General features: G+C 41.9%; 5 protein-coding genes and 2 long non-coding RNA genes across 18 annotated transcripts; 3 read left to right on the top strand and 4 right to left on the bottom strand.

The window, feature by feature from the left end:
• Positions 1-40,812: 40,812 nt before the first annotated feature.
• On the top strand, positions 40,813-45,022 carry zp2.3 (zona pellucida glycoprotein 2.3). The gene is given in 8 exon segments (NM_001124600.1): positions 40,813-41,439; positions 41,703-41,890; positions 42,128-42,225; positions 43,191-43,348; positions 43,429-43,621; positions 43,971-44,118; positions 44,615-44,690; positions 44,818-45,022. Coding segments are annotated over 8 exon segments (1,575 nt in total). The 5' UTR covers positions 40,813-40,829; the 3' UTR covers positions 44,922-45,022.
• A 22,278-nt stretch (positions 45,023-67,300) lies between these two features.
• LOC110521923 (kelch-like protein 42) lies at positions 67,301-72,685 on the top strand. The gene is made up of 9 exons (XM_036976547.1): positions 67,301-68,658; positions 69,030-69,282; positions 69,466-69,654; positions 69,809-69,993; positions 70,149-70,500; positions 70,598-70,743; positions 71,036-71,190; positions 71,352-71,509; positions 71,617-72,685. Exons 2-9 carry the CDS (start codon positions 69,031-69,033, stop codon positions 71,797-71,799), a joined length of 1,620 nt encoding a protein of 539 aa, XP_036832442.1. The 5' UTR covers positions 67,301-68,658; position 69,030; the 3' UTR covers positions 71,800-72,685.
• On the top strand, positions 71,619-84,387 carry cpt1 (carnitine palmitoyl transferase I). Of its 8 annotated transcripts, none has more exons than XM_036984838.1 (19): positions 71,619-71,686; positions 77,080-77,239; positions 77,488-77,627; positions 77,946-78,117; positions 78,269-78,370; positions 78,526-78,663; positions 78,841-78,918; positions 79,028-79,135; positions 79,447-79,531; positions 79,745-79,940; positions 80,061-80,246; positions 80,428-80,533; positions 81,441-81,557; positions 81,754-81,918; positions 82,248-82,382; positions 82,900-83,088; positions 83,203-83,316; positions 83,511-83,603; positions 83,728-84,387. In XM_036984838.1, exons 2-19 carry the CDS (start codon positions 77,099-77,101, stop codon positions 83,818-83,820), a joined length of 2,358 nt encoding a protein of 785 aa, XP_036840733.1. In that variant the 5' UTR covers positions 71,619-71,686; positions 77,080-77,098; the 3' UTR covers positions 83,821-84,387.
• A 379-nt stretch (positions 84,388-84,766) lies between these two features.
• LOC110521911 (selenide, water dikinase 1) lies at positions 84,767-98,782 on the bottom strand. 3 transcript variants are annotated; one of them, XM_021599875.2, is made up of 10 exons: positions 98,628-98,782; positions 95,678-95,806; positions 95,366-95,462; positions 95,177-95,280; positions 92,410-92,517; positions 92,159-92,313; positions 91,875-91,965; positions 86,766-86,865; positions 86,282-86,494; positions 84,767-86,190 (listed from the first exon to the last, which is right to left on the bottom strand). In XM_021599875.2, exons 2-10 carry the CDS (start codon positions 95,771-95,773, stop codon positions 85,976-85,978), a joined length of 1,179 nt encoding a protein of 392 aa, XP_021455550.1. In that variant the 5' UTR covers positions 95,774-95,806; positions 98,628-98,782; the 3' UTR covers positions 84,767-85,975. The 3 variants fall into 3 exon arrangements, with proteins under 3 accessions (XP_021455550.1, XP_021455559.1, XP_021455540.1); XM_021599884.2 differs by having other exon boundaries at positions 98,614-98,745; XM_021599865.2 differs by having other exon boundaries at positions 98,549-98,685.
• A 2,551-nt stretch (positions 98,783-101,333) lies between these two features.
• On the bottom strand, positions 101,334-109,346 carry bend7 (BEN domain containing 7). Of its 2 annotated transcripts, none has more exons than XM_036976539.1 (10): positions 108,983-109,346; positions 107,689-107,766; positions 107,259-107,597; positions 106,488-106,969; positions 106,241-106,348; positions 106,050-106,167; positions 105,815-105,928; positions 105,675-105,719; positions 104,278-104,328; positions 101,334-104,136 (listed from the first exon to the last, which is right to left on the bottom strand). In XM_036976539.1, the coding sequence occupies exons 1-10, from the start codon at positions 109,050-109,052 to the stop codon at positions 104,078-104,080; spliced, it is 1,464 nt and encodes a 487-aa protein (XP_036832434.1). In that variant the 5' UTR covers positions 109,053-109,346; the 3' UTR covers positions 101,334-104,077. The 2 variants fall into 2 exon arrangements, with proteins under 2 accessions (XP_036832434.1, XP_036832437.1); XM_036976542.1 differs by having other exon boundaries at positions 105,675-105,716.
• A 2,298-nt stretch (positions 109,347-111,644) lies between these two features.
• On the bottom strand, positions 111,645-112,735 carry LOC110521897. The gene is made up of 2 exons (XR_002473232.2): positions 112,071-112,735; positions 111,645-111,955 (listed from the first exon to the last, which is right to left on the bottom strand). It is a non-coding gene; the product is annotated as an uncharacterized LOC110521897 (long non-coding RNA).
• Positions 112,736-115,206: 2,471 nt separating this feature from the next.
• On the bottom strand, positions 115,207-120,457 carry LOC110521894. 2 transcript variants are annotated; one of them, XR_002473231.2, is made up of 8 exons: positions 120,371-120,457; positions 120,032-120,068; positions 118,678-118,791; positions 118,272-118,584; positions 117,908-117,995; positions 116,045-116,240; positions 115,819-115,946; positions 115,207-115,738 (listed from the first exon to the last, which is right to left on the bottom strand). It is a non-coding gene; the product is annotated as an uncharacterized LOC110521894 (long non-coding RNA). The 2 variants fall into 2 exon arrangements; XR_005051594.1 differs by lacking the exon at positions 120,371-120,457 and having other exon boundaries at positions 120,032-120,332.
• Between the last annotated feature and the right edge of the window lie 23,722 nt (positions 120,458-144,179).

Raw genomic sequence — 144,179 nt, 5'->3', positions numbered from 1 at the left:
TTAACTGCAGTTATTAAATTCCCAGATTCTCTCCCTTTGATTTCTACTTCTCAGGTGAGGGTGTTGTTCAAGTAAGGGGGATGCCTGCACATACAATACAAAACAGGCTCTTTTAAGAGTCACCCAAATATATATATATATATATATATATATATTTTACTATTAGACACCCTTACAACCTACACCTTCATGCTTGTGAAGAGGGCATGACTAAATCTATTCCCCCTCAGGAGACTGAAAAGATTTGGCATGGGTCCTCAGATCCTCAAAAGGTTCTACAGCTGCACCACAGAGGGTAGTGCGTATGGCCCAGAACATTACCGGGGCTAAGAGGAAGGCCAGAGGAAGAGGAAGGCCTTAAAAATGGTCAAAGACTCCAGCCACCCTAGTCATAGACTGTTCTCTCTGCTACCGCACGGTAAGCGATACCAGAGCATCAATTCTAGGTCCAAGAGACTTCTAAACAGCTTCTATACCCCAAGCCATAAGATTCCTGAACATCTAATCAAATGGCTACCCAGACTATTTGCATTGCCCCCCCTCTTTTACACTGCTGCTGCTCTCTGTTATTATCTATGCATAGTCACTTTAATAACTGTACCTACATGTATGTATTACCTCAATTACCGAACATTTTAGCTACTTCGCAACTACTTAGCATGTTAGCTAACCCTTCCCCTAACCGTTTAACCTAACTCCTAACCTTAACCCCTAGCCCAGCTAACATTAGCCACAACATATTGCAATTTGTAACATATCATACGTTTAGCAAATTTGTAAAATATTGTACATTGGCAAATTTGGAACATAATACAAATTCTAATTAGTAACATATCATATGAAATGGATGATTGACATCCACAAACTAATACATACCACACAAAACGTAACATACAGTAACTAGATTTTTTACAAATTATTTCTCTAAGATTTGTTGTGCAGGTCAAATACACTGCATTTCAAACAGTCAGCAACAATCTAATCAATTCGGGACTTGTGAAATTATACCTAGGCTAAATATAAGCCTTCCACAATCATAAGACCCACTAATTATTTTATCAAAATAGTTAAACCTGTTTTTTTGCAACAATCACCGACCTGGCTTTCAAGTTTGTCTATGAATATGCACTTTTTGTTACAAATTTAACCAGAACCATGCATAATGCACATTCACTTCTTGTAGCAGGCATTATAGAAAATGAACACAGGTCTCTTAAACAATCTCTCAAGCACAAGCCCACCTGCTAGTGAGCAGCCAGCTAATCTTTATAGGAATCTTTATATGTCAAGTTTAGCCAACTTGGATCTGTTTGCTAGCTAACAAGGCAGAACAGTTGCATTGGTGTGAACACCACCTTCTGTCCATATTCACCTGTTTGAACAGCATGTTAGCCTGTCCACTTTGTTCAGATGTTGCAATCAAGTGGCCTACCTTATTTCTCAGAATGAGAAAGAGTTGCCAATTCCATTTACATTTATGTTTTATGCTTATTGCACATTTATAAAAGAGACTAGATGGCTAGTATAATCAACACAGGGTCCCCTCAAGGGTGTGTGCTCAACAAAACTAAGGACACCCTCCTATCCACATCAATGGGACAGTAGTGGAGAGGGTGGTAAGTTTTAAGTTCCTCGGCGTACACATCACAGACAAACTGAATTGGTCCACCCACACAGACAGCATCATGAAGAAGGCGCAGCAGCGCATCTTCAACTACAGGAGGCTGAAGAAATTCGGAGTGTCACCAAAAGCACTCACAAACTTCTACAGATGCACAATCGAGAGCATCCTGTCGGGCTGTATCACCGCCTGGTACGGCAACTGCTCCGCCCACAACCGTAAGGCTCTCCAGAGGGTAGTGAGGTCTGCACAACGCATCACCGGGGGCAAACTACCTGCCCTCCAGGACACCTACACCACCCGATGTCACAGGAAGGCCATAAAGATCATCAAGGACAACAACCACCCGAGCCACTGCCTGTTCACCCCGCTATCATCCAGAAGGCGAGGTCAGTACAGGTGCATCAAAGCTGGGACCGAGAGACTGAAAAACAGCTTCTATCTCAAGGCCATCAGACTGTTAAACAGCCACCACTAACATTGAGTGGCTGCTGCCAACACACTGACTCAACTCCAGCCACTTTAATAATGGGAATTGATGGGAATTGATGTAAAATATATCACTAGCCACTTTAAACAATGCTACTTAATATAATGTTTACATACCCTACATTATTCATCTCATATGTATACGTATATACTGTACTCTATATCATCTACTGCATCTTTATGTAATACATGTATCACTAGCCACTTTAAACTATGCCACTTTGTTTAATACCCTACATTACTCATCTCATATGTATATACTGTACTCGATACCATCTACTGCATCTTGCCTATGCCGCTCTATACCATCACTCATTCATATATCTTTTTGTACATATTCTTTATTATTTATCCCTTTACACTTGTGTGTATAAGGTAGTAGTTTTGGAATTGTTGGTTAGATTACTCGTTGGTTATTACTGCATTGTCGAAACTAGAAGCACAAGCATTTTGCTACACTCGCATTAACATCTGCTATCCATGTGTATGTGACAAATAAATTTGATTTGATTTGATTCGGTTTTTTGCTCAGTCCCCTCCTGTACTCCCTGTTCCACTGATGACTGCATGGCCAGGCACGATTTCAACACCATCAAGTTTGCCGATGACACAAAAGTGGTAGGCCTGATCACCAACAACGATGAGACAGCCTACAGGGCTGTCTCAGACCTGGCCTAGTAGTGCCAGGACAACAATCTCTCCCTCAACTTGATCAAGACAAAGGAGATGATTGTGGACTACAGGAAAAGGAGAACGGAGCACGTCCCCATTCTTATCGACAGGGCTGCAGTGGAGCAGGTTGAGAGCTTCAAGTTCCTTGCTGTCCACATCACCAACAAACTATCATGGTCCAAACACACCAAGACAGTCGTGAAGAGGGCATGACAATGCCTATTCCCCCTCAGGAGACTGAAAAGATTTGGCATGGGTCCTCAGATCCTCAAAAGTTTCTACAGCTGCACCATCGAGAATATCCTGATGGGTTGTATCACTGCCTGGTATGGCAATTGCTCGGCCTCTGACCGCAATGCACTACAGAGGGTAGTGCGTATGGCCCAGTACATCACTGGGGCCAAGCATCCTGCCATCCAGGCGGTGACAGAGGAAGGCCCGAAAAATTGTCATACTCCAGCCACCCTAGTCATGGACTGTTCTCTCTGCTACCACACAGCAAGTGGTACCGGAGCGCCAAGTCTAGGTCCAAAGGGCTTCCTAACAGCTTTTACCACCAAGCCATAAGACTCCTGAACAGGTAATCAAAGGGCTACCCAGACCCCTCTTTTACGTGGCTGCTACTCTCTGTTTATTATCTATACATAGTCACTTTAACTCTGCCTACATGTACATATTAACTCAACTACCTCGACTAACCGGTAACACTTTGACTCTGTACCGGTACGACTTGTATATAGCCTCGCTATTGTTATTTTACTGCTGCTGTTTAACTATTTGTTACTTTTATTTTCTATTTTTTTCTTAACTTCAAAGCATTGTTGGTTAAGGGCTTGTAAGTAAGCATTTCACTGTTGTATTCGGCACATGTGACAAATACAATTTGATTTGATATAGCAGTCTTTGGCTAAAATGCTACTAGCGGGACGTGGTACCCCAAAGCTCCCTGCGACAAACTGAGCATTCATTTTCCAGAATCAATGTTCATTGATACTCCCATTTTAGTAGTGTCTGCTCTGCACGCAACATGTGCAGTTGAGACGTAAAAAGGGTATCATTAGATGGGTTAACTTCTCCTCTATTACAGTAAAATAATGTCTCAATGTGTTTTCAAATCAAATCAAATGTATTTGTCACATACACATGGTTAGCAGATGTTAATGAGAGTGTAGCGAAATGCTTGTGCTTCTAGTTCCGACAATGCAGTAATAACCAATGAGTAATCTAACCTTGGTGTCCATATGACCGATTCTTTTGGACCAAACCTCAAATGCAAAAGTTAGTTGAAACCACTTGTCAAAGAGGAAGAAAGGATCTCTTATATTTGTTGTGCGAGTGGCAGGGTGAGGGGGTTGGTGTGTGTGTAAACTGAGAGGAAAAGGCAAAGCAAGAGCACCAAAATCTTTCCAAAATAAGCCCATTGAATTTCCATGGGCTTATTTTTGGCCTGTCTCCCCGCCTTTGGGACAACTCTGCTAGGGCAGAGACATGAGCATCTTGCCTTTACATACAGATCTCTGGTGTAAATGGGAAGTTGCACATGGCACAGAAGAAGAGAGTAAAGTAGTAGAGACCAAAAAGACAACATGAGAACAAGCGGACATAAGCTCTCATAAAAAATAAAAGTAACATTAATTCTTGCGATACAGGCATTTGGAAAAACATGTAAAAACATATATTTAAATTAATTGAACGTTTGATTCAAGACTGGAGAATTTATATTTTGATATATTTAATATATTGTGAATCTATATTATATTTTTGTACCTCCTGTTTCAGGAAGTGATGTCACTGAGCATTGCCCCTGTATATAGGACCTTCCACTCCCACCTGGGATATGGATAGCTGATGAAGACCTATTGGATGAGATGTTGTATCAATAAAATCACCTGGGAGCATGAATAGCAGTGTACAGTGTTTTTATTTTTCAATTTTTTATGAGTTCCCCTAGAATTCCAGCACCCGCAAAAAAGTACCTGGCTGTGCGTATGTATTTCAGCTTTTGTTCATGTGGAAAATGAACATGTGATAGATACATGTGAAACTTTACACATACAGTGCAGTACCAGTCAAACGTTTGGACACATACTCATTCAAGGGTTTTTATTTTTCTCTACATTGTAGAATAATATCTCAAATTATTTTGAATTGTTTAACACTTTTTGGCAACTACATGATTCCATATGTGTTATTTCATGGTTTTGATGTCTTCACTATTACTCTACAATGTAGAAAAATAAATCAATCAAAACCCTGGAATGAGTAAGTGTGTCAACCTTTGACTGGTGCTGTGTGTCGGAAACCACGTTTCTGACTTTTGAAAATGTGATGTTTCTCCCACATTTTACACCTGAATGTTTTTTTCATGTGAAAAATGTACATGTAAAAACATTTACATGTGAAAAGTATGTTTCCTAAAACCACTTATTTTTCCTATGTGAAAACGTTTCACTACATTTTTTTTGTAAGGGAAGGTATTCAAGATGTAGGCAAAACAAATATTAAACATCTAAAGGGGCACCTTGCGCTACTGTTTTTGAATTGCATCTGCTTATCATTTTTAGGTGGATGAAGTGCCACACACTAAGATACTGACAGAACTGGAATTCTGGCTAAACCTCCAATGACATGACATGTGTCGGTCACAAAGACCTTTCTCAAGGCCATGACCAAAATAATGGATGTTAGCAAATGTTATTTCTGCAAGTACACGCTGTGTACAGATACATTTACTCTGTCTGCCTAATTTTCACTTTATCTACCCACCTGAGAACAAACATGTATTCAGGTCTAAAGAAGACAATTACCTCATTCTAACACTTTGTTTTTTCAATAGCTTTGGCAAATTTTTCAGATGTCAGTGGTATATTTTCAAAAACTCTCAACTGATAACATTTGTAAAACTCTCAATCTTATGTTCAGGACTGTTGATTGTGTACTCACTGGAGTTGAACACATCTTTCATCCATAAGTCATTCATGCATAGTCACCAATACATCAGATGATAGGCTCACTGTTTAGTAATTTTAACTAACATTTCATCCAATAGCAGAAAATAAAACACTTCAAAATTGTTATTTTTTAAGTGTTGAATAGAAGATGTGAAATATAATTTCCCATACAGTATTTGACTGGAAAATAATATGACAATTATTTTTGCAAACCAATTTTTGTAATAATTTGTATCCAATGGCAGATTGTTAGCATGTAGGGAATGTAGCCTATAGTGCTTTCGGAAACTATTCAGATCCCCCCCCCCCCCCCCCCCTGTCTTTTATTACCATATAATTTTTGTATGTTTTCTGTAGTGATGTACTTGAAAACGTTTCAATTGACCAGTTTGGCACATTTGGGCAGACTTGATACAACATTTTGTTTAGTATTGCAATGCTTCACTGGATCAGTCTGAAACTTTGCACATACACTGCTGCCATCTAGTGGCCAAAATGTAAATTGTGCCTAAACTGCAATATTATATTATAGCCTTTCTCTTGCATTTCGAAGATGATGTAACCAAAAACAAATTAGAAAATGCATGTTTTTTTATTATCTTTTACCAGATATAATGTGTTATATTCTCCGACATTAATTTCATATTTCCACAAACTTTTAAGTGTTTAATTTCAAATGGTATCAATATTATGTATATCCTTGCTTCAGGTCCTGAGCTATAGGCAGTTCGAGTTTGGGATTGAAAAATTGAAAAAAAGGGTCCGGTTTTCTGTTAGTTTCCAACAATTGTTGGAAACATTACTTTTGTTATGCACAAAGTAGATATCCTAACCAACGTGCCAAAACTATAGTTTGTTAATTAACAAGAAATGTGTGGAATAGTTGAAAAACGAGTTTTAATGACTCCAACCTAAGTGGATGTAAACTTCCGACTTCAAATGTCCTATTGTTTCTCTTTAGTGCATTCAACGCTATGTCACAAATAAAAGCCTTAGCACGTGCACATAGGTGATTGGTGTCACCTTGTTAGTATGTGTTACACCTGTACTGGTTGCCATCTCGTTAGTGGGAAGGCATTTCGCCTGTGCTGGCCAAGGTGCTATTTAAGAGTTGCTGTCGTTAAGTTTGCTGTGGGTTTTTACTTTTGTTTGCCTCTTCTTAGGCAAATTTAGTGGGCGCTCATGGTGGGTGTCTTTTAGGTTCCAATTGTTGTTGCTAGTCAACTTTCAATGGACACTCCCATGAGTGTCTTTCGAATGCCTCCTAAAACCCTGCCTGTTTCGTTTTGGTTGTTGTGAGTGACTCTTTGTTAGTTCCCAATTCTGGTTGAGCGACAGTTTTTGGTTTTCTTGCCAGGGAACGTAACAGCATGCACATCATCAATATGTACCTATTGTTCCTTTTTAGTGCATTTAACACTGTTGCAAATAAAATCCTTGGGTGGCGAGTTGATACATTTAAAATCACCCTCAGACTTAGAGAAATGTCAGTTTTATTTGCCCATATAAAGTCTTATGACCGAGTACACTTCTTTTAATTCACTTTTTATAAAGAATGTGGGGTAATTGGTATTACCCAAAATAAACATAACTTTGGGAGCCATGCCATTCTAAAAAGGTATATTCTACCTGCAATATTTATGGGAAGATTCTTCCAATATTGTTCCATTTAATTAGATCTGCTTTCATGATGTTGAGTAATGGGATAAAGTTATCCTTATATATTTGTTTGTTGTCACTTATTAAGCATCCCAAAAATGTAATATGTTTTCCATTTCCAAAAAAACAGGCAAAGAGTTGTAGCAAACCTTTAACCAATTTGACACAAATTGGCGGCAAACTCATAAACTCAGAAAAAAAAGAAACGTCCCTTTTTCGGGACCTTGTCTTTCAAAGATAATTCGTAAAAATCCAAATAACTTCACAGATCTTCATTGTAAAGGGTTTAAACACAGTTTCCCATGCTTGTTCAATGAACCATAAACAATTAATGAACACGCAACAGCTTACAGACGGTAGGCAATTAAGGTCACATTAATGAAAACTTAGGACACTAAAGAGGCCCAGGGTCTCTGCTCATCTGCGTGAATGTTCCTTAGGCATGCTGCAAGGAGGCATGAGGACTGCAGATGTGGCCAGGACAATACATTGCAATGTCCGTACTGTGAGACACCTAAGTTGGCGCTACAGGGAGACAGGATGGACAGCAGATCATCCTCGCAGTGGCAGACCACGTGTAAAAACACCTGCACAGGATCGGTACATCCGAACATCACACCTGGGGTGACAGGTACAGGATGGCAACAACAACTGCCCGAGTTACACCAGGAACGCACAAGCCCTCCATCAGTGCTCAGACTGTCCGCAATAGGCTGAGAGAGGCTGGACTGAGGGCTTGTAGGCCTGTTGCAAGGCAGGTCCTCACCAGACATCACCGGCAACAACGTCACCTATGGACACAAACTCAACTCACCGTCGCTGGACCAGACAGGACTGGCAAAACGTGCTTTTCACTGACGAGTCGCGGTTTTGTCTCATCAGTGGTGATGGTCGGATTTGTGTTTATCGTGTAAGGAATGAGCGTTACACCGAAGCCTGTACTCTGGAACGGGATTGATTTAGAGGTGGAGGGTCTGTCATGGTCTGGGGTGGTGTGTCACAGCATCATCGGACTGAGCTTATTGTCATTAGAGGCAATCTCAACGCTGTGCGTTACAGGGAAGACATCCTCCTCCCTCATGTGGTACCCTTCCTGCATGCTCATCCTGACATGACCCTCCAGCATGACAATGCCACCAGCCATACTGCTCGTTCTGTGCCTTGATTTCCTGCAAGACAGGAATGTCAGTGTTCTGCCATGGCCAGCGAAAAGCCCAGATCTCAATCCCATTGAGCACGTCTGGGACCTGTTGGATCGGAGGGTGATGGCTAGGGCCATTCCCTCCAGAAATGTCTGTGAACATTCAGGTGCCTTGGTGGAAGAGTGGGGTAACATCTCACAGCAAGAACTGGCAAATCTGGTGCAGTCCATGAGGAGGAGGAGGAACATTATAACAGTGTAATTAATACATAGCGTATATGAAATCTCAAAAATAATAATTTGGTTGTGTTCATGAAGGTGTTAGGTAACATTAGAATAATGTTTTTCTTTTTTTTTTTAATAGCAAAATAGCATTTATTAGTTGATGTTACTGTATGTTGTTGCCATGCACTGCAGTACTTAATGCAGATGGTGGCCACACCAGATACTGACTGTTACTTTGATTTTGACCCCCCTTGTTCAGGGACACATTATTCAATTTCTGTTAGTCACATGTCTATGGAACTTGTTCAGTTTATGTCTCAGTTGTTGAATCTTGTTATGTTCTTACAAATATTTACATGTTAAGTTAGCTGAAAAAACTCAATTGACAGTGAGAGGACATTTATTTTATTTTCACATGCAAATTAGTTTTGCTGTAAATTTGCAGCAACTTGTGAACTTCTGGCAAACAAGTCTGGGAAACATGTGATCAACATTCTGGTTGCTGCAAACTCAGTATGCAAACTCAGTATGAATATGCAAATCACAACAATGAAGTTTATAATAAACCAAATCACATAACTTTAAATTAACTTACTTAACTTAAATTAACTTAATGCAGTAAATATTTTAAACAACATGTATTCAATTTCTTTAATAGATTAAAAAAAAAATCCAATACAACTTGAAATATGTTAATGACGAAAGTAGAAAGTACTGGATATTTCCCAAATCAATTGTTTAATATTTAATGTAGGTGCCACATTTACATGAGCGAAATGTGAATACTATGGGGATGTTTACCTTAACATGTTTAAAGGTACAACTACAGAATGATTTACTACATGTGCCAAGTGATAACTGAGCAATAGATTAACCAATGGAAGTTTAACACTAGAACCGCTGGGCCTCGAGGGTCCCCCTTCAAGCTAAGGAGCAGTCATTCTGACTGCAACATTCTAACAGAATAATTAATACATTTCATATATGCTATCTCAAAAAAATAACATTTGTTTGTGTTCATGAAGGTGTTAGGTAACATTGGAATAATCATTTTTAAATGTTAAATTGCAAAATTGCATTTATTAGTTGATGTTACTGTAGGCTATATGTAAAAACAAAAAACCGCGAACACCAAAATTAAACTGTTCAATTGTATTCATGGCATGCCTTTGTTAGAACTATGAAACAGAAACCATATGTGTTGGAACAAGGTAACAGCTTATTTTAATATACAGACGCACGGTCAGCAGTACGCGTGGTCAAATGATGAAAACTGTAGAATAAACAATTTTAGGCACCAAGTGTGCTTGGTAAATAGTGAAAATTGGCACAAAAGCAATAATGGCATTATTATGAATAAGTGTCAATATGACAGCCGTCAAAAATAGTCAGTTGTAGTCCTAACAGTCCACAAATAGTAGTCCTAACAGTCCACACAAACCTTTGCCACTTTCACTTGCATGACACACTTCACACAAAAACGTCGCTTGCAGGCGACACAGGTGTCTTGGGTTCTGTTCTTTGTTCTTCTGTCCACCTGACACTGTCTCCTCCCCGGGAGCTGTGCGCAATTTGGCTTGCGCAAAGGCTTGCGTGGAATCTTTGCTGCTGCCTTGGCCCTCGTATGTCTCTCACGTACGTAGCCTGTATGCCAGACTCATGATGAAGTCTCTCCTGGGCATGGTGTTGTTCATGCACTGCTGAACAACACGTGTGCGTTGATAGCAGCCAAGTCAAGCATTTTGCAGAACATAGCAACAGGCCAGCGACGGGTGCCTCCTTTCAAAGTGTACAGCCCGTGCCATCGGATTCAAAACATCCACCCCAACCTATGGCGCAAAATAGAGTAGAAAACATTAGGATTATTTTCCCATAGTAAAAAAAATACATTATACAGAAGAGCATAATGCATTGTATTGCTTTATCTATATATGGCGATGCAAGGCCATTTTCTTACCTGGCAAAATCCCCCCCCCCCCCTTCTAGCCAGGCACACTTCAGAATCATTTTGGAAGCTCATGTTGACCAGTACTGTGTGCCAAAGAAAGCAAAGTTAGAGTATAAAGAGACAAACTTTTATTTTAGAAACATTTTGTAATGTTTAAGACAATAATGATAATACAGAAATGTTATCACACAATAACACAAAAACATCACAAAGTTACGTTTGTTAACAAAAACGTTAAATAATAAATACTAATTTAGATCATTGCATAACAAGATGTAAAATGACAATAAATCAAATATAAAAAGACAAACAACAAACAAATATTGTAAAGCTGCAAGGGCTCGACTGAACATTTAGTCCACTTTTTATGGAAAGAGTTCCAGGTGATACGTCGCCTGGAACTCAAGCCTAACCTAGTCCTGACAGACAGCGGAGACCTAATCCTCCAATGATTGGATGGTTTTCATACAGGACTGGTGGAACCATCGTGGGCGGCGGTCACAACCAATCGGAAATTTCTGATGAAAAATGTTATTATGTTTAAAACAGTAAATACATTTTCTTGAATTACAATTATTTCATCAGACAAAGTGGATTATACTACTTCTAGGAATATTACTGCTTATACAAATTCGTATTCCTAAAAATGTGCCTTTAGAAGTGAACAAGCAATTACCCAGTTAGTGTCTTCCTCATTATTGTCCACCTCCCCACAGAAGTGGCACAGTTGGCTCAGGCCATCTAGCAAAACATAATGTCAAGTAGTCTATACATCTTTACATGTATTTTTCGGAGCAAACAGGGAACAATGGAATAGTATAGATTTCTTGTAACATAATTATTTAAATACATGCATTTCAGTGGCCATGTAGTCAGAAGTTGGATCAAAGATAACGTGGAAAGATCCATATAAATGTTTGTTTTTTTATCTACAATTATATTAAATTAGACATTGAACATACCAGTATTTTAGAGGAGAGTGACTGCTATTTCTTCTCTCATGATGTTAAACATCTTTGTCAGTATTTGAAAAGACAATCGACTCCTCCTTCAGAACACATTCAGCAAACTGGGGAAACATTTGATGGGCTTTTCAGTCTTCCCCAACAAAATTATGTTACACTTTTAAGATTCTAATTCGCAAGTTTACAACGACACAGCTATAATATAATTTGACAGTTCTGTTTTGCCTTTTATTGAGTATACTTTCAGTAGGTTAATTGTACATTACTTATACGCTCATACTTTCAAGGCAAAGACCCCACAAGAAGTAACATCTTGTTGGCATGGGTGAGGAAGGGTATCACACATCCATCTGGAAATATTACACCCCTTCTCTCTCAGGAATGATCTGAACATATATATTAATAAAAGTACAGCATTTTGAAACACTTTATTGATTACAATATAGAGATAACAGAGTGGAATCTGAGAATGCAGGGATTCCAGCAGGGTGTGAGTTGAAGTCAAATTTGGAGCTGACAAGGACTGGAATGTAAATGACATGTGATCTTCTCGGATTATCTAACATCTGAGAATGGGCAGGCATTCCCTCGGATGAAGAGCATCTCTGTGCTGTCATCCAGGTGGAAATGTCACCTGCATATCTGATGTAGGAAAAGAGATAAGAGAAGTTGAGTGTCCTTTGAATATGTTTATGTATGTGTACTGTACATGTGTGTGTATGTGTATATATATCTTGGGGTATATATATTTGAACTTTCTTTTTGCCCCCAGAGTACACATTTTAGATTTGTGTTATTATTATTATTATTATTATTACTACGATACCTACATTCTTAAAAACTAAAACAGAAAAAGTGTAAAAAATGTAGGAAAAGCCATAAGAGGGAAAAGCATGATGGGATGGGGGATTGAAGGATGGGTAGAGAGAACAGTAGAGGGCTCTGAAAACTATTATTGCTGAGATAACCACTTCCTTTTGTGACTAGAGTCTAATACTTCTTTGGCACACATCGGAGGGCATGATAAGTCACCAAATATTATTCTGAAGTTTGCCAGGCCTTGCAGTCCCAATATAGAAGGGGGGTGAATTTAGCCAGGCAAGGAAATGGCCTTGCCGAAATCCTCCCCCCTTCTAACTTACTTACTTTGTGGATAGAGTCAAATACTTTCTGTGGCACACACTACTGGTCAACATGAGCTACCAAAATTATTCTGAAGTGTGCCAGGCCTTGCAGTCCCAAGATTGCAATAACATTTTGGCAAAGAGATTTACCTATAGACTAATACACTTGAAACAAATAGCCAAACCGAAAACTGCAGACATAAAATTAAATGAAACGCAGCCTAAGGTGATCAGAAATCTCAACTAGCAAGCACAACACCATCTCTTCCTCTCTCTTGACTCACAGTTTCATTTGGTGGTGAATGGTGTCAGCACCTGCTCAGCATGTACGCTCTGGCTTATTTGCGCTTAGGCCTCGTAGGTGTAGGTTCAGACTGAGGCTCAGAATCAGAACAATAATCATTGGCGAAGTCATGATTGATTTCTTCCCCACCATCTGAGTCCTTTTCATTTAGATCTTGTAGCAGCGCTAACTCCATTCGTATTGGTCTTCTTGCCATTGTAAATTACGCACGCTCTCACTGTGTACTCCAAGTAGGCCAGAGTAGACTGATAAGACTTGGTGGACTGATAAGGGTACATTCCATTTAGAGAGTATAATTAGAATATACCAATGCAATAGAATGGAATGTCCTGTTCTTCTATCACTATTGGTGATTACATAATTATGCATTGTTTGCTTCCCCTTGCTCATCAACTCACCCATTCTCCCCTATCATACTTTACTTAATTTATTGAGGCTGTTATGTGTGAAATTAGTTTCGGGAATAGTTTCGGTTCTGTTTTGAGGCAATTATCAGGTGATTATGAGCTTCACATTCTAATGTCAGGAGAATTAGTGTAGCAGGCCCTACTGTTGGGAGGAGGGGCAAAAGTGAAAACCATTAAAAATAATTACACACCCTCCTAAAACTGCTTATAACTGTAGTTCTGTTTGTGATATTTTGGATTCTGACCACATCAATGTGTTATATAGATGTATTTAGTACAAGTAAAGGACAGAGGGGGGAATGATTTTAAAAATGGCAGAGGAATAAAACATACTGAACAAAAATATAAACGCAACACGCAACAATTTCAAAGATTTTACTGAGTTACAGTTCATATAAGGAAACAAGTCAATTGAAATAAATTAATTTGGTCCAAATCTATGGATTTCACATGACTTGGCAGGGGCGCAGCCATGGCTGGGCCTGAGAGGGCATAGGCCCACCCACTGGGGAGTCAGGCCCAGACAAAATTTACAAACAGAAATACTCTTCAGTTTCATCAGCTCTCCGGGTGGCTGGTGTCAGACGATCCTGCAGGTGAAGAAGCCGGATGTGGAATTTCTGGGCTGGCGTGGTTACACGTAGTTGTGAGGCCAGTTGGACGTATTGCCAAATGATCTAAAATGACGAAGGAGGAGGGTTATGAACAAAAGGACTTGAGTTCTTGTATGTTGTTATGATTACACCATGAGTTGTTAATCATGAAGCATACACCCCCACCCTTCTTCTTCCCAGAGAAGTGTTTATTTCTGTCGGCGCAACGCGCGAAGTATCCCGGTGGCTGTACCGACTCTGACAATATATCCTGAGAGGTCCCTGTTTCTGTGAAAGAGAATGTTACAATCTCTGATGTCTCTCTGGAAAGCAACCGTGCCCTAATTCGTCTACGTTGTTGTCTAGAGACTGGACATTGGTGAGTAATATACTCAGAAGCGGTGATTGGTGTGCACGCCTTCGAAATCTGACCAGGAGGCTGCTCCGTCTATCTTTTCACTGGCGACGTTGTTTTGGGTCGGCCTCTGGGATTAGATCCAATGTCCTGGGTGGTGATGCGAACAACGGATCCTCTTTGGGAAAGTCGTATTCCTAGTCGTAATGTTGGTAAGTTGACATCGCTCTGATATCGAGTAGTTGTTCCCGGCTGTATGTAATAATGCTTAACATTTTCTGGCCTAACAGTGTCAGAAATAAAACTAAATACTGCATAGTTTCCTAAGGACTAGAAGTGAGGTGAACATCTTTGTCATCGCCATCTTGGCATTTCTTAGGTTACAGCGTGCATACACACACACCGTTCTGTTTTGCCACATATAATCGTCAAGTTAAAACATTGTTACACGGAACAAGTATAAAATATTACATTTGAAGGTCACTCTACTAAGAACATGGACTAATGACTCATTACATAATAACTGGATTTCATTCATGAAGAACTTTTCACCATCCCTAAAATGTAACATTTGTTTTTAAAATAAAGTGTTGTGATAGAATGAAAGCGTACCAGAATGCGCTTCAGTAGTTGAACTAAAGGCAAACGAGTCACATACCATACTGTAGGCAAAAAGCAGGCCCTAATGCATAAAAAAGTAAGTTTTACAGAGTTATAAATAGTGCCTTTAGAGCATATTAGCATTTGAATGAGACACTCATGGGTCATTGATCTATTACACTTTGTTCTGACTGCTGAGGCACTATCTTTAAAGCTATATGTCAGGATTTGGCCAGGGTTGTTGCGGTTTTGGTCACTAGATGCCCCCATTGTGCTTTTTGACCCTTTTGTTTTCCCTTGTTCCCAGTTATTATTTGCACTTGTGCCTCGTTTCCCTTGATTGTATTTAAACCCTTAGTTTTCCTCAGTTCTTTGCTCTGTGTTTGTATGTTAGCACCCAGCCATGCTGTGAACTCTTGTTTCTCTAGTTGGATTTTCTTGAGGTACTCTGGTTTTGTTCTTGTTTATTTTTTATTATTCTTATGAGGTTTGTTTTTTCCCTGCTGTTCTTACCACTTTGTGGATTTTCCTTGTGTCTTGGAGGATATACATTTTTTCTTCATTAAATCACCGTCTCTAGTACTGCTGTGTCTGCCTCATCTTCTGGGTTCTGTTGACTATTAGTGGCTCAGTTTACTAAGTGACTGTTTCTCACACCGGAGACCCGAGTTCGTAACCGGATCCTGACAGAAACACAGAGCCAACAAAATGAACCCAGAGGCAGCCAGTACCCAGGACCTTTTTTCCATGCTGTCCCACCACGAGGGGACTGTCCAACGCCACGAAGCTGCTCTGGTTCAGCAAGAGGCCTTAATGGCTAGACATTCTCAACTTCTGTCGGAGATGCTGACTTCCATAAAGCAGATATCTGATAGACTTTTCCCGGCAACAGCTCCTGCCCCAGTACATCAGAGTACCCGTGGCAGTTAACCCCCTGGCTGAACCTCGTCTGCCACCTCCCCAACGGTTCTCAGGTGATCCGAGTGCTTTTTTTTGAGTGAGGTTTTTACCCAATGTTCTCTCTCCTTCGAGCTGCAACCCTCGTCGTTTCCCACCGACCGGTCCAAAATCGCATTTATCATCACCCTGCTGTCGGAAAAAGCCCTAGCCTGGCCTACTGCTGTGTGGGATGCCCAAAGTACCTGCTGTGCCAGCTACTCTACCTTTGCTGAAGAATTCAAGCGAGTGTTTCAAGGTCCTACCAGCGGCCCTGACTCAGCCAAACAGCTCCTGACTCTCCGCCAAGGTCGGCGCAGCGTGACGGGCTATGCCATCCAGTTCCGCACGGTGGCAGCAGCGAGTAGCTGGAACGACGAGGCGCTCACAGTGTGCTTTTTGAAGGGTCTTTCCGACACCATCCAAGATGAACTGGCCACTCGGGAACCACCGGACAACCTCGAGTCCCATATTAAGTTGGCCTCGCACATAGACCAGCGTCTGAGAGAGAGAGAACTCAACCGTAGGCCTCTCACCCTAGCTCCTATCGGTCCCAGCTCCGAGTCTCCACCTTTATCCTCGCTGGCTCCACCGGAACCAATGCAGGTTGGACGTATCTCCCAGGCTGTAAGAGACCGCCAGATGAGGGAGCGATGCTGTCTATATTGCGGCAAACCGGGCCATTTCCGCTCCACGTGTCCCGGGCTCCAGGGAAAACGCACTGTCCCTTGCAGTCCTGGGAGGACTGTAACGGGAAACATAACCTCCTCCCATCCATCCAACTCCCGCCTGCTCATTCCAGTCACCCTTTCCTGGGACAACCACGAGCTTCCCTTTCAAGCCTTGGTAGACTCTGGAGCCGCAGGTAAATTCATGGATGGTGTCTGGGCGAAGGAGAATTAGAGGTTCAGAGGGAACGCCAGTGACCCCATGAGGGTTGCTACGTTGGATGGAAGCCCTTTGGGATCTGGACTTGTCACTCGTGTCACTACCCCCATGCGACTTTCAGTTTCCCAACACCAGGAAGTGATGAACTTTCATCTGATCTCCTGTTCCGAGTTCCCTCTCGTCCTTGGATACCCCTGGCTTCACAGCCATAACCCTCACATCGACTGGTCTGTGGGCACTATCAAGCAGTAGGGTCCTACATGCCAAGCCACTTGTATCTTCCAGAGTTCCCCGAGTTCTCATCTCGAGTCTCTAGAATCCATCGACCTGTCCCGAGTTCCCGAGTGTTAACCAGTTGCACTTAGCCATCCCGGATCCGGGATCGTGAATACAGACTCAAGCTCATTACCATAACGCAACGTTAACTATTCATGAAAATCGCAAATGAAATGAAATAAATATGCTAGCTCTCAAGCTTAGCCTTTCGTTAACAACACTGTCATCTCAGATTTTCAAAATATGCTTCTCAACCATAGGAAAACAATCATTTGTGTAACAGTAGCTAGCTAGCGTAGCATTTAGCATTAGCATTAGCGTTAGCATTTAGCAGGCAACATTTTCACAAAAACCAGAAAAGCATTCAAATAAAATCATTTACCTTTGAAGAACTTCAAATGTTTTCAATGAGGAGACTCTGTTAGATAGCAAATGTTCAGTTTTTCCTGAAAGATTATTTGTTTAGGAGAAATCGCTCCGTTTGGTGCGTCACGTTTGGCTACCAAAAAAAAACGAAAATCCAGTCATCAATACGCCAAACTTTTTTCCAAATTAACTCCATAAGGCATCTTGAAGAAACGACAGAAAGCGCAGGCTCGTTCCTGCTGCATTCACAGCCATATAAGGAGACATTGGAAAACAGAGCTTCAGAAATTCTGCTCATTTCCTGTTTGAAGTTTCATCTTGGTTTCGCCTGTAGCATGAGTTCTGTGGCACTCACAGATAATATCTTTGCAGTTTTGGAAACGTCAATTATATGCATAGTCGAGCATCTTTTCGTGACAAAATATTGCGCTTAAAACGGGCACGTTTTTTATCCAATAATGAAATAGCGCCCCCATAGACTCAACAGGTTAACATGACCTCAAACCGGTATTTAGCAAACAGAGGGCCACCATGCTACCACCCCATAGACCTTACGATTGCCCCATCAACCTGTTTCCGGGCACCTGCCCCCCCAGGGTTTCGGATCTTTTCCCTATCTCCTCCCGAAAGAGCTGCTATGGATACCTACATCAAGGACGCTCTGGCAGCAGGCCTCATACGTCCATCCACCTCACCGGCGGGAGCAGGGTTTTTCTTTCTGGTCAAAAAAGAAGGTGGATTACGTCCTTGCATCGACTACCGGGGACTCAATGCCATAACCGTCCGTAACCGCTACCGGCTACCCCTTATGGCCACAGCCTTTGAGCTGCTCCAGGAAGCAGTTGTCTTCACTAAGCTGGGGCGGCAGGGTAGCCTAGTGGTTTTAGTGTTTGACTAGTAACCGGAAGGTTGCAAGTTCAAACCCCCGAGCTGACAAGGCACAAATCTGTCGTTCTGCCCCTGAACAGGCAGTTAACCCACTGTTCCTAGGCCGTCATTGAAAATAAGAATTTGTTCTTAACGGACTTGCCTAGTTAAATAAAGGTACAATTAAAAGTAAAAAAATTTAAAAAGCTTGACCTGCAGAACGCATACCATCTTGTGCGGATCAGACCCGGTGACGAGTAGAAGACCGCTTTCAACACGCCTACAGGTCACTACGAATACTTGGTGATGCCCTTCGGCCTGTGTTCCAAGCGCTCATAAACGATGTGCTTAGGGATATGCTTAACATCTTCGTGTTCGTTTACTTGGATGACATCCTCATCTTTTCGAGCTCCCTTCAAGAACACACAAAGCATGTCAGACAAGTACTCAAACGCCTCCTAGACAGCCATTTGTACGTTAAGCCGGAAATGTGTGAATTCCATTCCTCCCGAGTACAATTCCTGGGATTTGTAGTGGAACCCGGTCGAGTCCAAATGGACTCCAGGAAGGTAGGGGCGGTAGCGGATTGGCCCACCCCCAAGTCCGTTAAGGAAGTTCAGCGTTTCCTGGGCTTCACAAACTTTTACCGCAAGTTCATCAAGAACTTCAGCTTCAGCCCCTCTCTCAGCTTTAACCAAAGGTGGAAACGCAAGGTTTTTGTGGGGAAAAGAAGCTGAGACGGCCTTCCAAGGACTCAAGCAGCGCATCCTCTCTGCTCCCATCCTGACACTACCGACTGCGGATGAACCTTTTGTGGTGGAGGTAGACGCATCAGAGGTTGGTGTTGGAGCTGTCCTGTCTCAGAGGGGTGAAGACAAGAAGCTCCACCCTTGCGCTTTCTTCTCACACCGGCTTACCCCGGCCGAGAAGAACTACAATGTGGGGGATTGTGAACTCCTAGCGGTTAAAATGGGATTGAAGGAATGGAGACACTGGCTCGAGGGGGCTTCTCACCAGTTTCAAGTGCTTACGGACCGCAAAAATCTGGAGTTTATCCAGCAGGCGAAGCGGTTGAACTCCAGACAAGCTTGATGGTCTCTTTTCTTCAATCGATTCCAGTCTATCCTCACCTATCGGCCCGGGTCAAAGAATCTCAAACCGGACGCCTTGTCCCGAGTCTACGCTCCTGCCATTCGAGACGACACTGACATACCTGTCCTTCCTGCTGCTAAGATCGTGGCCCCGATCTCTTGGCAAGTTGAGGATACCGTGAGACAAGCTCAAGCTATCGAACCGGGTCCGAAAGGTGGTCCTGCCAATCGGTTGTTTGTCCCCAAGGCAGCGAGGACCCAGGTCCTTCTGTGGGGGTACTCCTCTTGCCTCACCTGTCACCCGGGCGTAGGTCGCACCTTGAAGTTCATCCAGCGAAAGTTCTGGTGGCCCACCATAAAAGAAGACGTTGCCACTTTCATCAAAGCCTGCCCCGTGTGCTGCCAGGGCAAATCTTCTCACCTCCGCCCTCAAGGACTCCTTCACCCTTTACCTGTTCCCAACCGACCCTGGTCCCATATCTCGTTGGACTTTATTACTGGCCTTCCTCCGTCCCATGGTAATACTACTATCCTAGTCATCATCGACAGGTTTTCTAAGGCGGCCAGGTTCGTCCCCCTGACTAAGTTACCTTCTGCCAAGGAAACGGCTGAGTTGGTAATTAACCATGTGTTCCGGGTCTTCGGCATTCCTCAAGATATGGTTTCCGACATAGGTCCCCAGTTTGCCTCAAGGTTTTGGAAGGCCTTCTGCCAACTCATAGGGGCCACTGCCAGTCTATCTTCAGGGTACCACCCGGAGTCCAATGGCCAAACAGAGAGGATGAATCAAGAGCTGGAAACCGCCCTCAGGAGGTATGGTCGTCCTTCATTGTTTGGGCTGAATATGTGCACAACACCTTGCGCTCCTCCTCCACTGCTATGTCCCCGCACGAGAGTCAGTTTGGCTATGCCCCTCCATTGTTCCCGGACCAGGAGGCAGAAGTTGGAGTGCCTTCAGCCTTGAAGTTCGTCAGACGCTGTCGGCTTACATGGAGGAAGACCCGTCTTAATCTTCTGCATTCCCCACAGCGGTACCAACAACAAGCCAACAGACGTCGCAGTCCCGGGCCTACCCTGCGCCCCACCCTGGCCAGAGAGTCTGGCTCTCCACAAAAAAATTACCGCTACGGGTGGAGTCTCGCAAGCTGTCCCAGAAATACATCGGTCCCTTTAAGGTTGCCAGGAGAGTGAACCCTGTTACATATCGCCTACACTTACCCAGATCCCTTAAGATTAATCCCACGTTTCACATTTCCTTATTAACCTCTTGCGACGAGCAAACCCGTATCCGGGAGCGTAATCATAGCCTCAAACGCATTAGCATAACGCAACGGACATAAATACCCCTAGAAACTTTTCCTATTCATGAAAATCGCAAATGAAATGAAATAAATATATTCAAACACAAGCTTAGCCTTTTGTTAACAACACTGTCATCTCAGATTCTCAAAATATGCGTTACAGCCAACACTAGACAAGCATTTGTGTAAGTTTATCATGGCATAATGCTATGCTAGGCTCTGCTGGCAGCAGGGAACATTTTCACGAAAATAATAAAAGCAACCAAATTAAATAATTTACCTTTGAAGAACGAAAGAGCGAAATAGCTCCCGTTTGTTCATCATGCTTGGCTGAGAAATCGACCGGAAAATGCTACCATTACAACGCCAAACTTTTTTCAAAATTAACTCCATAATATCGACAGAAACACGACAAACGTTGTTTAGGATCCATCCTCAAGGTGTTTTTAACATATATATATTCGATAATATATCCGTCGAGGCAATTGGTTTCTCATAAGAAGCGATTGGAAAAATGGCTACCTCAGTATTTTACGCAAGATTTTCTGCTGGAGACACCATGTGACCACACGCTATATATGGTCCCTTACAGCCATTCTTCATTGGAAATGCCTAAAAAGACAATGCTGTAGACACCTTGGGGAATACGTGGAAAACGTAAGCTCATTCCTAGCTCATTCACAGCCATATAAGGAGTCATTGGCATGAGGCGGTTTCAAAAATGCGGCACTTCCTGGTTGGATTTTTATCTGGGTTTCGCCTGTAACATCAGTTCTGTGGCACTCACAGACAATATCTTTGCTGTTTTGGAAACGTCAGAGTGTCTTCTTTCCAAAGCTGTCAATTATATGCATAGTCGAGCATCTTTTCCTGACAAAATATCTTGTTTAAAAGGGGAACGTTTTTCATCCAAAAATTAAAATAGCGCCCCCTAAATCCAAGAGGTTAAAACCTGTTGTTTTTTCTCCCCTTGTCCCGGCAGACAGACCTCCCCCTCCGCCCCGTGTCATAGGAGGCCAGCCGGCTTATACCATCCATCGGATACTGGATTCCCCCCCAGGTGCAGCGGTCCTGGCAGTATCTGATGGACTGGGAAGGCTACGGTCCCGAGGAGCGCTCCTGGGTTCCTGCCAAAGACATACTTGACCCTGACCTCATTCGACAGTTCAGGGCCATCCACCCCGAGAAAGCAGGTAGGAAGGTCAGGAGCCGTTCCTAGGGGGGGATTCTGTCAGGATTTGGCCAGGGTTGTTCCGGTTTTGGTCACTAGATGCCCCCATTGTGCTTTTTGACCCTTTTGTTTTCCCTTGTTCCCAGTTATTATTTGCACCTGTGCCTTGTTTCCCTTGATTGTATTTAAACCCTTAGTTTTCCTCCGTTCTTTGTTCTGTGTTTGTATGTTAGCACCCAGCCCCAGCCATGTTGTAAACTCTTGTTTCTCTAGTTGGATTTTCTTGGGGTACTCTGGTTTTGTTCTTGTTTATTTTTGATTATTCTTTTGAGGTTTGTTTTTTCCCTGCTGTTCTTACCACTTTGTGGATTTTCCTTGTGTCTTGGATATACATTTTTTCTTTATTAAATCGCTGTCTCTAGTACTGCTGTGTCTGCCTCATCTTCTGGGTTCTGTTGACTATTAGTGGCTCAGTTTACTAAGTGACTGTTTCTCACACCGGAGACCCGAGTTCGTAACCGGGTCCTGACACTATAGGCTATTTTTGCAAAACTCGACACACTAACCACAACCTTACACCAAACCAGCAAAACATTATACACCTCTTACAAAAGCAAACAACTCTTGCAAAACTCTTGAAACTCTTTTTTTTTTAAAAAACAGTGTTTTTGCTTCAATACAGTACACATAAACCATCATTTGAATAAGCACACGAAGCACCAACTACACACTGACAGTATAAATGAAAAACACTTGTGGCTTTTTCTTTCTGTGTGCAGGGCATAGCAGTTAGCAATAAAGTTGTGTCATACATGTAGTAAACACACACATATATCCAAATGTGTAAAGTATGGATGTGTACTCCAAACATAACACACTATCAATACAAATAAGGGAAAAAGTTGTTTTATTCTCAAAATGTTCTAACACTCCTCAAACAAGAAAAGGCAAAATAGTGTTGCAATGTAGCAACCAATGTTTACAGTTTTGCTAGAAGTGTGTTGTTAAAATTGCAAACTGAGTGTAAAGCAGTGAATTGTGTTTACAGTTTTGCAAAAAGTTTGTTATAAAATTACAAACTCAGTGTAAAGGAGAGAACGTGCATTCAGTTTGTCACACTTGGATGAATGCATTGGCTAGACATTTCAGAGATAATGCTTCAAGAATCACTGTTAGTGTTTAAAAACTTCTTATGGCTTGAATCCCGCTAACCGGATGATATGACAACAGCCAGTGAAAGTGCAGGGCGCCAAATTCTAAACAGAAATCTCATAATTAAAATTCCTCAAACAGAAGTATTTTACACCATTTTAAAGATAAACTTGTTGTTAATCCCATCACAGTGTCCGATTTCAAAAAGGCTTTAAGATGAAAGCACACCAAATGAATATGTTAGGTCTGTACCTAGTCACAGAAAAACACAGCCATTTTTCCAGACAAAAAGAGGAGTCAAGAAATAGAGATAAAAGCAGAAATAGAGATAAAATGAATCATTAACCTTTGATCTTCATTGGATGACACTCATAGAACTTCATGTTACACAATACATGTGTTTTGTTCGATAAAGTTCATATTTATATACAAAAATCTCAGTTTACATTGGCACGTTACGTTCAGTAGTTCCAAAACATCCGTTTTTTTGCAGAGAGCCACATCAATTTACAGAAATAGTCATAAACATTGCTAAAAGATACAACTATTATGCATGGAATTATAGATACACTTCTCCTTAACCTGTCTACGATATTGGTTCCCAATTGGGAATCAACCCTCCCACGTTCAGCTGAAACGGTGGCGCATGGAACGCAAAAATATTCTTACAAATATTTAACCTCCACACATTAACAAGTCCAATAGCTCAAATGAAAGATAAACACCTTGTTCATCTAGCCAGCAAGTCAGATTTCTAAAATGTTTTACGGCGAAAACATAGCACATATATGTAAAACCACCACCAGACACAGCTCATTTGAATAGCCAAAACATGCAATCAACAAACGCAGGATTAAAAAATAAATCGTTCACTAACCTTTTGAAAATCTTCATCAGATGACAGTAATATGACATGTTACACAGTACATTTTTTTTTTCAATAATATGCCATTTATATCCATAAATGTCCATTTACAGTGAGTTCACGTTCAGAAATTACTCAAAAATGCCCGCAGGAAATCTAGGTAGCGCGGCAAGATAACGTAAATAGACATCATAAACTTTGACTAAATATACATGTTCTACATATAGTTAGAAAGATACACTGCTTCTTTATGCAACCGCTTCGTTAGATTTATTTTTAACGTTACAGAAATTGCACACTATTCAATATGCTGAGACGGCGCTCAGTTCCAAGCTACATTTCTACGTAATGTTGGAGTCAACAGAAACACAGATTTAAGCATAAATATTCCCTTACCTTCAATGGTCTTCGTTCAGAATGTTCTGGAAGGCTTCATACTTACCCAATACATTGTTTGGTTTCAAGTCTTGCGTCTTTGTATTAGCTACTGCTAATAACATCAGCTGAAATGCACCCAAAACGTCATCTGGTCCGGAAAAGTTGCGCATCAAAACTTCAAAATTACATATTATATGTCGACTAAACATGTCAAACTAAGTGCAGAAGCAAGCTTTATGATGTTTTAGACACACAAAACAATTCAATCGGCCATCGTCTGCCCTTCTCTTGAGTGCTGGAACAAAGGAATGGCTGGGACCAATTCGCGCCCCTACGCACAGCCTATTTTCTCGTGGCACGCACTAATTTCACTCCCATAGGGTCAATTCAAAGCTCTACTGAACGATTCAAAGCTCTACTGAAAGAGGACATCTAGCGGAAGAGATAGAAAGTCTCCCCAGAATCATAACTGGTTGGGAAGGGTGGGGGCCATGACGTCAAAGTTGCTCCAACTTTCATGGCCACAAAAACTAGTTTGGAAGAATGCCTGCCCTGTGAGTTCTGCTATACTTAGACATAATTCCAACGGTTTTAGAATCTTTAGAGTGTTTTCTATCCAATACCCAATCTCTCCAAAGGGGGCATATGTCTGCCATATCCTTAACAGGTTTTAATGCAACCACTACATCAAAAAAGCACACCATGCAATAATCTGAGTACAGCACTCAGACAATAAATCAAGCCATACAGATATCTGCCATGTTGTGGAGTCAACAGAAGTCAGAAATAACATTATAAATATTCACTTTCCTTTGATTATCTTCATCAGAATGCACTCCCAGGAATCCCAGTTCCACAATAAATGTTTGATTTGTTCAATAAAGTCCATCATTTATATCCAAATACCTCCTTTTTGTTTGTGTGTTTAGCTCAGTAATCCAAATGCTCAATGCGCGATCGCTTAGTTCAGACGAAAAGTCCAAAAAGTTATATTAAAGTTCGTAGAAACATGTCAAACAATGTATAGAATCAATCTTTAGGATTTTTTAAATCATAAATCTTCAATAATGTTCCAACCGGAGAAATCCTTTGTCTTCAGAAATGCAATGGAACTCAAGCTAACTCTCACATGAACGCGCATGACCAGCTCATGCCTCTCTGGCAGACCTCTGACTCAATACCCTCTCATTCGCCCCCAAGGTTCTAAAGACGGTTGACATTTAGTGGAAGCCTTAGGAAGTGCAATTTGACCCCATAGACACTGTATATTCGATAGGCAAAGAGTTGAAAAACTACAAATCTCAGATTTCCCCCTTCCTGGTTGGATTTTTTCTCAGGTTTCTTTCCTGCCATATGAGTTCTGTTATACTCACAGACATCATTCAAACAGTTTTAGAAACTTCAGAGGGATTTATATCCAAATCTACTAATAATATGCATATATTAGCAACTGGGCCTGAGTAGCAGGCAGTTTACTCTGGGGACCTTATTCATCCAAGCTACTCAATACTGCTCCCAGCCATAATTAAGCATTCAGGAAAAAAACTGTAATTCACAGGAACACATCAGCCGTGCTTCCTTCTGACACCTTTCACACTACATACAAGAGGAGATACCTATCCACAATTGTTCAGTGTAAAAAAAAAGACATGCTCGCAACAGTCTTACTGCGAGGGACTCTCTTCCATACACCGTGGTCTGTAGGAATTCCCATGCTGAGGCACAGTGGGAAAGTTGATAAACACATAATAGGCCTTGAAGCACACATCCTGTTCCCCAAGCAGTGTACGTTGCTCCAATGCCGGTCCACTAATAACTGTAAACACCTATGAGCAGTCCCCAAGAGCCAACACAAATGGGTAGGGTCTGGTCACCTCCGCCTGGTGCAGGTACTCAACCATGTTGGTCCCAACCTGTTAGAGAAATAATTAGATTTTAGAATATGAGGACTTGTGCTAATTACTAGTTAATTACTAGTCTGGCTCACACTTACAGTGCATTCGGAAAGTATTCAGACCCCTTTACTTTTTCCACATTTTGTTATGTTACAGCCTTATTCTGAAATTGATTAAATCGTTTTAATTGATCAATATTTTTTTTATTAGGGAGTCATACTGAGACCCTGTTCTCTTTTACAGTTGAGCCATGAATTACATAAATTACAGAAGACACACACATTAATAAGTACAAAATACAAGCAGAAAGAAAACATGGTCATAAAAAACAAACGCATTCATCAGTAATAAAGTCCTCAATCAGTATAAAGGAGAAAATGTTGCTTACTTGTTCAGCAAAATCAAAGCTGTAATGCATCCTGATGTCTTTGCTTGTTGGTTCAATAGGGCCCCCCAAAGACAACTGCAGGTATTTACAAATGATCTTGCAGTCAGCAACCATCTTCGGGTAGACAGACTGCTCACTTTGAACAAGCAGGATATGCTGCTCTTGCTTCTTCAGCTTGGCTGATTTAACTTGTTGAGTGTAGGGGGCAGTATTTTCGTTTTTGGCTGAAAAACATACCCATTTGAAACGGCCTATTTCTCAGGCCCAGAAACTAGAATATGCATATAATTGTCAGATTAGGATAGAAAACACTAACGTTTCCAAAACTGTCAAAATATTGTCTGTGAGTATAACAGAACTGATATTGCAGGCAAAAACCTGAGGAAAATCCAATAAGGAAGTGCTGTTTTTCCTGAAAGCTCTATTCCGTTGCATGCATTGCCTCCATTTAAAGGGATATCAACCAGATTCCTTTTCCTATGGCTTCCTCAAGGTGTGAACAGTCTTTAGACATAGTTTCAGGCTTTTATTTTGAAAAATGAGCGAGAAAGAACCCATCGCGTCAGTGGATGGCAGGGTGCCAGCAGCGTTTTATATGCGCAACAGCTTGTAACAGCCATTTCTCTCTCTCTCCTATTGAATAAGCTACAGTCCCGGTTGATATATTATTGATTATATATTGTAAAACAACCTGAGGATTGATTATAAAAAACATTTGACATCATTCTACGCACTTTACGGATACTATTTGGAATTTTCATCTGCGATGTCGTGACCTCTCGAGTCTGTGGATTTCTGAACATAACGTGCCAAACAAATGGAGGTATTTTGGATATAAAAATAATCTTTATGGAACAAATGGAACATTTATTGTGTAACTGGGAGTCTTGTGAGTGCAAACATCCGAAGATCAAAGGTAAGCGATTTAATTTATTGCTTTTCTGACTTTCGTGACCAATCTACTTGGCTGCTAGCTGTTTGTAATTTTTTGTCTACTGAGAGAGATGTGCTTACATAAACACTTGGTATGCTTTCGCCGAAAAGCATTATTGAAATCTGACATACCAGGCGGATTAAGTGTCTCTATAAGGACTCGATGACAACACTTGAGTAAAACGTAAACACCACATCTTTTGATTATTTAATTTACCTCCAACATGATTGGCATTACTTTTACTGATCTCACAATGTTTGTGTATTTTTCATAGTTACGTGTCGGCTGTCTTCCTTCAGGAACCTGTAGAGAAAATTGCTGCCCTAAATCTCAAGCACTAAGCCAGAGGAACAACTATCAAATCAAATAAATTGTATTTGTCACATGCGCAGAATACAACAGGTGTAGACCCTCCAGTGAAATTCTTACTTACAATCCGGTAACCAACAATGTCGTTTTAAGAAAATAAGTAAAAAATATATATATATATTTTTTTTAAAGATCACAATATCTGGTCTTCAGATTTGCCAATCTGCCAGAAGCTGTTAATTCTTGACGCACCCATCCCGTTAGAGGGATCATTTTCATCAACATCCGCTGAATTGCAGCGCGCCTAAATTAAATTACTAAAAATATTCAACAAGCTAAGCTGTGTTATGCTTTATTGCATTTGTGATTTCATGACAATTAAATATTTTTAGTAATTTAATTTAGGCGCGCTGCAATTCAGCGGATGTTAATGAAAATGATCCCTCTAACGGGATGGGTGCGTCAAGAATTAACAGCTTCTGGCAGATTGGCAAATCTGAAGACCAGATATTGTGATCTTTAAAAAAAAAAATACTGAATATTTTCTTAACCTTATTTTCTTAAAACGACATTGTTGGTTACCGGATTGTAAGTAAGAATTTCACTGGAGGGTCTACACCTGTTGGATTCTGCGCATGTGACAAATACAATTTATTTGATTTGATAGTTGTTCCACTGGCTTAGTGCTTGAGATTTAGGGCAGCAATTTTCTCTACAGGTTCCTGAAGGAAGACAGCCGACTACACGTAACTATGAAAAATACACAAACATTGTGAGATCAGTAAAAGTAATGCCAATCATGTTGGAGGTACAGTAAATGAAATAATCAAAAGATGTGGTGTTTACGTTTTACTCAAGTGTTGTCATCGAGTCCTTATAGAGACACCACACTGCTGCTTTTGTCACATGAGATGGCAGCAGCTTTCCACAGGTGTTTGTGTCCTGGGTGGTGTCCTGGTAATACTATTGCATTATCCTCTGTATAGTTGTTCATGAAGTTCACAATTTGCTGCAAGTCCTTATGCTTCAGGTGTAACCTGTGATTGCTTGTGTCTGCTCTCTTTTTAATGGGAGGCATTAGACCATTCTCCTTGTATGACTGGTGGAGGAGTCAGACGTTTTCTACTAATGCTGAAAGACTAATTCCAGATACAAATATATTAGCATTATTATTATACAATAGATCACCGCCAGACACAACTGGTTAACTTGATGGGTCATGTAATCATCTTGCGAAGTGGAGTCTTTTATTTAGACATGTTAGCTAAACAATTAACTATAATCCCAACCCCTAGAGTACTAGCACAACAAATCGATTGGCTAAAGCTAACCAACTAGGTTCAATGTTAGTTAGCTAACTAACGTTAGGCTAAAACTAGCAATGCAAATTAATTTCTGAGATACAAATAATATTACCATACAGATCATACATTAACAGGTGAGCAAGCTATCTAACAGTCACTTTAACTTGCAATGAAAACAACTTTGACAAAATTTGTAACGTATAATATTTGAAAATGTAGCTTGACTCTTACCCAAATGCTTTACGGCAGACTGCAACCCCTTTCATTAAATAAGACCTCCTGTGTCGTGTCCGTTTTGTTTGTACAGTTTGCTTGGCTTGTTGTGTTAAGTCACTCTGATTCAAACTGACTGTGTGCAATGCTATAAGAATCATCATATCTTTCTCCCTCTCGGTCACGGATGCCATGGTTGGCCTTAATTTGAAGATGTAATCCGGAGACAGGTGTTTTATACAACAGCCTTCTGTCTTCTCTTTTCGTCTCCCACCGCATTTTGCAATCAAATGCCAGAATTGTATTAATCTCCTTTTCATACTCTGGTTCCTGACAGAACAACATAGTAAGGTAGACATGCAGGGAGAGGTTATAACCACTGATCAAAGTAGAAGTTTTTGCTCATGTGTACTTGCAAAGTGGTTTGCAACTGACAGACAGAGGGGTCTACCACACATTCTGTTACGAATCCCTTTTGGCCCGACAGTCTAGTGGGGGATGGTAATGAGACCCGTAACATAACTCATGCAATTTATAATAGTGACAAAGTAAAAGTGAGAACGAAATAACCACGACTACTGAAATCTACCGTCAAACTCAGGGTTTATTGGAAAACACACGGTAATGGGGGGAGCAGGAAAAGGGGCAGTGGGTGGTCCACCCAGTTCTAACTAGGGTATTTAACAAAGTTTACTTACGGGTAGTGTATGCCCATGGGCGACTTGTCTTGGTTCCCCCTTTTCCCACCAGCAAACAAACACCATAACCAAAAACAATACTCACAGGTGAGGACAAAGTGATATGGAGGTGCTCAAACAAAAGATAGCTCAATACATAGAGAGTGAAACAGAGAGATCTACAGAAATGGCATTTACAGAGAGATTGAGCTCTACAGCAAACTACTGACAGGGTTTTTAAACAAAGGGAAAGGAATGATGATTGGGTAGGACACAGGAGGAGGTGTGTCTTCTGATTGATGATTGGTGACTGATTGGGGAGTGATGATTTTCACCTGTGAGGGGAGAAGGAGAGAAAAGAAACACACACACAGGATACACACAGGATACTTGTATCCGTAACACATTCAAAGAAGTAAAGCTAACACCAGGCATAGTAACACAGTTGTTGTCTTATGATGTGCTTGATGGTCCAGCACATGTAGACACGCATTTTTCATGTCATGCCCCGTGTAAATTGGTTCCTGAAACATCTAAATCAATATAATTTCATGCCCTCTGTTGAGATTTCGGGCAATTCATTGGAATCAGTATCAGGCACAGTTTATCCAATTTCAGAAAATTATGAAGTGCTGTGCATATTGAATCAAATAATTATTCAAGCCCTGTCGAGATGGTTGTTGATCATTGGTAGACAACCATTTTCAAGTCTTGCCATAGATTTTAAAGATTTACAAGCCAACTTAAGTCAAAACTGTAACAGGAATATTCAGTGTCGTCTTGGTTAGTAACTCCATTGTATATTTGGCATTTTAGTTTATTGTCCTGCTGGTGGATTTGCATTCCACTTTTGGAAAGGAGACTGCACCAGGTGTCTGTACTTAGCTCTATTCCTTTTCTTTTTATGCTGAAAAACTCCCTAGTCCTTTCCGATGACAAACATACCCATAACATGATGCAGTCACCACCATGCTTGAAAATATGAAGAATGGTACTCAGTGATGTGTTGTGTTGGATTTGCCCCAAACATAACGCTTTGCATTCTGGACAAAAAGTTGCAAGATCGAATCCCCAAGCTGACAAGGTAAAAATCTGTAATTCTGCCACTGAACAAGGCAGTTAGCCTAGGAACAGTGGGTTATCATTGAAAATAAGAATTTGTTCTTAATTGACTTGCCTAGTTAAATAATGGTGAAATCCCTGAGTGGTTTCCTTCCTCTCTGTCAACTGAGTTAGGAAGGACTCCTGTGTCTTTGTAATGACTGGGTGCATTGACACACCATCCAAAGTATAATTATTAACTTCACCATCCTCAAAGGGATATTATATTTCTGCTTTTTTTTACCCATCTATCAATAGGTGCCCTTCTTTGCGAGTTATTGGACAACTTCCCTTCGTTGAATCTGTTGAATCTGTGCTTGAAATCCACTGCTCGACTGAGGGACCTTACAGATCATTGCATGTGTGGGGTACAGAGATGGGGTAGTCATAAAAAAATTCTGTTAAACACCATTAAATGCACAAAGAGTTAGTCCAAGAAACGTATTATCTGACTTGTTAAGCTAATTTTTACTCAAAGTTATTTGGGCTTGCATTACAAAAGTGTTGTATACTTATTGACTCAAGGCGTTTCAGCTTTAAATGTTTTGTTAATTTAAAAAAATGTCTAAAAACATACAGCAATTCCCTTTTGACATTCAAATCAAAGTTTATTTGTCATGTGTGCCAAATACAACACCTTACAGTGAAATGCTTACTTACAGGCTCTAACCAATAGTGCAAAAAATGTATTAGGTGAACAATAGGTAAGTAAAGAAATAAAACAACAGTAAAAAGACAGGCTATATACAGTAGCGAGGCTACATACAGACACCGGTTAGTCAGGCTGATTGAGGTAGTATGTACATGAATGTATAGTTAAAGTGACTATGCATAAATGATAAACAGAGAGTAGCAGCAGCGTAAAAATAGGGGTTGGGGAGGCACACAATGCAAATAGTCCGGGTAGCCATTTGAATACCTGTTCAGGAGTCTTATGGCTTGGGGGTAAAAACTGTTAAGAAGCCTTTTTGTCCTAGATTTGGCACTCTGATACCGCTTGCCATGTGGTAGTAGAGAAAACAGTCTATGACTGGGGTGGCTGGAGTCTTTGACAATTTTTAGGGCCTTCCTCTGACACCGCCTGGTGTAGAGGTCCTGGATGACAGGCAGCTTAGCCCCAGTGATGTACTGGGCCGTACGCACTACCCTCTGTAATGCCTTGTGGTCAGAGGCCGGGCAATTGCCGTACCAGGCAGTGATGCAACCAGGCTGTCGATGTTGCAGCTGTAGAACCTTTTGAGGATCTCAGGACCCATGCCAAATCTTTTTTAGTTTCCTGAGGGGGAATAGGCTTTGTCGTGCCCTTATCACGACTGTCTTGGTGTGTTTGGACCATTCTAGTTTGTTGTTGATGTGGACACCAAGGAACTTGAAGCTCTCAAGCTGCTCCACTACAGCCCCGTCGATGAGAATAGGGGCGTGCTCTGTCCTCCTTTTCCTGTAGTCCACAATCATCTCCTTAGTCTTGGTTACGTTGAGGGATAGGTTGTTATTCTGGCACCACCCGGCCAGGTCTCTGACCTCCTCCCTATAGGCTGTCTCGTCGTTGTCGGTGATCAGGCCTACCACTGTTGTGTCGGGGTATTGTGTGTAGATTAGTGACACAAAATCTACATTTTATCAATTTTAAATTCAGGCTGTAACACAGCAAAATGTGGAAAAAGTCTAGGGGTGTGAATACTTTCGGAAGGCACTGTAGTTCTAAAATGACAACGGTGAATGATGTAGTAGGTAAAATGTCACTTCTTGACAGCATTGCGGGGATTGGGGCACTCGCAGATGCTGAGTAGGGATGGGGGCCCTCCCAGAGGCCAGAAAAGGGTTGAGGTCCTCACAGAGGCCGGTGGAAGGGTGGGAGCACTCACTAAGGCTGTAGACAACTTGGCCGGGCTACGGACATGTTGTGTCTGTAACAAATATGTAGTTGCGTTAAGATTATTTAAAGTTATACTGTTATAGAAACAGATGATCAATACAAACCAATCTTTTGACAGATTAGCCTGTTGCTGCAGACATATGAACCCCCAAAACATTTGCTTATTGAACCGCAAAAGAGAGAGTAAAACCTAAGTCCCGATGAACCGAGGAGGAAACCAAGTCAAAAGGATCAATTGAGTCAGTGTTCTATCATGGCAGCAGAGCCATAGTAGTTCATAATGTGACAAAAAAACAAACATATTTACCATTGATAAATTCAATGCAGTCCTCAATGAAGGAGCCTGAACAGCAGACACAGGCGCTGGGGGAGCTGTAGGTACTGGTCCAGTAGGTCCACTGGTAGAGACCTGCTTAAAATATAGGGGGAAAATACAGAGACAACACTACAGCACGGTATCTAATTTCAGTAAATCAGAAAAGAGTATACATGTTGTTTTAGCCTGTTAACTTTATTAATTTTAACTCCTAACTTCTGGGGGTGAAATCCACAAACACATAATCTCTGAAGCCCCCCGAGGAGAGTTGTCCACGGACCTGCATTTGACAATTCTCTATCTGTAACAATAAATAAGGAAGCCTGTGTTAGGAAGTCCCCTGCTGGTGAGTTCACCATCTCACAGCTCTTTCAAGCAGCTAACCCCACTATCCATCCCCCACAGTGTCAAAGGTTGATGAAGTCTAGCTCGCTCTGGAACTTCCCTTAACCTGTTGTGATTGGTTGACAAGACCACAGCTTGGGACTTTGACACTGTCTTTTTGTTGCAATGACAATTTGATGGCCAATTATTATAATAAAGTTGCTGTTCATTAGTAGTAAAGGCCTACATTTACTGACAGGTATTTCTAGTAGTACAGTATGTTTTCTAGAGGAACACAAAGTTCAAATGTCATAGGCCTATGCATGTTTTGCCATTATCTCTTGTCATAATATGAAAGGACATACCACCTCGGAGCTGGCCTGTTGCCCGCATCGGCAGGCCAAACCACTGTGGTGGCAAATGTACGCACTCCCTTATGGGGCTTATGGGGCTTTTTAGACATCTGAAACAAACAAGATGAATGTATCACACGACCACAATAACATTTAGAAATGCATAGAAAACCTAATGTAAACTTGGCTAATAGAGTCAGGCTACAAGAATACATGATGTTATTGGGAAATGTGTCAGTATTCAAGCAAGTATGCTAATCAAGCATAATGGCAAATATATCAATTTAGGCTATATCAGCTATATAGGCTATATCATGGACTGACTGATTTTAATTAATTAACAAATAAATAGGTATATAGGTCATGTTCGCTATGGCTAGATGTTTATAACACATTTGTGACTCACCACCTGGATTCTGTCTCATGTAGCAACATTTGAATTTCTGTTTTTTACATTGCATAAATGTAGAGACTCAGAGCTACCAAACGGTATATCATACACTGCATTTGAGGAACAATGGGAAAGTAATTCTGCTTTGAAAGTTGATCAACTTGTAAACTCACTTTTGAGAAAACCGTCTTTCAATTAAAATACTTTGTCAAAATTAGAATCGGAAAATGTAGCTAGCTAGAGAATATCTTACATGTGGTCTGAAATCGGAGTAGATAGCCAGAGCAAATTTACCAGCTTGTGCGTCTATCAATGGTTGCATTGACATTCTATTGAAATGGATACTTGCATAGTGGAGTCTTTTGTTAAGACATGTAGCTAGCTAACTAGCAAAACAATGGACCATAATCACAACTCATGACATTACTACCCTGCATGTATCTGCAGGTAGCTAACCAACCAGGTTCTATGGCTACAACTAGTCAAGCAAATGTGTGAGATGCGAAGAACAAGATCATACACATAACGTTAGCTAGCGACCCAGCCAGCTAATGTTAGCTAACTAACAGTACACTTGAAATGAAACCACTTTCTGTCAAAATTAGAAACGTGTAATATATGAAAATGTAGCTAGCTTGACTATCTTACCTGTTATCATGGTTGTACACGTCTCCTGTCTGATGCCATGCATGGTTGCCCTTATTTTGAAGATGTAACCAGCTAACGTTAGCTAGCTAACAGTACACTTTAACTTGACATTAGGTTTATGCAGTTTTACAAAGCGATACATTTCTAAAAAAGCGTGTTCGACACAATTACCTAAACATACTGACCTCCTCCAATAGACAGATGTGTGCTATATGGCAGACCAATCCAAACTCATCTCTTGGCATGTCCAGCCCACTCATTATCTCAGCCAATCATGGCCAAAGAGAAGGCTGCTACTTTTTCTGTGGCTAAACCAACTAGGCTCATAGTTTAACAATTGTATTCATATTTACAGATGGCATACAAGTTTGATATTAAGGCACATGAAGTTCACATGTTCGAGGAGGCATTTCTGCCCAAAATATATTTTTTACGTTCAAACGGCTCTCCTGTGATGTCGTGACTGATGACATACACCTAGTTTCACATTTTATCCCATGGATATCAAAGCATTATCTAAATTAGCTGGCATAATAATATAGCTACCTAGCAAAAAAAGTCAAAAGAAAATCTGGTTACAGGAACTCTGACAGCTCCCCCCATTGAAAGTGAATGCTACTGTCACTTTACCAAATGACATGTGTGACTGTACTGTAAGCTGTTTAGATAACTAACAAACTTAGCTAGCTGAAATAGCTAAACAGTGTTTACTAAAATGGGCAATAACTTAACCTTGGTAACGTTAGCAGATTGCATTGTATTTGAGGTCTCATCAACTTTGACAGTGTTCTTACCTATGAAAATAAATGCTAGAGCTACTGTAAGTTTACTGTACCATTACCATGCTAGCTTGCCAGGCAGATAAGCTAAGCAGCAACTTTTGATAGCCACAAGTTAGCAGTTGCTATTTAAATTATACTTTTGGGAAACAACTTGGCTCTGGTTAATATCACCATTGAAGTATAATTCATGTTGTTTTTAATCTTACCTTGTGGCATGGAAGTGGAGGGTCCTGGAGAAAGTTAAAGGTTAAAGGTTGAAGGTGCAACGCTATAGTAAACAGAAAAAAAAAACTGAAAAAGGTGTACCTTCTGGTATTTGACCACACCCATAACAACATATATTTTACTGCAGCCCTTGATCAGCACTTAACATGCAGGTGAATACAATGACTAACTCTGTGTCACTAACAAACACAGTCATGGGTGGTAATTCCAACATTGACTCTAAAGGCACACTGGGATATAGGCAAATGTCAGCAAATATATGCATATATCTCAGAGTGCCTGTTATAAATGTTGGAATTGACCATCCATAGCCGTGTTTCCTTGTGACAGAGACATGATTGTTGCATTCAATATGTATTAATCCTTCACCAAGTGAGTGCTTACAATGTCATCCTTAAAGCAATACCTCAAAAGCCTAGTATTACCATAAGACTGTGGTCTGAAACTCCTGGTTTGCATGCCACGTTATGTTGGCTTGAAAAGTGATATTTAAGCCAAAGTCAAGATATCCAGCAATTGGCCCTTTTAATCACCCGCAAAATGCATTTACAATGACTACCATATAAGGAAAAGCTGGTTAAAGGAGACAACCTAAACCATTTAAACGAGAACAACCATCTCATTAATGGGTGCAATAAATCCAACTACTAACAGATTGGATTAGTTTAGAAAAATGTATGCTATTTATCTTTGTATAGCCTAAGATCAATTAATCAATCAATGTGTATGTAAAAACACAGATATTGAAACAAAATATCAACCTGCAATAAAGCATGCTGGGAAATATGTGGTTTTGAGTGTCAATGTTTTACTACATAGACAAATTACATGATCACACGCAGGCTATCAAGGCCAATGTTTTTTAAACATTGCTGGGTGTTAATTTAAATCCTGAATTAGTAAAGGTCGCATTTCTTTTATGGAGAGTGGAATTTCACTCTACCTTTAGTATTTTTTGCTTTATTTAGACAGACACATGACATTAAAGGTGGAGATGGCAATTGAACACTGGTCTTCAGTGGGAAAGCACACATTTGCTTGTTGGTGGGAGTGTTGCCCCCATAACCACGGCTCTGGACGATCTGTCTTTACGATCCACTCATTCCTATAATCTTAAGCAACTGACAAAATTATGTGTAACTTACATAAAGGGCATGTTACATACAAGGTTTTGTTTGAATATTAAAAAAGAGTAGCAAATGTGTTTTAGGTGTTTCCAAATCTCATAAAAACGTTGTTTTGGTGATTGTTTTTAGAGCATGGAGCTAAGATCCCCACAATGTTCCAAACCAATTGGGGGAAAGTGGAATAGAGTATTTAGCAATTTCAGCCTTATTTCATGCTGTTCATATAAACACAATTTTACTTTTCTATGATTTTCACTAATTGAATGCGTTATATTTACATCTTTATGATTGTATGTTTTAATTTGTAAAGCATCTTATTGTATTATATTATATATTTTACATGTTAAGCTAATTCCCCAAATTCCTGAACGTTTTCAGAATTCAGTGGACATTAAGGTTTACCGCTCTTAGTTTGTTGAGAGGTTTTAAGTTTGTCTTTGGAATCTGCCATGAGTTGAGGTAGTTGGGTTGAGTTTGGCTTGAGTTGAAAGAAGATAAGGAATTTAAATTCAGGGTAATTGGATTATAACAACATCCCACCGACAGACATGGTCGCCCTGTAAGACAACTTTGTCAGCAGGACAATAACCTAAAACACAAGGCCAAATCGACACTGGAGTTGCTTACCAAGAAGACGGTGAATGTTCCTGAGAGGCTGAGTTACAGTTTTGACCTGAATCTGCTTAACAATCTATGGCAAGATCAACAACCAATTTGACGGAGCTTTAATAATTTTGAAAAGAATAATGGGCAAATATTGCACAGTCCAGGTGTGGAAAGCTCTTCGAGACTTACCCAGAAGAAGAAAAAATCACAGCTGTAACCACTGCCAAAGGTGATTCTAACATGTATTGACTCAGGGAGTTGAATAGATGTACAGAATGATTGTTTTATTTTTCAAATTCAATTTTTTTTACACTTTCAGAGGGTATTTTATGTAGATTGTTAACAAAAAAAGAAAATGAAATACATTTTAATCCCACTTTGTAACACAACAAAATGTGAAAAAAGTAAAGTGGTGTGCCACGACCTTCATATGAATAATTGGACCAAGGCGCAGCGTGAGTAGAGTTCCACATTTTAACGATACTGACACTTCTAAAACAACAACGATATCACAATCGTGAAATACGTAGCGCACATTGGCACTCAAACAAAATAATATCCCACATCGCAGGTGGGCAAAAGGACACACTAAGTCTGATCCCCAATTAGAGGTAACGATCATCAGCTGCCTCCAATTGGGAACCATGCACACACACACACCAACATAGAAATATAATACCTAGAAACCCCCCTAGTCACGCCCTGACCTAAAACACAGGGCGTGACATGGTGTGAATACTGTCCTAACTTATTCTGCAAGTGCTGGATTTGCTAGTTAACGTATATAGTTTGATAACTAATGAACTCTGTAAATGTCTATCTTTTACCTCATAATGCATCAATTTGACATAAATGTATGTTGCAACCAAATAATATATGGATGTGGCTGTAAATACTGCATCATCATTCTCCAATGGAAAGAGTCATTGGAAAAAAGAGTCATCTGTGCTATATTTTGGAAATGTAGTTTAGTGTACAATGCACTACTTACCTGGGTTGTATATAGCAATATAATCCACTCATTATTTGAATTACAGTAATATATAAATAATTTCAATTAGAGAGGCAGGCAAAACTGTATGATTTGACAAGTCACATAGAAAAGGTGATCTTGTACAATGTTGCATCGGGCAGAAATGGCATACAACAACATGCTATGTTTTCACAGTAGCCACCTGCTTTACAATACACCTATTTCTGGTTCTGTCCTATATATGTAGTGTATACGGCAGGGGTTCCCAAACTGTTTTTTTGGCCGCAACCCCATTTTGATTTTAAAATGTTTTTGTAACCCCGCCATGTGAAAAATGTTATGTTATAAACGGCCAATGTTTACTTTTTTTATTTGGGCTATGACAGTTTATTACAAATCACTTTGACAGTACCTTTGAAAGTATTTCAATCTGATGGAAGTATGATTTTAAGTGACTGAAATGCATCAGAACATTTTGAGTGCTCTTGATGATGATCTTTTCCCCCCAGTCTGATTTAGTACCTGGTCTTGTCCACGAGTCCTGTGTGGCTTGTAGAGGGAAACAGAAGACACATACGTATTCCTGAGAGTATTATCTTTCAATGATTGGGTCATACATAATATTTTGAGCTTAAACGGTTTAAAAGATAGAGCCACATTTGTAGGAGGAAAACAGAAACCGCTCTGTTTATTTCAAACACATCTAGCGGCAACCAGAGGTTACTGACCTAATGTCGGTTCTATCAACCAAGCTCAATTTGATACATTTGATTTCAGTTTCTCTCGTGACCCCACATCGGGTCACAACCCCTAGTTTGGGACACGATGGTATAAGGATAATGAAACTGTAAGACTGACATATTTGTCAACATACTAACAACCTGCCATTTGACACAAGTTATTTTAAAAAGTGTGCATGTCAAGTTATAGTCAAATACTGTATAAAAATGATGTCTACTATTCTTTCTATTCAGCACTTCAAAAATATGTTTTGAAATGTGTATCCTGTCATTTATTCTATTGGATTAAATGGTAGTTAAAAGGACTAAATGGTGAGCCTATCATTATCTACTGTAGCGGTGACTAATCAAAAGATGCACATGGTATTTCAAGGAAAACTTTGATTTTGTATAAACGACTAAATGTGGAGGTGTGTGAAACCCCAATGAATGTACAATCAAAGCTTCTGAACATAAGATAGGGGACATTAGAAGTGTTATCAGTTTAGAGTTTTTTACTTCGAGTTTTGAAAATATACCACTTCTGAAAAATGTGCCAAAGTGGTTAAAAAAACAGTATATACAACCCAGGTATTTCAGAAATGCATTCTACACTACACTGTACACTGAGTATACAAAACATTAAGAACACCTTGCTACTATTGAGTTGCACCCTCTTTTGCCCTCAGAACAGCCTCAATTCGTTTTGGGATAAATTCTAGAAGCAGTCCACAGGGAATTTGTTTGTTGTACTATGCTTATAGCTTTGACCACAAGCCATTTTGATGATCTGTTTAGATTTTTGTGCTTAGAGTTGTGAAAATGTACTATATACTTGTGAAAATGGCACCAAAGTGATTGAAAAAAACTGTAATATATACAAAATTGTCTAATTATCTATTTATAATGCGTAAATCATTTTGAATTGTTTCTGACTATCAAAATAAATATATAAATAAATATATATGTATATTGTCACATACAACAACTTGGAGCAAATTAGATACTGACAGAACTGGCAAAGCCTCCAATGACATGACGTGTCGGTCACAAAGACCTTTCTCAAGGCCATGACCGAAATGTTGGATGTTCGCAAATGTTACACAACTGTTTTGAATAGTGTGCTACTAAAGGAACATTAGCCAGGGCATTTGATTGGCTAAAACTTTGACCCCTCAGAAAAGGAACGGTCAGATAAAGAGGGGGCGGATTTCCAATAAGTAAACAACGCTCCATCTGTTATAAAGGTGGCCACAATTCGTTCATCCTCATCACAGCATCCAGTGAACATTGCGGATTAGTTCTTGTAGCGAAGCCATTGCGATGAAGTGGAGTGCAGTTTGTCTAGTGGCAGTGGCCACGCTTGGCTGGCTGTGTGATGCTCAGATTTACTTGGAAAAACCAGGGTGGCCACCCATCCAGACACCACCGTCATGGCCAGCCCAACCCCCTCAGAAGCCTATTCAACCCCCTCAGAGGCCTGCCCAGCCCCCTCAGTGGCCTGTCCAGCCCCCTCAGAGGCCTGCCCAACCCCCTCAGAGGCCTGCCCAGCCCCCTCAGAGGCCTGCCCAACCCCAGCAGTGGCCTGCCCAACCCCCTCAGAGGCCTGCCCAGCCCCCTCAGTGGCCTGCCCAACCCCCTCAGAGGCCTGCCCAACCCCCTCAAAGACCTGCCCAACCCCCTCAGAGGCCTGCCCAACCCCCTCAAAGGCCTGCCCAACCCCCTCAGTGGCCTGTTCATCCCCCTCAGTGGCCTGTCCAACCCGGTACGCCGCTTCAGAGGCCTAAATTCCCCTCTGACCCAGGCTCAAAGCAGAGCTGTGATGTTGATGGCCAACACAAGGTGCAGTGTGGACTTCCTGACATCACTGCCGCCCATTGTGATGCCATTAACTGCTGTTTTGATGGACGGATGTGCTTCTACGGAAAATCAGGTATGTTTTTGACCATGCTCATTTTACTCTAGAACTCTATGTTGTAACAGTACGGTTTACTTTATGTACTGCCCCCTCAGAGAAACTTGTTTATCGCACTTCACCAGAAAACAAATCATTGTATTCTGAACTCTCACTGATTCCACTTCCACTTATATATGGACAATTTTTATCCAAAGCAGTTTAATATCAACATGTTCCAACATGCTCCAATTTACTCAAGGACACTAAGTTCATGTTTTTGTTATGCTCTTTGTCACCAGTGACTGTTCAGTGTACCAAGGATGGCCAGTTTGTGGTGGTGGTGGCCAGGGATGCCACTCTGCCCAGCCTGGAACTGGACTCCATCAGCCTGCTGGGGACAAACGGAGCCCACTGCCACCCTATTGGCACAACTTCTGTCTTTGCCATCTACCAGTTTAAAGTCACTGAATGTGGAACTGTCATGACGGTACGTATCACCTGTGCCTGGCTTCCGTCTCAGTACAGGGAAGTAGCTCCTATCTCCTTCAAATAATTGGATCACATCTTCTGTATTGGTTGCAACAATGATCATATCATGATCATATCACTGATTGTTTATTCAGGTTTAAAGATGCTGCCACATTGTGACAAAAGCTCGTTGTCAAAGCTATAGTGATTTTGCCTCTTAAAGATGACCTGTATAACATAGTTGTGTTTATTGCAGGAGGAAACGGATACTATTATCTATGAGAATAGGATGTCCTCTTCATATCAAGTGGGGGTTGGCCCCTTTGGCTCCATCACCAGGGACAGCCAATATGAGTAGGTGATATTAAAAAAAAAATTATAATAGCAACACAAAAACAACAACATCCTAAGGAACCATCACTTTAAATTGTTGTGTACTATATATGGAGCCAGGGGCCTCATTTATCAACCGTGCATACATACAATTCTGGGGTACGTGGAGATTCTAGGATTAGCTTGAGCAACAAATTATTGGGATCATTCAACTGTCGAACGCAGCACATACTCATGTTTTCATTGATAAATTAGAGCCATACTATATTTTTGCACTCGTGAAAATACGAATTGTTGTTAAATATTTGGCTTATCCTGCTTTGGTATAGGCTCTGAATTTAAGGCTATGATGTTGCATTCCTATCAATACTGTAGCCTACCCAATTTAAATAGGCTACCGGTCTTTACGTCCGAGCATGTTTGGCTATTAAATGAGCAATGGATAAATGGTAGGCTATTATTTGTTGTGTAGTGGGAATAAACCAGTTGTGAGAAAAGGAGAAACATAATTTAGGCCTATATAATAAAAGTTTAAAAAAACACATTGGGCAACATACATTACCAATGAAAAATGTATAAATGTTATGATTAACCCTGTTCTTATTAGCCTACCATTATTATAATTCCTGTACACATTAATTTCCTTCAAAATAAGAATATTTGCTTGCAATACAATTGATCAACCGCTCTAAGTTCTGGGTACGCACAGTCGGAGATTTGCATGGAGATACCCACACTTTCCTGTCAACAAGGATAAATGCCAACCTTTATGGGAAAACCTGCAAACACAAGGTTTAGAGTCTCTTTTGTGTGCATTCGCCTTTGATAAGTGAGGCCCCTGGTTGGAACTTTTAACAAGACACTGGAGTTAACACAATTTGTATTGTTAAATAAGCAATGGGATCTTTAGTCATAACCTTATACGTCCTGCTTTAAAGTCTCTCAGACACCTTCAAGATGTCTGACCACACGTCATTTCTTCCCAGTCTAACATTCCAGTGCAGATATAAGGGCAGTACCATTGTGGCTGTGGTTATTGATGTGAAGCCGGTTCCTCCTCCAAATCCTGATATAGCTCCTGGGCCCCTCATAGTTGAGCTCAGACTGGGCAGCGGAGGATGCCTTACCAAGGGATGTAATGAAGGTATGTGGCACTATATTCATTGATTGGTTAGTTGGATTAATAAATGGGTGAATGAATGAATCTTTCCTCTTTTGAAACAGAGGAAGTGGCCTACACCTCTTACTACACAGAGGCAGACTACCCTGTCACCAAGGTCCTCAGGGATCCTGTCTACACTGAGGTTCGCATCCTGGCGAGGACAGATCCCAACATTGTGCTGACCCTGGGTCGCTGCTGGGCTACCACAACCCCAAACCCTCTCAGCCTGCCCCAGTGGGACCTTCTCATTGATGGGTAAATATCTGAATAGGTAGTAGTAGAAGTAGTAAACATTTTAGTAACTGTTTCGTCCAATTACTGTTCTGCCCTTCCTTGCGAAGATTAGGAAAATGTTCAGCAGCTCTTGGAGTTATTCACTTAAAAAAATGACTCTTTATTATCAAAACCAATGTGTCATCTCATAGCCTTGATCAATGTATTTGCCGTTGCTGGTGTAAAGGGGGTAACGGCAAAGTGAGAGTCGTAACATGGCATGCGGCATGCCAACCCTGACGCAGACAGACACTTGACCATGACTCTGTCTGTCTGTCTACGTCTCACTCTCTCTGTCTGTCTCTCTCTCTCTCTCTGTTCATATCATTAGATGTCCTTACCAGGATGACCGTTACCTGACCATTCCCATCACTGTGGGACCCTCTTCGGGTCTGTCCTACCCAACCCACTACAGGCGCTTCGTCCTTAAGATGTTCACCTTTGTAGATCCAATGTCTATGGCCCCCCTGAGGGAGACGGTATGACCATAGAGATACATTTATGTTACATATTTACAGATATTGTTCTATTTAATTCTGAGGGTATGACTGTGTTCTAATTATACTGGAACCATAGAGTTCAAATTAATCATAATTATAATAAGAGGTTTGAAACAACTACATTGATGTTGTTGATTATCATGCTAACACTGTTTATTAAATTCATGCATGAAATAGAAGTGCTGTACTTTATGCTTACATTAGATTTTTGATAACACTTTTCACTGTCCTATTACAATTAGTATTTGTGATATTATTTCCACTAATTACTGGTAATTAATGATTTAACAAAAATGTGTCGGCTTGCTTGGTCACAATTGGTACTTTCTGGTAGGCCTATTTCTTACAATTACATAAGTAATATAAAAGCATATAGTTTACATAAATATTAAACTACTCTAATTTATTCTTGGGTAGTAATTATCTGGCTAGATACTTATTGCATTTAAAAAACAATCTGTACTGTCTCTTGCAGGTGTTCATCCATTGTAATACAGCTGTGTGCCTGCCATCCCTTGGAGACAGCTGTGAACCAAGATGCTACAGAAAGAGTGAGTTACTTTTCTCTGATAGGCTGCATTGCATTCCAGCAAATAGTTTCAATCCCTTCCACCCTTCCCTACAGTTTGAGTCTCGTCCCTCTCTCTGCAAATGACCACATAAAATGTTTTTTTCCAGGGAGAGACATTCCTGCTGCAGTTCAGAAGACCACCAGAATCAAGTCTAATTTGGTTTCCAGTGGCGAACTGATCCTGACTGACCCAAGGGAGCTCACCAACTAGAAAATCTTTTGACTTAACTCAAGCACTTTGTCACCGTGGTGCTGCCGGCTGTTATGATGACTTCACAGTGAGGCATGTGCAAATAAATCTGACTGTCCTCGAACTTGTTGTTCATACATTTTTTTGGTTATAGTTCCATTCATTCCATTCGGTCATTACAGTGAGCCTTCTTTAAAGCCTCTACTTTAAAGTGATACCAGCCTCCACTGGTGTGTGTGTGTGTGTGTGTGTGTGTGTGTGTGTGTGTGTGTGTGTGTGTGTGTGTGTGTGTGTGTGTGTGTGTGTGTGTGTGTGTGTGTGTGTGTGTGTGTGTGTGTGTGTGTGTGTGTGTGTGTGCGTGCGTGCGTGTGTGCGCATGTGTGTGTGTGTGCGAGCGTGCGTGCATTACGGAGGTGAAGCGCATAGTTTGAGCCCCAGTCCGTCACATTGGTGTCAGAAGTGACAGGCTTGGCACAAGTGATGAGTAACCTTGTCTTGGAGATTAATTGTGTTATCCCCATCCTTGAGCTAGTGTATAGGCTTTGGATCAGTGGGCTAACACATTATTTTGACTTTTGACTCAGGATATATTCAAGATATTGTTTTTAAATCATAAAGAAATTACACAGCCCAAGCCTATCTTCAAAACAGTGAATCTGGCTATGAACTTTCCTCTTGAAGAACTATTTCAGGATTTTACAACTTATTGTTAGATGGTTCCACATCCTTAAAGTAGTTTATGTGCCAGGAGAAATTTGAATCCATTGTTCGGTTTTCTTTAAACAGCCACTGCAAAACATCAGCTAACATTAGCCACAACAAGCTAACAATTATTTTACAACAGGTGAATCTAATCATGATTGGTTAAAACCTCATTCAAGCCGGTGTCTATTCCACAAGTTACCACTGGCTAAATCTATGACGTTAAAATGCCTATTTACTGTCTCATCAGTCTAGCAATGTATAAACTTAATCTCCACCATAAAAAACATCTAGAAATTCTCACATTTCTTTTAGACTAACATTTAGTTTTCACGGCGGAGATTTGTATAAACCTTGCTGTTGTTCTCCCCGACATTTGCAACATTGTTTCAATATTATAATTATATATCCAGCTGTCCCATAGTAATGAATGTATCAGGAGTCTGGACGAGACAGACGAGCAGGCAGCGTTTCTCAGCCAGTCGAAATCATGAATCAGCTGGCATAATTTTTATGGATACATACAAAGAAATGTCAATTTAAAAAATGTAAAATGAAGCAAAGTGCTAGTTTGTAGTCTTTCCATCTTCAGTTTGAAGTGATTGTGTTAGCTGTGTTGTTGGCTAGCTCCTCTGAACAACTGTGTCCTGATGAGTGAGCACATTTTCTATGCCAGGCGAAATCACGTCTCAATAGCTCATTGTTATGTATGTATACAAATAAATGTCACTCGAAAACATCTTAAACTAATGCAAATGCAGCAACTTTCCTGTTATGCTGGCTGATGTGAATGTAAGTTTGCCATAGTTGGCTAGCTAGCAAGCAAGGGATACGAACGTTGCCAGCCAGTATGGCAATGGAACATTTATAACGAAAGACTGTGTCGTGTCCATAGATACAGAACAAAAAGACTGAACGGCCAGGTTGCGTCTCTGGCAACCGAACCGATAGAATGACCAGCCAGCTTGGATAACAATCCTAGATTTGTGTCGGGACTATATCTTGTGGAATGATGAAACAGTACGAATGAATTCATCAAAATAAAAATTATGAAAGTATGTCAAACATTATTTTAATGTTGGTAACCTGTTGTATAAAAGTGATAATGCCCTCGAAGCTGGTGTTTGGGGGATATATTGGCACAACACGGTGTCCTCCAAACAGCGGCTTCTCGGGCATTATCACTTAAATGGAAGTGATAGGTGCATGTGAGCATGTTTAAAGCCCCCATGCAGTCTTTTTAATTATACTGTTAAATCATCACTTTGTCTAATAAATCACTGTGTTTATTTTTTCATATGTTTCATATAACTCCCAAATATATGTTTTGTTATTTTCCCTGAGCCTTCTTGGGCCACTGAAATGCTCAGTCTGACTGTATGGGCATGGGGATATACATTTTAATATATTTACATACAGCCTTGATTGGCTGATATAATTATCTAGAGCCCACTCCTTACCCTTAAAAAAAGAAAAACAAAAGGCACTTGGTACTCAATCTGTCAGTTAGAGTTGGAGTTGGAATCTGAAAGACACAAACTTCCACAGGTGTGTTGGCTTTTTTTTTTGTCATCAAAACCAAAGGCATACATCACACATCTTAATTTGCTATATCATTGTTGTACTGTTTTCAATAGGTCACCAGAAGACGCAATAGGTCAGCAGAAGATGTAGGACCAGAACAGCCTGTTTGCATTATGGACCATCCTGCAGAATGCCATGATTATCTACAGCACAGGTGTTAAACTCATTCCACAGAGGGCCGAATATCTGCGGGTTTTCACTCCTCCCTTGAACTTTTTATTTCACCTTCATTTAAGCAGGTAGGCAAGTTGAGAACAAGTTCTCATTTACAATTGCAACCTGGCCAAGATAAAGCAAAGCAGTTCGACACATACAACGACACAGAGTTACACATGCAGTAAAACCAACATACAGTCAATAATACAGTATAAACAAGTCTATATACGATGTGAGAAAATGAGGTGAGATAAGGGAGGTAAAGGCAAAAAAAAAAAAAAGCATTTTCACTTTTGGATGAAAAGCATGCCCAGAGTAAACTGCCTCCTACTCAGTCCCAGATGCTAATATATGCATATTATTAGTAGATATGGATAGAAAACACTCTGAAGTTTCTAAAACTGTTTGAATGATGTCTGTGAGTATTACAGAACTCATATGGCAGGCGAAAACCTGAGAATAATCCAACCAGGAACTGGGTAATCTGAGGTTTGTAGTTTTTCAAAGCTTGGCCTATCGAATACACAGTGTCTATGGAGTCAAGTTGCACTTCCTACGGCTTCCACTAGATGTCAACCGTCTTTAGAAACTTGTTTGAGGCTTCTACTATAAAGGAGGGGGGAATGAGGGCTCTTTGAGTCAGTGGTCGGGCAGAGTGTTACAGGCTCGTGACTCGCGGTCACGAGAGAGTTAGCTCTCGTTCCATGGCTTTTCTACAGACAATGGAATTCTCCTGTTGGAACATTATTGAACATTTATGATAAAAACATCCTAAAGATGGATTCTATACAATGTTTGATATGTTTCTAGGATCAGTAATCTAACTTTTTTGAATTTTCGTCAGACCTTTCCGCTGAAAGTTGCAAGCGCGTTTCGATTTGTTTACCAAACGCCCTAACAAAAGCAGGTATATGGACAAAAATTAGGAACTTTACCGAACAAATCAAACATTTATTGTGGAACTGGGATTCCTGGGAGTGCATTCTGATGAAGATCATCAAAGGTAAGTGAATATTTATCATGCTATTTCTGACTAATGTTGACTGCGCAACATGGCACATATTTCTTTTGGTTGGTTTGGGCTCTGAGCTCCGTACTCAGATTATTGCATGGTAAGCATGATACGTTTAAAAAAAATCTGACACAGCAGTTGCATTAAGGAGAAGTGTATCTAAAGTTCCATGCATAACACTTGTATTTTCATCAACATTTATAATTGTATTTCTGTAAATTGATGTGGCTCTCTGCAAAATCACCGCATGTTTTGGAAGCAAAACATTACTGAACATAACGCGCCGATGTAAAATTAGATTTTTGGATATAAATATGCACTTTATCAAACAAAACATACATGTATTGTGTAACATGAAGTCCCATGAGTGTCATCTGATGACGATCATCAAAGGTTAGTGATTCATTTTATCTCTATTTGTGCTTTTTGTGACTCCTCTCTTTGGCTGGAAAAATGGCTGGGTTTTTCTGTGAGTTGGTGGTGACCTAACATAATCGTTTGTGGAGCTTTCGCTGTAAAGCATTTTTGAAATCAGACACGATGGCTGGATTAACGAGAATTATATCTTTAAAATGGTGCCTAATACTTGTATTTTTGAGAAATTTGATTTATGAGATTTCTGTTGATTTGTATTTGGCGCCCTGCAATTTCATTGGCTGTTGGCGAGGAGAGGAGTTCCTAGACAGGGTAAGGTCACTAATTAGTAAGGAACTCCCCTGGTTGTCTTGAGCTTAATTGAAAGGGAAAATCTAAAACCTGCAGACACTAGGCCCTCCATGTATACAGGGCATACGATAGGCCTCTGCATATCAAAAGCCAAACACAGTAAATCAGGGTTTCCAAACTCGCCCTCCCCCCACCCCCACAAGTAATATACTATTAATAAAAAATTACTTTATTGAAATGATCAGGTTTGGGGAATATATTTTCTCATTCAAACCTGAAAACAAAGTGCAAGTTACATCACTATCATAACCATAAAATCTTACACAACCACTTGCCCTCGCATTTACTTCATAAACTTCCATTTTAACTAACTTTGCTGTTGAAGTTTAGACACCTGATTTTACTAACCCGCTCACAGGATTGGTTAACTCTTGAGGTTCCTAGGGTCTACACCTGTCACGCCTACTCCCGATCTCCCGCTCCACGTCGCCGGTCTACTAACCACCGGTCCACATTATGCAGACCTGGCAACCATCATTACTCACACCTGGACTTCATCATCACCCTGATTACTCTCCCTTTATTAAGCCCTCAATAGCCTAAGTCTTCAGACAGTATTGGTTTTGTTTACATTCAGTATGCCACTCCCATTTTTTTATCTTCAAGTTTCTTATTATTATACTCACCTTCTGCACCTGCATCCTGACTCCCTGCGTATACATAACAGAATACTGCCTCAATATATGGAAACAGCAGAAGTTAAGGATATCTCCCAGATGGTCGACAAACAGGAACACCTACTCCGTCAACACCATGACCAGCTGGCTCAACTGGGTACGGTAATGGATAAGGTCCTCTGCGTTCTTCACCACCTCGACAACACCTGAGAGGAGGATCCTCTATCACGAGTCGTCCCAGCGAGCCTGTCCCTCAGCCCATCCAGCAGTCCGCTCAGGTCAGCGATGCCCTATTGTCCCTCCCAGACAAATATGACAGGACTCCATCGACATGCTGTGGCTTCCTACTCCCAGTGATCTCTCTATTTCGCTCATCAGACAGGAGCCCTCACCACCGAGATGTCCAAGGTTGCAACAGTTATTTCCCTGCTGACCAGATGGGCTTTGGAGTGAGCTACAGATATCTGGAAGAGAGGAGAGGAGGTCTTCGCGTGTTGTTCAGGTCTTCGCGTGTTGGGACAACAACCTTTCCTTGGACGCTTTCATAGCACTGGCCATCCGTCTGGATAACCTTCTTTGAGAGCGCCAGCACCCTCCTCGTCTCTCGCCTTCCTCCTTTGGCCGTCCTGAAACAGAGCCTGAACCAATGGAGGTAAGGGCCACACACCTCCCTGCGGCAGAGCCTGGTGGGCTGGGAGGGGTACAGTCCAGGGGTACAGTCCAGAGGAGCGCTGTTGGGTCCTGGTGGAAGACATCCTGGATCCCGACATCGTCCGGGATTTCCACCTCCACGGTCCGGACCGGCCCGCTCCTCGCCATCTGGGCCTTCCCCTTGGCTAGTGTCGTCCTGCGGCTGGAGCCGCACATCAGGATGCGGGGGGTACTGTCACGCCTACTACTGCTCTGGTACTCGATGTCGCCGTTCTACTAACCACCAGTCCAGGCAACCCAGATTAAGCACACCTGGCAACCATCATTGCGCACACCTGAGCTTCATCAGGTGTCTCTCCCTTTATTTAGCCCTCCTTTGCCTTTGTTTTTCTGGGTGATTTGGGATGTTTTATTTGTTCTCAGAATGTTTTTTTAAATCATTTTTTCATTTAACCTTTATTTAACTAGGCAAGTCAGTAAAGAACAAATTATTATTTACAATGTCGGCCTACATCAGCCAAACCCGGACGACGTTTGTGTGCCGCCCTAGGGGACTCGGTTGTCATACAGTCTGTATTTTAATGTGTGCATACAGTGCATTCGGAAATTATTCAGGCCTCTTGACTTTTTCCACATGTTGTTACGTTACAGCTTTATTCTAAAATGGATTAAATAAAAAAATTATGAGCATCCTGTTTCCATCTATCATCCTTGAGCTGTTTCTACAACTTGGAATCCACCTATGGTAAATTAAATTGGTTGGACATGATTTGGAAAGGCACACATCTGTATTTAAAGGTCCCACAGTTGACTGCATGTCAGAGCAAAAACCAAGCCATGAGGTTGAAGGAATTGTCCGTAGAGCTCAGAGACAAGATTGTGTCGAGGCACAATCTTGAGAAGTTAACAAAGCATTTCTGCAGCATTGAAGATCCCCAAGAACACAGTGGCCTCCATCATTCTTAAATGGACAAAATTTGCTTCCTAGAGCTGGCTGCCAAGTCAAACTGAGCAATTGGGGGAGAAGGGCCTTGGTCAGGGAGGTGACCACGAACCTGATGGTCACTCTGACAGAGTTCCAGAGTTCCTCTGTGGAGATGGGATAACCTTCCAGATGGACAACCATCTCTGCAGCACTCCACCAATCAGGCCTTTATTTTAGAGTGGCAAGACGGAAGCCACTCCTCAGTAAAAGGCACATGACAGCCCGCTTGGAATTTGCTACCTAAATTACTATCATACCATGATACCAGATTGTCTGGTCTGATGAAACTAAGATTTAACTCCTGAATTCCAAGCGTCATGTCTGGAGGAAACCTGGCACCAACCCTATGGTGAAGCGTGGTGGCAGTATCACCCTGGGGGGGGGATGTTTTTCAGTGGCAGGGACTGGAAGACTAGTCAGCATCGAGAGAAAGGTGAACGGAGCACAGAAAGATCCTTGATGAAATCCTGCTCCATAGCACTCAGGACCTCATACTGGGACAAAGGTTCACCTCCCAACAGGAGAACAACCCTAAGCACACAGTCAGACGACGCAGGAGTGGCTTCAGGACAAGTCTCTGAATGTCCTTGAGTGGCACAGCCAGAGCCTGGACTATAACACGACCGAACATCTCTGGAGAGACCTGAAAATAGCTGTGCAATGATGCTCCCCATCCAACCTGACAATGCTTGAGAGGATCTGCAGAGAAGAATCTGAGAAACTTGCCAAATACAGGTGTGCTAAGCTTGAAGCATCATACCCAAGACGACTTGAGGCTGTAATTACTGCCAAAGGTGCTTCAACAAGTTACTGAGTAAAGGGTCTGAATACTTATGTACATTTTTTATACATTTGCAAAACATTCTAAAAACCTGTTTTTGCTTTGTCATTATGTGGTATTATGCGTAGATTTACGAGGGAGAAAAACAATTGAATACATTTTAGAATAATGCTGTAACGTAACAAAATATTTTAAAATCCTGGGGTCTGAATACTTTCAGAATGCACTGTATGTATATATGTATTTTATTTTGTTTGTTTTTGTTTGTTTGTTTACTGTGTATTTTAAATTGTATTATACAGGAAGCATTTGGAAAATATACCTAGGTCTCAATATGTCTTCCCTGTCAAAATAAAGGTTATATAAAAAGTTGCCACACAACCAAACCACATCATATTCTCCTTTCTATCTTTCCTGTAACAAAGCCAAGAATTTCTAGAGCAGTCACCAAGTAAATTGAAGTTTCCCTCTTTCTGTTCTGAAAATCAACCAACTGTTAGCTTAGGCTTCACCAGCGTCGACTTGGGAGGGTTAGGGGGGAACCAGTTCAGCTGCTTCTCAAACCAGTCAATATTCACCTGTCTGTCCTATCTGTGTGTGTCTCAAAATCTTCATCCTCTTTTTCACCAAGTAGCTCCTCATCAAAAGTATCTTCCTCCAAGAAGTCCATGACCTCATGGTCCTCCTCATCCTGCAGGCCTTCCTCAGCAATGACCCTTTAGCACATAAGAAAAGGGAACATGAATGGGAGGGAATTGTGTAGCTACAAGTTATCAACCTGTTTGCAAAGTTGCATTTTATAATCCTAACATTTGAGAAAACATGTTACATCTGTTTTATCACAGCATGCATCATTAATGACTTACAATGACAGAACACACTATGACCAACACATGATAAAAAGAAGGGGAAAAAACACATTAAGACAAAGGCACATGCACTAACCATAGTATCCCTAAAATAATAGTTTGATTCAAGTGTTGTTTTTCATCGTACTCTGGGGAAAACAGGCAACAACATTTTCCAATAGAAAGACCCCATATAACAGTTAATCAATTACACCCATGGGCAGGATGAACCTGCTACTAAAGCTGCTCCTGTGTTGCATTAGAGTGCTGTGGAGTGGGTGTGTGTCAATGTACATGACCATATGTGTTTTTAGTTGCAGCCTTTTCATGAACATGTCCTGCATTGATTCCAGGCTGCAGCCAATTGTAGCACTGGCTTTCTTAATGATTTTGTCAAGCTTGTTAAAGTCTTCCTTAGCTAAATTCCCTTTCCAGCACACAATGGCATAGGTCATTACACTCGCCACGACACTGTTATAGAACATACGGACCATTTTGTCACATACATTAAAAGATCTAAGCTTCCTTAAAAAGTACAGTGTGGATTGGGATTTTTTGTAGACACTGAGGATTCTCCTTCCAGTTCAGTTTGTTGTCCACTGTTACACCCAAGTACTTATTTTTCCTAGAATTTATCACTAGCTCCTTGATACTTAAGTACATTCAGGTCCAATTAATTGGCCTCAAACCATTCCACAAAGGACTCCGTTATATCCCTGTGATGAGCATCGTATCCTCTCCTGACACAGCTCACTATAGCAGTCATCAGACTGTGGTCTATTGGTCAGTTAGTTCACAATCCAATTTATTGTGTGTGGATTTACGTGAATGTCCTTTAGCTTTTGGGCCAGCAGGTGGGGTTGTGTGGTATTGAAAGCACTGGAGAAGTCAAAAGAAAATTGTTCTCACCACACAGCCGGGTTTCTCCAGGTTATATACATATACTCTGTAGAAGAGATTGAGCAGAGCATCTTCAACACCAGTTTTTGGGCGGTAGGCAAATTGCAAAGGATACAGATAGGCTGCCACCTCACTATATAGGATGTTTTCCATTTAGTAGGAATATCTGATAGTATTAGGGTTGACATGTATTGTATACTGCAGTATGAAAATTGATTAGCACATACCTTGAGTACTCTGGCATCATAAACATCAGGCCCTGCTGACCTACTGGGACTGATCCTCTTCAGCTGCTTCACCGCTTGTTTCTCAGAGATTCTCATGGGCTCAGTGCTTCCCAGATCAGAGTCCAGCACCTCCCTCATCTGCTGTAGCTCTGTTGAGAAATCATACTTATTGAATCTGGTAAAAAAAAAAAACTGGTTATGGCCTCCCGAGTGGCGCAGTGATCTAAGGCACTGCCTCGCAGCGCTAGCTGTGCCACTAGAGATCCTGATTTGAGTCCAGGCTGGGATGTGTTTCAGAGGACACATGGCTCTCGACCTTCTACTCTCCCAAGTCCGTACGGGAGTTGCAGCAATGAGACAAGACTGTAACTACCAATTGGATCCCACGAAATTGGGGAGAAAAAAGGCTCTGTCCCTTCCCTCATCACTTGTAGTTGTGATGTAGCTGGTTATCTTCTTCATACCATCCCAGACATCCTTCATGTTATACGCTTGCAGCTTGCTTTCTAGCTTCAGTTCGTATTTGTGTTTGCCTTTCCTGATCAGCTCTTTAATTTCCTTCTGTACTACTTTCAACTCATCCCTATTTCCAGGTTCAAAAGCCTTATTTTTCCTGTTTAGTGCCTCATTGATTTATTTTGTGACCCATGGCTTATTATTTGCATAGCATTTCACTGTTTTGCTTGGCACCACATTGTCACTACAGAAGTTAAAATAGTCTCAAATCAAATCACATTTTATTTGTCACGTGCCGAATACAACATGTGTAGACCTTACAGTGAAATGCTTACTTACAAGCCCTTAACCAACAATGCAGTTAAGAAATAATAAGTGTTCAGTAAAAAATAGATACTGTAAGTAAAAAACAAAACAAAAATGATGTACTGGGCCATACGCATTACCTTCTGTAGCGCCTTGTGGTCGGAGACCGAGCAGTTGCCATACCAAGCAGTGATGCAACCAGTCAGGATTCTCTTGATGGTGCAGCTGTAGAACTTTTTGAGGATCTGAGAACCCATGTCAAATTTTTTCACTCTCGTGAGGGGGAATTGGCATTGTTGTGCCCTCTTCATGACTGTATTGGTGTGTTTGAACCATGAGAGTTTTTTGGCGTTGTGGACACCAAGAAACTTGATGCTCTCAACCTGCTCCACTACAGCCCCGTCGATGAGAATGGGAGTGTGCTCCGCCCTCATTTTCCTGTAGTCCATGATCATCTCCTTTGTCTTGATCACATTGAGGGAGAGGTTGTTGTCCTGGCACCACACTGTCAGGCCTCTGACCTCCTACCTCTAGTCTGTCTCATCATTGTCGGTGATCAGGCCATCCACCGTTGTGTCGTCGGAAAACTTAATGATAGTGTTGGAGTTGTGGAGTACAACAGGGAGTACAGGAGGGGACTAAGCACACACCCCTGAGGGGCCCCCGAGTGTCAGATGTGTTGTTGCCTAACCTTACCCCAGTTGCAGAGGGAAGTGTTTAGTCCCAGGGTCTTTAGCTTAATTATGAGCTCTGAGGGCACTATGGTGTTGAACGCTGAGTTGTAGTCAATGAACAGCATTCTCATATAGGTGTTCCTTTTGTCCAGGTGGACAAGGGCAGTGTGAAGTACAACAGAGAGTGTGTCAGCTGTGGATCAGTTGGGGCGGTATGCAAATTGGAGTGGGTCTAGGGTTTCTGGGATGATGCAGTTGATGTGAGCCATGACCAGCCTTTCAAAGCACTTCATGGCTACAGACGTGAGTGCTACGGATCGGTTGTCATTTAGGCAGGTTACCTTGTTGTTCAGGGCACAGGGACTATGGTGGTCTGCTTGAAACATGTAGGTATTATAGACTCGGCCAGGGACAGATTGAAAATGTCAGTGAAGACAATAATTTGTCTGGCCCTGCGGCCTTGTGAATGTTGACCTGTTTAAAGGTCTTATTCACATCGGCTAAACTGAGCGTGATCACACAGTCATCAGGAACAGCTGGTGCTCTCATGCATGCTTCAGTGTTGCTTGCCTCAAAGTAGGGCAGCTAGCGTCTGGGCAGCTAGCATCTGGGCTTCCCTTTGTAGTCTGTAATAGTTTGCAAGCCCTGCCACATCAAATCAAATCAAATCAAATGTATTGATATAGCCCTTCGTACATCAGCCGATATCTCAAAGTGCTGTACAGAAACCTAGCCTAAAACCCCAAACAGCAAGCAATGCAGATGTAGAAGCACGGTGGCTAGGAAAAACTCCCTAGAAAGGCCAAAACCTAGGAAGAAACCTAGAGAGGAACCAGGCTATGTGGGGTGGCCAGTCCTCTTCTGGCTGTGCCGGGTGGAGATTATAACAGAACATGGCCAAGATGTTCAAATGTTCATAAATGACCAGCATGGTCGAATAATAATAAGGCAGAACAGTTGAAACTGGAGCAGCAGCACGGTCAGGTGGACTGGGGACAGCAAGGAGTCATCATGTCAGGTAGTCCTGGGGCATGGTCCTAGGGCTCAGGTCAGTTGAAACTGGAGCAGCAGCACGGCCAGGTGGACTGGGGACAGCAAGGAGTCATCATGTCAGGTAGTCCTGGGGCATGGTCCTAGGGCTCAAGTCCTCCGAGAGAGAGAAAGAAAGAGAGAAGGAGAGAATTAGAGAACGCACACTTAGATTCACACAGGACACCGAATAGGACAGGAGAAGTACTCGAGATATAACAAACTGACCCCAGCCCCCCAACACATAAACTACTGCAGCATAAATACTGGAAGCTGAGACAGGAGGGGTCAGGAGACACTGTGGCCCCATCCGAGGACACCCCCGGACAGGGCCAAACAGGAAGGATATAACCCCACCCACTTTGCCAAAGCACAGCCCCCACACCACTAGAGGGATATCTTCAACCACCAACTTACCATCCTGAGACAAGGCTGAGTATAGCCCACAAAGACCTCCGCCACGGCACAACCCAAGGAGGAGGGGGGGGGGGCGTCACCAACCCACTCAGGTGACGCACCCCCTCCAGGGACGGCATGAGAGAGCCCCAGTAAGCCAGTGACTCAGCCCCTGTAATAGGGTTAGAGGCAGAGAATCCCAGTGGAAAGAGGGGAACCGGCCAGGCAGAGACAGCAAGGGTGGTGCGTTGCTCCAGAGCCTTTCCGTTCACCTTCCCACTCATGGGCCAGACTACACTCAATCATATGACCCACTGAAGAGATGAGTCTTCAGTAGAGACTTAAAGGTTGAGACCGAGTTTGCGTCTCTGACATGGGTAGGCAGACCATTCCATAAAAATGGAGCTCTATAGGAGAAAGCCCTGCCTCCAGCTGTTTGCTTAGAAATTCTAGGGACAATTAGGAGGCCTGCGTCTTGTGACCGTAGCGTACGTGTAGGTATGTACGGCAGGACCAAATCAGAGAGATAGGTAGGAGCAAGCCTTTGTAATGCTTTGTAGGTTAGCAGTAAAACTTTGAAATCAGCCCTTGCTTTGACAGGAAGCCAGTGTAGAGAGCTACACTGGAGTAAGATGATCAAATTTTTTGGTTCTAGTCAGGATTCTAGCAGCCGTATTTAGCACTAACTGAAGTTTATTTGGGTTTCCAATCTCTCCAAAAGAATGTGGTGATCGATGGTATCAAAAGCAGCACTAAGATCTAGGAGCACGAGGACAGATGCAGAGCCTCGGTCCGATGCCATTAAAATGTCATTTACCACCTTCACAAGTGCCGTCTCAGTGCTATGATGGGGTCTCAAACCAGACTGAAGCATTTCGTATACATTGTTTGTCTTCAGGAAGGCAGTGAGTTGTTGCGCAACAGCCTTTTCTAAAATTTTTGAGAGGAATGGAAGATTCGATATAGGCCGATAGTTTTTTTATATTTTCTGGGTCAAGGTTTGGCTTTTTCAAGAGAGGCTTTATTACTGCCACTTTTAGTGAGTTTGGTACACATCCGGTGGATAGAGAGCCGTTTATTATGTTCAACATAGGAGGGCCAAGCACAGGAAGCAGCTATTTCAGTAGTTTAGTTGGAATAGGGTCCAGTATGCAGCTTGAAGGTTTAGAGGCCATGATTATTTTCATCATTGTGTCAAGAGATATAGTACTAAAACACTTGAGCGTCTCTCTTGATCCTAGGTCCTGGCAGAGTTGTGCAGACTCAGGAAAACTGAGCTTTGAAGGAATACGCAGATTTAAGGAGGAGTCCGTAATTTGCTTTCTAATAATCATAATCTTTTCCTCAAAGAAGTTCATGAATTTATCACTGCTAAAGTGAAAGTCATCGTCTCTTGGGGAATGCTGCTTTTTAGTTAGCTTTGCGACAGTATCAAAAAGGAATTTCGGATTGTTCTTATTTTCCTCAATTAAGTTAGAAAAATAGGATGATCGAGCAGCAGTAAGAGCTCTTCGGTACTGCACAGTACTGTCTTTCCAAGCTAGTCGGAAGACTTCCAGTTTGGTGTGGCGCCATTTCCGTTCCAATTTTCTGGAAGCTTGCTTCAGAGCTCGGGTATTTTCTGTGTACCAGGGAGCTAGTTTCTTATGAGAAATGTTTTGGGTTTTTAGGGGTGCAACTGCATCTAGGGTATTGCGCAAGGTTAAATTGAGTTCCTCCGTTAGGTGGTTAACTGATTTTTGTCCTCTGGCGTCCTTGGGTAGACAGAGGGAATCTGGAAGGACATCAAGGAATCTTTGTGTTGTCTGTGAATTTATAGCACGACTTTTGATGATCCTTGGTTGGGGTCTGAGCAGATTATTTGTTGCGTAATAAAATGGTGGTCCGATAGTCCAGGATTATGAGGAAAAACATTAAGATCCACAACATTTATTCCATGGGACAAAACTAGGTCCAGCGTATGACTGTGACAGTGAGTGGGTCCAGAGACATGTTGGACAAAACCCACTGAGTCGATGATGGCTCCGAAAGCCTTTTGGAGTGGGTCTGTGGACTTTTCCATGTGAATATTAAAGTCACCAAAGATTAGAATATTATCTGCTATGACTACAAGGTCCGATAGGAATTCAGGGAACTCAGTGAGGAACGCTGTATATGGCCCAGGAGGCCTGTAAACAGTAGCTATAAAAAGTGATTGAGTAGGCTGCATAGATTTCATGACTAGAAGCTCAAAAGACGAAAACGTCATTTTTTATTTTGTAAATTGAAATTTGCTATCGTAAATGTTAGCAACACCTCCGCCTTTGCGGGATGCACGGGGGATATGGTCACTAGTGTAGCCAGGAGGTGAGGCCTCATTTAACACAGTAAATTCATCAGGCTTAAGCCATCTTTCAGTCAGGCCAATCACATCAAGATTATGATCAGTGATTAGTTCATTGACTATAATTGCCTTTGAAGTAAGGGATCTAACATTATTAAGTAGCCCTATTTTGAGATGTGAGGTATCATGATCTCTTTTAATAATGACAGGAATGGAGGTGGTCTTTATCCTAGTGAGATTGCTAAGGCGAACACCGCCATGTTTAGTTTTGCCCAACCTAGGTCGAGGCACAGACACGGTCTCAATGGTGATAGCTGAGCTGACTACACTGACTGTGCTAGTGGCAGACTCCACTATGCTGGCAGGCTGGCTAACAGCCTGCTGCCTGGCCTGCACCCTATTTCATTGTGGAGCTAGAGGAGTTAGAGCCCTGTCTATGTTGGTAGATAAAATGAGAGCACCCCTCCAGCTAGGATGGAGTCCGTCACTCCTCAGCAGGTCAGGCTTGGTCCTGTTTGTGGGTGAGTCCCAGAAAGAGGGCCAATTATCTACAAATTCTATCTTTTGGGAGGGGCAGAAAACAGTTTTCAACCAGCGATTGAGTTGTGAGACTCTGCTGTAGAGCTCATCACTCCCCCTAACATCTAACAAGTGTCGGAGCCGGTGTAGTAGGGTTCAATCTTAGTCTGTATAGACACTTTGCCTGTTTGATTGTTCGTCGGAGGGCATAGCAGGATTTCTTATAAGCGTCCGGGTTAGAGTCCAGCTCCTTGAAAGCGGCAGCTCTACCCTTTAGCTCAGTGTGGTTGTTGCCTTTAATCCATAGCTTCTGGTTGGGGTATGTACGTACAGTCACTGTGGGGACGACCTTCATAGATGCACTTATTGATGAAGCCAGTGACTGATGTGTTATACTCCTCAATGCCATCAGATGAATCCCGGAACATATTCTGCCTCGTCTGACCACTTCCTTATTGAGCGAGTCACTGGTACTTCCTGCTTTAGTTTTTGTTTGTAAGCAGGAATTGGAAGAATATAATTATGGTCAGATTTGCCAAATGGTAGGAACACCGCCTCTGGATGAGCATATACATCTCATTCAGTGCAGTCTTAGTGCCAGCATCTGTATAGACCGCTATGAAAAATATAGATGAACACACTATTTACCAAGAGTTGTCTTCAGCTTATCATGAGATACTCTACCACAGGCGAGCAAAACCTTGATACTTTCTTAATATTCGATTTTCCGTACCAGCTGACAAATAGACACAGACTGACACCCCTTGTCTTACCGGAAGTAGCTGCTTTGTCTTACCGATGCACGGAAAACCCAGCCAACTGTATATTATCCATGTCATCGTTCAGCCAAGACTTGGTAGCTGATGTCCCGTTGGTAGGATAGTCTTGAACGGAGCTCATCCAGTTTATTCACAGTTTATTCACCAATGATTGCAAGTTGGCTAGTACACACTCACTCACAAATTCTCACAAGGCACCCGGACCCGCGTCCCCTCTATCGGCATCTTTTCTTTTCTTCATTCGAATGACAGGGATTTGGGCCTGGTCCGGTATCTGCAGTAAATCCTTTGCGTCCAACTCGTTAAATACAAAATATTTGTCCAGTTCGAGGTACGGAGTTCGGTTCTGATATCCAAAAGCTCTTTTTAGTCATAAGAGACGGTGGCAGAAAAATTATGCACAAAGTAAGTTACAAATAACGCAAAAAAACACACAAAATAGCACAATTGGTTAGGAGCATGTAAAACGTCAGCCATCTCCTTCGGCGCTATTCTGTTCAGTCATTTGAAATGCATTCATTAGGCCTAATCTATGGATTTCACATGACTGGCAATACAGATATGCATCTGTTGGTCACAGATACCTTTAAAAAAGGTAGGGGAGTGGATCGTAAATCCAGTCAGTATCTGGTGTGACCACCATTTGCCTCATGCAGCCCGTCGTCTCCTTTGCATACAGATGATCAGGCTGTTGATTGTGGCCTGTGGAATTCTGTCCCACTCCTCTTCAATGGCTATGTGAAGTTGCTGTACATTGGCGGGAACTGGAACATACTGTCGTACACATCAATCTAGAGCATCTCAAACATGCGCAGTGGGTGACCATGTATGCAGCTGAGTATGCAGGTCATGGAAGAACTTGGACATTTTCCATTAATTGTGTACAGATCCTTGCAACATGGGGCGGTGCATTATCATGCTAAAACATGAGGTGAAGGTGGTGGATGAATGGCACGACAATGGGCCTCAGGATCTCGTGATGGTATCTCTGTGCATTCAAATTGCCAATCGATAAAATGCAACTGTGTTCGTTGTTCGTAGCTTATGCCTACCCATACCATAACCCCACCGCCACCACGGGGCACTCTGTTCACAACATTGACATCAGAAAACTGCTCGCCCACACAACGCCATCTGCCCGGTACAGTTGAAACAGCTACTCATCCGTGAAGAGCACACTTTTTCAGGGTGCCAGTGGCCATCGAAGTTGAGCATATGCCCACTGAAGTCGGTTACAACGCTAAACTGCAGTCAGGTCAAGGACCTGGTGAGGACAACGAGCACGCATGCAGATGAGCTTCCCCAAGATGGTTTCTGACAGTTTGTGCATAAATTCTTTGGTTTCATCAGCTGTCCGGGTGGCTGGTCTCAGTATAGTATTTGTCATTTTCCATGATCTGGAAAAAAATATTTGTTTCAGCTCTCAGGATGCATCTCTAAACAACTCAGCTGCCAGGACGAAATTTGAAGCAACTTAATTGGCTAGTTCATCTACCTATCAATAAATGGTCAGGTTCCCACTGCTACAATTGGAGCGTCGCCTCACATCTCTCTCCATCACTCATTACTTGCTGCTGTTTACTGCTACTATGATAACTAGCTCAATGGCGATAACATTTGCTAGCAAGCTATAAATGTGTGTAATATCTAACAAGGAGAGCGAGGGTAGGAAAAAAAGATGAAACAACGATACACGTTCAGTCTGAATTTCTCAAATCTGCCCATAGTTTGAGATGTGAGAATGCGCACACTGTAAGGGCTTTCCTCCTCTTCTTCCGAAGAGGAGAGGCGAGAAGGATCGGAGGACCAATATGCAACGTGGTTAAAGTTCATGGTTCTTTAATCAGAGAAACTATACATGAACAGAATACAATACAAAACAAGAACCGTGAAAACCCGAAACAGTCCCGTGTGGCACAAACACTGACACAGGAAACAACCACCCACAAATCCCAACACAAAACAGGCTACCTAAATATGGTTCCCAATCAGAGACAATGACTAACACCTGCCTCTGATTGAGAACCATATGAGGCCAAACATAGAAATAGACAAACTAGACACACAACATAGAATGCCCACCCAGCTCACGTCCTGACCAAGACTAAAACAAGGAAAACACAAAAGAACTATGGTCAGAAATTGATACACACACGCTAATATTCAGCTTTGTGGTCCATAAACATGCAGGAAAATTCTTAGGTAGTTAAACCTATTGCTAACCTTTATTTAGGCATTTTAAAACACTTCTTTCTTTCCCTATTATGACAATCCTCTAATCCAACTATCTGTCAATTTATGGATACAATTGCGGCTGGTCATATCAGCAAACTGGTAAATGGCTAACGTTACACCACAAGTCAGATGGTTCGTTGCCGAAAATGTTTCATGTTCAAAATGACAACAAGCTAATGTTAGCTAGCTATGTTGGCTATTAGCTCCTATCTGATATCTTAGCACCATGTTTATCTAGCCAGCTAACTACCATGGTAGCAATATATCTAGCTAACATCACAGATAAAGTTTAATATTCATAATCTTTGCTAACTGCTGAGGCAGTCAACCTGGTAACAGAGTGTTGCAGTATGGGGATAAAAATTGTCAGACTTGTGCCTACATGTAGACTGCGTAAACTTTACATAAATCATGTGATCAAGGGTTATTAAGTTTTGACTGCAGTCCACTGCAAGTTTCTGCAGTCGCTCTTCATCAACTTCACCTTGCAGCCATCGTCTGCATTGTGGGAGGCTTTATTATCAACCAATCCCTAGGGTGTTTATGTTTGACCCACGCGAATGTGACCAAAGACATGACTGAAAAAGGAAAAAACTTTGCCGCGATTCATGTATACAGTGGATTTTACAAATGAATGTGATATGAGTCTCTCTCTCTCTCAATTGATTTACAATGTACACACACATGATTCCAGTATGTGAGTGTGTGATATGTGTGTTGGAGACATGTTTATTTCGACATGATAAAGAAAAACTTTCATAAATCTTCTTAGGGCTAGGCGTCCCGCTCGCGGGACAACTTCGGGTGAAACTGGAGTGAGCGCAATTCAAATAAATAATAATTAAAATGATGGCTATTAAACATGTAGGTACATACAAGTGTCTTACAACGTTTGAAAGCTTAAATTCTTGTTAATCTAACTGCACTGTCCAATTTACAGTAGCCATTACAGCGAAAGCATGCCATGCGATTGAGGACGGCGCCCCACATCAAAATATTTTTACACCGGCACAGGTTTCATAAATTCACAAATAGCAATTAAATATTCACTTACTTTAAAAAAATCTTCCTCTGATTTGTCATCCAAAGGGTCCCAGATATAATATGTAGTGTTGTTTTGATCATTCATTATATCCCAAAAAGTCAGTTTAGTTGGCGCCATCGATTTGAGTAATCCACACGTTCAACATGCAGAGAAAGGAATCCAAAAATCTACCGCTAAACTTTTTCTAAACAAGTCAAAATATGTTTCTATTGACTCCTCAGATACCCTCAAATGTAATCAAACTATAATATTTCACATGGAAAGAAGTATGTTCAATAGGAAACCGATATTAGCAAATGCACCTTGTCTTTCTCGTGCGCCCAAACACGAATTTCCAATAGTATGTCCCAGTGCTAACACTCTAATTTCTTACTTGTTTTCTAAGAAACAAGCCTGAAACCTTGAACGTAGAGTGCTGACACCCTGTGGAAGCCATAGGAATTGAATACTGGGAGTTTGATTTAATTATTTCCCTATACTTTCCATTGTAAGAGCATGGGCTCTCAAAAATGTTTTATTCTGGTTGTTTTTTCTTTGGATTTTCTCCTACCATATGTATTATGTTATAGTCTCCTACATTATTTTAACATTTCTACAAACTACAAACTGTTTTCTTTCCAATGGCACCAATTATATGCATATCCTGGCTTCAGGGCTTGAGCAACATGCAGTTTACTTTGGGCGCGTCAGTCAGGCGGAAATTGAGAAAAAAAGACTCTAGCCCTAAATGGCAACACTCCCATGTTGATCTGAGCCTTGCTGTTGGAAAACCACTTTAATGTCCGACTTTCAGCTGTTGCAGATGTATCTCCCCCTACTTAACTCCTCGACTTCCGTCTGCAGTCGGTTTCTTTAGCCTTACCACTCAAACGAGCCCAATGACTTCTCAAACCCCACCCTGGTCTGCTTGGTCTGTTTCACAAGTGTTCCCGGAAGTCTCGCAATGTTGCGCCTCTGGGTTTAGAAACTCTGTGGGTTCACTACCAGTGTATATCTTTTATTTCCTAATTGTGTGATGTACATTATGGCTGTCCAGTCTGCCCAGTTGTATGGAACTGTTTTTCTGACCACATCGCCATCCAGTGGAAACAAACTATGCATGCACATTTCCAGAACTCATGAAGTCAAACGTCTAATACAATGACACAATTGCAAATGCATTATTTTCAGGTTATTGATACAAGCCAGGGAAATCCATGTTTAGATTAAATCTATTTGGTGTCCCTCATCTCTAAGCGAGTGTGTTTTTCTCTTCAGCTGCATTTCTTTCTTAACTACCTGCTGGAGATGGGTGGATATTCAGAGAGCACTATGCATGAGGACCAAGCTCGCAAAGAGCTGGAGATGTTCTTCGAAGCAAATCGGTAAGACAAAAACATATACCACAAATTAGCCCAAAAGAGATAGCTCACTCCTAAATCGAAGATTGATTTTCTGAATTTAAAAGTAATCTACACTACTTTTCATTATATGATTGTCATAATTGATTGGATTTATACTGCGCTTTTCCATCTAGGTGCTCATAGCGCTTGACATAATAAGGTGGAAAACTCACCTTTTGCAAAGTAGTGCCTCAGCGTATTGTAACATCAATTCATGTAATTCACATGACATTGCAGGTATAGGTGTTCTATGGCCTCTCCACTAAGTGAGTGGTTCTATGACCTGGATAAACAGTGGCATGTGCTTCCAAAACACATCAATATTTACATTGTCATTTCAGAACTATGCCCAGTCTCGATTTGATGCTTACTTCGTCAGAAAAAGCTACTTTTTAACTTTTTAGTTTGGTTCATTTATTCAAAGTATGTATAAAGGGATTTGAGTGAAATGATAACGTAGCAGAAACATGGTTAACAAGGCAGATTTATTAAGTGGTGAAACCAAGCCAAATAAGGGGGAAAAACACCCACTAAGAGTCTGAGGTGGATTTTTACAAGATAATCCATCGTTTGAACTTTTATATTTATAATATACCACTATACCATCCATATAGTGTCTTTGCTTAGTAGCATCCAATACTTTGCACTGCCTGTAACAAGTAACGGTGAAGCAGGGACTTATCTGCAATCCAACTAAATGCACTCATCAACCCCTACTATGAAATACGAAATTCAGTGAAAAAGCACAGCAAAAATGTATGTTGTTTGTTTACATTAGTTATCTACTGGTTCCATACATTTCTTTTCAAAAGCTGTAGTCAGATTGTTCTGTATTCGTGTGCATTATTTTACAGTCATTCAACTCACCTTCTTTTTATTTTACCCCACCTCGTAATTTAAATGATTATTGTTGGCCTTCAGTACACACTTCAGGGTCAAAATATGCACATTTTGTGTTGCATGTTTTGTTCTTGACTTGTTTGTTAAATGTGTGTTCTTGTTTGGTAAATGTGTGCTCTGTGCATGGTGTTGGGTGCTGGCATGGACATAATACATAGAATGGCAGAGAATCAAGCTGCAGCTCAGAACTCCATTCATACTGTAGTTATCTGTTGCTTTGTAGTACAGTATGGAACACAGACTGATGGTCCTATTCATTTAGAAATAGTAACTAAGTGGCCGGAGGAACTCAACAACTTTGTTGCCGGGCAAGATTGTATGTTAACATTTATGATCATCTTCATCTATCAGTGAAAGTGTTAACGCTGTGGGAAAAAAGCAGACGCTCAATTGCATAGTAAGTCAAATATGTTCTTAAACAGGATGTTGTTTTTGACCTTTCTCTATGATGGGGTCTGTTTGAATGGGGCCTAAACTCAATGTATGGCCTACCTGTTTCAGCATTCTCTCTAGTTAAACTATATAGCCAGTCTGTTTTAAGAGTCTCTAGAGTCATTCTACCTCTTCACAACAATCAGGATGATTTTGCACATTTTATGTTTGCATGACAAATGAACAAATGTATAAAGGAGTGAAACTAAATGATTCAAAAACGTGTTTTTGGTTATGGACAATGGAAGCTAATTGCACAACATATCTCAGAGAGCATCTTTTGAAAATAATAATCTCAGTTATATACTGTACAGCTTTCAGTATCAGAATGTGCTAAATATCGTCATCCTTTTTTTGTTGTTGCTGAAAGCCGTTTGGCTTTTATGAAGTCATTGCAATCTGACTAGGTTAACCTTGCATTCTAAAGCTGTTCCATTACTAGGAAATGGTATAGAACTGTCTGTCACAATTTGACTATTGTAACGGATCTCTTCGTCATCTGACGACAAGTATGAAATATCTATATGTTCATTTATTAACTGAACACACAAAACAAAATAACGAAGTGAATGGAAGAAACGAAACAGTTCTGCAAGGTGACATAAACAGAAAACAACCACCCACAAACAAGAGTGGGAAAACAGGCTACCTAAGTATGGTTCTCAATCAGAGACAACGATTGACAGCTGCCTCTGATTGGGAACCATACCAGGCCAAACACACAGAAATACCAAACATAGAACAAAAACATCGAATGCCCACCCCAACTCACGCCCTGACCAACCTAAAATAGAAACATACAAAAGGAACTAAGGTCAGGACGTGACAACTATGCCCAACGTTTAAATGTTTGTCATTTTCCATTTCATACCAAGAACCACAATAGCTAAATAAAACTGTTCATGACTTTGAACAACAGATTTTGTGTCTGAATAAAATGTGCATTTGGACAGTTTGCGTACGCCTAAAGTATTATTTAAACCAAGTGTAATATCATCTGCATGATTTTTAAATTCAGATCCAAAGATAATGAAAATGGGATCAGGTTGAAAGAAAAGTAATTTTTTTCCTTGGAATGGCAATCATTTGAACACGTCAAAATGTTGTTCAGTATCATTTCTAACGTTGTAAATGATTTAGTATATTTGTTTGCTAAGTGCAGTACCCTCAGTTTTGGTATGTCGGTTATAGTAAAGGTTTCCCTATGAATTGACCCTATGATATCAGAATTAGAATGTATGCTGTGGATGTAGGCCGGTGTTAGATTTTAGAGAATATGAAACTGCCTATTTTAGAAGCCAGTGCGTCATCATCTAGCTTCATTTTTGAGTATTTTACATTACATCTCAATCCTGTCCAAAATCCTCCTGCGGTGTAAATATGATAAATTAACAGCTAATAAACAGGCTTGATACCTGATTGATTATGGATATTCATTTATTGATATGGCAACAGTTCTTTTCACCTTGTACGTGTACTGTAGAAAAACAATACATGTTCAGGAACCAGAGCTCCCCCTAATGGTACAATTCTTAGCAGATTTAGGGGAGTCGTATTTCACACTAGCATACTTAATGCTAATCTGTAAGGATTGGGTAGATATTCAATATGGAAATAGCTACACCTCTTAACTAGGTGGGAGTTTCACTATGTCACTAACATCCATATTTCTTCCTTTCAGTGCATAGAAGGAAGGGGAATGGGGAGTACCTAGGGGTAGGGGCTATGGGTTCATTTGGAATTAGGCACAAGTCCCCCATGATGCCTAAAATAGATCAGTCCTTTAGAGCTGTTTTTCTGCACACAGTTCCATGTAAGCCCTGCTTGGACTGTCTATGGAGAAGAGGCTTTATAACTGACCTTGTCTACTCTCACACGGGGATCGAAGCTGGATTTTGGATTTATGCACGTTTGGGATGTCATTGTTAGGGGTCCAAGCAACATAGTTGCTGTGGACCAATTGCATTTCTTTCTTCTTTTGTGTGGCCACCGGTGTGTGGCATTCAGCTAGTATTACAGCTGCTGCTGCTGCTGCTGGACTGTTATCTTATCAGACATGTGACTCTGAGCTGCGATGGATCAGGGAGATAAATGTGTGTTAGGACCCTCGAGTGTCTGTTCAGTGTTCAGTGTGTTTCCTTCATGCTCTGTATTGTTGTTGTGTAATGCAAGCCCTTCTCCTTGAGTTCTCTATAGCAGGAGGTTGTTCAATGTTTCTAGGATCCAAGTTTAAATCTGGGTTTCTCACAGTTAGTGGCTAACATATGCCTGTTTTTCTTCCTATGACAAATAGTTCTACAATATTAGCATAATTGGTCAAATGTATGACATGAATCTTTAAAAAATGACACAGATATATTTTGGCTAGAACCTAACACAGTTTTGAGAGACAGAAAATAAGATCGATTTGTGAGATAGATGAGGTAACGCCCTTTAATATTAGTAAATCATATTTTCTCCTCAGTATGATAAGTCATCTCAGACCGTATGTGAAAGTTGTGGTGCTGTGGATCAGCGGGTGGTTGAAGTACGCGTTAGAGAGGGTGTGGAGAATGCCGTTCTCAGTGCCACACACCTGGGTGACATCACCAGGCAACTCAGGTGAAGGACTGTATGACAGGTTGTCAAAGGAGTGGCTAACCAATGAGGTGTATCGTACCTATCACCATGGAAGTGGAACAATGGTTACAGTCCAGACCAGCACACATGCCTTCTACGTAAGTTAACAGCTGCTGTATGTCATCACATCATCCCTGCATTGCCTTTAGAAATGGTACACCTCACTTCACCATAATGGAGATTGTCTCATCAGACATAATGCAGAATTTTTCCATAACTTGACATAATGACAAAGATAACATTCCATCTATGTTTTTTGTTCTTTCATCTGTGTGTATAAGGTGAACCTTGGTCGACTGACTGACTGTAGTGAGTACTTCAGAGCCCTGTCCCAGTCCAGTATGAGAGAGACCACAGAGAGCCTGATTGTCCTGGATCACATTCCCTCCTCAGTCTTCCATTCCCTCCTAGAATTCTGCTTCCGGAATGACTTCAGCGTTCCCCCGGAGGAGTTGGGAGAACACATCCAAGTGGGTGGACATCTTATTCCCCATATATCATACTTATTTTCCACCCATATGGAAATGAATCTGTCCCAGGCTGGCACATCACACAGAGCACCAGCAATTTATTGTTTGAAATGTCGTATGTATGATAACTCAATTTCTCTGTCTGACTCTGGAGGTGGGCAGCTACCTGCTGGCTGAGGCCTTTGTGTCGCAGTGCCTGTTGGCCCTGTCTGGTGTTCTAACCCCAGACACCTGCCTGTCCTACCTGGCTCTGGCCCGGGACATCAGCTGTACTGAGATGGAGACGACTGTGTTCTCCTACCTCAGCAGACACCTTCTGGAGCTGTCTCACCTCACCAGGTACAGCATGACATTCCCCAATACTTGACCTCATTTAATCAGCCTACTTCATGGGTTTCAAGTTCCACACCAAGCAAATAATCTTCAGCTGCAAGGAGTGAACTCTCCTTTCAACTGAAAATGGATTATTCTTCATATTGTGAATGCATGGCCAGGTGTTTGCCGGCTGAAGACAGGGCTGAACTGACCCGTCTGAGGTGGCAGGGTGATCTCCGGCTCTGCTGCGTGAGGAAGGAGAACCTGACCTCCTGGAATGACCTAGAAACAGAAGCCGCCCGCCACCTCTTCACCCTAGATGGATCAGAGGTCACTGGTGACTGGCGTCCACTAACAGAGCTCCCCTTCATGGCTGATAAGTGGTGCTTCACCACGGTGGTTCTACTCAACTACCTCTACCTCATCGGTGGCTACAGGCAGCGGGCCAAGAGGGGCTGGGAGTTCAAAATGGCCTCCTTTAGGTACAACCCCTTCACCAACACCTGGGTCTCCACTGCACCTCTCATCAAGGTACAGGAAAGACATCCACCTCATGAAAATCAATCATTGTTAATCATTGTAATATAAAATGTATATTAAGTGTCTATATCTGTTGTCTTCCCGACAGCACAGGAGGCATTTCAGTGCGGTGTCATGTGATGGCTGTATCTATGCTGTGGGAGGCTGGTACTTGGACTCTTTGGTGACTCCGGACTCTAGCACAGCCCTCTACACTGCTGTGGAGCGATACCACCCCAGGGACAACACATGGACGTAGGATACGGCTCCTACCTGGATGTGTATTATTATGTTGCTACTATGGCTGTCAAACGATAAAAACATTTCATCGTCTTAATCACAGTATTTGCTGTGATTATTTACTCGCGATTAATCACAAATTCAGAATTGGAAGATCTTTTTTTTTTATATACAAAAAGCATTACAAGAATATCAATGTCTTGATTTTGTCCAAAGTAACTTGAGTTGACGGATTAACTCTGACAGCCCTAGCTGCTACTGTACCTCTTAGTCTAACCTATAGGTTTGTGTGTGTTCTCTGCTGCAGGTTTGTCTCCTCTCTGCCTCTGACTGACTTACAGTTCACCATGTCCCTGTCCCATGACCTCCCTCTGGCCACCAGCCTGGGCTCCCGTCTCTATGTCCTGGGGAACATCCAGAGGACTGGAGAAAAGCTGCTTCTACAGTATGACACCAGGCAAGGTAAAGCAGTATCAATCTTGAGTGGAGTTGTTCCTTGCAACCTTACATGTTGGTCAATTGCAGGCTGTAGTCTAATCAATAACAGCCTTTGAGCCCCTATCACACACATACAAACACACACAGACAGACATGAACACTCCTGTTTTCTCTGTCTTTCCCAGACTTATGGTCTGAGCTGCTCCCTACCCTAACCAAAGCCAACGCTGACCTCCCCAGCCTCTACTTCCTGGGTGCCACGGACCGGCTGTTTGTGATTGGAGGAAACAACTCAGAGAATGTGGTGACATCATTCTGTGTGGAGTCTGGGAAGTGGGGGCAGGTGAGACCACCACCTAAGCGTTATCTTGAATGAGATTAAGTTGCTTTAAATGCCATAGGCCTATCTATCTAGGCCTATCTATCTAATCCTCCTGTTTCTGGTCCTAGGTGAAAGGGGCTGAGAAGGTAGCATTAGCTGGACAAGGGACAGTACTGGGTGACCAGGTGTACATGCCAGGTATAGAACACAACGCTGCTGTAAGGCTGGATCTCCACTCCCTATCTCTCACTGTCCTCCCTCCTCTACCCATCTGCATTCGCTATGAAGCCCTCCTTCACCTTTCCTTCTAAAACAACTTTCATCAATTAGTCTGATTTGACTTGCCTTGCTGTTTCTGGGGTTTAGGTCAGGGTTTTTTGTTTAGTGCTTCTGGACAAACGCAGACTCATCATCAAGGGGGTCTTTGCTACATGTGGACTTCACCATTCTGTGTCAGCAACAATATGCCTTGTCCTGCTTTCACTCTGCCTTACATGACAACTTTATTAACTTAAGTAGGCCTAATCTACAGGATCTACTCACCGGACCGATTGTCCTCCGGCTTGTGTTCAGTTTGCAAATTACAGCCAAGACTGTTCAGAGGTGCTAAGTACTCTCGCCAGCAGATGCTAGACAATCCTACCGGTCTGGTCGTCTCTTAAATCTTTACCCGGAGGAGGATGGGCTCCCAATCTCATTTTCTTCTTAGTCAGGTTCCTTTTAAAGGTTTCCTAGGGAGTTTTCCCCAGTAACCACGTTTCCTTCCAGTTTTTATGTGAGTGAAGTTATACCATATAAATTAAAAAAATCACGAGAGCTGTGGTGGAAACAGGAAGTTTTGGTACAATTGTATAAATGCCGACAGATCATTTGTGCGTTCGACGTGGTGGGATCTTTTTGTGTTGGTAAGATTCATTATGGCGTTGCAGTGGAAACAACTTAATGCACAAGTATTGATATATTATAACAATATCGAAGGTAACCTGGAGGCACGTGTGATGATATGGTGTGTGGTCCTACTACTAAGACTCGGGAAATCATGCAGTTTATTAGGATGCAGATGAAATAAGTTATGATGAATTTCACAACAGTGTGCGGTGATGAGTTTGATGCGCCTTTCCAATAAATGTTGAGTGTGACATGATGATTGATGCTTGACTGCCATTTGACAAATAAAGATATTCGGTCTCTTATCCATAATAATCTCATCATGTAGACTCACTAGACTCACTAGCCTACCCGTACATTGTGCACAGCCTACCCGCACTGTACAGTATCTGCCAGCTCTTGTGTAGAGCGCACATGCTAAGTACAGAGTAGGCACATTTGCTTTTTAATGCAACAGTTTTTATGACAAAATTATCAGTAGAATTTGATAGGCATAGAAACACAATGAACTCTAGATATTAATTCAGTACATGAAAGCTTGTGTGCACTACATCATTAGTGTGCACTACATCATTACTGTGCACTACATCATCACATACTGATTTTTAACAGAAACATGTCAGTTTGGTGGAAACACCACTGGTGGGGCAATTCAGACATTTTCTTTATGCAGAATTTGGAGTATCCGTGTGTGAAAATCAGTTGCCAATTGGATTGTTTACTCTTTTGGGAGGTTTACTTACTTCTAAGCACTTTGTGACAAATGTATTTGTGATATAGAGGTTAAAGGAGAATTAACTGCTTGGTTGACTGCCTAAAGCTTAAAGCCTGTCAAACCATAAAAACCAGTGTGTCCACAGACGTAGTGATAGAAAAATGGAACATGGTGGGTTTTACGCAACAAAGCAACGATAGACACACTGTTCACAGAGAGATGAAACTCACCTCTAAAGTTGCCTCATAACTATGAATTATTAACCATTTGTCACCGGGTACCACGGCCAAAACGTAATATATACGTAAATAGATTGATGAATAAACATCAGGTGTTTCTAGTAGTACTCTGTAGGGGTTTGAATGCTATGTGGTCAGCAGGCACACGAGGATACAGTCTAGCTCTAGATGGTGTCCAGTTGCAGAAAGGAAAGGGGGTAGAATTTTGCTCCCAGTACCTGAGGAAAGCCGCTTCAAGGGCATAGGAGTCACAGACAGAGCACAGAGGCAGCACATACACAGAGAGCTCAGCTCTGGTCCAGAGGAATTCCACTGTGAGAAACCAAAGTCACTGTCTTCTTCTGTTTCACTTCAGCCAAGCTTGAATTGAATCGATTTTCAAGGTATTGAATGTTTGGTTTTTGGATTGTTATTATGTATCAATTCTTTGGCTACTGTAGCTGTCTATGTCTCTGAGAAACACTAAGTATGTAATACTGTACTAGTGTAGTTAGTTACCATATAGATTTGTTGCTGGTGCTGGGTTGGGTGTCACCGTCTATGCACCTGAGAGCTATAGGAAACATTTCAGATGCTTGACAAACAAAAGCAAGTCAAAAGTTAGTTATTCTCTAGCCCCCTTGTGCCACACAATAAGTGTGTGTAATAGGCTAACGGAAAGTTAATTCATAGGAAGTCTGCATTCTCACAATTGATTTGAAAAAGTAAATGTTAACTGAAGGAAATTAATTGTCTCATTCTTCAGTTGATATTGTTAAAATCTAAACTTTTAGCTGACCGGACACATATTATAAAGCTATACTGGATAAATATCCATTTGGCACTGATGGCACTGTATTATGTATTTGGCACTGTATTATGTATTTGGCACTGTATTATGTATTTGGCACTGTATTATGTATTTGGCACTGTAATATGTATTTGGCACTGTATTATTTATTTGGCACTGTATTATGTATTTGGCACTGTAATATGTATTTGGCACTGTATTATGTATTTGGCACTGTATTATGGCCCTGATGATCAAACCTAACCTTTTTTATGAATACACCATGCAAAATGTTTTGTTATGTGGTCAGTGGTGTAGTAGGCTGCTCTTCCTAGTCTGCAGTGTTTATATTTATAAACCGGTTCCACTTCTGAGCGCATGCCAGTAACCCAGGCTACACCGGCCTCTATATCTGCCATTTCAACTTTGCCCTACTTGGCTGCCGGGCACGGCATATGACATGGAAAAAGGAATTCAAGCCCAACTTGTCAGTCAACCGGGCCACAACATAAACAGACTTATGACCTCCACATACAGTTAGAAAGTATTGAACTAATCCTTGAAATTACAAAAGGGCTGCCTATGGCTATTTCTTAGTCATTGTTTCCATGAGTCTCTGAAAATGAACGTTTCTCTCACCTGAGATTGATGTGAGAGAGGTTCGACTACATTCCTGCATGCATCCATTCCCAACCATCAGCCTAAAGTTGGTTTGGTTTGAACCATGAGGCTAGAGCAATAGTAATGGCGTCTTTTAGTAGGCACTAACTCCGCCATGGCTCGTTGGCCAATGCCTATGGGGAAATTACTGTTTTTTTGTGTGTTTTTGGATAAACGCCAAAAATAGGTCTGTGGTTAACACAGGCTTAGGAGATCTTATACATTTTGTTCTATGATCTTCATCGGCTAACGTAACTTTTTGTGAATTTCGAAGCATATATGTAATCAAAACAAGCACAGAAAGGCTTCATATTCATAAAGGTCATGTTAACTGACTGATGTTATCTCATTAAAAAAAGTATATGATCTCCTAAAGGCCATACATAGGTTCCGTTAGGTCCTATCCGAACTCGGCTAGTAGAAGTGAACGTCTGTTCTCACATACTCCTTAAAAACCATTGTTTGTTAAACTAGAAAAAAGCAGCAATATTACTGTTGTTTGTCTCTAGAGCCACCATGGCAACAACATTTCCATGCACTTCCTCAAAATAGTCAGAATGAATCAAAGAAAAATCAAGAAATTACGTTTTACATCTACCTAAGATGTTTGGTGCAGTACTTCTCAGGTGAAAAATTGTGCATGAAAACTAGTAGTGCACATACAGTAGGGCCTAGCTGCTGCTTAGCTCTCTAGTCTCTCGTTGAATGACAGCAAACACTTCATTGAACAATCCCGTCCATATGTCCTACCCCTACTGTTGACTAATTACCAATGAAGGGGCGTAGACATCAGCTACCAAACTTCAACTTGCCTCAAGAAAGACGTGTGTGGCGAAGAGCTGGAAAAAAACCTGCCGAACACCGAAATTAACAAAAACGCCACAAAATGGCATCAGAATATATTTGTGAAACAGGCGTAAGCCTGTGTTAACTTTAGACCTTATTGCCGGCATTTATCCCATAACCCCATTCTTTCCCCATAAGAATGTCTGGAACCAACCAGAAATAACTAATTTCCTGGTTATTAGGAATATAAACAGACATGCTCTATTTGATAATTGCGCGAAAAAAATAAGGATTTAATATTTTAAATATATTTCCACACTATGAAGTTGAAATAATACTGTGAAATTGTGAAAATTAAGATTATGTTATTTTAGTGTATGAGCTGTTTGAAAAGCCTGCCTGACATTTTTGCTTGTTTTGCATGGGTGGGGTTTTGAACCACCGGTGACAACACTAATATTGAATCCTACTACACCGGCTTTGATGCTCGTCGGATGTGGCAGGGCTTGAAAAATATTATAGACTACAAAGGGAAACCAGCTGCCCAGTTACGTGAGCGTACCAGACGAGCTAAATGCTTTTTATGCTTGCTTCGAGGCAAGCAACATTGACTCATGCATGAGAACACCAGCTGTTCCGGATGACTATGTGATCACGCTCTCCATAGCCGATGTGAGCAAGACCTTTAAACAGGTCAACATTCGCTGTTCTACCTCTCCCTGGCCAAAACTGTAATACCTACATGTTTCATACAGACCCACACAGTCCATGTGCCCAAGAAAGTGAAGGTAACCTGCCTAAATGATTACCGCCCCGTAGCACTCACGTCGGTGGCCATAATGTGCTTTGACCAGCTGGTAATGGCACACTTCAAGACAATCATAACAGAAACGAGACCCACTCCAATTCACATACCGCCTCAACAGATCCACAGATCGTGCAATCTCAATCGCACTCCACACTTCCTTTTCCCACCTGGACAAAAGCAACACCAATGTGAGAATGCTTTTCATTGACAACAGCTCAGCGTTCAACACCATAGTGCCAATAAAGCTCTTTACTAAGCAAAGGACCAGCGACTCCTGTGGCGGGCCGGGCGCAGTGTGCGCTAACCAGGTGCACAGTGTTTCCTCCTACACATTGGTGTGGCTGGCTTCCGGGTTGGATGCGCGCTGTGTTAAGAAGCTGTGTTAAGAAGCAGTGCTGCTTGGTTGGGTTGTGTTTCGGAGGACGCATGACTTTCGTCTCTCCCGAGCCCGTATGGGAGTTGTAGCGATGAGACAAGATAGTAACTACTAACAATCGGATACCACGAAATTGGGGAGAAAAGGGGGTAAAATTCAACAACAAAAAAACCAACTAAAAAGTTAATGAAAGAAAGTGTTACTACTTCACAGACAGTATCTCTTCACAATCATTACCAATTTGGGGTAAAAAATGTACCCCTGTTCGTGCTTTTAAGATAAAAATGTGTTGGCTCATTTAGGGTTAAAAAAGTTGAACGCCTCTGTTTATATCTCTCTTTTTTTAACAGGGTCTTCGACGTCACCGGGATGGCAGAGGCACATCAGGCAGTTGGCTTCCAGTTCACCGTAACCCCAGACGGCATCGACCTCCACCTGAGCCGCGAGGTACTCAAACACATCTACCTGTCGGGAGTGACGTCATGGACAAAGCGCGCCATAAGATTTAAAGTTTGTTTTCCAATTATTTAGTAGCCCTACAGTTATTACCAATCCTGGACATGATAGCTAGCTTGGTGTTTGTTGCAGTCCAGCAATAAAACAAATTAGTCAAGTTATTATTATTGCCTTGATTTATTCAGGTGTGTGTAGCCTACTGCTGAGCTGGGACAAATGCTTGCACATCTAGGAATAGCCTAGTTGGTCTGTTTGTAGGGTAACTACCTAAATGAACATTGAATTATATGATTTTATTTCAGAATGGGATATTGACAGGGGTCTACCCTGCCAGCCCATCCAGTTTGCTGATCGTTGTGATAGCCATAATGAGCACCATATATGCCAGGATAGACCCATCACTGGGAATGATAGACACCATCAAGAGGACCATGTCTGTCAGGTCAGTGAGCAAATAACACAATGATGAACAGGCACTGTGGAACAACGATACATCTTCTTTTCGGCCTGTGGTTATCTGTCAAAATAATTTCCTTGTGAAGAACAATAAACATAATTTTGATTGTTTGATGGTTTGACTTTTTGCCTAATGCTATTTTGTTGTGATAAAATTAGGTAAAGTTGTGTTCTCTCCTGTGTCCAGTGGCTACATGACAGTGATGAGTGCCATTCCGTTTGAAAAACAATTTTTAAAAGTTTGCTTGCTGCAGTACCTGACTGGATTTTCTCCTTTCCACTCTCTCGTCTCCCCTCACTCCAGTGGCTACATGACAGTGCAGACCCAGACAGTGCTGAGTGCCATCCTGTTTTCCACAGGCCTGTGGCTCTCTCTCATCCTCATGCTGAGGTACATTCTCAAGGCCCTTCTCTCCTACCATGCCTGGATCTTTGAGTCCCACGGCAAAATTAGCTTCTGCACCAAACTCTGGCTGGTATGTCTGTTAAATGTCTCTATTTCAAAATCAACATGACCAAAAGTGCAGCTCACTCATAGCTCAGAATCAAGACAATATATTGTCTGAGCTCAGTATTGGATTATTCTGGCAATTAACCCAGTCATTGTGTTGTGTTGTTTCTCCTCAGAGTCTGGTGAAGATGCTCTCTGGGCGCAGACCTCTCCTCTATAGCTTCCAGACCTCCCTACCCAGACTACCTGTGCCTAGCGTGGATGACACCATAACCAGGGTGAGAGAAAGAGAGATGTTTATGTGTCTCATATGCTTGGTTGAAATACAATATCAAACTGATAATTTGTTCAGGAGAGACCAGGACCAGTATATAACCATACATGTACACTACATATTGGTATTATATCATATAATCTCTCTATGACCTTGCAGTACCTGGAGTCAGTGCGCCCCCTGCTGGATGATGAGCAGTACAACCAGATGGAGGTGGTGGCCAATGACTTCAAGAAGGACCAGGCACCCAAACTCCAGAAATACCTCATCCTCAAATCCTGGTGGGCTACTAACTATGTACGTATTCAGATTGTTTCAAAGTGCCATGTTAGGATACATTAAACAATAATGTTGGTAGCTTTATTTATAAAAAATAAATGACTGTATTACTGTTTTGGTGAGTGATGGAATTGCTCTTTAAAACAAAATAGTAGTCAAACAAATGATTGTAATAGATTGTTTTACCTGTTGCAGGTGAGTGATTGGTGGGAGGAGTACATCTACCTTAGAGGCAGGAGTCCCATCATGGTCAACAGTAACTTCTACTCCATGGTAAGACATGTCTGTACTGTACGTGTACTGTAGACATTATACAGGGAACATGGTTAATTAAGATGCATCCAGTACCCTTCCCTAATGCTGTAATGATGATCTGATTTAGGATCTGCTGTACGTGACTCCCACACACAGACAGGCAGCTCGGGCAGGGAATGTTGTTCACGCTATGCTGCAGTACCGCCGCAAACTAGAGAGAGGAGAACATGCACCGGTAACGAAAACCCCTCTCTCTGTCTCTCTCACCGCTCTTCTATCCCTCTCTCCCTTCCCCTTGGAGTATTTAGGTCCCTCCTCCATTCCCCTTGGACCCATGGCCCTCTCTCTACCCCTTAAATAACCCAGGTCATCTTCCTCCTCCTTCTCTGTTAACCTAAATCATCCTCCCACTGCCTTTGACTTATTTCTGCTCTACTAAAGTAACCCCACTCTCTCTCTTTTCTCTCTCTCTCTCTCTCTCTTCTATCTCTCTCTCTCTCTTTTCTCTATATCTCTCTCCCTCTCCCTCTGTCTTTCTCTCACTAGTTGAGGGCTCTGGGGGTGGTGCCCATGTGTTCTTATCAGATGGAGAGGATGTTCAACACCACACGTATCCCTGGTATAGAGACAGGTGAGCACACTGCTGCCTGCTGGGGGCATAACACTATCAGACTATCGCTGGGTAGTTGCATGACTAAATATGAACATGCATTTGTGTAAGACACATCTTCCGACAATCGAAGACAAAAGCTATAATTCATAAGGAGCGTTATGTGCATCCCCCCCAACCCACAAATAATGTTCTATGTTCTCTCCTCTCCCCCTCTCCTTCTCCATGATCCAGACTTCGTTCAGCACCTGAGTGACCAGAAGCACCTGGTGGTGTACCATAAGGGCCGCTTCTTTAAGGTGTGGCTGTACTACGGGGGGCGTCACCTCTGGCCCTCTGAGCTGGAGACTCAGTTCCAGAGGATCCTCGATGACACCACCAAGCCACAGCCTGGGGAACTCAAACTGGCTGCCCTCACAGCCGGCAACAGGTATTCACACATATAGGCATGAAAGGGCAAACACACCTGCACACACACACACAGAGGGGTACATATACACCCCCCTTCCTTACACACACATCAGAAATAAAACAGCCACCTCTCCTCCAGAGTTCCGTGGGCGCGGGCTCGTCTGAAGTACTTCAGCCAGGGTGTTAACAAAGCCTCTCTGGAGGCCATCGAGACGTCAGCTTTCTTCCTCAGCCTTGACGACGAGGCACACGGTTACGACCCTGACAAGCTGAGGTCATTGGACCTGTATGCCAAGTCCCTGCTGCACGGGAAGTGCTATGACAGGTGAGACAAACAGGAAGTGCTATGACAGGTAGGACAGGACAGGAAATGAGGAAGAAAACATCTATTGTAAAGTAGGCCTATTTTTCACTGAACTGTAGTTTAGTGGTAAATTGCTGTTCTGTGCACTGCCTTGTGATGAGTGTGTTACAGTGTTTAACCCGATATGCATTCTTTCTCTCAGGTGGTTTGACAAATCTTTCACTCTGATCGCTTATAAGAATGGTAAACTGGGGGTTAATGCAGAACACTCGTGGGCAGACGCTCCCATTATAGGACACATGTGGGAGGTAATAACCATATTATTGATGGTATTAATGATGTATTGCATTAATGAACAAAACGTTTTTCTAAAACACATTATAAACTGGGTGGTTCGAGCCCTGAATGCTGATTGGTTGAAAGCCGTGGTATATCAAACCATATACCACGTGTATGACGTTGGTAACCAGTTTATAATAGCAATAATGCACCTCGGGGGTATATGGCCAATATAACACTGCTTAGGGCTGTATCCAGGCACTCCACGTTGCATCGTGCTATGAACAGCCCTTAGCCGTTGTAAATTGGTCATATACCACACCCCCATGCCTTATTGCCTAAATATAGACTAAGTGTACAAAACATTAAGGACGCCTGCTCTTTCCATGACAGACTGACCAGGTGAATCCAAGTTAAAGTTATGATCCCTTATTGATGTCATTTGTTAAATCCACTTCAGTCAGTGTAGATGAAGGGGAGGAGACAGGTTAAAGAAGGATTTTTAAGCCTTGAGACAATTGAGACATGGATTGTGTATGTCTGCCATTCAGAGTGTAAATGGGCATGACAAAAGTGCCTTTGAACAGGGTATGGGAGTAGGTGCCATGCGCACCGGTTTGTGTCAAGAACTGCAACACTGCTGGGTTGTTCAACAGTTTCCCGTGTGTATCAAGGATGGTCCACCATCCAAAGGACATCCAGCCAACTTGACACAACTGTGGGAAGCATTGGAGTCAACTCGGGTCAGTGGAATGCTTTCGACACCTTTGTAGAGTCCATGCCCGGACGAATTGAGGCTGTTCTGAGGGCAACGGGGGGGTGCAACTCAATATTAGGCAGGTGTCCTTAATATTTTGTGCACTCAGTGTACGACATTGTGATTCATTGGGATGTGTGTTGTGTGAGTCTAATGATTGTTGTGCTGTCTCTGTGTAGTATGTCCTAGCAACGGACTGCTTCCTTTTGGGCTACACAGAGGAGGGGCACTGCAAAGGAGACATCAACAAGGGCCTGCCTCTCCCCACCAAACTACAATGGGACATTCCACTGGAGGTATGGCTTCTAATGTGTTAGGGATAAAAGTTGTAGCTTTAGTAAAGAGAAAATGGGATGAATGAAAATTCTCTCTGTAGAGTCAGTAACGCTAGTTTAGACTGTGTTGTGTTCAGTAGACCACTCAGTAGTTTATACAGGCTGCCCTGTGTCTTGTCTGACCCTGTCTGTCCTCTGGTCTCTCCTCGTCCCTCAGTGCCAGGAGGTCATTGAGGAGTCCTACATGGTTGCCAAGGTGATAGCTGATGACGTGGACTTTCATGGCTGTCTGTTTGATGAGTTTGGGAAAGGCCTGATCAAGAAGAGTAGGACCAGTCCTGATGCCTTCATACAGCTAGCACTACAGCTGGCCCAATTCAGGGTGTGTGTGTGTGTGTGTGTGTGTGTGTGTGTGTGTGTGTGTGTGTGTGTGTGTGTGTGTGTGTGTGTGTGTGTGTGTGTGTGTGTGTGTGTGAGTGTGTGTGTGTGTGTGTGTGTGTGTGTGTGTGTGTGTGTGTGTGTGTGTGTGTGTGTGTGTGTGTGTGTGTGTGTGTGTGCTTTCAGCATGAATAGTCATGACACCTGACCTGATGTCAACGGATGATACCAGACAAACAATACAACACAATGATTAGGTTAACATTAACAACACAAGACACTATCAAGTCCATGGCAATGCATCTGAATGTATTTGTTGTCTATGTGTTGTAGGATAAGGGGGAGTTCTGTCTGACGTATGAGGCCTCAATGACCCGGATGTTCCGTGAGGGTAGGACAGAGACGGTTCGCTCCTGCACATCAGAGTCCACAGCCTTTGTCAGAGCCATGGAGGACAAGAACACTGCGGTGAGGACACGCCTTGGTTAATCATGTCAGAGAAAATATAGAATGAACTAATGACAACACAAGAGCAGTAACAGTCACCTTCCACTTACATGCTAGAACGTGCTAGACCATCAGACGGTTGACAGTATCTGATGTTAAACACAGTGTGGGTTCAGCACTGCAGGTCAGTAGTTCCACAGTCAGTAGCCTTGTCTGTGGGAGTTATTGATAGAGAGTGATATGATGTAACTTCCAGTAAGGCTCAGGTCACTCTGACTGAAAGCTAGGTGACCAGGACCCAAATGTCTGTTTCTGGACTCTGATCTCTGAACTTGGCCAGCTACTGGCTATGTACTTTTTACTTTTGCTCCTGCGCTAACATACCTGATTTAGCTCATCAAAGTGCTGATAAACAGCTGATAGGTAGAATCAGGTGTGTCTGAGTAGGGCTGCACCGAATACCTGCACACTCAGTAGCTTTCCAGGTGGAGGGTTGGCCACCACTGCTCTATCTGTTGTGTTTTTGAGCTGTATCTAGGTTTTGATTGAATACCCTCTGTTACTCTGTGGAAAGAGTGCCCAAAAGTTGGACCTCTTCCGGAAGGCCGCAGACAAACACCAGAACATGTACCGTCTGGCCATGACAGGCTCTGGCATCGACAGACACCTCTTCTGTCTCTACATCATGTCTAAGTACCTCAGCATCCACTCACCATTCCTCAAACAGGTGTGTGGGTGTGATGTTAACACCATTCTACATGTTAAATGATACTTTGGTGACCAAGTGAAATGATATCAGAGATTTACGCTTACCCCCTCACCCTTCTCCCTCTCCGTTTAGGTGTTGTCAGAACCCTGGAGGTTGTCCACTAGTCAGACTCCTCAACAGCAGCTCAACATGGTTGACATAAAGAAGTTTCCCAGATACGTGGGCGCGGGGGGGGGGTTCGGCCCTGTGAGTCAACCGCCCACACGCACATGCTATACACACACACGCACACAGACAGACATACGGTAATAAATTAGCTGGTACCAGAATCTCAAGTCCTACTGCCGTTGTGTCCTCTGTTACTTCTTCTATGTCTGCTTTTACTTTTATGTTGTGGTCAGAGTTAGGGGTGAGTGGTACTGTCTCTCCTGCGCCCCCAGGTGGCTGATGATGGCTATGGCGTCTCTTACATCATTATAGGAGAGAACCTCATCACATTCCACATCTCCAGCAAGTTTTCCAGCCCTGAAACGGTGAGACCACTGTCTAACACTACACAAACCTACTGAATCACACAGTATATAGCCCTCACATATTACCTTAATGGCAATCTAGGTGAATATTTATCAGGTTAAACAACTGTCTTGTTCTCTGTAGGACTCGTACCGCTTTGGACAGAACATTCGACAGGCCATGCTGGACATTCGTGCGCTATTCGACCAAAAAGACAAGAAGGAGAAGGAGATGTGATGAGAAGACAGTCTGGAAGGTCTTTATAGCCTTCATACCACATTTTTGTGCTCTGTGACTTTACAACATTGTTTCCAAAACGGCTGGTCACGACTAGTCTCTTCTGGGTAGCGACTTTAGACTGGGTTAAGTTATAAAGCTTCTGGATATCTACTCAGAGAGCAGGAGGAATTGCTTTGCAGAAGAATACATATTTAATAAAGCATTTTCACTATTTATATCAGACACTATCCTCTCTATAAAAGGGCAGTGAATTTTGAGTATAGTTTTGAACCGATTCTGGCAAGAGCAATGAAGCACATAATGCCTTGGTGGCATTCATGGTGGCTATTATTAATGTGATTTTGATTGTAGTAGAATGATAAATGAATGTAGCCTTGTAAGGATAGGCCACTCATCTGTTTAGAGAGGTTATAGTATTTGCTTCTGATTGTAATATGTGTACACTTGTATATACCATTGTTTTGAGTATTTTAAGTGTTGTAATATAAGGTTGTATATCGGAATCTGTTATGCTTATGTATTTGTGTTTATTAGTATATTATAATAAAGGATATGTTGATTGTTTGACTTCTTCTTTGGACTCCAGGGCAGTTGGAAACCTCAACTGTGTGGCCAGCTGCTGCCATTGCCATGTATAATAGAGGAATTACATTCTGGTGTACAAGGTGGTTAGTTACTATATGGCATAATGACAATTTAGGGCTCTATTCAATCTGGATCGCTGAAGTGTTAGATTGCGCGCTGGAAATTGTAGTCTTTTCCGATTGAGCCGACATACAGTTTACCGTGAATGTAGTCTCCACTAATGCTGGAACGTTGCCTTTAAATTTCATTCACGCTGTAATGCTGAACTTCCACAAGTCAGATTGAATAGAGCCCTTGATGTTGCTGTGTAGATGGCTACTTCCTGCTTTAAGAAACAAGATGAGAGAACACACAGTCCTTCAGTGTAAGAGAGGATCCAGTTTTATTTCAGTTTGGAAGCAGTGCCATACAACCCTTTATGGTACCAGATATTAGAAAAGGCCTTATATCAGATGACTGGAGAGTATTAAGACTACACTGATCCCAACCAGGATGATTAGAAACAGATTGTAGATTTGAGATACTGTGAACAAAGTACACTACCGGTATACAAATGATGGAACCTCTAGGTACTGGAAGATTATATGGCACATCAGAGGAAGCTCTGCTACAGATGGATACACTGGTATTATTTTCATGGAGAAAAGTGTCAACCAAGACTTGAGTGCTTTCCATTTCACCTGCCTCATCATGACCCCTGCTTCCTGAAAAGGTAGTCAGTCGTACAATGCAACAGAGTTGAGACAGAATGCTCCGACTTCTTCAAAATCCTATTGTGTGATCACATCTCTATAGGTGAGTATATCCAATTATCCCAGGCCGTTGTGTTCTTTTCCTGTAAAATTATTTAATGTCCTTGTTATGCAATGTGAACAGACGGAGTCCACCTCAGGTTCCATCAGTTTGATAGTGCTCTCGTAAAACAACGCAAGAAAATAAAACATTTGGTTTATTTTGGGGGAAAAAATACAAAAAGTGAAAGTAAAAAAAGCAACCCTTACGTTCACACTCTTTAAAGGCATTTTTCAATCTTTCAAGGCATCGCTTATAGCTTTCAACTTGAACTAGGCTTTTGAACTGTACACATAGTGAACGGACAAACAAAAACGCTATCTCGCTACCCATCACTTACACATGCTTAGCACCCTTTAAAAAGAGCCCAAAAGGCAACGGACACCCAGTCTCCAAAAGATTCAAAATGAATCAACAGTATCGGATAATCTTCATCATCATCAATTCTCAAACCCAGAAGCTGCCTGCCTCTACAATTAAACGTAACAGATTACAACAGACACAAAAGGCAAATGGATTTTTACTTTCGTTCTATTCTTTTGAGATCATTTTTCTTTTTAGTTGTGTGATGACCTGCCCCTAAGGCTTCTGTCTGAGGCAGGTGTGCATACACAGCAACCCAGTTAATTGTGTGTGTGTATATATACATACACACACACACACACACACACACGTGTATACATTTAACACGCTCTAGTTTAAGAATATGCGAAAAAAGAAAAAAAAACGTGTCCGAGCTTGTGGTTCTGGTCTGCGTTGCAGGGGGTGGGGGTTATTATGAGGTTGCGCCGGGTGTGGGATTGACATTCTGTGTGGAGAGCTGAGGAGCGACCTCGATGATTCGTGGTTTATCGATTATGCGGGCAGTGCGGTTGCCCTTCTCCACGATGCCGATGATCCAGGCCTGGTGGCCCTCACCGTATTTAGGAGATTTGATCTCAGCGCAGAAACGAGCTGCCTGCTCCCTGGGAAGACAGATCAACAGACCCCCTACAGGTAGGTAGAGAGAGGTGGGTGATGATTATGTGTGTGAAAGACAAGCAAGAGACAACAGACTGCCAAAACGCCCAGACACACACACCTGATGTCTCAGGGCAGGTTCCGTGCATGAGTCCGAACATATTCCCGCAGGCCTTGGACACAGCTGCCATCTTGGCGAGCACGGGGAGGTTGTGGATGACGAACGACACCTCGCTACGCTGTTGCCGTGCCAATGTCTGGGCGTGGCCCAGGATCCCGAAGCCAGTGATGTCAGTGGCAGCGTGTGCATTGAAGGTGTGCATCAGACCAGCGGCTGTAGAGAGAAAAACAACGACATCAATATTTAAAATCATATTGGTTCAAACAATGGTAGAAGAGAGGAGAGAAGAGAAGAGAAAGAAGGGAGGGAGAACAACTTGAGGATATGTACTTGGTCTGTCGAGTCGGGCTGTGTGTGTGTGTGTGTGTTTCTAAGACAAATTAAAGCTAACTAATCGTATCAAATGGACAGTATAAATCACGCTTCATTGTCCTTCATGAGGAAAAGTCCAGCCTCAGTATTTTACACACGTGTGCGTGTGTACCTGTCCTGTTGAGCCGGGCCATGTTCATCATGGCTTCTTGATAGGCCAGCTCTACATCCTCCTGAGTCACCACTAGCTTGATCTTATTCCACTTCTCAGGCTGAAGGACAGACAGAGAGACACACACAAACGATATATACAGTACCAGTCAAAAGTTGACACACCTACTCATTCAAGGGTTTTCCCTTATTTTTTACTATTTTCTACAATATAGAATAGTGAAGACATCAACACTATAAAATAACACATATTGAATCATGTAGTAACCAAAGGTGTTAAATCAAAATATATGAGATTCTTCAAAGTAGCCAACCTTTGCCTTGATGACAGCTTTGCACACTCTTGGCATTCTCTAAACCAGCTTCATGAGGAATGTTTTTCCAACAGTCTTGAAGGAGTTCCCACATATGCTGAGCACTTGTAGGCTGCTTTTCCTTCACTCTGCGGTTTAACTCATCCCAACCCATCTCAACTGGGTTGAGGTCGGGTGAGTGTGGAGGCCAGGTCATCTGATGCAGCACTCCATCACTCTCCTTCTTGGTCAAATAGCCCTTACACATCCTGGAGGTGTGTTTGGGGTCATTGTCCTGTTGAAAAACAAATGATAGTAGGACTAAGCATAAAGCAGAGGGGATGGCGTATGGCTGCTGAATGCTGTGGTAGCCATGCTGATTAAGTGTGCCTTGAATTCTTAATAAAATCACTGACAGTGTCACCAGCAAAGCAACCCCTCACCATCACACCTCCTCCTCCATGCTTCACGGTGGAAACCACAGGCACGTTCACCTACTGTGCGTTTCACAAAGACAGCGGTGGGAACTAAAAATCTCAAATTTGGACTGATCAGACCAAAGGACAGATTTCCACCGGTCTAATGTCCATTGCTTGTGTTTCTTGGCCCAAGCAAGTCTCTTCTTCTTATTGGTGTCCTTTAGTAGTGGTTTATTTACAGCAATTCGGCCATGAAGGCCTGATTCACGCAGTCTCCTCTGAACAGTTGATGTTGAGATGTGTCTGTTACTTGAACTCTGTGAATAATTCATTTGGGCTGCAATCTGAGGCTGGTAACTCTAATGAACTTATCCTCTGCAGCGGGGCTAACTCTGGGTCTTCCATTCCTATGGCGGTCCTCATGAGAGACAGTTAACTCTAATGAACTTATCCTCTGCAGCGGGGCTAACTCTGGGTCTTCCATTCCTATGGCGGTCCTCATGAGAGACAGTTTCAGCATAGCGCTTAATGGTTTTTGCAATTGCACTTGAAGAAACTTTCAAGTTCTTGACATTTTCCGGATTCACTGACCTTCATGTCTTAAAGTAATGATGGAATGCCGTTTCTCTTCGCTTATTTTAGCTGGTCTTGTCATAATATGGACTTGGTCTTTTACCAAATAATATGGACTTTTACCAAATTCTGTATACCACCCCTACCTTGTCACAACACAACTGATTGGCTCAAATGCATTAAGGAAAGAAATTCCACAAATTAACAAGGCACACCTGTTAACTGAAATGGATTCCAGGTGACTTCCTCATGAAGCTGGTTGAGAGAATGCGTGTAAATCTGTCATCTAGGCAAAGTGTGGACACTTTGAAGAAACCATTTAGATTTTTTAAATACTTTTTTGGTTACTACTACTACTACTATTATTCCATATGTGTTACTTCATAATTTGGATGTCTTCACTATTATTTTACAATGTAGAAAACTGTAAAATAAAGGAAAACCCTGGAATGAGTAGGTGTCCAAACTTATGACTGTACATACATACACAGTGCAATTGGGAAATATTCAGACCCCTTGACTTTATCAACATTTTGTTATGTTACAGCTTTTTCTAAAAATGTTTTTATATATACAGTGCCTTGCGAAAGTATTCGGCCCCCTTGAACTTTGCGACCTTTTTCCCACATTTCAGGCTTCAAACATAAAGATATAAAACTGTATTTTTTTGTGAAGAATCAACAACAAGTGGGACACAATCATGAAGTGGAACGACATTTATTGGATATTTCAAACTTTTTTAACAAATCAAAAACTGAAAAATTGGGCGTGCAAAATTATTCAGCCCCTTTACTTTCAGTGCAGCAAACTCTCTCCAGAAGTTCAGTGAGGATCTCTGAATGATCCAATGTTGACCTAAATGACTAATGATGATAAATAAAATCCACCTGTGTGTAATCAAGTCTCCGTATAAATGCACCTGCACTGTGGTAGTCTCAGAGGTCCGTTAAAAGCGCAGAGAGCATCATGAAGAACAAGGAACACACCAGGCAGGTCCGAGATACTGTTGTGAAGAAGTTTAAAGCCGGATTTGGATACAACAAGATTTCCCAAACTTTAAACATCCCAAGGAGCACTGTGCAAGCGATAATATTGAAATGGAAGGAGTATCAGACCACTGCAAATCTACCAAGACCTGGCCGTCCCTCTAAACTTTCAGCTCATACAAGGAGAAGACTGATCAGAGACGCAGCCAAGAGGCCCATGATCACTCTGGATGAACTGCAGAGATCTACAGCTGAGGTGGGAGAGACTGTCCATAGGACAACAATCAGTCGTATATTGCACAAATCTGGCCTTTATGGAAGAGTGGCAAGAAGAAAGCCATTTCTTAAAGATATCCATAAAAAGTGTTGTTTAAAGTTTGCCACAAGCCACCTGGGAGACACACCAAACATGTGGAAGAAGGTGCTCTGGTCAGATGAAACCAAAATGGAACTTTTTGGCAACAATGCAAAACGTTATGTTTGGCGTAAAAGCAACACAGCTGAACACACCATCCCCACTGTCAAACATGGTGGTGGCAGCATCATGGTTTGGGCCTGCTTTTCTTCAGCAGGGACAGGGAAGATGGTTAAAATTGATGGGAAGATGGATGGAGCCAAATACAGGACCATTCTGGAAGAAAACCTGATGGAGTCTGCAAAAGACCTGAGACTGGGACGGAGATTTGTCTTCCAACAAGACAATGATCCACAACATAAAGCAAAATCTACAATGGAATGGTTCAAAAATAAACATATCCAGGTGTTAGAATGGCCAAGTCAAAGTCCAGACCTGAATCCAATCGAGAATCTGTGGAAAGAACTGAAAACTGCTGTTCACAAATGCTCTCCATCCAACCTCACTGAGCTCGAGCTGTTTTGCAAGGAGGAATGGGAAAAAATTTCAGTCTCTCGATGTGCAAAACTGATAGAGACATACCCCAAGCGACTTACAGCTGTAATCGCAGCTAAAGGTGGCGCTACAAAGTATTAACTTAAGGGGGCTGAATAATTTTGCACGCCCAATTTTTCAGTTCTTGATTTGTTAAAAAAGTTTGAAATATCCAATAAATGTCGTTCCACTTCATGATTGTGTGATGATTGTGTTTTGATTCTTCACAAAAAAATACAGTTTTATATCTTTATGTTTGAAGCCTGAAATGTGGCAAAAGGTCGCAAAGTTCAAGGGGGCCGAATACTTTCGCAAGGCACTGTATATATATATATATATATAAATAAAAATAAATCCTTATCAATCTACACACAATACCCATTAATCACAAAGCAAAAGCAGGTTTTTATAATTTTTGTAAATGTATTAAAATAAAACTAAAATAAAATAATACATTTACATAAGTATTCAGACCATTTACTCTGTACTTTGTTGAGGGCACCTTTGGCAGCAATTACAGCCTTGACTCTTCTTGGGTAGAACGCTACAAAGTTGGGGAGCGTTGCTGCACATCTATTTTCAGGTCTCTCCAGAGATGTTCGATTGGGTTCAAGTCCGGGCTCTGGCTGGATCACTCAAGGACATTCAGAAATGTGTCCCGAAGCCACTCTTGCATTGTCTTGGCTGTGTGCTTAGGGTTGTTCTCCTGTTGGAAGGTTAACCTTCGCCCCAGTCTGAGGTCCTGAGCATTCTGGAGCAGGTTTTTATCAAGGATCTCTCTGTACTTTGCTCCATTCATCTTTGCCTCGATCCTGAATAGTCTCCCAGTCCCTACTGCTGAAGAACATCTACACAGGATGAGGCTTCCACAACCATGCTTCACCGTAGGGATGGTGCCAGGTTTCCTCCAGACAGGACGTTTGGCATTCAGGCCAAAGAGTTCAATCTTGGTTTCATCAGACCAGAGAATCTTGTTTCTCATGGTCTGAGAGTCTTTAGGTGCCTTTTAGCAAACTTCAAGCAGGCTGTCATGTGCCTTTTACTGAGGAGTGACTTCCGTCTGGCCACTCTACTTTAAAGGACTGATTGGAGGAGTGCTGCAGAGATGGTTGTCCTTCTGGAAGGTTCTCCCATCTCCACAGTGGAACTCTGGAGCTCTGTCAGAGTGACCATTGGGTTCTTGGTCACTTCCCTGACCAAGGCCCTTCTGCCCCGATTGCTCCGTTTGTCCAGGTGGCCAGCTCTAGAAAGAGTCTTGGTGGTTCCAATCTTCTTCCATTTAGGAATGATGGAGGCCACTGTGTACTTGGGGACCTTCAATGCTGCAGAAATATTTTGGTACACTTTCCCAGATCTGTGCCTCGACACAATCCTGTCTATGAGCTCTACGGACAATTCCTTTTGACCTCATGGCTTGGTTTTTGCTCTGACATGCACTGTCAACTGTGGGACCTTATATAGACAGAGGTGTGCCTTTACAAATCATGTCCAATCAATTGAATTTACCACAGGTGGACTCTAATCAAGTTTTAGAAACATTTCAAAGGAAACAGGACGCACCTGAGCTCAATTTCGAGTCTCATAGCGAAGGGTCTGAATACTCATGTAAATAAGGCATAATAATACATTTGCAAAAAAAATTCAAAACCTGTTTTAGCTTTGTTGTTATGGGGTATTGTGGGTAGATTTTTCAAGAATAAGAATAAGGCTGTAACGTAACAAAATGTGGAAAAAGTAAAGTGGTCTGAATACTTTCCGAAGGCACTGTATACATACACACGACATTAGACCACTTTGAATTAATGAAAACCACCGATAAAGCTTTAACTCGACTGTAGAGGTTGATATTTTGGAACAAATACAGACACCTTGTTTGTTGACATTTTAGTGTTGAAGTTACAATATAGGCTATTAAATCAAATGAAAGGTGGTTTGTCTGTTGACACTTACGATGTCCAGCCACTGGTGTACAGCCACAGCCACCTGAGTCCCCAGAGGTTTGGTGAGCACCAACACATCTCCTGGCACTGCGTTATCTGGCCTGGGAGACAGCAGAGAACACATCAACATGATCAATTCTGATTTCATGACTATCACAACGCAAAACACAGCTCACATGAACAAACTAGCAATAGTTCAGAGGCTTAAACAGAGAACAAAAACGAGACGGAGAGAGCGACCGAGAGGGGGCAAGAGTTGGACAAGAGGGTAGCTGTCTATGAGAGCGTTCTTACATGATGAACTCATTGGGTTGACAGACGGTGGTGGCCACACCCCCCATGACCACCCAGGGGTTAAGCACCGTCTGTCCCCCTGTCACAGACGTGCCTGCTTCCTCTGACGCGTCTTTGAAACCCTGGATGATCAGAGGCATCACCTTGTCCCGCTCCTGACAGGGAAATAGAGAAAGGAGAGGGACAATTTAGTGGCTGGGTGCTAGCCATTGGTGGTGGTGGTGGTGTGTGTGTGTGTTAATGCAATTTACCTTTTCTGACAGTTTGTTACTGATCCCCAGTAGCATCAGCATGTTGTCACATTCCGTCACTCCCATGGCATACAGGTCACTTAGAACATTGGCACACGCAATTCGCCCCTACAGACAGTTATCAAGAAGGCATTATTGACATGATTTAGAAACACTACATGACCAAAAGTAGGTGGAGAACTGCTCGTCGAACGTCTCAATCCAAAATCATGGGCATTTATATGGAGTTGGTTCTCCCCTTTGCTGCTATAACAGCGTCTACTCTTCTGGGAAGGCTTTCCACTAGATGTTGGAACATTGCTGCGGGGACTTGCTTCCCATTCAGCCACAAGAGCATTAGTGAGGTCGGGCGATGAGACGTGGCTCACAGTATGCGTTCCAATTAATCCCAAAGGTGTTCAATGGGGTTTAGGTGTGAGGTCAGGGCTCTGTGCAGGCCATTCAAGTTCTTCCACACCGATCTCGACAAACCATTTCTGTATGGACCTCGCTTTGTGCATCGGGGCATTGTCATGCTGAAACAGGAAAGGGCCTTCCCCAAACTGTTGCCACAAAGTTGGAAGCACAGAATCTTCTATAATGTCATTGTATGCTGTAGCGTTAAGATTTCCCTTTACTGAAACAAAGGGGCCTAGCCCAAACCATGAAAAACAGCCCCAGACCATTATTCCTCCTCCACCAAACTTTACAGTTGGCACTATGCATTGGAGCGGGTAGAGTTCTCCTGGCATCCACCAAAGCCAGATTTGTCTGTCAGACTGCCAGATGGTGATACATCACTCCAGAGAACGCGTTTCCACTGCTCCAGAGTCCAATATCGACGAGCTTTACACCACTCCAGCCGACGGTCTTGGAAACCGATCTCATGAAGCTCCTGACGAACAGTTATTGTGCTGACGTTGCTTGCAGAGGCAGTTTGGAACTCATTAGTGAGTGTTGCAACTGAGGACAGATTAATTTTACGCGCTTCAGCACTCGGCGGTCCCATTCTGTGAGCATGTGAGGCCTACCACTCTGTGGCTCTTCAGTAAGGCCATTCAAATATAAATGTTTGTCTATGGAGATTGCATGGCTGTGTGTTCCATTTTATACACCTGTCAGGAACGGTGTGGCCGAAATAGCCAAATCCACTAATTTGAAGGGGTGTCCACATACTTTTGTATATATAGTGTATGAATGAAGATAACACATACTCCGCTCAGGGTGAAAGACTCCTGTCCAAAGCTCTCCGTAACTATTCAATCTACAGTGCATTCGGAAAGTATTCAGACCCCTTGACTTTTCCCCACAATTTGTGGAATTAAATAAAAAATGTTCCTCATCAGTCTACACATACTACCATCTACCCCATAATGACAAAGCAAGAACAGGTTTTTAGAAATGTTCGCAAAATTATTTTTTAAAATACCTTATTTACATAAGTATTCAGACCCTATGAGACTCAAAATTGAGCTCAGGTGCATCCTGTTTCCTTTGAAATGTTTCTAAAACATGATTGGAGTCCACCTGTGGAACATTCAATTGATTGGACATGATTTGGAAAGGCACACACCCATCTACATAAATGTCTCACAGTTGACAGTGCATGTCAGACCAGTAAACAAGCCATGAGGTCAAAGGAATTGTCTGCAGAGCTCCGAGACAGGATTGTGTTGAGGCACAGATCTGGGGAAGGGTAGAACTGGCCGCCCGGCAAACTGAGCAATCGGGGCAGAAGGGCCTTGATCATGGAGGTGACCAAGAACCCAATGATCACTGACAGAGTTCCAGAGTTCCTCTGTGTAGATGGGAGAACCTTCCAGAAGGGCAACCATCTCTACAGCACTCCACCAATCAGGCCTTTACGGTAGAGTTGCCAGACAGAAGCCACTCCTCAGTAAAAGGCACATGACAGCCCGCTTGGAGTTTGCCAAAATGCACCTAAAGGACTCTCAGATCATGAGTAACAATATTCTCTGGTCTGATGAAACCAAGATTGAACTCTTTGGCCTGAATGCCAAGCGTCACCTCTGGAGAAAACCTGGCACCATTGCTACGGTGAAGCATGGTGGTGGCAGCATCATGCTGTAGAGATGTTTTCAGCGGCAGGGACTGGGAGACTAGTCAGGATTGAGGGCAAGATGAATAAAGCAAAGTACAGAGAGATCCTTGATGAAAACTTGCTCCAGAGTGCTCAGGACCTCAGACTGGGGTGAAGGTTCATCTACCAAAAGGACAACAACCTTAAGCACACAGCCAAGACAACGCAGGAGTGACTGAATGTCTGAGTGACCCAGCCAGAGCCCAGACTTGAACCGGATCTAACCTCTCTGGAGAGACCTGAAAATAGCTGTGCAGCGACGCTCCCCATCCAACCTGACAGAGCTTGAGAGGCTCTGCACAGCGGAATGGGAGAAACTCCCCAAATACAGCTGTGCCAACCTTGTAGCGTCAGACCTGAGGCTGTAATCACTGCCAAAGGTGCTTCAACAAAGTACTGATAAAGGCTGTGCATACTTATATAAATGTGATATTTCCCGTTTTTAATTTTTAATACATTTGTCTAAAAACCTGTTTTTGCTTCGTCATTATTTGGTATTGTGTGTAGATTGAGAGGGGAAAACGATTTAATCAATTTTAGAAAAAGGCTGTAACGTAACAAAATGTGGAAAAAGTCAAGAGGTCTGAATAACTTTCAGAATTCACTGTATATGATATTCACAGGACCTAAAGCATGTGGTATAGCTGAAAACAGTAACACAAAGAGTGGTACAGAATGAGAACATACCATCATGTAGGGGTCGTCCACTATGGGGTAGATGTAGTCTGTCGTCTGGACGAGAGAAAGGCCCCCGTGTCGGAGGGGGATGACACAGGTGTCCATACCAATGCCTGCATAGAACAGAGTTATTATTAAACTGTAAAAGTTATCTAAAGAATGGATGTGATTAAAGTGCATATGTGTATGTGTTCATACCAAGTCTGGGCATGACAGCCCCAAGGAACTGTTCATCCTCCTGATAGTGGTTCTCCTGCAGGGCTTCTAGAAGCTTCTGTAGCACATCCTGGGGCACCTATGGAATAACAAGCAGATTACCTTAGAAGTACAAGTCAAGCATAATCATAATCATCCTAATGTTAACATTTGTAGTGCTTCTCACACTCATCACAGTTTACATTGTATAGTTATGAGCATAGAGTAAATGTCTGCTCGTTGCTCCCAAACATTATTTAATATTGAAGCTAAGGATACAGCAAATAATATTCGTAAGCAGCATAGAAAACCCACCTTGCAGCCCGTTCCTTTGAGCTCAGTGAAGCGTGTGAGTCTGAAGCTCTTGTCTAGCTCATAGCTCTCTGGGTTAAACGACTCTCTGACAGACATGGCTGGAAACACTTTGGGATCTCAGTCAATAACCTGAGGTGGACAGAAGAGCGGGAACGGGGAAGAGAGGAGAGAGGGATGAGAAACATGTCTGGAGTAATGCTGGACATTCACCACTGACTACACCTCTACTCTGTTCAACCAATCAGCATCTGGGATCGGGATACAGTGACTTAGGATAACGGAACAGAGAAGGACTGAGGGATGAGTGAAGGAGAGAGAGTAAAACATGAAATATCCAGTTGTTGTGTAACTACGACTAAACTGAAAAGGTACAGGTATTTGGTTAAAATGTATCCTCGTGTATCAATAGTGTGGAAGAATGTTGAAGAATGATTGACTACGTTATAGTGCTATTAATGGAGATTAGGTTATAACTCCAAAATGTCCAAAGTGAGAACTTGCAAATACCTAATACAACCAAAACTGCCTATTAATTTATGTATCGTTTAGTGGCTGAATCAGTTGATTCATGTTTTTAATTTGTTTCGAAACCCTATCTAAAAATCAATCATAAATGAATTACTCAAAATAGATTTGAGGGAAAAAGTGAACTTCTTAGAAAAGTCAGAGCTGTTTAAAGTAGGATAAATCCATCTAGACAGATTGTTTCAAAGACAGTATTGCTAAATCTTATTTGATTGTTCTAGTGAGCTGCCTACCAGGGATGTAGTGCTGCCATAGGGCTGCATGGGGAGCACAGGCAGAGCCGCAATTTCAGAATACAAAGCTGGTGAAAATATTTCTGGAAATGTATTCTGATCAATTCTATTTAATTACCACTCAAATTCCATGAAAATTATAGTAAATTAATATGTAAGCTATAGTAGCCTATAGGTAGGCAAATGGTGGTTTCTTCCCTGCCTTCCCTCTCTCTGGCGTGTGTGCAGAAGCAAGTCGGTCGGAAGCTTGACCACTTTGTGCGGGCCAAAACCAACGTAACAAGCCACAGACAGAAAACTACCAGGTGTTGCTAAAACAGCTGTCCTCAAAACAGGTTGTTATGGACTTCGGGATCACGTACGATGCACTTGAACTCGCCCTACTGTCCGAGTGCTTAGCTTACAGAAACGTACCACCCCTATTCCATATGCAAACAAACGGATCCACCCCATGACTCATCAAACTAACAAGATCTAATAACCAAATTCACTGTGCCTGCCTTGATGTTCAGAAAACTCCACGGAGCCCTCTTCAGTAGTGGAACCCAGAACGATGTGTGACCACTTGGTTAAGGTGCAGTCCTTTCACCACCACGATTCAAAGGGCCCTCAAATCGCTTAAAATAACCCTCAACGAGATATCTTGCCCATGCTAAGTCCTACTCATCACTTAGTATTATTACAAATAGAAGATGATCAGTTCTCACATTGGTGATTGTTTAGTAATCAAAGCTGAATCAATGCCTTGCAAGCTCACAATTATTAATTAGTATGTTACATAACAGAACTGAAAATAATAGTAGGGCCTATACACTGTAGCTTTGTAGCAGATTAAAGCAGATGTGTTACACCAAAAACACCTCCTCAGTCATTTCTTATCTGAAGCTGAATAGTCATTTTTTCCCCTCGTGGCCAAAACTAGGCAGGATATAGGTCTATGTTTTGATTGAAACAATATAGGTCTACAAGAAAGGCTAATAGTTAATTAACACCATCTGCTTTAATTCGCGTAAGAAACAGTAATTCAAGAAGATCAAAATACATATACCCATGAAATTTATTGAGATCAAATGGATTGGCATGCAGTTTGGAGTGTCCACTGGTAAAACGTGAAGATTTAACATTCACAACTGGCATATATTGAAATGAGGTATGCCAAACTTGGTGTTTATGAGTATTAAATGTTCTGACAATATGTGTGGGCATAGGAAGACGTTACATTTGGAGGATGCATTTTATGCATAGGCCTGTTCTACAATGATATTAATTAAATAGGCTAAATATGTTGGTGCAAACTTTAATTGAGAAATGATGACATCATTTAAATTTTAAAAAATCGCTCCCTCCCCTAAAACAAATAGCACTACATCACTGTTTACAAACACCTTTAAGGACATAGAATCAGACCTAACTCATGTAATTTCTTTGATAAATACAACAAAAAATCCCAGCCGCAGGCTAGGACTAGGAGCAAACTTTCCCTGTGTGATCGAGCCTGTATTTCATCATGGCTCTGGCTAAATTGTTGCGCTCAGGGCCTAGTTTGAAACGGTTTAACAGGGGCGTTTTGGAGGCTCCTGAAACAGTGCGAGGAGGATGTGAAGTTGGGCTAGTGTGCGCCAGCTCCAGTTAAATCATGCACCAGTCATTTGCAGCCAACTTTCAACTTCAGCAGTCAAAAGTTGGAAATATTAACTATCTACAGACAGTAAAACATGATGTTAACAATAATTCGGTGGGCTAGCTGCAAGACAGGAAAAGCCCACCGATTTGAACAAACCTGCCTGAGAGCTAACGTTTGCTAATCAAAGAGTTAACTATCAATCAAGTATGACTGATTGGGCCTCATACAGGATTTAAAAAACGTACAGAATAGTACTGTATTCATCATTTCAGTTATAGAAACCAGAACAATAAGGAGCATTTTATGGTTCGAAGTAAGCGGGAGGCGCAGTGTATAAAAATGTCGGCGGTGGAAAAAATTAACCCCTTCGTGTCCAGCGCCATGCGAGACGTGCAACAACATACTTTGTAACAATAAAATAGCGCCATACATGCAACTTGCACACCGTTTGTCATCATATGCTGCCTACGATATATTTAAAGTACCCACCCTTGCATTTACAGGGCTGACGCGGAGGTGTATTCCTATAACATTTCCCCTTTAATTGCTCTCACCAGTTTATCCTTACCGGTTTTGCTTTAGCTTCGGGTCTCCCGATACAAGAGAAGGGACCGTACCAGAATGCATTTGGAGTAAATCGGGTGCCTCTGAAGATAGCCTGACGAAAAATACATTCCTTTTTATTTCTTGTTATACAACAGAATATTACATTTATTCGGCGTTGGGAGGTGCATAAAATAAATAGATGTACATGCGTCAGATTATATCGCAACGTGAGGAAAGTAATCACAACTGGGGAGTTTTTTTGATTAAGCACGAGCAAAAATACTATTTTGTCTGTGGCACGAGATCACAAAGGGTCCTTCACAAGGAGACTGGCGGTTTTACCTCCCCTTTAAAGAACCGCAGAGTCTGGCAATAAAAAGTCAACAATGGATTGTACCTTTAATTTAGTATTTTCCCTCCAATGTGATCCCTCACATCAGTAGCATTACATATGCTGTAATCTAGTTTATTGTATTCACAGTATAAACAGTGCATGCGTAATGTTATATGATTGTACATTCAATGTTAAATTACCTTTGAATTCCAGTATATGTTCAGTAGGCTATCGTTTTTTTTTATAAAACGTGTCATTGGTGCGTGGTTTTAACCATGTGGGAAAAGACTGATAACTTTGCAAATGAATGACTGAATGAATGATTTGCATTAATCGACTTGCTAAATGTATTTTTAATTAGGTCTTACAATTATACTCATAATATGTCAGCACAAAGGCATTGATGCATCTGGAACTACTGAATGGTGCTGATATGAGGGTTAAGCAATGGGAACATAAACTATAATTTATAGTAGACAATTCATAATATCTAGGGGCACGTTCGAGTGGATCATTTTTGTAAAGTTGGTGACCATCTTTCAAAGTATATTGCATTATGGGGTTAAAAATGTCAGACTAGCGCCTACATGTCGACTGTATGAACTTTACAAAAATCATGTGATCAACGGTTATTTAAGGTTTTGGTCGTGTTCCTCGGCTCAGACGTTGCATACCACGTCAACCGCAGTTGGGCACAATATTGCTATAACATATGATGCCAGCAGGATGTTGTATCTATCTATACCTTATGTCATGCCTTATTGGAATGGATTTATTGATAATATCTGTTGGAAAAAAGTTTGGATGTTGCCACACACATACCTACTTGTTAACAAAATTAAGGAAGTTTCCTTTAAAATTATTCATAAATATTATCCTGCCAACCACTATATGAAGAAGTTTAAGGAAAACATAAACTCAAATTGCTCCTTTTGTAATGACCACCCAGAAACAGTTGTGCATCTTTTTTGGCATTGTGTTCATGTAAGAAAACTCTGGCAAGACATCAGTAGGTTTATAATTGAACACATTTATGAAGATTTTACACTATTGTGGAGAGATGTTCTGTTTGGATTCTTTACATACAATAGAAATAAGCGGAATCATTTTTTATGTAATTAATTTCATTATTCTTTTGGCCAAATTTCATATACACAAATGTAAATTTACAAACAGAAAACCACATTTTCGTACCCTACAAAAAGAAATTGAACTGTATTTTAAGACGGATAAAAGCTCTACTAACAAAAAAGCTGTTAGAATTGTAAGTATATGCATGTCCCGTAAGGTCCTTGTGTAATTGTAATGTGATATTGTACCCCCTAGCTCGATTGTCCATTGTTTGTAATCTATGTATGCTTGTGTTCCCTCATATGATTTATGTATTGATTTGAAATTAATAAAAAATAATAAAAAATGTTAAAAATATATATATATATATATATAACATATGATGCGGTTAGCTGATACGTAACATATTAAGGTGTTTTAAGATCTGGCAGGCGTAAGCAGCGTCTGATCAGAGGAACGGAACTTTTGACTGCAGTCGACTGCATGTTTCTGCAGTTGTTACCAACTTCATCCTGCAGCCATCACTTGCATTGCGGGAGACTATTGCTAACCAATCATTACGGTGTTTTTGTTTGACCCACGCGAATGTGGCCAAAGACATGACGGAAACAGGAAACAACTTTGCCGTGATTCCTGTATACAGTGGATATGTACAAATGAATGTGATATTTGATGCTCTCTCACTGATTGATTGTACTATGTACACACATATGATTTCAGTTTGTGAGTGTGTGTTGTAAGGGTTGGAGCCATGTTTATTTCGACATTACAAAGAAAAATGTTTATAAACAAATGAAACACTGCAATGTGAGCCTTGCTGTTGGAAAACTACATTAGTGTACGACTTTCGGATATCGCAGATACACCTTTCCCGACTTCATTCCGCAACTATTGTCTACAGTCAGTTGCTTTCGCCTTACCAGTCAAACGCACCCAAGATGTTTCCACCTGTCTGTGGTAAGGAGAGGAGGCGTTTGATATGTTCCAACAGAACCAGAATGGTGTTGGGCTCCTGGCAAACACTAGATGGAGAAAATCACTGTTTTAAAAATGTTTAAACTTTTGATGATGTCATCGGGTAGAACTTTTTAACTTTGTATTGGTATTGTGCTGGAGAAAGTGAAAATTAGGTTGGAAAGTGGTGGAATTGCCCTTTAACTCAAACCCTCATTTCACCCCAACACCTTGTACTTGCTCGTTATCAGTTCTGACAATCTCACTTGAACTCATGTTCATAATTCTAGCACGATACTGATATAATCAAAGGTGTTTACAGTGTTTGCTCTCAAAGCAGCACTCATCATCAACTAAAACACAGTACCATCAGATCATATTTAGTTTAATATGTATTATACACAGTCAACTGTACATGTACACAAAGGAGCCTTACATGAAGGTGTTGGCAGGTGGCACAGTGAACACAAATAAAAACAGTACTGTCCTATTGGTCACATTAATAACATAAATGGCACTGAGGTGCATAGTGAGTGGCAGGTTAGAATGCCATTAAGACAACACATTACAGTCTACATGGTATACAAAACCATAACTATTTTAAAAGGCGCAATCCGTACATTTGAGGTTCATAAGTTCAAAGATGTCACCTGGAAGAGATGTTGTTTTTATTTTGTAGGACTGAGGGACTTTACAAGTGCAAAACAAAGAGTTACCAGGAAGTTATCCACCTTTGTTTTCAGATAAACAGTCATAAAGAGACAACAACCCTGCTGAAAAAAACAGCATAGACCAGCACAGTCTAGCGATCAGCCTTCGTTGTGTTTTCGCGGGTGACCAGCAGGATTGGGGTCAATTCCAATTGTATTTCAAATTCAATGCTCAAATTCAAGCAGGAAGTAGAGAATTTACTTGGAATTGCAGCAATCTTCAAACAACTTAATTTGATTTCAATTAGAATTTTGATTGTCGGAATTGGAATTGAACATGAACCTTGGAATGGAATTGGATTGGATTTAGACTGTCTGAACATGAATTGAATTGGAATTGAAGAACAAAACCATCCTTGGAATGGAATTGGAATTGAATTGGAATTGGAAAATAAAAACATCCCAATGAATGGAATTGGAATTTTAAAAATGGTCAAACTTGAATTGTATTATAATTGTGCAATTTACATTTTCTGGACTTAATGCTTTTAGCACACTGGGATATATGCAAATGTGGGCAAATATGAGTGCCAGTTAGTGAACATTGGAATTACCACCCGTGAGTCACCGTGACTGTGTTAGCTAGTGACAGAAACATGGTTTTGTATTTAATTCCTATCAAACCAGTAGCTTTCACCAAGTGAGTGCCTAAGTGAATATAGTACCCTTAAAATGTTACCCTTCATGATAATACATTACATACGGTATCATAAGGCTATACCTCAACAGCCTAGTTTTACCCTAACACAGTGGTCTGAAACTCCTGGTTTGCAGGCCACAACAGGCACAACAGGCATGTCACATTATGCTGGCTTGCAAAGTGATATGTAATATCCAGCCAGCAATTGGAATTTTCAACCTGCATTTGGAATGACTGCCAAGGTAGGGAGAATTGGACAAAGGAAACCACCTAAACCAAGGATGGGCAACTTTGGGTCGGGGTGGGGGCCACAAAAAATCTGAACTCATCATGAGGGGCCCACAGTGGCTTGCGGGTCTGCGTAACCACATCCATACCCACATATGCAGTCAAAGCCGGCCGTAACATTTTAGTGTCCCCGCTGGACAGGAGAAAAAAAACTGAAGTTAATTTCCTGAAATTTTTTTTTGCCACTCTACATATTTTTCCATTGGGCATATAAAATATTTTACAATTTAACAGCTAATTTCCTGCAAATCTTCACATTTTTCCATAGGGTGGAGAGAAATGCAGTTTTTAATATGATATCTGAGGAGAGTGATAAACAAAATCATGTAATTCAACCATGATTACTAAGTTTAGATAGCTGGCTAGACTAATTTAGCAGTCTAAAAAATGTTGGTTGACATGGGATAATTGAGTGACTGTCAGTTACCACATTTCCATCCAGTTTTAATGTGGGTAAAGTCATACCTTATTAAAAAAAATAATCACGTCAGCTGTGAAGGAAACAGGTAGTTTCAGTACAATTTTATAAATGCTGACAGATCATTTGTTCGTTCGACATGGTGGAATCTTTTTGTGTTGGTAAAATTAAGTGGAATTCCACTCTACATTTAGTATTTTTTGCATTACTTAGACAGACACATAGCATTTGCTTGTTGCTGGGAGTGTTTCCCACATGACCTCGACTCTGGACGATCCTCTCATTTCTAACATGAATCTTGTTTCGAACAAGATACGTGAAAAGGGATACATGAACATTTTGGCAATGAGCCCCTTTATCTACTTCCCCAGAGTCAGATGAACTTGTGGATACCATTTTTATGTCTCTGGGTATCTGCTAGCATGTTTTTCAATGATCACCACTGTCCAAAACCCAGCAAAGGCTGGTCACCAGCGAAAAACACAATGAAGGCTTGTCACCAGCGAAAACACAACGAAGGCTGGTCACCAGCATAAACACAACAGATGCTGGTCTGCCAGCGAAAACACAGCGAAGGCTGGTCACCAGCAAAAACACAATGCAGGTAGGTCACCAGTGAAAACACATCGAAGGCTGGTCTGCCAGCATAACCAGCTAGCCCATGCTGGTCAGACCAGCTAGACCATGCTGCTCTTCCAGCATAACTAGCTAGACTTTGCTGGTCAGCCAGCAGAACCAGCTAGACTATACTGGTCAGACTGGTGTGTGTGTGTGTGTGTATTTCTGTGTGTGTCTGTGTGTGTGCATGTGGTGTGCATATGTAAAACAAAACAGTCCATGGAAACTAACTACATTTCACTAACCAACTTATTTTGGTCACTGTTCTGTTTTTTTCTCTACAACCACAATACAATTTTGACATAGCTGTAAAAGAACAATACATCTTCCAAAATGGACTTTCTAAAGTGGCACAACGCATCAAGTTAGTGGAGCAACAAAGACATAAAGTACAGTGCGTTGTATCTTCATTGCAAGTTGTTGATTCACAGCACCGGAATCAATCAGTCACATTCTTCCCCACCTTAACCAAACATGCTGGCTTGTTGTAGTCACAGCCTACAGGACACATTTTCAATTAAAACAGTGTTATATCAAATGTAATTAAATTATCTAATTATAACCTGAGTGTGTGTGTTTCTCTGTGTGTGTGTGTGTGTGTGTGTGTGTGTGTGTGTGTGTGTGTGTGTGTGGTGTTACCTGTTGTTAGAAACTCCCTCTCCTCCCTCTCTCCAGACAGCTGAAGAGATTCTATTGCAAGAATATGATATCACCATAGTTATCAATCCACATTAAAAAATATATTTATTTATTTAACCTTTATTTAACTAGGCTCCCGAGTGGCTCAGTGGTCTAAGGCACTGCATCTCAGTGCTAGAGTCGTCACTACAGACCCTGGTTTGATTTCAGGCTGTATCACAGTTTTGTGTGAAGCAAACATACAGATGTTCAGCATTTACTACGATACTACTGTCAGTGGTGGAAAAAGTACCCTATTGTCATACTTGAGTAAAAGTAAAGATACCTTAATAGAAAATGACTCAAGTAAAAGTGAAAGTCACCCAGTAAAATTCTACTTGAGTAAAAGTCTGAAAGTATTAGTTTTAATATATACTTAAGTATCAAAAGGATAGCCAAAGGCCCACTCCAACACTCAGACATAATTTACAAATGCAGCATTTGTGTTTAGTGAGTCCGCCAAATCAGAGGCAGCAGGGATGAGCAGGGATGTTTTCTTGATAAGTGTGTGAATTGGACCATTTTCCTGTCCTGTTAAGCATTCAAAATGTAAAGAGTACTTTTGGGTGTCAGGGAAATGTCTGCAGTAAAAACTACATTATTTTCTTTAGGGATGTAGTGAAGTAAAAGTAAAGTACAGATACCCCCCAAAAACTACTTAAGTAGCACTTTCAAGTATTTTTACTTAAGTACTTTACACCACTGACTACTGTTAATGTAGAGAGTTTGCTAGTCTCCAGTGTACTGCTGTTCTCATATGAGAGCTGCTGTTAAAGGAGGTGAGCTCAGTCCAGTCTAACACAGTTCAGTACATCCTCTGGACAGTGTCCACATCCCCCACCCTAATGTTACAGAACTTCTGGACTGATACACGATGAGGTAATAGAGAACTACCGACAGACAGAGGGAGAAAGGAGCAGGGTAGACAGAGAGGGAGGGAAGACAGAAACAGATGTGGAGGGCAAAAAAAGAGAAAAAGAGAGGGAGCGAGGGAAATAATAAGAAAGAAAGAGTGCGAGAGAGAAAGATGGGAGACATGAGAAAGAGAGTAGAGGGATTGGTGAAAGAGCGTAGGAGACAGAGGAGAGAGAAGGGGAGTGTGTGTGTGTGTGAAAGAGTAAGTTGAAATAGAGAGGAGCAGGAAAGAGTAGCACCGTGTGAAACGAATTAGCTGACATTTTGGGAGTCTGAGAAGAGAATGTCAAATGTCAGGGGGATCGCCTCACTTAAACATACCGGCCAAGGACAGAGCCATTACACCCAAGGTGCATAAACCAGGGACGGATAGGTGAGCGAAGGAGGGGAAGGGGTAATGTCAGGTGCAGCGACTGTTGTCATGTGTGTGCATATGTGTGTACCTGTGCACGGTCTGTTGAAGATGTCCTGAGGGTCTGTAGCCTCTGCTGAGTCCACAAAACAACAGAGTTTCAGTAAGATACATTCTGAACCCACACACAAACACAAACACACACACACACACACACACACACACACCTACCTCTCTTTAGTCGTCTGCGGGCAAGTTTGATCTGGTCCTGTAGTATCTGGACCCAATCTCGAGGGCCTGGCAGCTTCTCTATTCTGTGAGCTGTGCAGTACTTCTCTGTAAACACTAGACACAGCACGGGAGATTTACAGAAAACCCAACAAAACAAGTAGATATTACATCTCTCTCGCTCCATGCCCGATCTCTCTCCACTCCACTCCACTCTCACGGTTAGTTTCTTTCCTACCTTTAATGGCTCCCACAATGTTCTGGTCCAGTCCTTTCCTTTGGTCGTTCAGACCTCTCTTCCTCTTGCCGTTGGGCAGTGAGTTAGCTAGCGTGGTGTCGTCAAAGAAGGCGCACACCTGTGACCAAGATGGTGTGTCAATCAACATAAATAAAGTGAATAAAGCCAGTGATAAGGTTAATAAGACCCACCAACTTCCTGAAGAGCAGGCTTCCAGAGCGTGTGTAGTTGACCAGGATTGAGTCCAGCTGGGCCTTAGGAATAAACACCTCATAGTCCTCCGCTAGACGCACCTCACTCTGGGGGGAGAAAGAGAGGCATATTCGTCCCACAACAGAGACAGACAGACTGATAGTACACTACCCCCCCCCCCCCCCCCCACACACACACACACACACACACACACACACACACGCACGCACACACAGTGCACCATACCTCTGAGGATTGAAGACCTTTGGGTTGTCTATAGTTAGGATTGTGTGTGTCGTCACCAGGGATGGGCTTGTTCTGCATGGACAGGGTTTGAATGGAGAGCTCGGGTGAGGTGGAGGTAGAAGGTGAGGCAGGGGTGTGCACAGGTCTCTCCAGCTCTCTGCTCCCCCTCTCCCTCCTTCCCCCGGACTCCAGGGGTACACAGGCAGGGGATGAGGGGGGGAGAGGGGGAACAGCTGCCCTCTTGCTGGGTGCGCTCAGTGGAGCAACCTTGTGGACAGGACGTCTCTTGCGGGGTCTGCGACGCGGAGCTGTAGGGACAGGGCAAGGGGGGCAGGGAGGGACCCTGTGCTCCTGCTTCTCCTGGGAACCTTTCTGTGTCTGCATTAGCCTCCTCATGGTGCGTAGCTCCTGTAGAATGGCCTGTAAGGTGCTCTTACAGTTACACATACAGCAGGGAGCCTCTACCACTGCAGGAGCCACATCTGCACGAGAACACACAGACACACACATATACACACACGTGTCATTACATGGGACAAACATTTTGCCCAGGCAGCTCTGACACCCCATGCCTCTGTCTGACTGTTTAAATGACACAAGCTTCTCCACTGTCTCTCTGCCTTACCAGACAGGGACTGATAGAGGCCTCTTTATGATGTCACTGCTCTGTATAATGATGTGGCTGTCTGGTTCTGCAGACATTGTCTGGATGGAGGATAGGCCTTCTGCTCCCTAGACCTCATAAAGAGACCCCCCCCCCCCCCCCATTACCATTAGTTTTGACTGTGCCTTTGGTGGTTGTGTTGAGCATCCTCTGGGTCTTGGAGCGTGTGCCGTATTTTCCAGACCCCTGGCCGTTGGGGACTGGATTGGGTATAGACATGGGACTGGGCTCTGTTTCCCCTGCTGAGCTCCAGACCTGGGGGTCCTCCAGGTCTGGGGACAAAGCAGCCGGCTGCGCCCAGCTCAGGTGCTCCTCCTGGGGCTCCTGTTTGAGGCTGTTTCCCTCTGCTCCCACACGCTGGTACATCCGGCCGGCCTTGTCACTCAGCAAACGCATCATGCCTGTGATCTGTCTCTTAATCTCCACACCCTCATCACCCAACCAGGCTGGGGAGGAAAGAGAGGAGTTAGAAAGAGAGGATGTGTGTGTGTGTGTGTGTATTTTTCCTGACTAAAATAAAGAGCATGAATATCATACCTTCTGGCATGGCAGTATCTTTTGATGCTCCATTGACATGTATATTGACGGCATTGTCAAAACTCCTTGCGTCAAAATCTGTGAAAATAAAAACACCAGAGATCTGTAATATCTAGAGTACAATCAGGGTAGTTCGGTGTAAATCCAAAATAATGACATTAAAATAAATGAAATTATGTTTGTATGACTGATGATAATATACATATGAGGGTTGACATACAATGAATGTACAAAACATTAGGAACACCTTCCTAATATTGAGTTGCACCACCTTTTTCCCTCAGAACAGCCTTAATTCATCGGGTCATGGACTACAAGGTGTCGAAAGCATTCCACAGGGATGCTGGCCCATGTTGACTCCAATGCTTCCCACAGTAGTCTCAAGTTGGCTGGATGTCCTTTGGGTGGTGGACCATTCTTGATACACACAGGAAACTGTTGATCGTGAAAGAGCCAGCTGCGTTGCAATTCTTGACATACTCAAACCGGTGTGCCTGGCACCTATACTCCTTTCAAAGACACTTCAATCTTTTGTCTTGCCCATTAACCCTCTGAATGGCACACATACAAAATCCATGTCTTAAATGTCTCAAGGATTAAACTTCCTTCTTTAACCTGTCTCCTCCCCTTCATCTACACTGATTGAAGTGGATTTAACAAGTAACATCAATAAGGAATCAGATTTCACCTGGATTCCCCTGGTCAGTCTATCATGGAAAGAGCAGGTGTTCCTAATGTTTTGTACACTCAGTGTATGTATGAAAACATTGCATTCCTCTGTCTAGGCCCACATCATACACTATGCTATGGTAATTATGTGGGCTGTGATGTAAACCAATGATTCTCCACCCTCCTCCCATTCAGCCCAGAATCCACCACCTGTGGGTGGTATTGTATGACGAAATCTTTCTCACTAAAAACACTCTCTCAGCTCTCAGAAAGATTATTCTCACTAGTTCACAAAAAAAGTGCCCTAAAGGCTAGACAAATACAAGAGTAAAACACATAAAATAATATTATAATCATATTCTGTACAAAATCACTGATCCACTGCCTAAATGCTCTCTGGATTTTCTTAGTTCGTTGCGTTGGTTGAATTTCCTTTTTTAAATACTCACTCACCTATCTATTTTTTGTCAACCATGACGAGTGAGTTATACATGCATAACAGGTACATACCTATGTACTGACGTAGCCATCTCTATCCTATTGTTTACAGTGTAGCACTGACTTGCTCACAGCGCCAGACGTTCACAGACACACAGACAGACACGCAGTCTCCCGTATCCCCTACCTTGCTCTTGCTCATGGACCAGTTTGAAGCTCTGAGATTTCCTTCTTCTTTTCCTCTCGCTAAACTCCATCTTTACAGGATCTGTGTGTTGAAGAGCCGAGGATGCCTCATCAGAAAGCGAAGCGCGCAGTGCATCCGCACACAGAAGATCACTGACCGTCTGCCCTAATAATGCTCCGTTAAAATTCGCCTTCAAGATCTTTTATAGTTCCATCAAACATTCACTCTGTAAAAGCTCTTCAAATAATAACTGAGGAACTAATTACTGTTTTTCATCACAGTCATCTTTTAAATGGGTTGTCCTCAGAGGGCTGTCCGTTTTTTTGGCTATGTAAATAAATAAATGACTTAATTCTTACAAATTCGTCACATCTATGCCTTTGCGCCACCTGATGGTCGCAACAATCCAGTTCTCTGCTATATTCAGGAATGGAGGGTCAACACTTAAATGATAATGCCCGAGACGCCGGCTTTGTCTCCGGCCTAACAACACCAGTGCCAATATATTCTTCAAACAGCGGCTTCTCGGGCATTATCACTTAAATAACAATTGAAAATATTAATAGGATTGAGAAATTAGAATTGCTACATCAATATATTATATTATATATTCTGTTGGCAATAGAGTATTGTTCTGTCTTGTGATGTAAATTATTTTATAAGACTTGATTATTCAGTCTTAATAACACATTCTTAATTTCATATTATTATAATTTTATTTTTCAACACTGTTGGCTCCTGCTACATTAGGTAAGAGTTTTGGTGAACGATGTTCACGGCTGCGATTTCGGATTTTCTGGAACCCGATTTACAGTGGCTAATTATACATATATTTCTGCACGTGTGTGATTCTTATGTAGCTGCTGCCTAGCTAGAAACAAGTACTTGGCCCAATCGTGGCCCTATTCTGGCGAGCCAGAACTGATTTAATCAGTCGAATCCGGGTGCTTTTTTGTATTTTTTATTTACCTAGGCAAGTCAGTTAAGAACAAATTTGTATTTACAATGACGGACAAACCCTAACCCTGAAGACGCTGGGCCAATTGTGCGCTGCCGTATGGGACTCCCAATCAAGGCCGTTATGATACAGCCTGGAACCAGGGTCTGTAGTGACGCCTCTAGCACTGAGATGCAGTGCCTTAGACCACTGCGCCACTCTGGAGTCGGTATCTTGCCAGAATCCCATCAGAAGTGTACCGATGCAAAGTCATATTAATAAATTCATACTAATTATTAATATTACCCATCCACCCCCCCAAAGTCGGCATGGTGTTGGTCCAGTAGACGACACTCAATGCTGACTCAGCTGATCATGCATTCACCCAACCGAGTGTGGCCTGAGTCCTGGTGCTAGCTGGGTGCCCAAGTAGGTGCTCAGTGCACCCACTGCTCCGCTGCCTCTTCCCCTTATTGACACGGAGGGGGAAACTTCATGTTGTACACTAAAGATATGGTCAACATGTTCGATATATGCATTCCATGGCTCAAGAGTGATTTTTTCTCATGTTGTAGCCTACACAAAATACATGATAATGTTCTTACAAACTTTATTGTAACAGTATATTTAGGCAAGAATATCAAACACAAGCAAGACACATACAGGCAGTCAAAATAGCGATTATTTTCTATACGATTTTATTTCGGTATTACTGGGCTATATTGTTAAGCAATAAGGCATTTGGCCTATTTACCACAGCTAAGGGAGTGCCTGGATACAGCACTTAGCCGTGGTATATAGGCCATTTACCATTAACACCCGAGGTGCCTTTATAAACCGGTTACCAACACAGTATGGCAAGGAACTACACATCTAAATTGAAAATGTTGCTTTAATAAATCAATTCCGCCAGAAAAAGTAGTCCGGACAAAAGTCTCATTACTATGCAACAACCACAGGCTAGCTAGCAAGCTTACATTAAATGTAAGCAAAAACCGAGCATTAGCGCCACTTCTAAAGTGACCAACACATTCAAATGATTTATTCATGTTGATCTGAATGTTGCTATTTATTGTGTACAAATGAAAAAAATTGTCCTATGTTATCGTTTGCTGCTGGAAATGGAAGCTGCTGCTGTGCTTTCTGAGAATAATGCTTCCAGATTTGGCCTCCAGTACCTTTGAAGAGAGATTGCGAATCTGTGTCCTCTTGACAGAGTATTCCTCGCGCCTATAGTCAAGAACCCGCACAGGAGATTTTAGCATGTATATCTGGATGGCGCAAAAAAACACGTGGGATGCATGGCGGCAAAGCCACTACACAACACATGAATTGCATTATAACGGTGACAAACGGTGCCCACAAACTGGTAGGGCCTACATAAAGCTGTCCCAACAGCAGAGTCCCAACACATTCCTACTGCTAAACCTGGCTTTCAGCTGAGCCTTGTCTGGCAGCGAAACAGTTCATTCAGCCTCATTTAATGCCTTTAAAAATGCATAGCTAATATGGCAGACTTGCTGAAACAAATGTGGTTTCTACTGACATTTGGGATGTACAAATTATGGTATAAGAGTATAAGACTACACCCTGAGGAGAAGCAACCCGTAATTTCGATTAAGACGTTCACGTATTTTTTACTGCCAATCACACCACCACAGAAAGCACCGCGCTAGGCTGAAACGCCTGCATTTTGAGCTGCCTTACGCAAGAAAGCAAGAGACCATGTTTGTATGCGGCTTTATTAACTCAATTACATTTTTTTTTGTTACATTGTTTGCAAACTGATATAACATATTAATGCCAAAATAACAAGCAAAACAGGCAAGCCCCGCACCCCCTAAAAATAAAAAAAAAGTGTGTCGGTCAAAACAGGTGGGGCTGCTCCACCTGTCCTGAATGACGGGTCGCCATTGATCACCCGACAGTTTCTGAACCACGGTGGTTCGGAGGCAGTGGTTTGTTTAAATCTGCGACGGGACAGGTATTTTGCAGGGGTGAGGGTGGTCACTCCCATCGGCTCGTCTTTTGTGTACCTGAAACATATAATACAAAATAACGTGAACTAATAGTTAGGCCTACAACACTACCGGTTATATTGTCAGGGTACGTTAGAATGATTTAACTAGCTAGCGTTAACAGTTAACTTACATATGTATCAGTTCACTGGTGGGCAGCTTTGCTGAGCCCCTCTTTCCTCAACTTTTTAATTACGCCGACAGACACATTGTTGGTTGCTCGTTGTGAATTTGGTGTCCTTCTGTCTACTCCATTCCAGACTAAGGGGGGTCGTTGATGTCTCGGCTCAAACCAGCTCAGAGTCCAGCGTAACGTTAGCTGCTAATCCTATATTATTCGCCATACATGTTTCTCACAAAACCATGAAAGTAGCATAGAATGACGTTCGGTTCCGTTTTAGTTGTATTCCCAAACTCACAATGTATCCCATGTTCTGCACACCAGTCAGTGAAGCAGGAAAGTGCCCATTTAGTTTGTTTCGGTTTCTATGAAGTTGATCGAAAGGCTTATTTTCTACACCGGCATGTCGAACTATTGTTGATGTTGCCATTTTATCGACGTGAAAAGGCGCAACGATATCAAGGTGACAAGCCTAAACAGTCAAAGTCATGGTATACCGTCTCACACACAGCTAAATGCTGTTTTAGCCAATCAGCATCCAGTATCCAAATATGCGTGATCAATATTTATTTCTAGGCAATGTAGTAAACTATAGCCTAATCATATGTAGGAAGTACATGTCCTATGAAAGCTAACTGCCCCGTGCTTCTCCGCCCATGCATAGGCAGCCTACTCTATTTCATTGAGACCACACATATACTAGGGCACTTGATCTCGCACGCCCAACGAGGAGAGGTAGGCTACTTACTGTAACTTGAAGCAGCGAATTCTGATTGTGTAAATAATTTGACAAAGATGTGCTTTTAATACAACAGGTAGGCTAACGCATAGAAAGCAGAAATACGAACATTTTCAAATAATCTACGGGACAACAATATATTTGAATCGCAAAATTGCCCGCTCCCAACTGCAGCATGAAAAATGCCAACCATGCCGCAATGATCTCTGTTGGGAACCGCAGGTACTACAGCACTCTACTACCGTGGCCCTAAAGTAGGCAAACAACCTTTCAAAAATAATAGGCTGCTAAATTTGGTAAAAGGCTTCAAAATATTTTAAAGGCCTATAAAATGCTAGAACATATTTCAGAGTCCTGCAATATCTGGTAAAAGGCAGCAAAATATGCCGGCCTGCTAGTTTATTAAAATGCTGCATAATATTTCAAAGGCCTGCAAAATTTGGTAAAAGTCATGCTAAATATTTTAAAGGCCTGCAAAATGATTTATAGGCCAGCAAAATATTTCAAAGGCTTTAAGAAGCATTTGACAATGGTCTGACAATGGTCTGAGTACATGTGTTTTGTTCATAAAGTCACTCTTGGGTCATCCCCAGAGAACAGTTTGAAAATCCACTTTCTCAGTGAGGCAAAAACGGCAACTGACGAGCACTAAATGATTCCACAAAACCAAAACAGGCAATGTTTACCAAGATTATCTCCAGTTACTTGGACAATACTGCCATGTATACGACCACTGAAGAAGGGAACTTCAATACCCTCAGTCTCAAGCACTTTCAAATCACTTACTATTGGCTTAAGAATGGAATCAAATCCATGCATTTTAAGGTCCTGATATGGAAGAGTGCACTTAAGGGAATATTTACCAAAATGTAATTAAACTTTGGGCTAAAATTATTCAAAGTATACTCAGCAAAAAAAGAAACATCCTCTCACTGTCAACTGGGTTTATTTATGAACATAAGATTCAACAACTGAGACAAAATGAACATTTTCCACAGACATGTTACTAACAGAAATGGAATGTGTCTCTGAACAAGGGAGGGGGGGGGGTCAAGATCAAAACTAACAGTCAGTATCTGGTGTAGCCACCAGATACATTGAGTACTGCAGTGCATCTCTTCCTCATGGACTGTAACAGATTTGGCAGTTCTTGCTGTTAGATGTTACCCCACTCTTCCACCAAGGCACCTGCAAGTTCCCGGACATTTCTGGGGGGAATGGCCCTAGCCATCACCCTCCGATCCAACAGGTCCCAGACGTGCTCAATGGGATTGAGATCCAGGCTCTTCGCTGGCCATGGCAGAACACTGACATTCCTGTCTTGCAGGAAATCACGCACAGAACGAGCAGTATGGCTGATCGCATTGTCATGTTGGAGGGTCATGTCTGGATGAGCCTGCAGAAAGGGTACCACATGAGGAAGGAGGATGCCTTCCCTGTAACACACAGCATTGAGATTGCCTGCAATGACAACAAGCTCAGTCTGATGTTGTTGTGACACACCGCCCCAGAACATGACGGACCCTCCACCTCCAAATCGATCCCGCTCCAGAGTACAGGCCTCGGTGTAACGCTCATTCCTTCGACGATAATTGCGATTCTGACCATCACCCCTGGTGTGACATAACCGCGACACCGAAGAACACTTTTTGCCAGTCCTGTCTGGTCCAGCGACGGTGAGTTTGTGACCATAGGTGACGTTGTTGCCGGTGATGTCTGGTGAGGACCTGCCTTACAACAGCCCTACAAGCCCTAAGGCACATTCACGCAGATGAGCAGGGACCCTGGGCATCTTTCTTTTGGTGTTTTTCAGAGTCAGCAGAAAGGCCTCTTTAGTGTCCTAAGTTTTCATAACTGTAACCTTAATTGCCTACCATCTCTAAGCTGTTAGTGTCTTAACGACCATTCCACAGGTGCATGTTCATTAATTGTGCATGTTCATTAATTGTTAATTGAACAAGCATGGGAAATGGTGTTTAAACCCTTTACAATGAAGATCTGTGAAGTTATTTTGATTTTTACAAATTGTCTTTGAAAGACAGGGTGCTGAAAAAGGGACGTTTCTTTTTTTGCAGCGTGTATATACCTCCCAACTTGTGAATACCCTTTTTTGATCCCAATGGATTAGCAGTGTCAAAGTCATCATAAAATAGTTGAATTTGCCATGCATTTTTCTCTTTAGAAAAGAGAGGATGTCTCTTCATATACATTTACATGTAAGAGCGGTCGCTTTAGCTTGACTCTCTCGAACTGTTTCTTCCATGGAAGTTACAAAACTATTTATAGTCGTCTGACCTACACCTGCAGTTGTGCAATAGCAGACGCACACATATCAAGTGTGTTCTTGTTAGATATTGGTACTACATGGTTACAACTAGAACTTGAAGGAAAATCAGCATGACTTGGCTGATTATCAACTGCTGTATTAGTATCCAAGTTAGCGTAACAACATTTGATAGTCTCTGGAATGTGCCCTGTTCAAATGCTTCCTAAAGCCTGAAAATGTACCAAATACACAACATTAATCTGCTTGACCACATTTTAGTCTAAGAGTTCTAACAGGGAACGTTCCATGCATCAACTTGAGATGCCTCACGAGCAAGTTGGTACTTCCATGACTAGCTTGGCAAACAAAACATATCATCATAACTTAAATCGGCATTAGTGCAGGAGTCTAGCTCTGAGCTCAGAAACCATTGGAGTCTCCTTAACCTTCCCAATGTCTATGTTGTACACAGTTGTCTGTATGAAGGTGTACATGTTGCGCAGCATTGTACTGTAAGCAGTACCAAAAACAAAGTGAGTCTTAAAGCTCTTCGAAGGCACCAAGATGATGAAGTAAGCATGAAAGCTGCTCTTCCTGGTCCTGACTGCAAGAAGATATGGTTGGCGGCTCTGGTCAATCGCGTCAAGGTGCTCCTGGATACATACTGGTTCCTGCCTGAAGACGACAAAAATGAACACCATTAGTTCATCATAACGTCTGCAGCACTGTCCATGACTAAGAATACCAATACAAACCTTTTGGAATATCACAAGATGCTGTTCAGCTTGGGATGCAGACATCATGCCTTGTCTTTTGCAGCCTTGTGATGAAGGAATAATCAAATGGAGCAGGAGAAGGATGGAGGAAAGGTCACCGTTCCATCCTAAACAAAGAAGAGATCCTGATTTAAAATGGTAAATTCCATCATCAGTGACACTAACATTTCAGAGTTACTTGAAATATAAATTATGATCATCTAACCATCAGCATTCGCGTCAGCTCCCTCATCAACTGCAAATTCTGCTATCTGGATCAGCTCCTGAAGTTCAGCTCCCTGATTGGCCTTGCTTAGGGTCTTGCTTAGCATGATGATCTTTTACTTGAATGTAGTTGGCCACCTCTCCAAAAACTTGGCTGATGTCCCCTCTCCAAACAGCAGCACAAAATCCAATTCAATCTGAAACAAATAAGACAAAGAACAAAACATTCGGTTTGTGCAAGTCAATTTCTTTCTCACAAAACATTCCATTTTAACCTCAGAGTTGAGTAAATCGCCAGCCTACACATTAATTTAACTACTATTACAGAAGTGTTGTTTTTGTTTAAATTTACTGGCATCTGGCAATTTATACAACTTAACATTATTATTATTTTTTTAAGTCTTAAAAGCTCTTCACATCCAGAAAGCGTGGAAATTTGGTTAGGAGGGTGGAGCATTTACTCGGGTCATCTTCTTCCTGTACTCAAAGGTCAATTTCATCTTCTGTTTCTTCATCGGAAGAATGCTTCACAAGAGAAACCGGTCTTCACTCAGGGTAGGCAAAGTGGATGGACTGGACTCCCTCTCAGCAGTTGGTCCTCCATAGTATAGTTGAGGGGGCCGTTTCTCAGATGAAGCCAAAATCCTCTGAACGGTTTTGATTCCATACGAGAGGTACCCTTCTCCACTATTAGGGTCATAATAATGTTCCTTAACTTCTTGCGTCGAGCAATCCTGTATCCGGGAGCGTAATCATAGCCTCAAGCTCATTACCATAACGCAACGTTAACTATTCATGAAAATCGCAAATGAAATGAAATAAATATTGGCTCACAAGCTTAGCCTTTTGTTAACAACACTGTCATCTCAGATTTTCAAAATATGCTTTTCAACCATAGCTACACAAGCATTTGTGTAAGAGTATTGATAGCTAGCATAGCATTAAGCCTAGCATTCAGCAGGAAACATTTTCACAAAAATAAGAAAAGCATTCAAATAAAATCATTTACCTTTGAAGAACTTAGGATGTTTTCAATGAGGAGACTCAGATAGCAAATGTTCAGTTTTTCCAAAAATATTATTTGTGTAGGAGAAATCGCTCCGTTTTGTTCATCACGTTTGGCTAAGAAAAAAACCCGAAAATTCAGTCATTACAACGCCAAACTTTTTTCCAAATTAACTCCATAATATCGACAGAAACATGGCAAACGTTGTTTAGAATCAATCCTCAAGGTGTTTTTCACATATCTATTCGATGATAAATCATTCGTGGCAGTTTGGTTTCTCCTCTGAACCAAATGGAAAAATGTACGCAGCTGGAGATTACGCAATAATTTTGACCGAGGACACCAAGCGGGCACCTGGTAAATGTAGTCTCTTATGGTCAATCTTCCAATGATATGCCTACAAATACGTCACAATGCTGCAGACACCTTGGGGAAACGACAGAAAGTGTAGGCTCATTCCTGGCGCATTCACAGCCATATAAGGAGACATTGGAACACAGCGCATTCAAAATCTGGGGCACTTCCTGTATGAAATTTCATCTTGGTTTCGCCTGTAGCATTAGTTGTGTGACACTCACAGACAATATCTTTGCAGTTTTGGAAACGTCAGAGTGTTTTCTTTCCAAAGCTGTCAATTATATGCATAGTCGAGCATCTTTTCGTGACAAAATATCTTGTTTAAAACGAGAACGTTTTTTTATCCAAAAATTAAAAGAGCGCCCCCTATATCGAAGTTAAGAAAATGACTAATCTTACTAATCTTGAAAGAAAAAACAAATAACCAAGTCCCATTTGCTCAGACACCATACCAGACGAATTAAACGCAGATGCGCTTTAACAGTTGAAATCTATACTTACATATCCATTTGTGGTGTAGGGATCCTTCAGGTATGGGAACAAGGAGATGATGCAGACGTTTTTCCTCACACTGCGCGGTGGTGATGTCCTGACAATATAATGTTACGTTTAGGCGGCAATCAGAATCTCCACAAGCAGAATTGGTCCCCAGTCAGCTAAATATCAGGAGTGATTTTTGAATCAGTATCATGCCCATCGAGTTTAATACAAGATAATTATTCTACCAATAGCAGTGGATGGTCAGCAGTAGCCTAACCAATTATGTGACTGAGATACTGATACAGAAGTCATTTTTAACATTCAGCAGATATTGGAGCAAGCAATGCTCAAAAATTCTCATTATGAATCTTTCCTTTAAACTTACCCATAAGTCTCATCGCTGAAACAAGAATGTTGATCATCTTTCGTCTGGTGCAGTCAGTCAGGTTTTTAGTTTTGAAGTATTTCTTGATGACACCCTCTCCACCAGACTTTTTCTTCAGTATGCTCTCTATTAGCTTTGATGGCAAGTGAATTGAAGAATGAATTACAAACATACTTTTTTTGCTTCTTCATCAGATCTTTGATGCTGTGCTGTCGTGAGGAGCTTCCATCACTCAAAATGATTGCATCATCCAACTCATGGTCTGAACCACACATTACAGAACTGGCAGAGACAGGACTCATCAGGGAAGATTCTGAAATACACGATGACAATACAGGCATGTCAAATGTATGGCTATATTGAAAGTGATGCCACAAGTAGTCAAGACTTGAAAACCAGCACATACCTTTAGCATCAAACACCAAGATCTGGCCATTTCACCACCTCATCAACTTTAGTTCCAGACCCATCATACAGCTTTGCCTCTGATAAACTAATGGGATCTCAAATTTCAGGAAAGCTGTGACAAACATTAAAACAACAACCTCCAATTAGAATTGCAATCGTAATGGTAAGAGTACTCAGACTGACTTGGATGAAAAAGCATTACATTTGTATTTCAATCATGACACATTGTTAGAGTTGCGTAAATTCGAATCTGGTATCAGGATAAATATAACAATGAGTCACCGATTGTATACTATGTATTTTTTATTAGCTAAGTAATAAATGGCAAATGCAACTTTCGTATATACGGGCTCACTGTAATACCACGCAGGGCAGAACAGAGAACTGACAAGATGTATGTAAACAGTGTTCTTATACTGTGATAGACATTGTCCCAACCCGTCTGTTGGCCTATCACAGTAGAGGCTGGGCGTAGCTTAAACTTGCTCAGCCTATCGCAGGCGCTCATGCGGGTCCCCGCCTCTTGGTTTCTTGGAGTCCTGCCTCCATCGATGTATAGATTCCTACTGTTCTGGTATCACCCCCTAGTTATAACAGTTGCTCAGTTCCTGCTATTATGTTGTTCAGTATTTTTCCATCTCAGTTAAACCTGGTGATGACCACCCCTCCCTATCACAACTTTGTAAGATACAGCAAGTCACACCATGTGCTCAATATTGTTACATACAAACACAAGGACAAAGCATCTGCTGGGCTGTTATCTACAGTTTTGCAACATGCAGGTCACACCATGTTACTCAGTTCTTGTCACACACAAACAGGTAAGTAGCAAGCAGTTGTTTAATCTCATAATGATGCTCCAGTGCACAAATGCAGACACCTCACACAACCAACATCAGATCATATTTAATCATATATATGGTAATGGCTATAATGTAAAATACAGAATCCCACAATATCATGATGACTGCAAACATTTACCAATACTCCTTTACTTAGCAATGTTATTTAAAAATATGTTCTGAAAATATTGGATCATGACCAGAACTTGTCTGATATTACTTAAAGCAGGTCCCAACTACAGCAAAAAGACTATTCCACTCACATTCACTGTCCCGAAATGTGGACATGGCCTAATTAGTCCAGTAAAATACACTCGTAATTCCAGCTAGTCACTATATAATGTTGTCATGTTCTAGGAGCAGTCTTACAAGACCGCCAAAATGAACTGGTGATAAAGTGAGTGGAAAACGCAGTTAGCTAGCTGCCGATGCAATGGCCACAATATTTATCTATAAGCATCACCCACAAGTCGAAAATGCAGTTATAATTTGGCTAAATAAACAACTCACCTTAAATCAGATTAGTCCTCAATATTTTTGTAAGCAGCTGAAATAAAGAGAACAAACTAGCATGAGGCTAAAAAAAACCTGGTGCTGAAGTGAGACGCGCCCACGGAACCACCACGTGGAGCAGACCAACTTGCACAGGACTGGAGCAAGCTAGTTAGCTAACGTTAGCATGCTATCAAAGACGTGCAAAAAGTGAAACGCAAGTAACTCTAACATTAGCTACACACACACAATCAAAACTGTTACTTTTTATGTCACACGGCAGTCTGACAACCAAGTATCAAGTATTTAAATTAAAATAGCAAAATAATATCAGTGAATTAATTGTTTAAAACTCACTTGTTGTGGGACAAATTAGGATTTTGTTGATCCAACAACTGTGTCGAGAAAAGGACATTTGAACGCAGAAACTGAACTTATGGGCGGGGTTGTGATGCTGTTTACACTTACTGAGTAAATGTCTATTCTAATAGAGTAAAATTGTATACCTTAGCAATTAACACCAGTTATCAGCACTGACGCTAGGAGTCATTTGGCACTGCCAGTTGCTAAAACAACTCTATGGGAGTCGATCAGTTTTGTCACAGTGAATATAACACAGGTGATTTTACTGTGTATAGTAAGTACTCTACTGTACTTTTCTTTACTTTAGTGTTATGTACTATACTTTTATTTACTCTACTGTTCTGTACTGTACAGTATATAGCGCTGGGAATTACCAGGGACCTCACGATACGATATTAGCGTAATACTTACAATGCCTTCAGAAAGTATTCATACCCCTTGACTTATTCCATATTTTGTTGTGTTACAGCCTAAATTCAAAATGGATTAAACTGATGTTTTTCTCACCCATCTACACACAATAACCCCATAATAATAAAGAGAAAACATGTTTTTTGAAATTGTACAGAAATATCTCATTTACATCATTATTAACACCCCTGAGTGAATACATGTTAGAATAACATTTGGCAGCGATTACAGCTGTGAGTCTTTCTGGGTAAGCCTCTAAGGGCTTTGCACACCTGGATTGTACAATATTAGCACATTATTCTTGTAAAAATAATTCAAGATCTGTCACTGAACCAGGTTTTCCTGGTTTTCCAGTGACCACCATGATTGAAAATACAATAATATAAGCGTGGTACTCAGTGATGTGTTGTGTTGTATTTGCCCATCCTGTTTGCCTTATTGCAAACAGGATGCATGTTTTGGAATATTTGTATTCTCTACAGGCTTCCTTCTTTTCACTCTGTTATTTAGATTAGTATTGTGGAGTAACTACAATGTTGTTGATCCATCCTCAGTTTTCTCTGCCATTAAAGGTACAGTGCCTTGCGAAAGTATTTGGCCCCCTTGAACTTTGCGACCTTTTGCCACATTTCAGGCTTCAAACATAAAGATATAAAACTGTATTTTTTTGTGAAGAATCAACAACAAGTGGGACACAATCATGAAGTGGAACGACATTTATTGGATATTTCAAACTTTTTTAACAAATCAAAAACTGAAAAATTGGGCGTGCAAAATTATTCAGCCCCCTTAAGTTAATACTTTGTAGCGCCACCTTTTGCTGCGATTACAGCTGTAAGTCGCTTGGGGTATGTCTCTATCAGTTTTGCACATCGAGAGACTGACATTTTTCCCATTCCTCCTTGCAAAACAGCTCGAGCTCAGTGAGGTTGGATGGATAGCATTTGTGAACAGCAGTTTTCAGTTCTTTCCACAGATTCTCGATTGGATTCAGGTCTGGACTTTGACTTGGCCATTCTAACACCTGGATATGTTTATTTTTGAACCATTCCATTGTAGATTTTGCTTTATGTTTTGGATCATTGTCTTGTTGGAAGACAAATCTCCGTCCCAGTCTCAGGTCTTTTGCAGACTCCATCAGGTTTTCTTCCAGAATGGTCCTGTATTTGGCTCCATCCATTTTCCCATCAATTTTAACCATCTTCCCTGTCCCTGCTGAAGAAAAGCAGGCCCAAACCATGATGCTGCCACCACCATGTTTGACAGTGGGGATGGTGTGTTCAGCTGTGTTGCTTTTACGCCAAACATAACGTTTTGCATTGTTGCCAAAACATTTTTTTCAATTTTGGTTTCATCTGACCAGAGCACCTTCTTCCACATGTTTGGTGTGTCTCCCAGGTGGCTTGTGGCAAACTTTAAACGACACTTTTTATGGATATCTTTAAGAAATGGCTTTCTTCTTGCCACTGTATAGGCACTGTATACTTCCAGATTTTGGCGATGAGGCCTTTTATCTACTTCCCCAATGTCAGATGAACTAGTGGACACCCTTTTTATGCCTGTTTCCAGTAGAAAGGAAGTTAGTTTCGTGAGCCAATGCTAACTAGCGTTAGCGCAATGACTGGAAGTCTATACAGTAGGTACAGTGCATTCGAAAAGTATTTAGACCCCTTCCCCTTTTCCACAATTTTTGCAAATGTATTAAAAATAAAAAAAACTTACATCACATTACATTAGTATTCAGACCCTTTACTCAGTACTTTGTTGAAGCACCTTTGGCAGCGATAACAGCCTCAAGTCTTCTTGGGTATGACGCTTCAAGCTTGGCACACCTGTATTTGGAGAGTTTTTACCATTCTTCTCTGCAGATCCTCTCAAGTTCTGTGAGGTTGGATGGGGAGTGTCGCTGCACAGCTATTTTCAGGTCTCTCCAGAGATGTTCAATTTGGTTCAAGTCCAGCCTCTGGCTGGGCCACTCAAGGACATTCAGAGACTTGTCCCGAAGCCACTCATGTGTTGTCTTGGTTGTGTGCTTAGGGTCGTTGTCCTGTCAAAACTGGGACCGAGAGACTGAAAAACAGCTTCTATCTCAAGGCCATCAGACTGTTAAATAGCCATCACTAGCACATTAGAGGCTGCTGCCCTATATAGACTTGAAATCATCACTGGCCACTTTAATAATGGAACACTAGTCACTTTAATAATGTTTACATATTTTCAATTACTCATCTCATATTTATATACTGTATTCTATCCTATTCTACTGTATCTTAGTCTATGCTGCTCTGACATTGCTCAGCCAAATATTTATATATTCTTTATTATTCAATTTCTTTACTTTAGATTTGTGTGTATTGTTGTGAAATTGTTAGATATTACTTGTTAGATATTACTGCACTGTTGGAGCTAGAAACACAAGCATTTCGCTACACCCGCAATAACATCTGCTAAACACATGTATGTGACAAATACAATTGGATTTGATTTGATGTATGGGGAACTTGGTTTGTTAAGGTACTTGACATCTGTGAATAGACCAGAAGAGGGCAGCAGTTACTCACAAGTCTGTCAGTTCATTCCAGTAGATCTGGGGTGTAATCATAGTTTCTAACAGCTCCAAAGATTTGCCGGCCCTGGGCATAAGTGACAAGCGGTCACTTATGGCCCCAAACCGCTAGGGCACCCTAAAGCAAAAGAAAGTATTAAAAAATATATTCCTACATTTGGTAGTGCAGCAGTTTTTCTCTTGTAATGTCAGTTACTGACATTCACTCGATGTGCCCATGTCAGCTAATGTTTAGTCTAGCCAGTTACAGTATCTACACCTTGTAGTAATCCTAGCCCAATTACTGACCAGACATACAGGGCATGTGCCCAGGTGTCCTGACCTCCAGAGGGCCCCCAATGATTTTGTTAGTCACTCTCACTCAGATAACATATGACCATAAGAACATTTGTAAAATTGTAGGAAATGTGATTTTAAACTGCAAATTGTTCTGTCTGCCTCATAGCACAATGAGTAGAATTACATGAAATTAGCTTTAAAGCCACAACATTTTCTTTACACCCCATGGCACAATGCGTAGAATTGCAGGTTACCAACTTTAATTTGTATACTTTAAACCTTAACATTTTCTCACCACCGTCAAGAGGAGACTACTAAAATGTTTTACCCACAAGGTGTGGGGCCCCAAAACCAAATCTCACTTAGGGCCCCCAAAAAGCTAGGGCCGGCCCTAAGTAGGCCAGTGATGGTGTCTCATATTCAATAGTATCTAAAATAGGAGTGAGGTAGTCCAGTTGACCTTTTCAGTTGTATTTAAAATACACCAGTGATATGCCTGATGTATGTTATTCTATAAATAATCCTCACTGGTTATTAATCCTTCAAATTATATGACAAGCCTGTCTTGATGTGGTCTGAGCAGGAAGATGTGTAATATGGAACAGAAGCTGAACAGCAGAAAGTGTCTATTATTAGCTCCTCAGTTCTCAGATCTCCTTTAGATCTGGTTGATAGTGTTTTCCTACAGTATGCTAAAAGAGGTTAGCAGACTATAGCACAGTCTAATCATAATTTGATACAAGTAGCTTTTGGTTTCAGGTAGTTGAACCAACAAGTTTTGTTGGATTTGTTTTATTTAACAACAGAAAGTAGTCCTGTTGTAACACAGTGTCGTAAGTATCATACATTCTGATATGTGTCTATATTAAGTGTGAAATTGCTTTCTGTTACTACACAATTGCAGGACAATAGGCCAACAATACTTTGCAATGATTTGTGAAAAATGTACACTGACTATGTACTGTATGTGTAACCATACAGCACTCATACGATACAACAATCTAATTACATGGATATGGAATTACCATGGTGTCTTCCTCTGTTCTTTTCTTTTATTAGTCTGTTCTCCGGCTGTCAGATTACACATCACTGTTGCATTGTATGCAGGGACGCAACTTTGGTTTTAGAAGTGTGGGGAACATCATTTGGTGGGGGGGTCTGGGGAACTCCCATTTTTTGCAGCATCTAAAGCTAATTTCTTACATTTCTAAACAATCTTAAATGACTCATGGTCCTTCTAGCCGTCTCTTTTCAGAACAACATAAAGTAAACAAAAATGCCCAGTCATGAAGCTAGATAAGAGACCATTATTAAATATGTTTAAGTGATTGGTAAGACTGAGCTAAATCAATGATAATTAAATAATCAATATTGTGTTGCACCTTTAAGCAATAGCCTAACAAATAAACACCTCCCACAAATAAAGTAAAGACTTTTAATTGTCTTTATTAAGACATCCTCTATATCAAATTTCAGCTAGACCGCCCAGCCAGTTTGAGCCGCCTAAACGCCCAACCCCCACCAGTCTAATCAAATAGCTCAACTCTCTCAAACACAACTTCCTTCCCATATTTTTTGTTTATGACACAAGGAAAGGTTTGGAAAACACACAGAAACAGTACATCCTCCATATAATTAATGTCATAGGCCTGTACAGTACTGTAGAGCTCTGTTTACTTGCACACAATATAGCTGGGTCACCCCGTCCTGTCCCTAGGGGTCCATGGCCCTGCAGCACTCTAACTCAGCACACCCCACTCAGCTTTAGGATCTTAGTGTAACATTCATTATTGGTTTCAGGTGTATTAGGCTAAGGCCAGAGTGTCAAGCAACAGTACAGCAGACCCCCAGGGCCAGGACTGACCATAAGCAGCTAGGAATTGCTTAAATAGGTATCTCCCCTGACGTAGGCATGTTTTCAATACAAACTCATTTTGTCGTTGTCAAGGTGTGGGTGTATGGTGCATTGGAAGTCAGGCGCAGGAGAGCAGAGATGAGTGGATAAGGCCCTTTACTGAGGCAATATGAGGCAGCACTAAGTACAGAAATAACAAGGTACAAAGTACAGGCTGTCAAAAAGCACGGGTGTAAAATATAACCCGGCGAAAACCAGCCGGAAGAGTGCCAACCTGACAAATAAACAATACACACACAGACATGGGGGGAACAGAGGGTTAAATACACAACATGTAATGGGTGAATGAATACCAGGTGTGTGGGAAAACAAGACAAAACAAATGGAAAATTAAAGGTGGATCGGCGATGGCTAGAAGACCGGTGACGTCGACCGCCGAACCCACGCCCGAACAAGGAGAGGGACCGACTTCGGCGGAAGTCGTGACTGTCGTACTGTATTCCATATTTTTATTGTCTCAGCCTCCAGTATTTATGCTGCAATTGTATTGATTTATTTTATTTTTATTTCACCTTTATTTAACCAGGTAGGCCAGTTGAGAACAAGTTCTCATTTACAACTGCTACCTAGCCAAGATAAAGAGTTACACATAAACAAACGTACAGTCAATAACACAAATCTATGTACAGTGTGTGCAAATGTAGAAGAGTAGGGAGGTAAGGCAATAAATAGGCCATAGCGGTGAAATAATTACAATTTAGCATTAACACTGGAGTGATAGATGTGCAGATGATGAAGTGCAAGTAGAGATACCGGAGTGCAAAAGAGCAAAACGATAAGTAACAATATGGGGATGAGGTAGTTGGGTGTGCTATTTACAGATTGGCTGTGTACAGGTACAGTGATCAGTAAGCTGCTCTGACAGCTGATGCTTAACGTTAGAGGGAGATATATGACCGCAGCAGAGAACTGGAAGGAAAGGCGGCCAAAGGAAGTGTTGGCTTTGGGGAAGACCAGTGAAATATACCTGCTGGAGCACATACTATGGGTGGGTATTGCTATGGTGACCAGTGAGCTGAGATAAGGCGGGGCTTTACCTAGCAAATACTTATAGATGACCTGGAGCCAGTGGGTTTGGCGACGAATATGTAGGAAGGGCCAGCCAACGAGAGCATACAGGTCACAGTGGTGGGTAGTATATGGGGCTTTGGTGACAAAACGGATGGCACTGTGATAGACTACATCCAGTTTGCTGAGTAGAATGTTGGAGGCTATTTTGTAAATTACATCGGCGAAGTCAAGGATTGGCAGGATAGTCAGTTTTACGAGGGTATGTTTGGCTTCATGAGTGAAGGAGGCTTTGTTGAGAAATAAGAAGCCAATTCTATATTTAAATTTGGATTGGAGATACTTAATGTGAGTCTGGAAGGAGAGTTTACAGTCTAACCAGACACCTAGGTATTTGTATATGTCCACATATTCTAAGTCAGAACCGTCCAGAGTAGTGATGTTGGTCGTGCGGGCGGGTGTGGGCAGTAATTGGTTGAAGAGCATGCATTTAGTTTTACTTGCATTTAAAAGCAGTTCGGGACCACGGAAGGAGTGTTGTATGGCAATGAAGCTCATTTGGAGGTTTGTTAACACAGTCTCCAAAGAAGGGCCAGATGTGTAGAGAATGGTATCGTCTGCGTAGAGGTGGATCAGAGAATAACCAGCAGCAAGAGCGACATTGTTGATGTATACAGTCTGCCGATAAGAATGCTGTGATTGACAGAGTCGAAAGAGGTGCATCCATATCCAGCTCGGAAACCAGATTGCATAGTGGAGAAGGAACGGTGGGATTCGAAATGGTCGGTGATCTGTTTGTTAATGTATGCCTTAATATATATAATATAAGGCATCCATACTTTTTGGAAGTTGCACAGACACAGTATACCCTTAATCTTGTAATAAATCAAATCTGGTGATACATATCTTGACATTTCAATAAGATGGCGCCGACAGATATGGCAGCTCTGCTTCTAGCTCTGAAGCAACTCTGCAGTATATAATTTTTTTGTGTGTTATTTCTTATATTATTAGGCCAGATTTTTTTTGTGTTATTACATACAGCTGTAAATAACTTTTGATATCAGAGCGGCGGTAACTCGTGTTAATTTCTTTACTATCAGAGGAGAGACAAACTTATCACACAAGTCAGAATTATACTTAAACTAAATCTTTATTCACCCTATTAATAAGGGAGCAGGTCAATACAACACATACATATATAGTGAATCGATTGAGTGCTCTACATTAATGATGGCTGGTTGACGAATCACCCTCAGATAATTCGTTGAGAGCCCCGAGACAAAAGTACAAATGTCTTTTATAGCCAAGATACACCCCCTTCAGGCTACATGACAAACAATAGATGTATGGAATGGGTCACAAGGTTAAGATTAGTATGAAATATGCTTATATTTCACAGTAGATAGTATGTCATTCTCTCCCTGGTACCTTATAGAACAGATACATTAACTCATGCTCTGGAATGCGGTATCACCCAAAAACTTTGTAAATCTTCCAGAGGCTCATCCTCAGTAGAAAACACACAGATGAGCATTCTAACATCCCCTTATTATGTTGCACAAGACAACCATTTGATGCAATAATAGCATTATAACATAATCTTGTTATATCTGTTTTGACACTCACTAGCATTACGACCAGGAACGACTTTCCCGAATTGGATAATTTTTTCGTACCCCCCCATGGCAATTTAACTTATTCCAGAAGCTGCTCCAAAACCATCAGTGGAGAAGAGGTATTCGAAGTGGACTTCTAGTCTGACTCAGGAGGCATGCACACCATCTACCGCTTCCGAGTATGTTACTCGCTAATGTTCAGTCTCTGGATAATAAAGTAGAGGAGCTCAGGACGAATCAAACAGGCAAAATGTCAGTACAGAGACAAAGTGGAGTCGCAATTCTACGGCTCAGACATGAGACATATGTGGCAGGGTCTACAGACAATCACGGACTACAAAGGGAAAACTAGCCACGTCGTGGTCACGGACACTGACGTCTTGCTTCCGGACAAGCTAAACACCATCTTTAACCGCTTTGAGGATAACACAGTGCCACCGACGTGGCCCGCTACCAAGGACTGTGGGCTCTCCTTCTCCATGGCCGAGGTTAGTAAGACATTTAAGCATGTTAACCCTCGCATGTCTGCCGGCCCAGACGGCATCCCTAGCCACATCCGCAGAGCAGCTGGCTGTATTGTTTACAGACATATTCAATCTCTCCCTATCCCAGGCTGTGGTCCCGACTTGCTTCAAGATGTCCACCATTGTTACTGTACCCAAGAAAGCAAAGGTAAATTAAGTAAATGACTATAGCCCCGTAGCACTCACTTCTGTCATCATGAAGTGCATTGAGAGGATAGTTAAGGATCTATCACCTCTACCATACTTGACCCCCTAGACCCACTTCAATTTGCTTACCGCCCTAATAGATCCACAGACGATGCAATCACAATCGCTCTGCACACTACCCTTTCCCATCTGGACAAGAGGAATAACTACGTAAGAATTATGTCAATTGACTCAGAATTCAACACCATAGTACCCTCCAAGCTCATCATTAAGCTTGGTGCCCTGGGTCTGAACTCCGCCCTGTGCAACTGGGTCCTGGACTGCAACTGGGTCCTGACGGGCTGCCCCCAGGTGGTGAAGGTAGGAAGCAACACCTCCACTTTGCTGATCCTCAACACTGGGGCCCCACAAGGATCCATGCTCAGCACCTTCCTGTACTCCCTGTTCACCCATGACTACGTAGCCACGCACGCCTTCAAATCAATCATCAAGTTTGCAGATGACACAACAGTAGTAGGCCTGATTACCAACAATGAAGAGACAGCCTACAGGGAGGAGGTAAGGGCCCTGGGAGAGTGGTGCCAGGAAAATAACTTCCCACTCAATGTCAACAAAACAAAGGAGCTGATCGTGGACTTCAGGAAAAAGCAGAGGGAGCACGCCCCTATCCACATCAATGGGACCGCAGTGGAGAATGTGTGCATCTTCAAGTTTCTCAGCATACACATCACTGACGATCTGAAATGGTCCACCCACACACAATGTGGTGAAGAAGGCACAACAGTGCCTCTTCAAACTCAGGAGGCTGAAAGAATTTGTCTTGGCCCCTAAGACCCTCAAAAACTTTTACAAATGCACAATTGAGAGCATCCTGTCAGGCTGTATGACCACATGGTATGGAAACTGCACCACCCGCAACCCGCAGGGCTCTCTAGAGTGTGGTGCGGTCTGTCCAACGCAACACCGGGGCAAACTACCTTCCCTCCAGGAAACCTACAGCACCCGACGTCGCAGGAAGGACAAAAGATCATCAAGGACGTCAACCACCCGAGCCACGGCCTGTTCACCCCTCTATCATCCAGAAGGTGAGATTAGTACAGATGCATCAAAGCTGGGACCGAGAGACTGAAAAACAGCCATCACTAGCCAGCTTCCACCCAGTTACGCAACTATGCACCCACATTGTGGGAGGATAACCAGCTATCCAATTAATGGCAATGCATTTCTTACCAGCTATAAATGCTAGGTTACACAGCTTCTTCTGATAACAGTCTTCAGTATCAACATTTCCAAGCAAACAAAAACAGGGAGAAGGGGGAATCTGTAGACTTGCAGAGATAAAATAATATACTCTTTGCGAGTATTCAGACAGCCTTCACAAGACCATAACATTTGCAAATACAGTATGTCTCCTTTTGTTTTTTACACCTCCAGCAGAATAATTACATTTCTGTGTGCAGGAAATTCAGTTTCACTGACATATTGTGCATTCTATGAATGGTCTTAAACTTCATTCATTTATGTCTGAGATTAAATGAGCATGACTAGGCATTTTAACATATCTTTATCCATTCATCATCATCATCAATAGTCTCTCCCAAGTCTTCATCACATTTTGGATTAAAAAAAATTGTGTCACCGGGAAAAGCCTCTATCAACCCTTGATACAGTTTGGAAATCAACTTTAGAGGTTTGTCAGACTGCCTTAAAATAGTTTCAACCTTTGAAGCTTCTTGCTTGTCCAGTGTTTTATCTGCAAAAATTTACCTCAGCTACGTCACACACTGGTCTTCTCTGGCTGCCCGACCTGCTCAGATGAGGCATGACAAAGAATTCAATTGGTGTACATTTATAAATTATATTATCCATATAATCAATGGTTTAACAGATCCCAGACTGTAGCTTACACATCAGCTCAAGATGGAACTTTGTATCCATTCACTGATTGTTATAATATACTGAAAAATTCACCTGAGCTCTGTAGGCTGGTCTTTCCTGGCTGTCTGACCCTGCTGGGACAACTGTCACCATCTAATCCTCCTAAGACATGATGAGCATAGTGTTGTGTACTGACTGTGAACCATGACAGTGAAGCCCGTAGAGCTGTTTATACCATGTCAGTGTGAAAAGTAGGGAATTAGCTAGGGAAACTGACAGATCAATAACGTTACATTGCTATACTGACTAATAAAAACTCATATTGCGCTGAAAAAATATCAGAATATTGGTCTTGTTTGGATGCTGGTATCATGATTCGATTCAGGTGTAGTGTGATTGAGGCAAAAATAATAGCTAAAGTTAGTGAGCTAGCTATCTTTGCCAGCTAATGGTACAATGGTACCTCATCAAATTTACTTCTATTGAAATGAGACAAAACAAAGGCTACAAAACATTTTCACACACACAATAGCTGGTAGATATTTCTACCTGATATTTCTACCCCTGCACATAAACCACTGTAGATTACTGAGACACACCCTAAAACAGAGGACAGCAACAGGCGACCCATGGAATTTATTTTGGCCCACCAAGGTTTTTAGCCCAAAAACGTTGTGATTAAAATGTTTGGTTAAAACCTCTTCAGTCTACCCCCTCCTTTTTCGAACATTCTGTTAAAAATCGCGCAACATTTCAGCGTCCTGCTACTCATGCCAGGAATATAGTATATGCATATGATTAGTATGTGTGGATAGAAAACACTCTGAAGTTTCTAAAACTGGTTAAATCACGGCTGTGACTATAACAGAGCGTGTGTTTCATCGAAAAGCGCAAGAAAAACTGGTCACTGAAAACTGAAAAAAATATCCATGCGCCACTTGCATGTATTGTTTAAGGGACACCAAATTAAATAGGGCCGAGATTGCAATTCCTACAGCTTCCACACGATGTAGCCAAAAACGTATTTTTCATTCACAAAAATCCTTTGTGTAATGACAAATAGATCTTTCATTCCGTCCAGCATACAGCAATCGATTTTGGAAGAGAGAAAAAGGACATTGTTTTCTTGAGTAACTGCTATTGAATACAGATCGCCCAGTGATCAATTTGATCGCTTATTAACGTTTACAAATACCTAAAGTTGGGTTACAAAAGTAGGTTGAAGTGTTTTGTCAAAGAATATAGGCAACTTATATCATTTTAAAAAATGACGTTGCGTGTTGGAAGAGAGCTTTTTTCCTGAACCAGACAGACTATACAAATGGATATTTTGGGCATACATGGACGGATTTAATCGGGAAAAAGACCCAATTGTGATGTTTATGGAACATATAGGAGTGCCAACAAAGAATATCATCAAAGGTAATGAATGTTTTATATTTTATTTCTGCGTTTTGTGCAGCGCCGGCTACGCTAATTATTTTGTTTACGTCCCCTTCAGGTATATTGGGGTGTTGCATGCTATCAGATAATAGCTTCTCATGCTTTCGCCGAAAAGCATTTTAAAAATCTGACTTGTTGGCTAGATTCACAACGAGTGTAGCTTTAACCTGTTGGATCTCTAGGGGCGCTATTTCATTTTTGGATAAAAAACGTTCCCGTTTTAAGCGCGATATTTTGTCACGAAAAGATGCTCAACTATGCATATTCTTGACAGTTTTTGAAAGAAAACACTCTGAAGTTTCAGAATCTGCAAAGATATTGTCTGTAAGTGCCCCAGAACTCATTCTACAGGCGAAACCAAGATGAAACGTCAAACAGGAAATGAGCAGAATTTCTGAAGCTCTGTTTTCTAATGTCTCCTTATATGGCTGTGAATGCGACAGCAATAAGCTTAGACCTTCTGCCGTTTCCCCAAGATGTCGGCAGCATTGTGACGCATTTGTAGGCATATCATTGGAAGATTGACCATAAGAGACTACATTTTCCAAGTGTCCGCCTGGTGTCCTGCGTCGAAATTGGTGCGCAAAGCCAGCTGCAAGATTTTTTCCACTTGATTGAGAGGAGAAACCATGCTTCCACGAACGATATATCATCGAAGAGATATGTGAAAAACACCTTGAGGATTGATTCTAAACCACGTTTGCCATGTTTTCAGTCGATATTATGGAGTTAATTTGGAAAAAAGTTCGCGTTTTGAGGACTGAATTTTCGGGGGGTTTTTGTAGCCAAATGTGATGTACAAAACGGAGCTATTTCTAATACACAAAGAATCTTTTTGGAAAAAACTGAGCATTTGCTATCTAACTGAGAGTCTCCTCATTGAAAACATCCGAAGTTCTTCAAAGGTAAATTATTTTATTTTAAGGATTTTATGTTTTTGTTGAAATGTTGCGTGCTGGATGCTAACGCTAATGCTAACGCTAAATGCTACGCTAGCTAGCTACTTTTACACAAATGATTGTTTTCCTATGGTTGAGAAGCATATTTTGAAAATCTGAGATGACAGTGTTGTTTACAAAAGGCTAAGCTTGAGAGATGGCATATTTATTTCATTTCATTTGCGATTTTCATGAATAGTTAACGTTGCGTTATGGTAATGAGCTTGAGGCTGTAGTCACGATACCGGATCCGGGATGGGGAGATCAGAGAGGTTAATTCAATACCCTGCATGTGTGTTTTAATGAACGTTTGAGTTTTAACGAGTACATTTAGCATTTAGCGTAGCGCATTTGCATTTCCAGGTGTCTAGATGAGACGTCTGCGTCTCAAGTAGGATCAAGAGGTTAAAAATAAAATAAAACCTCCAATAATTCAGCAAAGAGTTTCATTTAGGAAATTGATTCCCCAAGTATTCCCACAAATAAAAAAAGAGACGTGATTGTGTCTCAATGTAATCAAATACAACCTATTTTTGGGGCTTAGTTATGGTTAATTTGTAGTGTACAAATTGTTATAATTATTTTCCCGCCCCCCAACCATCCACTCTGACAAAAATCAGCCTGCGTCTGGATTTAGAACCCCTACCCTAAGATGTCCCTGAAATAATACACTGACACGTTGTCATAGCAATTTCCTGTATTACCAAATGAGGAGAGTTACAAACCACACACCAGTCAGAGTTATACTTAAACTTCATCTTTAATAATATGAGCTTCACCATAGCCCTGTGACTTTCAACAATTCACTATCTAGAATTCATTGTTGAGAGTCCCAACATAATGGCAACTGAGATATTTTATAGCAAAGATACACCCCTCTCAACTTTCATGACGAACCACAGATCTTAGGAACAGTTCACAAATAAATACTTTTACTTGAGAGAGGAGTATCCCATAGCCAGATAGCATTAGCTATAAATTATCATTCAGTTTGGTCTCTAAAACGACGTTCTAATCTCGTTCCTGGTACTTCATAGTACAAAAATATTACCTCACTATCTGGAATGCTCTTTAGGCTTTATTGGCCAAAGACATCGTAAATCTCCTCTGTCAGTGCTATCTCATAGAGGCCCATCCTCAGTGGAACACTGAACACACAATAGTCGACAGATTCTATTCTGTCGAATAAAACAACCATTCTAATGCAATACAATGATTATAGTATAATCTTACAAGCACTATAACATAATCTCGCAATTTTCCACGACAACGTGCACTTTGGTCCTCACCGCACAACGTACACAAAGGCTATAGAGCTTGTTCCTGGTCAGGGCTAAGCCCCAGTGGTCCCATTATAGATATCTTCTAAGTCTCCTTCCTTTCCTCATCTCCTTTCCTTGTCTTCTTCCCCACTGATTTGACCCGGCAGGGCAGGTGAAAGCCCTATGATGGGAGTCAGTCCAATCCATAGCCATTAGCATTGGCAAAGTCTCCATCAGCACAGTTTCACACACATCTCCAGCTGTCACTCAAACATGAGCCCCCATTAATTCATAGAGTTTCCTGGCCAGGTACTCCCTTCACTCGCACAGAACCCTCTTTGTGCTCCTGATCCATGGGACCATGAAACCATGAAATAACATATGGAATCATGTAGTAAACAAAAAAAGTGTTAAACAAATCCAAATATATTTTATATTTGAGATTCTTCAAATAGCCACCCTTTGCCTTGATGACAGCTTTGCACACTCTTGGCATTCTCTCAACCAGCTTCATGAGGTAGTCACCTGGAATGCATTTGAATTAACAGGTGTGCCATCATAAAAGTTCATTTGTGGAATTTCTTTCCTTCTTAATGTGTTTGAGCCAATCAGTTGTGTTGTGACAAGGTAGGGGGGTATACAGAAGATAGTATGGACTTGGTCTTTTACCAAAGAGGGCTATGGAAAGAACAGCTCAAATAAGCAAAGAGAAATGACAGTACATCATTATTTTAAGTCATGAAGGTCAGTCAATACGGAACTTTGAACGTTTCTTCAAGTGCAGTCGCAAAAATAATCAAGCGCTATGATCAAGTTACCTCTGCTTTTCTACTTTTAAACTCGGACAAAACAGAGATGCTAGTTCTAGGTCCCAAGAAACAAAGAGATATTCTGTTGAATCTGACAATTAATCTTGATGGTTGTACAGTCGTCTCAAATAAAACTGTGAAGGAGCTCAGTGTTACTCTGGACCCTGATCTCTCTTTTGACGGACAGCTTTTTTCCACCTATGTAACATTGCAAAAATCAGAGACTTTCTGTCCAAAAATGATGCCGAAAAATGTATCCATGCTTTTGTCACTTCTAGGTTAGATTACTGCAATGCTCTACTTTCCGGCTACCTGGATAAAGCACTAAATAAACTTCAGTTAGTGCTAAACATGGCTTCTAGAATCTTGACTAAAACCCCAAAATGTGATCATATTACTCCAGTGCTAGCCTCTCTACACTGGCTTCCTGTTTATGCAAGGGCTGATTTCAAGGTTTTACTGCTAACCTACAAAGCATTACATGGGCTTGCTCCTACCTATTTTTCAGATTTGGTCCTGCCGTACATACCTACACGTACGCTACGGTCACAAGACGCAGGCCTCCTTACTGTCCTTAGAATTCCCAAGCAAACAGCTGGAGGCAGGACTTTCTCCTATAGAGCTCCATTTTTATGGAATGGTCTGCCTACCCATGTGGGAGACGCAGACTCGGTCTCGACCTTTAAGTCTTTATTGAAGACTCATCTCTTCAGTAGGCCCTATGATTGAGTGTAGTCTGTCCCAGGAGTGTGAAGATTAATGGAAAGGCTCTGGAGCAACGAACCGCCCTTGCTGTCTCTGCCTGGCCGGTTCCCCTCTCTCCACTGGGATTCTCTGCCTCTAACCCTATTACAGGGGCTGAGTCACTGGCTTGCTGGTGCTCTTTCATTCATGCCGTCCCTAGGAGGGGTGCGTCACTTGAGTGGGTTGAGTCACTGACGTGATCTTCCTGTCCGGGTTGGCGCCCCCCCTTGGGTTGTGCCGTGGCGGAGGTCTTTGTGGGCTATACTCGGCCTTGTCTCAGGATGGTGAGTTGGTGGGCCTGTTTGGTCCTGTCCGGGGGCATCGTCGTACGGGGCCACAGTGTCTCCCGACCCCTCCTGTCTCAACTTCCAGTATTTATGCTGCAGTAGTTTATGTGTCGGGGGGCTAGGGTCAGTCTGTTATGTCTGGAGTATTTCTCATGTCTTATTCGTTGTCCTGTTTGAATTTAAGAATGCACTCTCTAGTTCTCTCTCTCTTTCTCTCTTTCTCTCCCAAGGACCATGCCTCAGGACTACCTGGCCTGATGACTCCTTGCTGTCCCCAGCCCACCTGGCCGTGCTGCTGCTCCAGTTTCAACTGTTCTGCCTGCGGCTATGGGACCCTGACCTGTTCACCGGACGTGCTACCTGTCCCAAACCTGCTGTTTTCAACTCTCTAGAGACAACAGGAGTGGTAGAGATACTCTGAAAGATTGGCTATGAAAAGCCAACTGACATTTACTCCTGAGGTGCTGATCTGTTGCACCCTCGACAACCACTGTGATTTATTATTATTTGACCCTGCTGGTCATCTATGAACATTTGTACATCTTGGCCATGTTCTGTTATAATCTCCACCCGGCACAGCCAGAGGAAGGCTGGCCACCCCTCATAGCCTGGTTCCTCTCTAGGTTTCTTCCTAGGTTCTGGCCTTTCTAGGGAATTTTTCCTAGCCACCGTGCTTCTACAGCTGCATTGCTTGCTGTTTGGGGTTTTAGACTGGGTTTCTGTACAGCACTTTGTGACATCAGCTGATGTAAGAAGGGCTTTATAAATACATTTAATTGATTGATTGATTGCAGAGGATAAATTCATTAGAGTTACCAGCCTCAGAAATTGCAGCCCAAATAAATGTTTCACAGAGTTCAAGTAACAGACATCTTAACATCAACTATTCAGAGGAGACTCGGGCCTTGGTGGTCGAATTGATGCAAAGGAACCATTACTAAATGACACCAATAATAAGAAGAGACTTGCTTGTGCCAAGAAACACGAGAAATTAACCTCTCTGGGATAGGGGGGACGCTTGCGTCATACTTGGCCAATAGTCAGGGAAAATGTAGAGCGCAAATTCAAATAAAATACTATAAAAATTAAACTTTCATTAAGTTAAATCACACATGTAAGACACCAAATTAAAGCTACACTCGTTGTGAATCCAGCCAACATGTCAGATTTCAAAAAGGCTTTTCGGCGAAAGCATAAGATGCTATTATCAGATGATAGCACAACAGTAAACAAAGAGAGAGCAGCACATTTCAACCCTGCAGGCGCAACACAAAACGCAGAAATAAAATATAAATCATGCCTTACCTTTGACGAGCTTCTTTTGTTGGCACTCCAATATGTCCCATAAACATCACAAATGGTCCTTTTGTTCGATTAATTCCATCGATATATATCCAAAATGTCCATTTATTTGGCGCGTTTGATCCAGAAAACACAGCTTCCAAATTGCGCAACGTCACTACTACTTTTGTAATACAACTTCAGGTATTTTTAAACGTTAATAATCGATCAAATTGAATACGGGACAATCTGTGTTCAATACAGGAAGGCAACAAACTCACGCTACGTTTCAAGTCATGCTCCTCTCTCAAAAAGTAGACTTCAAATGACACTCATTCAAGATGGCTGTACTTCTTCATTACACAAAGGAATAACCTCAACCAATTTCTAAAGACTGGTGACATCCAGTGGAAGCGGTAGGAACTGCAAACAAGTCCCTTAGAAATCTAGTTTCCCAATGAAAACTCATTGAATAGACAGTGACCTCATTGAATAGACAGTGACCTTATGGTGTGGGGATGCTTTGCTGGTGATGCTGGATGTATTTTATTTTGATTTCAAGGCACACTTAACCAGCATGGCTACCACAGCATTCTGCAGTGATAGGCCATTCCATCTGGTTTGGGCTTAGTGGGACTATCGTTTGTTTTTCAACAGGACAATGACCAACACACCTCCAGGCTGTGTAAGGGCTACTTTACCAAGAAGGAGAGTGATAGAGTGCATCAGATGACCTTGCATCCACAATCACCTGACCTCAACCCAAATGAGATGGTATGAGATGAGTCGGACCGCAGAGTGAAGGAAAAGCAGCCAAAAAGTGCTCAGCATAAGTGGGAACTACTTTAAGACTGTTAGAAAAGCATTCCAGGTGAAGCTAGTTGAGAGAATGCCAAGAGTGTGCAAAGCTGTCATCAAGGCAAAGGGTGGCTATTTGAAGAATCTCAAATATAAAATATATTTTGATTTGTTTAACACTTTTTTGTTTACTACATGATTCCATAATGTTGATGTCTTCACTATTATTCTACAATGTAGAAAAAAGTTAAAATAAAGAAAAACCCTTGAATGAGTAGGTGTTCTAAAACTGTTGACCGGTAGTGTACATAGTAAGAAGAAGAATCTGAAATAATTAGGTCTTGGGAGAGATACAATACTTTATAGTGTACTCTTATCAAATCAAATGTTATTTGTCACGTGCGCCAAATACAACAGGTAGACCTTACCGTGAAATGCTTACTTACTTACAAGCCCTTAACCAGGAATGCTGTTCAAGAAATAGAGTTAAGAATATATTTACTAAATAAACTCAAACTCAAATTATAAAACAAGTAACACAAGACAAATACATAACAATAACGAGGCTATATACAGGGGGTACCGGTACAAAGTCAATGTGCAGGGGTACAGGTTAGTCGAGGTAATTTGTAAAGTGACTATGCATAGATAATAAACAGCGAGCAGCAGCAGTGTAAAAACAAAAAGGGGTGGGGATCAATGTAAATAGTCCGGGTGGCCATTTGATAAAATATTCAGCAGTCTTATGGCTTCGGGGTAGAAGCTGTTAAGTAGCCTTTTCATCTTAGACTTGGCGCTCCGGTACCGCTTGCCCTGCGGTAGCAGAGAGAAGAGTCCATGACTAGGGTGACTGGAGTCTTTGAAAATGTAGTATATATGTTGTGGATTTCAGGAAGCTTGGCCCCAGTAATTTACTGGGCTGTACGCACTACCCTCTGTAGCGCCTTATGGTAAGATGCCGAGCAGTTGCCATACCAGGCGGTGATGCAACCGGTCAGGATGCTCTCGATGGTGCAGCTGTAGAACCTTTTGAAGATCTGGGGACCCATGCCAAATTGTTTCATTCTCCTGAGGGGAAAAGGGTTTTGTCGTACCCTCTTCACAACTGTCTTGATATGTTTGGACCATGATAGCTCGTTGGTGATGTGGACACCAAGGAACTTGAAACTCTTGACCCACTCCACTTCAGCCCCGTCGATGGTAATGGGGGCCTGTGCAGCCTTCCTTTTCCTATAGTCCAGGATCAGCTCTGTTGTCTTGCTCACATTGAGGGAGAGGTTGTTTGCCTGGCACCACAATGCCAGGTCTCTGACGTCCCCATAGGCTGACTCATCGTTGTCGGTGATCAGGCCTACCACTATTGTGTCGTCAGCAAAGTTGTTCTTGGCTACTCAGTCGTGGGTGAACAGGGAGAACAGGAGGGATCTAAATGCACACCCCTGAGGGGCCCCGGTTTTGAGGATCAGAGTGGCAGATGTGTTGTTGCCAATCCAGTTGCAGAGGTAGGTGTTTAGTCCCAGGGTCCTTAGCTTAGTGATGAGCTTTGTGGGCAATATGGTGTTGAACGCTATGCTGTCGTCAATGAATAACATTCTCACGTGTTCCTTTTGTCCAGGTGGGAAAGGGCAGTGTGGAGTGCGGATGAGATTGCCTCATCTATAGATCTGTTGGGGCGGTGTCACGTTCTGACCTTTATTTCCTTTGTTTTGTCATTATTTAGTATGGTCAGGGCGTGAGTTGGGTGGGCAGTCTATGTTTGTTTTTCTATGATTTGGGTATTTCTATGTTTCGGCCTAGTATGGTTCTCAATCAGAGGCAGGTGTCATTGGTTGTCCGGCGCTGCTGCCGGAGTCTCCCGCCTGTCCGGCGCTGCTGCCGGAGTCTCCCGCCTGTCCGGCGTTGCTGCCGGAGCCTCCCGCCTGTCCGGCGCTACTGCCGGAGCCTCCCGGAGCCTCCCGCCTGTCCGGCGCTGCTGCCGGAGTCTCCCGCCTGTCCGGCGCTGCTGCCGGAGCCCCTCAGCCCAGAGGCGCCAGAGCCCCTGCCCCTCTGTCCCGAGCTGCCCCCCCTCTGTCCAGAGCTTCTGCCCCTCTGTCCAGAGCTTCTGCCCCTCTGTCCAGAGCTTTTGCCCCTCTGTCCAGAGCTTCCGCCCCCCTGTCCCGAGCTTCCGCCCCTCTGTCCCGAGCTTCCGCCCCTCTGTCCCGAGCTGCCCCTCTGTCCAGAGCTTCCGCCCCTCTGTCCCGAGCTGCCCCTCTGTCCCGAGCTGCCCCTCTGTCCAGTGGGATCATTGAGAGGGGTGGCCATGGTTAGAAAGCCACGGAGGCGGACAATAAGGCGGACTAAGACAATGGTGAAGTGGGGGCCGCGTCCCGCGCCAGAGCCACCACCGCGGACAGACGCCCACCCAGACCCTCCCCTATAGGTTAAGGTTTTGCGGCCGGAGTCCGCACCTTTGGGGGGGGGGGGTACTGTCACGTTCTGACCTTTATTTCCTTTGTTTTGTCATTATTTAGTATGGTCAGGGCGTGAGTTGGGTGGGCAGTCTATGTTTGTTTTTCTATGATTTGGGTATTTCTATGTTTCGGACTAGTATGGTTCTCAATCAGAGGCAGGTGTCATTAGTTGTCTCTGATTGAGAATCATACTTAGGTAGCCTGGAGGTCACTGTGTGTTTGTGGGTGATTGTTCCTGTCTCTGTGTTTTGCACCAGATAGGGCTGTTTTGGGTTTTCACGTTTCTTGTTTTTGTTAGTTTGTTCATGTGAAGGGATTTATTAAAACATGAGTCAAAAAAACCACGCTGCGCTTTGGTCCGCCTCTCCGTCAATGGAAGAAATCCCTTACAGGCGGTATGCGCGTTGGAGTGGGTCTATGGTTTCCGGCATGATGGTGTTTATGTGCGCCATGACCAGCCTTTCGAAGCGCTTCATTAATACCGACGTGAGTGCTACGGGACAGTAATCATATAGGCAGGTTACCAATGCTTTCTTGGGCACAGGGACTATGGTGGTCTGCTTGAAACATGTAGGTATTACAGATTTGGTCCGGGAGAGGTTGAAAATGTCAGTGAAGACACTTTCCAGTTGGTCTGTGCATGCTTTGAGTACACATCCTGGCAATCCGTCTGGCCCCGCGGCCTCATGAATGTTGACCTGTTTAAAGGTCTTGCTCACATCGGCTACGGAGAGAGTGATCACACAGTCGTCCTGAACAGCTGTTGTTCTCATGCATGCTTCAGTGTTGCTCGCCTTGAAGTGAGCATAAAAGGCATTCAGCTCATCTGGTAGACTTGCGTCACTGTGCAGCTCGTGGCAGGGTTTCCCTTTGTAGTCTGTAATATTTTTCAAGCCCTGCCACATCCGACGAGCGTCAGAGCAGTTGTAGGATTCAATCTTAGTCCTGTATTGACTGTTTGATGGTTTGTCTGAGGGCATAGCGGGATTTCTTACAACCATCTGGCTTAGTGTCCCGCTCCTTGAAAGCGGTAGCTCTAGCCTTTAGCTCGGTGCGGATGTTGCCTGTTATCCATGGCTTCAAGTTGGGAAATGTACGTACAGTCACTGTGGTGGCGTCGCCATCGATGCACTTAATGATGAAGCCGGTGACTGAGGTGGTATACTCCTCAATGCCATTGGATGAATCACAGACTTGCCTAGTTAAATAAAGGTTAAATGTATTTTTTTAATGAATCCTGTAACATATTCCAGTCTGTGCTAGCAAAACAGTCCTGGTGTGTAGCATCCACTTACCTTCCGTCATCCAACCCATTCTGTAATTTCAGATAGATGGATGATGGAAAGGAAAAAGAGTATCAAGATGTTAAAGAGTATCAAGATGCAGTTTTGCTCTAAGTGTTCTGTGGGTTGAACTGAAACTTGAACCATATGATAGAGTTTCTTTGCTGTCTCGTGTATCTTTCTTTCTTCGATACAAGCATCATGAAACCTCTAACACAATAAATCATTTTGACTTGGTGAAAATCAGTGTTTTGGACCTAACTTGCTTACCACTTTTTCCATGTGGTTTCTTCCTTTACAGACTCCATGAAATGATGACCTCATCCAAAATATTTGGTGAAATTATACATTTTGTGTATGGTTTCCTAGAAACAAGGGTGGCTCAAAATACCAATTTGGCTCAATTTACCCCACTCTCCATCACAGTATGTTCTATTCTGTGTTTTTGGCACATTTGGAAGATGTTACTTACAGTATGTGCCTGGTGCATCGTAGAACTCATAAACCTTGGGCATTAACCCGAAACAAATGGTTTCTGTTGTAACAACACCTTTACTGCTAAATAATCAATTAATTTCTTTGAAGATGTAGAACTGAGAGACATAGAACTGCCTCTGATCAGGACTTGTAGTGTTGTTGAGTGGTCGGCAGCTGGATCTATCTCAAAAGTCTAAAGTAGCTCACTCTCCTCATCTTCACTCCTCCATATTTACTAGTGTCAGGTTTTACATGCACAAGTACATTGAACTGTAAAAGGACAGGATAGGTGAAAGCAATGTGTGTAGATGAAGGGAAGGGGACAAGAAGAGGAAGCCAGTTCAGACTATTGGGATGATGCACCCATAGTAACAAAGGAAGATGTTGAGGGAGCTTATTGTGACCTTGGGGATGAAGAGGAGTGAGTAAGTAAGTAGTAGCACAGGTGGGAGAGGGTATATCATGTTGAAGTGCCATAATAAGTGGCTTACTCAGTCATTACCATACTGAACTGATAGAAATTAAGAATGTACTCGTTCTATGTATATTGTTTGTTTAATAAAATATATGGTCCGTCAAAGAACAGGTTTCCATGTCTGTAGTTCATGGTTAGGTTATAGTGCCATCGAGTGATACAGTATGTTAGACAGGGGGGGGATACTGTCACGGATCCCTTTGGAACTTTCATTGCACTCATCTGGCCCCTATTCCCACTGATTGTATTTGTATATATGGGCCCTTTGTTCACCATGGTGCTGTCGATTAATGTTCCAATGTCCGTTGGTGCGTGTGATAATCATTGTGCGCTAGTGTTATTTATTCGAGGTACTCCTCACTCTTTTGTTTGGGTTTCAACCCTGTGTTTTTGTTATGTGTTTGTTTGGTCTTTGTCCCCGTGCCTTTACACAGCACGCCGTAATAATACTATTACGCATTCCTGCGCCTGTCTCCCGAATCTCTTCATACCATACACAACATGCAACAACTTCAAAGATTTTATTGAGTCATTGTTCATGTAAGGAAATCAATCAATTTAAATAAATGCATTAGGCCTTAATCGATGGATTTCACAGGAATACAGATATGTATCTGTTGGTCACAGATACCTTTAAAAAAAGAAGGTAGGGGCGTGGATCAGAAAACCACCCACAATATCTGGTGTGACCACCATTTACCTCATGCAGTGCGATACATCTCCTCAGCATAGAGTTGATCAGGCTGTTGATTGTGGCCTGTGGGATGTTGTCCCACTCTTCTTCAATGGCTGTGCGAAGTTGCTGGATATTGGCGGGAACTGGAACATGCTGTCATACACGTCGATCCAGAGCATCCTAAACATGCTCAATAGTTGACATGTCTGGTGAGTATGCATGACATGGGAGAACTGGGACATTTTCAGCTTCCAGGAATTGTGTACAGATCCTTGCGACATGGGGCTGTGCATAATCATGCTAAAACATGAGAGGATGGCGGTGGATGAATGGAATGACAATGGGCCTCAGGATCTCGTCAAAGTATCTCTGCATTCAAATTGCCATTAGGAAAATGCAATTGTTTTCATTTTCCGTAGCTTCTGCATGCCCATACCATAACCCCTACTGCACAATGGAGCACTCTGTTCACAATGTTGACATCAGCAAACCGCTCGCCCACACGAAGCCATACAAATTCTTCCATGAAGAGC

The sequence above is a fragment of the Oncorhynchus mykiss genome, chromosome 1 (assembly GCF_013265735.2).
Source record: "Oncorhynchus mykiss isolate Arlee chromosome 1, USDA_OmykA_1.1, whole genome shotgun sequence".
In the NCBI taxonomy this organism is placed as follows: Eukaryota; Metazoa; Chordata; class Actinopteri; order Salmoniformes; family Salmonidae; genus Oncorhynchus; species Oncorhynchus mykiss.
Note: the sequence above shows the minus strand (reverse complement) of the source record. Positions and strands in the feature narration are given on the sequence as shown.

Excerpts from the sequence above, each read along its gene's own strand:
- LOC110521923 (XM_036976547.1), top strand. The coding sequence starts at position 69,031 with ATGATAAGTCATCTCAGACCGTATGTGAAAGTTGTGGTGCTGTGGATC. Across the intron at positions 69,283-69,465 it reads CCAGCACACATGCCTTCTAC|GTGAACCTTGGTCGACTGAC; the intron begins GTAAGTTAACAG and ends TGTGTGTATAAG. Across the intron at positions 71,191-71,351 it reads ACAGTATGACACCAGGCAAG|ACTTATGGTCTGAGCTGCTC; the intron begins GTAAAGCAGTAT and ends TGTCTTTCCCAG.
- cpt1 (XM_036984838.1), top strand. The coding sequence starts at position 77,099 with ATGGCAGAGGCACATCAGGCAGTTGGCTTCCAGTTCACCGTAACCCCA. Across the intron at positions 77,628-77,945 it reads AAGAGGACCATGTCTGTCAG|TGGCTACATGACAGTGCAGA; the intron begins GTCAGTGAGCAA and ends CCCTCACTCCAG. Across the intron at positions 78,664-78,840 it reads CCTGGTGGGCTACTAACTAT|GTGAGTGATTGGTGGGAGGA; the intron begins GTACGTATTCAG and ends TACCTGTTGCAG.
- LOC110521911 (XM_021599875.2), bottom strand. The coding sequence starts at position 95,773 with ATGTCTGTCAGAGAGTCGTTTAACCCAGAGAGCTATGAGCTAGACAAG. Across the intron at positions 92,518-95,176 it reads TGGACGACCCCTACATGATG|GGGCGAATTGCGTGTGCCAA; the intron begins GTATGTTCTCAT and ends AACTGTCTGTAG. Across the intron at positions 86,866-91,874 it reads TACACCAGTGGCTGGACATC|CCTGAGAAGTGGAATAAGAT; the intron begins GTAAGTGTCAAC and ends TCTGTCCTTCAG.
- bend7 (XM_036976539.1), bottom strand. The coding sequence starts at position 109,052 with ATGGAGTTTAGCGAGAGGAAAAGAAGAAGGAAATCTCAGAGCTTCAAA. Across the intron at positions 107,767-108,982 it reads GGTCCATGAGCAAGAGCAAG|ATTTTGACGCAAGGAGTTTT; the intron begins GTAGGGGATACG and ends TTATTTTCACAG. Across the intron at positions 106,168-106,240 it reads GCCTGCTCTTCAGGAAGTTG|GTGTGCGCCTTCTTTGACGA; the intron begins GTGGGTCTTATT and ends TCTTGGTCACAG.